The 144,179-nt window shown below is 36.5% G+C and overlaps 1 protein-coding gene across 1 annotated transcript; it reads right to left on the reverse strand.

Annotated features, from left to right (window-relative positions):
* Positions 1 to 1,935: 1,935 nt before the first annotated feature.
* DCBLD2 (discoidin, CUB and LCCL domain containing 2) lies at positions 1,936 to 82,945 on the reverse strand. The gene is made up of 16 exons (XM_069472528.1): positions 82,738 to 82,945; positions 65,425 to 65,652; positions 36,830 to 36,967; positions 24,112 to 24,163; positions 21,778 to 21,850; positions 21,350 to 21,483; positions 19,563 to 19,603; positions 18,490 to 18,705; positions 17,757 to 17,881; positions 12,493 to 12,643; positions 11,709 to 11,795; positions 11,440 to 11,565; positions 8,341 to 8,434; positions 4,469 to 4,518; positions 3,457 to 3,594; positions 1,936 to 2,410 (listed from the first exon to the last, which is right to left on the reverse strand). The coding sequence occupies exons 1-16, from the start codon at positions 82,943 to 82,945 to the stop codon at positions 1,950 to 1,952; spliced, it is 2,322 nt and encodes a 773-aa protein (XP_069328629.1). The 3' UTR covers positions 1,936 to 1,949.
* Positions 82,946 to 144,179: the final 61,234 nt, after the last annotated feature.

Raw genomic sequence — 144,179 nt, forward strand, 5'->3', positions numbered from 1 at the left:
ATATATGAGTTGAGGAAAAGTATATTCTCTGTGTACTAAGGATGAATTAAAAAAAAACAAAAAACAAAACTGGTTTACTCTCTTCCCACCTGAAAGGGGAAGCACATTAATACATGTGCTTTACACATTCATATATGTTTCAATAAAAGTCTAATATCTGTGCTTTTTGTTTCAAATATTTTAAAACAAAGTATTGGCTTTTTAATGAATGAAACTGCACTTCAAAGTCTGTCTGGAAAAGGAAAAGCAAGTGAAAATAAAACCAGCAAAATCATACAAGGAGAGGGCAGGAAGGCTGCAGAAATAAACCCTTCTCTTTTTGAAGCAATGTTTCAGAATACTGATACATTTGTGGAAGCCAGCGAAATGAATACTGTTCATCTTTACTCAAATTTAGTGAATTCTGGCAACATCACAGTCTGGTAGCAAAGGCCAACAGAAATGACTAGAACTGATGGAAAAGTACATATATTCTTACCACATACTGAGCTTCTCATGTCATCTTGCCAGTTTAAAAATGGTTTTTACACTATAGGATAAAAAATTACAGATGATTTCTATTTAACTCAATCTAAACTAGTTCTGCGCAGGTCATAAACAAGTAGTGACAAGGAAGTTGCCAGGAGGTATGGAAAACAAGGCATGAATATTCGTTTGCAAGAATGCTATAATATCTGTTCCCTAGGGATGATCTAAAGGGCAACTCGAGTCTCTTACCACACAAAGGGCACAATCACAGTCCTGAAGAATACTTGTTAGGTTTATATTTGGTGCAATGGTTTACTGTGGGAAACCAAAGTAAAAATTATTTGACTAGAAAGTAATAAAATACCTTGAAACGCAAGGAAAGTTTATATATGTTATGTGTGTGTATAAAACCAAAAAAAAGGGATAAATTCTGGTTACTTTTTTTGTTTTTTAAGGTAATTTATATTACTTCTGAAGAAGTGATTTTGCCTTTCACTGTGATAAATACAAAGGAGTCATGTTTACAGCATTCACTTCGAAGCCCTCAACTTGTCACAACTCTCCTGGGAAAACTCCCATTGCAAATAAAGTCGGGATGGGGGCAAACTCCATTAAAGCTTTGCCAATTGTAAAGTTGTTCCTGTTTCCACATGGAGGAGTATCCATAAGGATATCAGAGGATCTGAATTCATGACACTCATAGAGCAATCATCACCTATGGAGAAAAACTCTAAACAAACATTTTATAAACACAAGAATAGGATAAGCCACCAAGGGCCTGGGGCAAAACAGACAGAGATGAGGCCAGGTCAAGTACCCTGAAGTGTTAAAGCTCTTAAAAGTGTCAAGAAGTGACAAATCAATCACCCTGCTCATTACAAGTCAGAGTTTCCCAGCTATAAATCTCCCTAAGGAAAGATGGATAAGTGTATATGGCTGTAATCAAAATTTGCTTTATAATTAGTGCTTACAACACTTATTTTAAAAATCCAGAAAGAAATATAGGAGTAGAAACGGAAGAAATCATGATAGTACCCACCTTTCACAAAGACAATAAAATTTCAAGCCATTAGATATTTCAAAAACAGTACCATGCGTTATTGCCAGTCAGGCTGAGAGAGCCATCTCTTGAGTTCATTAATGTACCTGCAGCATTGGTAATAAATACTTTCAGTGATTTTTAATTTCCTTGAAGTGCATTATAGGGAACTTTTTTCTGTATTAAAAATAGTGTTTTACAGTAGTAACAAACAGGATGTTCAAAATTTAACAGGCAAGCAGTAACTGTGCCACAGTAACTAACACCTTTAAAGCAAGATGGCAAGATTAGTAGTTTCCTGTACCTCGGTCACCACATTTTCCCCAACCACTTCAGTGACAGATATGTAATACATTCTATATATTACTACCACTAATAAAAAAAAAAAGGCCATGTGCTTTAAAACGATGCTTTGTAAAAAGCAGCATCACCTTCAAAGGATTTATTTAAAAATATCACATTCCCCATCCCTTCCTGCTCCTGACACTTCCTGTGTGCTCTGTGGCACCTGGTACACCAACTCGTCTGGGGCAGCTGGACCTGGCTTCCCACCTTTCGGGGTATCATACTGGGCCTGGGCTGAGGAGCAGCTGTCAGTCCTGGAGAGAAGCGTATTGTAAGTTCCCATCAAAGGGGGAGGCTGGTTCCCTGTGGCTTTGAAAGTGGACGTGGAGGGCAGACCAACTGAGGCTGTGGGGTGCCCTGACATGTCCATGACGATTGGGGTAGCATACTCGGGCCCAGTAATTGGGAGTGGTTCAGCGTAGGCATGATAAACTTCCTGCACCGGTGAGTTGTAAGGATCTAGGTCCGCATAGCCTGCTTCTTTTCCTTCTTCTGGTTTAAAGGTGGATCTTTGATGAAGTGTACCAACAATTCCTCCCACAAGTGGCTGTGCATACTCTGTGGATATCACAAAACACAAAGGACAGTTATCTTACTAACACAAGGACTATAATATAGGGTGGCAGCTGCAGATCACACTAAAAGCTAGCACTTCTTTGTGGTACTTTGTTGCGATCAACACCTATCTATGGATTTCCCACTTGTAAGAACCAATTTCAAAAATATTAAAGATGTTATCAGTAGTATCTCATAGTAGTAAGTTGATATGCCAGAAAGCCTATTCATGTAATTTTACAAAAAGAGTGTTTGTACATGTTCTTTAGATTTACAGGCAGTATTTCATAAGAAAAGAAATATTTAATTGTTGGAATAAGTATTAGTCTTAGAAAATGAATTCGGAGATTTTCTTTTTCAAATATTAGGAAATGTTTAAAATGAATATGTACTAGGTTAACAGGATAAATACCATAAGCTTAATGCCTTTCCTGCTCTCCTTTTCACACCCCTGCCCCCCCCAAACCAAAACAAACAAAACGCCAGTTAACACACAAAATGCCCAGTGTCTTTAGAAATGAATGTCTCAATTTTATGCACAGAACATCTGAGACACAGAAGTGACACTCTCAAGGTCATCTTTTTTTTTTTTTTTTTTTTTTTTTTTTTGAGACAGGTCTCACTTTGTTGCTCAGGCTAGAGTGCAGTGGCATCATCATAGCTCATGGCAACCTCAAATTCCTGGGCTCGAGCAATTCTCCTGCCTCAGCCTCCGGAGTAGCTGAGACTATACGCATGCATCACCATGCCTGGCTAATTTTTCTATTTTTTGTAGAGACGGGGTCTCATTCTTGTTCAGGCTGGTCTCAAACTCCTGGCCTCAAGTGTTCTGCGTTCCTCCCATCTTGGTCTCCCAAAGTGCTAGGACTACAGGTGTGAGCCACCGCCCCTGGCCTTCAAGGTCATCTTTTATAAAAAGTGGTTCATTTCACCTTTAGAAAATAGGTCATCTCTTACATATGAAAAAGATCAAAGATACTGTAAACTCCAAAGCACTTTAGAAGCAATTTCTTTCTCTACTTGGTAACCTAAGGCTGCAACACAGTTACCTGCAGAGTCAGTTTGCAACACTGTAGTGACTTCTCTTGGACTCAAGTGATTAACTTCACTACTGCTGTAGCGAACCGGGGTTTCCTCATGTTCCACTGATTTGGCTGGGAGAAACTGCTTCATTCCTTTCCACCAACCTTCATTGTGATTGTAAGCCAAAGAGACCATTAAATAAAAATGTCTCAAATGATAATATCAAGGGACAAACCCTGTTGCATTTAAGCCATTTCTACAACAAATACCTCTACAAACTAGACTTTATATTCAAGCTTATGTTCTGCTTTGATAGAAGAATATCCAGTGCAAAGCAGAACATGGTAGAAATTTCTATCAAAAACATTCAGAAGCAAATCACTGCTATTACAGCGCAGTCAGACATAGTGTCTCTTGTTGGGGTGGTTTTTAGTAAGTTTTTCTCAAAAAATACTTTCCAAGATCTACCTTGGGGCACTAGCAACACTATGATATGTCCCCACCACTGCCCTTTTCTGCCCTGGTCACAGCAGGGATGGCTCCTGGCTCCTGAGTCCCTCCAGTAGTGAGACTGGGAAGTGGGAGACCAGTGAGGGGCCTCTGGTGTCACTTGCAGCAATTCAGAAGATGACAACTCAGCATGGCAGGCTTCATGGATTCCTAAAGTGCTAGACCTCACTTGGTAAGTAACCACGGCAGAGGACACACACACAGTCACTGGGGCCATAACCCTTGGATTCTTGCTCAGTGTTCACACAGGCCACACGGAAAGCTGGTCCCCTCAAGAGAAATAGATACGTGGGACAAACCAAATTTTCCAGAAGAAAAAGAACAGAGCATGTGTTGTTATTGTACTATTTCATTACTGATTAACTGGAAGAGGTTTTAGAGAAGGGTAAAAATGGTGAGAACAGAAGAGCAATGCCACTTCTCTAACACTGTTGGGGAGTTCCCATGGCCCTGAGGACAACTTTCCTCTTTCACTGCTGCCACCTGTCCCTCTGCTGGAAAAGCGATGCAAAGACCACGCTGACTTACCTGCCCGGTCCCAGTAAGGTAAGTCATAGGTGCCTTCAGTTTTCTTCTTTCTGGAAAAATATAGAAAAATAGCAAGTAGAGTGAATTCACTGGTACGAAACCTCTGAAACTGCAGAATAGTGACCAAAGTTAGTAATTAGTCAAGAGTACACATTTTCACTTGCTGATCTACCCAGAGGGAGTCCTCTATTTCATCTGACTTTCAAAGTTGCCACTGCTGAGGCTTATAAACTCTAGGCTCTCAGTAAATTAAACAATTATCTTCTGACATAGTTACCTTGTTACCCACCTATTCCCTACTCAAAAGGGATAAAGGAAATAAAAAAAGCCAAGTCTGTAGATAAAAAGACTGAAACAAATTAAAAAAACCCAGCCCTGATATGTGGGTTATTATGGGCAAATCATGATAGGTCTGTTGGTTTCAAATACAAATTTTGAAAATCACTTCACAAAATTCACAGGGGAAAAAAAAAAAAAAAACTTTTGTTTTTTTGTTCTACGTTGTTCTTTTTCCCAATTTCTTGCTTCTCCTCTACAGACCTTTGTTCCAGAGAAGTTTAATGTGTCTCATACCCTTAACTGCAGACTTGATTCCTCCAACCACCCCAGGGTAAGTCAACGCTACCACTGACAGTGCCAGGTGGCAGAGGGAAGGGAACATGATGCTCCAGGCCTGGGAGTCACTGCAGTCTCTGGGTAGGTGAGAGCCATGTGTGCGACGAAGAAGATTCTCCCAGCCCACCCCTCAGAATTCTCACTCATCCTCCCCAGGAAAAATCTCCCATTACAAATACTATTTGCCAAGAGTCTTTTACAAAGAAAAACCAAGCAAATGAAAGGACATTCTCTGATTCAAGAGTGTAAATCTAATTTAACTAAAATTAGTGCTTCTCAAGCGAAAGAGAAAGCAGACATCATTCTGCCAATCACAACAAGATGTCTATGTGATTTGCTCAAGATCACAAATGTAGCTTTTGTAAATAGCCCAAACCATGTGCTTTTCCTACTAGGAAACATTCTGCTCTAGTATAAGACTATGTTTTCATTATGATATTAGTAGCTTCCTCATGTTAAAGCTGGCTGTATTTATATTATTTCATTATTTCAAAGTAATAGTATAATATAAAATTTGAGGAAGAGATTGGTCAGTGTTGAAAGTGCTAATCAAAATCTTGAATGGAAAAGAAATAATAAAATATGCTGGTTCTTGTAATTGTCATAAGATCTAAAAATAATTTTAAAAATTGGGCAGGTGCAGTGGCTCATGCCTGTAATCCTGGCATTTTGGGAGGCTGAGGCAGGAGGATTCCTTGAGCCCAGGAGTTTGGTTACAGTGAGCTATCTTCACACCACTACACTCAAGCCTGAGCAACAGAGCAAGATCCTTTCTCTAAAAAGATAAAAAATTTTTAAAAAAATCAATAATCTTTTCTAAACGGAAGTTAGATGCCCTATATGGCTAGAACAACAAATTTAATTGTGTATTATAGCCAAGGATTACACTATAAAGGATTTTATATACTTAATCTCAAGTAGCAAAGCTTTGGGTTCCTTAATCATTACACATACAGGGCTTGCCATGGGCGAAGGATTCAATAAGTTGCGGCTGTTTTTTATTAGTCTCCTCCTATTTTCCATAGTCCCTTAATGGCATCTGCTCCTTTACTCCTTGTCATGAAGCCACTTATGAGCAATTTCAACTCCATTCTTAGTAGTAACCCTTTCCACACTATCCCAGACTGACCTCAGGCCTGACTCTTGCCCCTCTCAACAGCTCTACTTCCCAGTCCTCATCCTCACACCTGTGCTTCAACCATAGTAGGTTATACTTTGTTGGTTTATTACACATTCAGAGACAGCAGTGGATAAGAGCACGAGCCCTGAAACCTGGTCTGAAGCCCCACTCTGCCATGTACTCACCAGGTGATCTTGGCCAAGTTAATTATGCTATGCCTCACTTCCTCTTTCTGTAAAATAGGGTTTATTACACTACTTGTTTCATAGGCTGTTGTGAGGATTAAATAGTTAATACATGTATTTAGAATAAAAATTTAGAACAATACCTAAAACATTTAGAATAATGCCTACAATCAGCGTTTAATTTTCTATAAAAATTAGCTATTTCTGCTGGAGGCCTATTCAATACTGTTGTTGTCACTCAGTTCACTGAATGCCTCATACGCTGTCCTTTCTGGACTTTTCCCAAAGCCCGACCCCTTCTCTTCTCCCCATTGCCCTCATACTAACTCATTGGGGTCTACTCAGACAGCCTTCCCAACACCAAGAATCTGGGATGCTCCCGTGGCTCACATCCTGTAGTCACTCTCCTGATCTGTAAGCTTTGGGATTCATTCCAGGGCTCCTGGCACATGGCTCAATACTTGGCGCAGGGTAGGAGCCAAGTTCTCAAATATTTGTTGAATGTCTGAACAAATGAAATTATTCTCCTTCTCCACCAAACCTGTCCCTCCTGCTCCATTATCTCAACTCATGACATCTCTACTGGTCTAACTGTGCAAATCAGTAACCTCAGATCACCCTGGATCCCTCCTTCTTCCTCAGACCACTTGTCATCATCCTGTCAATGCCACTGGGAGACTCTCCCCTCTATCTCTTCTCCCTTCCCTAGAATCACTGTGTTGTTATGTGCTTGCCCGGCCTCAGTGGTTTCCTAACTCATCTCACTGCCTCTTTCAACCTGGCTCCTCTTCAACCCACCCTTCAAAACTCCTGCCACTCTCTTTCTACAATCATCTAATAATATCACCCATGTGCTTAACACTCAGTGATTCCCCATCTCTAGAATAAAACCAAATTTTCTCTCTCCCAGAAAACCCATCCTGATCCAGGCCCAGACCACATCCCAATGGTTACCTCTCAGGACTCCTGCATGCCAGGCCCACATAAGATGGCTCCCTATTCTGTTTCTATTCCATTCCACAGCTCTGTGCCTTCACTCAAGCAATTTCCGCAGGCTGGGCCATTCTCTACTATGATAGTCTGAATGTTTGTGTCTCTCCAGAATTCATACATTGAAATCCTAATCCCAAGGTGATGGTATTAGGAGGTGGGGCCTTTGGGAAGTGATTAGGTCTTGAAGGCAGAGCCTTCATGAATGGGATTAGTGCTGTTATAGAAGAGGCCTGGAGGGAGATTGATTGCCTCTTCCACCCTGTGAGGACAGAGCAAGAAGGCACTGTCTATGAACCAGAGAGCAGGCCCTCACCAGTCATCAAATCCACCAGTGCTTAGATCTTGGACTTTGCAGCCTCCAGAACAGTAAGAAATCAACTTCCACTATTTAGAAACCACCCAGTTTATGGTATTTTCTTATAGCAGCCCAAATTGACTAAGACATCTACCTTCCTCTAACTAGACAACTCCAACTCCTTTAAGGTGAAACATGCCAAACTTGAGGATTCCCCCTTCCCAAAGAAAAACCTTCACATAATTCTCATGGTTCTCCTCAGCACTTCATAAATAACTCATCAAAGTGTAAGATATAGTTTCTTATTTTTGTCAGTCAACCCTGCTAAACACTTTGGAGAAAGGAACTATGTCTCATTCATTCAGCAAATATTACAAAGTTTCATGTGTCAGAAATTGTTCTTATTCATGTACATATCCTAGTGTATAATGCCGAACTTGATACAGTAAAGGCACTCAGTAACTGACTGCGGAATTGAACTTCCTCATTTTTAATGGGAACAAAGGAGAAACATGAAATTTTTATTCTAATAAATATTTTCACTCTTACTGTCAAACGGGAATTGTATGTAGTTCACCTTCTGTATTTTGTTTCTATTTCACATTTGGTAGTTTTGAAATACATCCTTCCTGGGACCAGTTAGGTGAACTAGTTATATACTAACCTGTTTCTCCAATGCCAAGCACACACTAATATGAGAATGAGAGTAGTGAGGACCATGACTAGCACAGGGACAAGGACTGCAGCCAGCGCTACATCTAAAGTTATAAAAACAAAACCAAAAAGCCACATTAACACAAAGGCAGAAATCATCAGGGAAAAGATTGAAAGATTTAACCCCATCATCATTCAACATTTTTCTGTTTCAAAAAATACCATAAGCATCATTTATCAAGACTAAGCACATGCTGGTAACTGCAGAAGCTTTTATGGATACATGACAGCTCATTACACTATTCATTCCACCTTTGTATATGTTTGAAATTTTCATAAGTTTTTAAATCACCAAAATAAAAGACAAATAATAAAATGAGAAAATAAATTTTCTGCATACGTGATAAAGGACTAATATATACTCCTATAACAGAGTATAGGACTTTACAAGTCAAAACCTAATAATATAACAGAAAAATCAGTGGAGAGGAACTAGCAATACATTAAAAAATACAAGTAACCATTACATATGTTTGCCTCATTAGTAATCAAAGAAATGTACGTTAAAACAAGAACAAGATACCATTTTTGCTTATCAAATTGGCAAATATTTAAAAGAACAACTGTTGAAGAGGATGCCTAAAAAGCTTTTTTTTATGAAAATATAAATTGATAGTATATTTCTGATTGACATTTTGGGGCAGTATGTATAAAAACATATTAATGGAAATTCCATATCTAGAATTTATTCTTAGGAAAATTAAGACATTAGAAGTGCATCTTCAAAGATATTTACTCCTATTTCTGCGTTAAGAGTGAGAAATTGTAAATAATCCAAATACCCCAAAATCATGGAATAAATAAATCATGGTATCCTCCTTCCAGTAGAATATAATTCAGCAATTGAAGATGATGTTGCAACATAATGGCAAAATATTTACAGATATGGGAAGGTAACAATGTGGTGTTAAGCACAGAAAGCTGACTGAAAACGTGTATTAACAGGTCTGAAACCGACACAATGCCAGCTCGCAGGGATTTAGGGATCATTTAATTCCCTAATCTCACTCCGCAGATAAGGAATCCTGGGCTCAGATATAGAAAATGGTCTGCCTGAAGTCATTTGGGATATTAGTTTCTTCTTCATCCCTCAACCGCCTACCGGCCAGAAGGATGACCACAGCAGCAACTGCTGATGTTTACTGGGGGCTAAGAATCAGATGCTGCGATGAGCCTAACCTGCAGCATCTTCTTTACTCCTTACAAGTGTATCCAAAAGAAAGAGGCTGATGACGGAAGACGGGGAGAGGATAATCAACAACATCAGGTCTCTGAGAAGTCAAGAGACCGGGGGACCAAGGCACAGGTGAAGTGATTAGCCTTGGGCAGCATAAGGAAGCCCCATTTTCACTGCAGTGAACAGAGGATACAGGTAAATTTGTGGGCACCTTCCAATGGTTTCTACTTTCTTTGCAAAGTTGGAGAGGTAACTGAGAGCAAGTGAAGATATTTGGGTCAAAGGTTTGGAAAATATGGAGTGTTGAAAAATGCTACTATTGAGAACAGACAGAAGAGATCACTAGGGACATTCAGAAAGGTCACAAGGGCCCCACTGAGGGATGATCTGGAAGCTACAGAGAAACGAATCTGACTATGATGTGCTTTTCTCCATGAAATCACTCTGAGCCTGGGTATAAAAATGCAGGAGGGAAAGAGCACACAACAGAAATTATGACTCATGTTAGAAAGCACTCAGAATTCGGAAAAGTAAATGTGCTTTTCCCTTAAAATTTGTGAAAATGAGGAGAATAATCAGGCTTAGATGGATGCAGTGTGATTTAATCAGAGGCTTTAAAACATCTGCTTAGGTTAAAAAAATAATGTCTATATGCTATCATCCCAAAGAAAAGAAGACAGGATGTCTTCAATTGAGAAGACCAGCCCATTCTTTGTTATGCTTTTTAAGCTAATAGGGATCCAAAAGTTCTAAGGACACTTTTAGCCTTGAAATTTTGAGATTCTATAATCAGATTTTAAGATAAGCAATACTTTTAGTTGACTGGTCTTCCAGCCAGGCATGTGGTCTGGAATTCTGCCTAAAGACAAGTGTTTGGACAACTGGTAAGAGGCTCTTTGTGAGATGCTGAGATCTCTTGCCTCTGAGACCCTTGCTGCTCTCTAGCTTTACTTCCAGCAGGGGAAAGAAACTGGTCTTTGCGGAAATACCTTAGAATATGGGAAAGAAACTGACCATGTGGAAAGCTGGAGAAAGTTATCTGAATTCAGACAAATTTTCACAAAAAAGAGAATGATTAAAGTTCTCTGTAGACAAGTTACTCTGTCTGACCTGCTTCCTTATCTCTGCACTTTCCTGAAAATGAGTATGCTTTTTATCTGCACTCACACTTCCTCTGACACTGACACTTCTTTTTAATTCAACTGAAATTTTTTCAACTAGTGAAACTACTACCTTTTTGTATTTTAACTGCAATATTATATATATTTAACACCTTATTTATCACTGATAAAATTTGAAAGTAAATTCTAATACATTTATACTAATAATCTGAGAAAATTATAACTGTATACATTTAAAAACACAGACTAAATTTCTTTTTTAATATGTTAACTCAGAGTATTTTCTTCAAAAGTATTAGCTTCCGCCACAAGTTCTGTTTTTGTTTTTCCTTTTGCCATCAAGTTCCCTCTCCAGCAAATTAACATATTGCCAGAAGAAAAAAATTTGTTTCCTGCTATGATTTCAGTTATTTCTAAAAATCTCTAGAAATACTGTATTTCTAAGCCTGAGACTCAATGTGTTTGGCCATAAGGGAAAAAAAAAAAAAAAAAAAAAGTCACAAGAGGAGGCCCACAACATAGTAGCCATCTCTAATATTTAAAGAACAATTCTACAGAGCACCAGAGAATAGAACTTAGATCAATACAGCAGTGTTTTTCCTAAGGAAGGAAATCAATTTTTTTTTGCTATACTTAAAAAATATAGTTGGAGGAAAAGAAACTGAGGGTTTAAGCTGGAAATGCCCATGAAAACTTTAGTTAAAGACAAAACACCACTATGTAATAGGTGTTCATTTTCACGTTCGCATACCTTTGGTTACGTTTGGAGTTACGGTAGTGTTTTTAATATCAGGAGAAGCAGTCGTTTGCTCTGTCTGTGCAGGAAATTCATTTCTACTGCGAGGCTGTAGTGGTTGAGTAAATTTGGGGGCACGACCTTGAAAAAAGTTTAAAAAACTCTTAATTTTTTTTATCTACACCAACTTAAGATAGTTATTTTATAATGCTCTTAATATATTTATGAAAAGTTATACCAGAAATCCAGGGAATATCAAATTCTCACATTAAAAGCAGGCATACCTTTGGCTATTTTTGGAGGAGCTGTAGTGTTTTTGAGGTCATTGGTGTTCCGAGGAGGTGGAGGTGGAGTAAGTTTTGGAGGACGACCTTGAGAAATGGTTAAAAGTAAGTATTTAATTCTGCCAAGTAATTTTCAATCTCAGAGGGAAATATATTAGAAGGATAAATATTATACTCTATATTAGATGCACAAATATATCAAGATTTCCATTTTTAAATAATTAAATCATCTGAAAATAATCTTCTTAGGAAGGAGAATAATGGGGGAGGAGAATGATGTTGAACTCCAAAGCTATAAAGGAGTCATCACAATTTGATATACTACTTGTTCAATTCATTTAATAAATATTTAGGAAGGGCTAACTATGTGTCAGGCACTGGGATAGTTTTTGGGGATACAGCAGTCAACAATATATTAAAATATTATATATTATTGAGGGAAATTATTCCCACTTTTAATTTATTGTTATAATCTTCAGTGTTTATGTTACACAAATACCATAGTACATGAGACCTGATTTAAAATTATTAACTAAGACTAAATTTGGTAAGTGATCTTATTATATTATCTAATGAACTATTTTATTTCTTTTTCTACTTGTAATTTTGGAAACTATTCTGATATGTATCTTTTTATTATAATAGGGTAACTATTTATTTTTAAAAATCCCTTTAAGAAAATATTGTAATTAGAGTTTATATATAAAAACACTCATAACAGCAAAACCATTTTCAATTAACAATCCAGTGAAAATAACATGACCTAAACCCACTGTCTCTTTACCTTTAGGAATAAACTGACATCCAAGCAGCTCCACTTTCATGGCAATTTTCTGCTGCCATTGAGTAGGGTTCACTCTAATAAAACGTGCGATAATTGGTGGCAAAAAGTTATTACGCACATCCTGGTGATAATCTTTGTTTCCTTGAAATATCTTTAAAAAACAACAAAAAATCGGTACTTTAAATCAACAGAGGTCAGGGTTACACTGTTCCATGTTTTTGTTTTTTCCTCTCAGCCTTAAATGACATCTGCAAAGCATGACAATAAGAATTTCTAAGAAAATAATTTAATCATAATTTGGAAAATCTATTAAGAAACTGTACATTCTTCATCAAAATTTATAAAAGGAAAATATTTAATATAAAAATAATTTTAAAATGATTTAAGAATTTAACAAGAGGGCTAACTTAGCAATTTAAGAAAAGGGTTTCAAATCCAGTGAGAGTTTATTTGTATTAATAAATTAGTAACTTTAGTCCTGTGGAATTACCAACTATTTAAATCTACTAATTTTATTTTTAAAGTAAAACAGAATTGATCATATGAAGTCTTGGAGGAAATGCTTTGCTCATATACTTTTCATAATTTTTCTCTCAATAAATAGGCTGAAAGTGAGCATTATACTAGGGAACATATCACAGATACAGACTTCCACCTACTGGATAAACTGTGTAAAGACAGTTCCCATATTAGTTTTCATTCCTTGTTAATCTGAACCAGAAAAGTGACTTTGAAAACACTGTTGTGTGCCTAATTTAATGATCATAATAAATAGCAACAAATCTATTATATTTTATATAATACTTAATGCTTAACAAGCCTTAGGTAAAAATATTATTTTAAGTCATTCTCATTCCCTCAGCTATTTCAAGCAAATTATGACAGTACCTTATACTGAAACAGCTCTGAATTACTTATAAAGCATTTTCATGTAATTAACTAAGATGCTCCTTACGACAACCTATATAATTGGCAGGGCACGGAAGATGGTGACTCAGAGAACGTAAGTGGATTACATAGCTAGTGAATGACAGGGCAGTGCCTTGAACCTGGGTCTTCTGACTAAATATAGGGCTCCGACAAGATAAAAAGAGCCCTGCTTTTTCCGTAGGTCAAATTAGCTAGGTAGTTTCTAAATACCATTAATAAGTAGACACTCAGCTAAAATCAAAATGATTTGTTTTTTTATCAGCTAAGGTGAGAGTAAAGTAAATGTTTAATTTCTCAATCAAGTTATTTCCAAATATTGTGGCAAATTCCTCTTGGCTGACTCACATGGCATATAAACCTCTAAAGATATTTTAATATCCTTCACTTTTCTAAAAGGTTTGTTTTGAAGTTACAATAATCTCCATACTAGTAAGCTTCCATGATTTCCTCAGATATTACAGTGAAATAAAATGAAGGCAATTATTTGCAGTCTTATTATATTAGTGGAAAAGGAATAATAACGAAACATCATTTTAGGACATAAAAACTATTGTCTCATTTTATAAAAACTATTGTCTCATTTTATAAAAAACTTAAAAGAAAAAGATTTTATTAAAATCTTTATTAAAATCTTTATTAAAAAAGATTTGCTATAGTCAACTTACGAACATTTATTGAGAATCTCTGTGTAAAGAAAGGTTTGCTAGGTGCCATGAGGATAAAATGGAAATGGAAGTTAAAGCCCCCACCCTCAAGAAACTTAAATTTTGTTGTATGTTACCACACATAAATATGGCGTAATAGGCCTGGTGCAGTGGCTCATGCCTGTAATCCCAGCACTTTGGGAGGCGGAGGTGGGAGGACCGCTTGATGCCAGGAGTTCCAGACCAGCCTGGGCAACATAGCAAGACCCTATCTGTACAAAGAATTTTTTAAAAAATTAGCTGGATGTGGTGGCATGTGCCTATAGTCCCAGCTACTTGGGAGGCTGAGGGAGGAGAATTGCTTGAGCCCAGGAAGTTACAGTGAGCTATGATCACACCACTGCACTTCAGCCTAGGTGACAGATTAAGACTCCATATCTAAAAAAAACCAAAAATGCATAATATTAGAAAGTAATATATTATGAAAAAAAATATATGTGTGTGTGTATACGTGTATATATACAAATTTCATTTTCTGAAAATAACCAAATTGCCATCTTTATGTGCTCATGCACGTATATAAGCTTAGAAAAGGTATAAAAATGAATACACCAATGACCCTTGAGTTGGGGAAGATAAGGGAGCACATGGACAGATGTGAGGGAAAAGATTATTATTTTATATAATTTAATGTGAGGACTTCCACTTCCAGCCGTAATAGAGTAACAGGTACTAGACTTACCCTTCAGCCTTAAACATCTGAAAAACTGGATAAAATATATCCAGGACAACAAGCAGCACAGGGCAATAGTCACTGAAAGAAGGGAAACAAATGAGGGGAGCCCTGCTATTGCCCCAGTACCGTCTGGGGCAAGTTTCCAGGCCACAGCACAGGGAGAGAGATCCCCCGCAGAGGCTGGTGGCCTCACTGAATTGAGGAGACAGAGCTTGGACACAGAGAGACCAGCAAGACAGCTAGAACTGGATGGGCAGAGTTTAGGAGAGAAGAGAACTACAAAGATAGAGGGGAGAAATGTATATATGTTAAATAAATAAATGGAGAGAGAGAGAGAGAGAGAGAGAGAGAGATTCTTCTAGGATCTGTAAGGGGTTTTCCCTGGAATCTTCAGCTGCATGTAAAGAAATGACCTATGACCGGTAAAAGAACCAGGGGAAGGAGCCAACAGAACAATTCTCAGAGCCACACAGGTCAGGGAATACTCTTGAATACCTTACACTGCCAAAAGAGAGAATGGAAAAACCTAAGACACTGTGTTGAGTACTTACAACAGTATTGTCTCAGTGGTGCGGAAAATTAGAGAAATAAAGGCTGCTCAGGACCAGTCTAACAAAGCTTAAAAGCAAGACTTGACAAGATCCAGTTGTTTCCAAGTAGCTTAACTGCATCCAGAATAAAGCTCAAAAATATTTAAGGGAGTAATAATAATAAAAAATCCAGCAACAAATAATGTAAAGTTCACAATGTCTGGTATCCAACAAAAAAATCACCAGGCATATAAAATATGATCCATATCAATCAACATAAAAAGACCCAGATATGACAAATATGATAAAATCAGTAGCTAATGACATTAGAAGAGTTATTATGAAATCCGTATGTTTCATAGATCAAGAAAAGTATGAGCATGTAAAGAAGAGACATGGAAGAAATTTTAAAGCCCCCAGCTCCCAAACTAAAAATACAAAGGTGAAAAATACAACATCAGAGATAAAAATACATCGAATGAGATTATTAGCAGATTAGACACTACAGAAGAAAATATTAGTGAACTTGAAAACAAAAGAAATTTTCCAAATTAAAAAAGAGGAAAGGATTGAAAAAATATGAACAGAGCCTCAGTGAATTGTGAGACATCTTCAAGGGTCATAACATTCATGAACTTAGAATTGGGAAAAGGAAATATTTGAATAAAAAATAAACTACAGTTTTCTAAATTTGAGGTAAATAAAAAACTACAGAGCCAAAAAGCTCAAAGAATCCCAAGCAGAAAACACATGAAGAAAATTACACAAAGCCACATCATAATCAAACTGCTTAAAGCAAATGATAAAAAGAAAACCTTAAATGCAGCCACAGGGAAAAAAGACATAAGGTCAACCTAGAATTCTACACCCAGTAAAATTGTCTTTCAAAAATGAAGGCAAAAAAGTCTTTCAGAAATATAATTCCATTTTGTTAGAGGTTTTTACAATATAAGCATGAAAAAATTCCTAAAATTTCAACAATTTAACTATATTTCCACAAGTTTAATAAGTACTATTAAACTACTAGGAGTAGCACATCCATATCTATTTGTATAGTTTGAAGTTTGAAGGCATTAAGCAGAAGATAGGTACGGAGACAGTATTATTTGCTTCAATGGAAAGAAGGTCACCAAAGATGAAGTTCATGCGATATCAAGTAGGAGAAAAGACAAAAGTCTTGAAATAGCTGAAGAGTTCAGATCCATATGAAAGATAACAGGGAATCCCTGGAGATTTTTGAACAGAGGGATGAGCAAAGTAGTAATTGGAGATATAGCAGCAAATCACACAAGAGAGAAAAACCGAAAATATGTAATTGAAACCAACACAAAGAGAAATCTAATTGGAAAAATGTGCTCATAGTTTTAGTTCTAGATGGGCGGCATCGGATCTTCCTTGGGAATAGGACTCCTCCATTTAAAGATCTTTGTGGGGCCGGGCGCGGTGGCTCACGCCTGTAATCCTAGCACTTTGGGAGGCCGAGGCGGGTGGATCACTCGAGGTCAGGAGTTCGAGATCAGCCTGAGCAAGAGCGAGACCCCCGTCTCCACTAAAAATAGAAAGAAATTATTTGGCCAATTAAAAATATATATAGAAAAAATTAGCCAGGCATAGTGGCACATGCCTGTAGTCCCAGCTACTCGGGAGGCTGAGGCAGGAGGATCGCTTGAGCCCAGGAGTTTGAGGTTGCTGTGAGCTAGGCTGACGCCACAGCACTCACTCTAGCTCGGGCAACAGAGCGAGACTCTGTCTCAAAAAATAAAAAAAAATAAAAAAATAAAGATCTTTGTGGTAGATCACAAGGATAAATTCTGGATGAGATCCACCTCTGCCTACTCTCCACCCCTTACCATCTCCTATGGCTCATTCCAGCATCTTTATAACTTTTTTGCTAACAAAAAAAAGATTTCATAATTACCATTAGGAGTTAAAAAAATTCTTCAGGTAGGAAAAAAGCAGAAGTTTTCTAAGAAGAAAGTCGGTAAGATGATCTTAAAAGACTTTCCAAGTCCATAACATCCTATAATTTAATGTACTTTGGCTTCAGCTTTTTGGTCTTTTGTAACTATTGCCTATAGAGTAGAAATCTGGGAACAAAGGCTCTTCATCACCTGGTGAACTGACAAGAAAAGCTTTATAAAGATAAGAAATTACAAGTTCCATTTTTGACTTTCTTATTAAAGTGTCCTAAATAATTCAGTTAAAAATACAGTGACAAAAGTCAGGAAAGTACTCACCCTTAAAATCACCAAAAGGGACCTAGAACCACTGAGAATTTTCTAACCATAAAGAGTATAACTAACACTACCTAAAATAACCAGAAGAGGGCAGTACAAGACAAAATGATATTTAACTTCTATGATTTTTGATAAAGGCCACTTTAAAACATGTTTTTAAAAATACGTTGGTATTCATTCATTTTACCTTATCCTGTTCCACACCAGGCTCTCTGTACACTGTCCATTTCTGCCCATCGTCACTGTACAGAATTTTGTAGGCAGATACATAGTAATTGTGCTCTACCATGGTGGATCCAGTGGTTACGATGCCTGGAGAATGAAGAGTTACTTTCATGAGTGCACTAATGGAATTAGTCTGACTCCCAAAGCTGGTTCAGCATCAAAGCATAAACACCTGATATGTGCCGTTCAAACATTTCTGCCTATGGCTCATTTCCATATCTAAGTGCAAGTTTTCATCATAACAGTAAATCCTTGGCTTTGTTCCCTTGTAGAGATAGGAAAAATTATGGGTACACATAAGGGAAAAAAACTATTCTATTTTGGCAGCTTGTGTTCATATCATTGTAAAGTACATTTCAAGTACTGAGTAAGAATGACTTCCTGGGGCTGGGCACAGCAGCTCATGCCTGTAATCCCAGCACTTTGGGAGGCAAAAGGATAGCTTGAGGTCAGGAGTTCAAGACCAGTCTGGGCCACACAGTGAGACCCTGTCTCTACAAAAAGCTATTAAGAATTAAATACCAACCAACTCCTCTTCTCTGTCACGTTTTATAAAACATCTCCAGTAATATTAACACCAGTGAAGAAAACTTAATAAACTTTTAGTGACCTAATTTTTTCTGAAAATCTTAGATGGCACCAGTTTTCCCAATAAAAGCAGAATTATAAATTGTTCCAGAAAATTCTCTCTTAACCTGTTATCTTCTTTTCTTTATTCAGATCTATTTGTAACCACTGATATTCATCAGTGGCAAAAGCAGCCCAAGGAGGTCCAGGTTTTTTCAGTCTAGCTTTTTCAGGTTTCCAACTGTTCTCCTGCCCTGTGTGGTCAGTCCACTCCAGCACAGATGATGCTGTTATCTGAGGATCGGCAATCACACCAGATTCCATTCCCAGGGTTCCATAACAACCTGAAACAAAGAAGAGAGTAATTTGGTTTCCAGATATAAATTTAAAACCTATACAGACCTGCTCACTGCAAACTTCCTAAAGTACCTTTAATTAACATACACTATGCTAATAATATACTGTAACCGAGAAATCTCAAAACTAGGCAAGTGTTTCTCGGGCATGTCTTTGTGTATCATTAGGAAACCTACAAGCATACTCACTCACAAGCAGTAACTGTCAGCTTAATGGAGATAGACCACCCTCTCACTGGGACACCCTCCTCAGGTAAGTGGGCAACTCATTCCTTTACCTCCTTCAGGTTTTCTGTCCTATGTCACATTCTCAATGAGGCCTTCCCTGACCCTACTTAAAACTTCAAACCAGCCCTCCTGCATTCTTGTCCTCCTTCCTCACCTTATTTTTCTGTATCTTTTATCATAAACACTACATTATAAACAATGATTTATTTATTCATCACTTATTGTCAATCTCTCACTACTAGCATATAAGCTCCAGGAAGGCAGGAGTTTGATTATTTTACTCACTCACGTACCACTAGAACAGTGCCTGGCACATAAACGGCGGCACTCACTAAATATTTTCTGGTTGAATAGATTAATTACTTCTTCAGACAAGTTCAAAAGTCATTTTTCTAAGGAAGCTTCCTTGGTTACATAATCATTTCTCTATTAATAAAAAACCTTCAATTTATTTTATTCATAATATTATTGGGTGCCTATCTTACCTCATAGTGTTGTTATGACAACTACATAAGAAAGTACAAAAAACCAGCAACTGACACCGTGTCTGACATAGTGTTTAAAAAGTACTAGCTATTATATAAAAAATAAAGTTAAAAAGTCCATGAAAGTCTTACCACTTGTCTTAAATGTAAAAAGACTTGTAGATAAGTGTCCCCTGAAAGAGAGAGAGGTTTTTTGGTGATATTCACATAATATGACTTTTTATATTTATCTTAGTGAAAGTTTTTCTTTTGATTTGGATTTCCACCCCCGCCACACACACTGTTTAAAAAATAAGAAGATTCCGTGACTACAAATTAGACAACTGATGTTGCTCCTAGATAAAAGTCTCACTTCTAAGCAGTGAGACTGCTGAAATCAGCATAAACAATTTTTTGTACAAGTTCCCAGTTTCATATATGATTGTGCAAATGTGTCCATGGAACCTTTAATATGTACTTATGTCTTTTTCATAATTTGTTTATTGTTTATTATCAATCTCTCACTATTTTATTTCATTAAATAAATCGATTCTTAAAATTCTTCTGTGGCAGCTGCTTTTGGTGAAAGTACACTAAAGGTATAATTCTCAGAAAATGAAGCTCAAGTTTCCTGGGGTAAACAGAAGAAAAGCTGGCTATTAATAGAGAAATTGCATTTTTTTAGAGGAAATCAACACGTCTAAGAACAAGTTTCAGTACTGGAATGAAATGTGACATTGGATTTCAAAGTGATGGGCAGAACGGGTGAGTTGATGAGCATGGAGGGGCAGGACAAGTGGATAGTGCACCAGGTAGCAGGTCAAACGACTCCAAGGAACTTGGAGAATTCAGATCATCAGTGTACACTCCTGCCTTTAGCACAACATTCAAACTGTTATAAGAGGATAGAACCTACCCAGTTTTTTTAAATGTATGAAAGAAAGAATTCACATAGAAAAAAATTCTTTCTACAAGTAAAACAGAAAGAGGAATGAAAGAATCAAAACAATATCATCTAGAAGAAACCAAAAAGACACCAGGAACAAATGACAGTCCATGCATGGCCTGTTTTGTATGGCCAATGAGCTCAGAATGGTTTTTACATGGTAAAGAGTTGGCAATAACACAAACAAACAAACAAAAAAAGAATAAGCAACAGAGACATGTGGCCTGTAAAGCCCAAGATATTTACTAGCTGGATCTTTACAGAATAAGTTTACTGACTCCTGCTGTATACTGTCCTGGATACAGATCATTCTCTGGTCTTCTGAATGTAAACTGGCCTAGGACCTCTGAAGAGAAGCTGGTTTCAATAAGGCTTAGCATTGTCTGCAGGATTGAGCATATCAAGATTTATGAAAACAGATTGCTAATACTGCTATTTAATGTTTCAACTTCTGCTTTTGATGCCTGGTCTATGTTTTGTAAAATAGTAGAACACTGTAGATACCATGAATATATATTCTCAAAATATTCTCTTGGAATGAGAGGAAGATTCATAATAATATTTATAATGCTTTATGTGAACTTTTAATTTATATTCAAAGTATTGCAATTATCCTCAATCCACCTTGGGTCACAGGGCTATAAGGAACAAAGCAGTCATGTCTTCTGATCTTTGAAATAAAATAAGGATTTGGCAACAAAGTTCTAGACTCTTACTCAGACTTCTTCAACACTTAGAAAGAAATCAATCACTCTTCCAAATGACTACCTTTTTGAAGAAGAACAAGCTAAGATAGTGTAACACTGCCTGTACTCTTCAAAGTAATCAGACATCAAGCACACACGAATGTGAGTGCTTATTGTCTAAATGTTATTTCATGAACACAACTGACAGTAATATTGCTGAGAGCTAGCTAGTCTCCAGCCCACCACCCAGCACGCTTATTATAAATAGCACATACATATATATATATAAATAGCATGTGTATACTTACACTATAGATGTGATGTTGTTAGCCAAAGAACTTTCATAGTATGGGATACCTTTACTAATAACAACACTGATTTGGCCACCCAAAATGTTTGACACTACTCCTGCATGCACACCAGCCATGCACAATGGCGAGGACTTAAAGGGAAGAAAAAGAAAAGATTAGTTTAAAATTTTTTTCTTGGTAATTCATAAACAAGACACTTCTACTTCCTCAAGAAATCAGTTGACCTGAGCAGTTTTCTCATAAATATAGATTACTGGTACTGTAACACAATAGATTTTTAGTAGGAGAGTAAAATATATTACTAATAAATAATTTCTGAAAAACAGAAAGATAAAGATACATATTAGATATACATCTAACTATTCTGGAGTTCTAAAAAAATAAAGTTGTATCACAACTTTAAAATAAGTCTATATCTAACTTACATCTCTATATCCATGAGGAATTGTTCCAGATATCTCTGCAAAAGGAAGCAGACAACCAGCTGGGCAGTACTTACTGAAAAATGAAAACAAGTAAAAAGTTATATAATGCTGTACTTTTGCGGGGGAACATCCTTCCCCCGCGAATATCACTATACACTTTTCAGTTCAATGTAAATATCATAATCTTCATTACCCTGAAAGAACCACAACTTCTAAAAAGCTCTTTCAGATCTTCTCCCATCCATACATAGATAATGTATTTTTACTCATACATTCTACATATCGTTTCGATTGTTTTACTTCATAATGAATGGTGGGTAGAATGGTAGACATATTTCTACTATAAGACCTATTCTTCATATTTTAATAGGTATATGATAATCTAATTTGTGGATAAACCATAATGTATTTTACCAACCTTCCATTGACTGAATTTAAGTTGCATGTGAAAAGGTTCATTCATTTATTCACCCACCCACCCACCCACTCAACATAGTTATCTGAATGTCTATTGTGTTGTCTACTGAGTGTTGGGCTGTGCTAGGGATTGGGTTTACAAAGGTCAACCAAATACGGCGCCGTCTTCACTGAGTTTATATTCCAGTGGTGGAAGAAGACATTAAACCAATATTTACATAAAGAATTCGATTTTGATTCTGACATGAAAAGAAGGCACTTGGAAATAACTGGGAGAAACCTAACTTAATAAAAGGAATATAATCATTCGGTAAACTTACTGAATTGCCAGGCAGCATCCTAAGTGCATCAGGTAATCCCCACAAGAACCCTACGTGGGAGATACTATTATTGTCCTCATTTTACAGATAAGGAAACTGAGAAACTGTATGCCCAGGCCACACGGCTGGCAGGTGGCAGATGGGCCCCAGAGTCTGTGCTCTCACATGGAACTCTGCACCACCTCAGGCAGGAATGGGCCCTGAGGAAGTGAAGCCTCAGCAGAGAGCTCACGGATGTCACGGGAACAAGTGGTGGGACATGCACGCCAATCAGAAGCACGAGCACGCCCATGAGCCGGGAGGGCCTTGGGGTGTGGGTGTAAGTGAGGATGGCAGTGCCAGCAGACCGCAGCGAGCAAAGGTAAGTTCAGCTGGAGAGAAAGGCAGGGGCCGATCATGCCGAGGCCTTGTGGGCTATGGCGAGGAGTCTGGAATATATGTCTAAGTAAAAATAGGAGGACAGTAAAGCATTCTGACGGCTTACATACATAATCCAATTAATATTTTTAAAGAAGATTATTCTGGCTCTAAGGAAGCAAAGAGATTATAAGGAATCATGAGTGGAACCTGGGACACCGTCAGGCAGACAGTGTGGCAGCCCCGAGAGGACCGACAGGAGCCTGGATTTGGGTGATGGTGGAGCTGGAGAGTGGAGGGAGGGCTTGACCCTCTGGCAGGGCTGCCTACCGTACCCCGGTGCCAAGGTTACCCCAGCTGACTAGGGCTCCCTCAAATGCTGAAGAGGGCACCCTTCCTACACAGAGAAACCATCTTTGAAAACAAAATTAAGGTTCTTATGAAGGCAGTGGTAGTGAGCTGGGAGGAGGTTAGTGAGATGGGTCTTAAAAGATGCGAATGATTTTGTCAAGCAGAGAGGAATAGAGTGATTCTAGATAAAAACTCTCAGAGCTCAGGGCAGTGTAAATAATCCAGAGCCATTTCAGCATGGAGAAAATCAGATGAGAATGGAAAAATGGCCCAAGGACTACTTTTAAAGGACTCTGAAGACCAGGCTAAGTAAGCTGGACAAATTTTTAATCATAATAAGGAGTTTCTCAAGATCTTTAAGCAGGGAAATGATCAGATATATATTTTAGAAAAGAACTTAACAGCAGTGTGAATGGCAGAATAAAGCAGCAAATGTTAGAAATGGGAAATCAGTTAGAAGTTAATACTAATCTAGGCAAGAAACAAAGGCACAAAGCAGACAAATAGTAGCAGAAATGCTACTTTGGTAAAAACACTGAAGAATTCTATAAAAGCCAAACTGTCCTGTTCCCTTTTTTGAGAAAAGATAAATAGCTTTTCTGCTTTTATTAGCAGTTTTATCAGATTTTGAAGAGCAACTTAGTTCTACTTTTAAAACATATTAAAATTATACTTTCATTTTGGAGAAGATCTAAATACTACAATGAAAGCAAAATTTAAATGTAGCAACCAAATGGCTTTACATAAGCTCTAATTTATTGGAGTCTTGGAACAATGATTATGTGCTATACCATATATGCATGAATTTTAAGTGTTCACAGAATAAGAATGTAGAAGTGGAAGAAGAGCAACATTTAAGCAATAAAAAAGGTCACAAACGTGTTCATACCTGAACTCAGGTTCCAAAAAATTGGATGCAGTGTCCAAACAAGTAATCAGATCTAGAAAAAACAAAAATAAAAAACTGATTCAATTAATACACAGATTTACTCTTGCTGAAACACCAAGTGTTTCAGAATTTCAAATCATATTATTCTTTTTCAAAAATTTATTTTCATTATTATTTTTTTTTAGGGACAGGGTCTTGCTCTGACAGGTTGGAGTTCAGCGGCATGATCATAGTTCACTATAGCCTTGAACTTCTGGGTTCAAACTATCCTTCTGCCTCAGCCTCCTGAGCAGCTCGGACTACAGCTGTGGCTAATTATTATTGTTAGTTTTTTCTTTTTTGTAGAGACAGTTTCTTGCTATGTTGCCCGGGCTGGTATCAAACTCCTGGCCTCAAGCGATCCTCTAGGCTTAGCCTCCCAAGGTGCTGGGATTATAGGCATTAGCCACCATGACTGACCCCAAATGTACTGTTCTAATTTTCCAGATCTCAACAGCATCTCAAGGTGGTATTAAAAACTTTACAAATTTTTGTAACTCACAATTTCTTTCTGATTTTAAGTTTCTTTATTTTTAGAGCTATGTCTCCCAACACTATTAATATTTACTACCACATCACCTCATGAAGTCACATATCATATATATAGAACATGCATAGGTAAGTAATATTTACAGCCTTAAAGTGGCTTGTGTAAAATGCAGCTCCCAAAACACACACAAAAAATATTTCTTGGTTACTATATAACTAAAAATGATTCTTTGCTGTTTATACACAAGGAAAACAATGTCCAAAAAAAAGGTGAGTTAATTTTGTGGCTCTAACTGCCTGGTATTCAGAATCTGGTCCACAGACAGGACTAGCAGCATCAGCACCTTCTGGGATTGTAATAGAAATTCAAATTCTTGAACCTCGTTCAGATTTATAGACTCTCTGGAGGTGGGACCCAAAAATCTGTTTTAACAAGTCTTCCAGGTAATTTCTTAAGGTGGAGAAGCACTGCTCTGTAGAAAACAAAACTTTTAAAATTTAACATTCTCTACCTAGAAATCAATACATCTGAATAAGAGCTACCCTGCCTCTTATTAAGACCTAGTTGATAGGCTATGTAAAATGTGGCTTTTGGTCAAAAAAACCTTTTCAATGATATGCTCTTAAGATAAAAAGCAAAGCCCTCACAACTCAGCCCACAGGGTCTCGAAGTGCCTGCCCCACCTAACTCTCCAGTCCCCTGTGTACCCATAGTGGCTTCTCACCACTCTGGCCTTTTTTTGGTCCCTCCTGGCACTCTTGGTCTTTGGAAGGCTTTCCCCCTCCCCCTTAGCCTCGCTGACTCTTCTCAAAGACCTCACCTTAACTGTCACTTCCTCACAGAAGCTGTCCCTCACTTTCACAAGTCAAACCCCTTTAGTACATAGTAGGTACTTAAGTTTTGTTTGTGAGTTTTAATGAAGAGATGACTATTATATGTTCTCATAGTGCCATGTGTCATGCAAGACTGATTTGTTGAATTATAGAGTTATAAACAACATTGTTCTATAATGCCTAGTCCTAGGACAGAGACTGAGGCTGTTTGTCCTCAGCTTTATATTGCCAGCAGCAATCACAGTGTATGGTGTACAGGAGGCTTTCAATGAACATTTATTAAATTAATGGATGAAAAGAAGTTTCTGATTGTTAGCATGTTTGGCTAAGTCCAATTATTTACTAACTCATAGGGAGGAAAACCTGCAAGAAGACTGAAGGCAATCACAAAAATAAGTGATTTAAAGAACTGCGTGTCAAGGGTGGCCAATATGTCAGTGGAGATAGCACACAGCATACTTCTAAGATCACTGACGGTATGTAAATATTTGTTAAATTAATGGCTCCTGCAGCAAGTACAGGATGATCATTCTATTTTATGGTAATGAAGAAATTTTGTGTTTATTATCCAAATGAAATGTGTCTTGAAAGAACTAGAGCATAATAATTGTGTTATACTAATAGGAAAGTGGTATTTTGAGAGCAGTTGTATAGATTAGTAACTATATACCATAGGCATTTGAATGACAATTAAGTTTTAGGAGCTTAAGAGGGTATAGGTCTGAACAGGGGTTCACTACTATCTAGCTGACCAACTGGGAAAAGCAGACAAACTGAATTACCTATGCTCTAGTTACTCCTCTCAATCTTTGCACAGCATCAATGAGAATAGATTTTCCACTTTCCTGCTCCACCAAAAGAATTTCCAACTTCTAAGATTAGAAGTTGAACTTCTAAGATTAATAGCCTAGATGAAAAGGTAGTGTGTGGTCCAATATGGCGTTCAAACCCCAAGATGACTGCCAGCTGGCCCCATTATCTTTAGGTCACATGCCAGAAAGCTGGTCAACTGCGGATGTATTTGACCAGAACAGAGCTTTGGTTGTAAGTCCATGCAGTGCTGAAACTCCACATTATGCCATGCAAATGTGCAACTCACTGACCTTGCTCTCAAATTCCAAAAGAGCTCTTTAAGAGGAAAATAAGAATTCAAAATAGATAGCTACAAGGAGAGCCAAGAAGACTGAAGACAAAAAAGCCAGCCACGGTCACACGCTTCGAGGTTTACAACCCCATAAAGGCAAAGAAAACAACATCAAATTAAGCAGGGAATTAAGCAGCTTTAAAATGTGTCTCTCTTGAAAGCTTTATGCAACTAAACAGCCTTCCAGAAAACTGCCATCACTACTGTGCTCCCAGCTAACAAGAACACAGTCTGGGCAAGATGAATACAGAATAAAAGAAGCCATCTCCCTCAGAGACTTCTACATGAATGGATAAGAAGTTATTATAATCAATGAGATAGAACTGAGAGTCAATGGAATAGAATTGTGAGTCTAGAAATAAACCCTCAAATTTACGGTCAATTGATTTTCAACAAAAGTGCCAAGACAATTCAGTGCAGGGGAAGAATAGCCTTTTTCACAAATGATGCTGGGACAACTGGATACCCTCATGCAAATGAATGAAATTGAACCCCTACCTGACACTACATACAAAAATTAACTCAAAGCAGACCTAAACTTAAGAGCTAAAACTGTAACACTTTTAGAAGAAAATATAAATCGTGACCTGTAGTGGTTTCTTAGATACGACATCAAAAGCACAAGTAGCCAAATAAAAATAGATAAATTGAAGTTCATCAAAATTAAAGACTTTTGAACTTCAAAGGACACTATCAAGGAAGATAGGCAGGCCGGGCACAGTGGCTCATACCTGTAATCCTAGCACTCTGGGAGGCAGAAGTGGGAGGATTACTTGAAGCCAAGAGTTCAAGACCAACTTGAGCAAGAATGAGAACCTGTCTATACAAAAAATAGAAAAATTAGCTGGGCATGGTGGTGCACACCTGTAGTCCCAGCTACTGGGGAGGCTGAGGCAGGAGGATGGTTTGAGCCCAAGAGTTGAAGGCTGCAGTGAACTATGAGGACACCACTGCACTCTAGGCCAGGGCAACAGAATCAGACTCTGTCTTAAAAAAAAAAAAAGAAAGAAAGAAAGAAATGGAAAAAGGTCTAAGCATTTTCCAAAAATCAAACACATATACAAATAAATAGAATGAAGGCTTTGCCAATTTATACTCCCACCAAGAGTACATGAGAGAGGGAGGTCATTTTTTTTGAAACAAAAGATGTTAACATTTTACTAAAGAAAAACAAGTTTACGTGCTCTGAATTATTTACAGCACAAAATTATTTCAAAATGACTATCTTACTCCCCCCTCAGATGTGAGAGCATGGACACATTGGCAATTGAGGTACCAGTTTTAGAATATAGAGTATGGCCCCTGTCACTAATTAGGGGACATTAAAAGAACATACAGAGGCGGGACAAGGCAGTTAGTGTTTTTGGGTATAGTTTCAGTCAGCAATGAAAAAGTTCTGGATTGATGGTAACTGTTACAACAACAATGTAAATGTACTTAACACCACAGAACTACATTTACAAATGGTTAAAATGGTAAACTATATGTATATTTTACCACGACATTTTTAAAAAAGCATATGTAGCAAAAATCCTCCTAAAGTAAAGATCCACATGTATCTAGCCTGATGCTTTGTAACCGTTTCTCTCTGGTGTATTTGCAATTTGAAAGTTGCAAAATGATTAGGTAACCAGCGAAGTAACTCGCTTGCCTTGTGACTGCTGCATCCTTGGTGCCTAGAACAGTGCCTGGCATGGAGTATCCAGTAAATATTTGTATACATGAATGAGTGAATGAATGAAGATATTATCATGGGGGAAATGATCAGTAGGGCTCATTAACTACATTCCCAAGCAGAAACAGCCATTAAATTAATTAGAATAGTAAGTAATGGTAACAGTCATTTAAAGACCTAAAGTATGAAGAGTGGGTCTAGAAGGGCTGAAAATACATTTTATCATGGTCATGACCCTAAAAAGGGTTAAAAATCACTTTCAGTAATCTGTTTAATAAGGGAAGAAAATGGCAATATAATTACCATAAAAGTATTAGTGCTTGAGTCACCTTGAAAATTCATGTATTTGGAACACTGGGGTCACTGTCAATGTCAGATAAGTGAAGCATTCTATTTGATAGTCACAAGAAAATCAAGTGCAGTGAAGTCAAAATGAAAAATGTTCTTTTCTGAAACTTAAAAAGGGATACAAATTTATTTTCAAGTGCTGTATAACTTCAAAGTTAATTACTGATACATTAATATTATTTTCACTAACTTAGCATTTCCTTTAATGATGAACATACGCTAAGATTCAAATCTGTCTTTGTAAAGGCATACACATACATATATACATATTTGTAATTAAACTTTGAATAAAATTTAAATTTTTAATTAAAAAAAAAAAAGAAAGCCCACAGAATGGGAGAAAATATTTTCAGATCATATATACCATAAGGGTCTAGTTTGCAGAATTCATAAAGAACATTATGACATGACATTAAAGAGACATATTAACTAATTAAAAAATGGGCAAAGGACCTGAACAGCTATAGAAGATACATAAATGGCAAATAAACACATAAAAAGATGCTCAACGTTATTATCCATCAGGGAAATGCAAATCAAAATCACAATGAGATACCACTGTACACCCACTAGGATGGTGAGAATCAAAAGACAGATAGCAAGCATTGGCAAGGATATGGAGAATTTGGAACCCTCACACACTGCTAGTGGAATTGTAAAATGGTCCCAATTGTAAAATGGAATTGTAAAATTTGAAAAATTGTCTAGCAGTTTCTTAAAAACTTCAACATAGAGTTAGCATAGGACCAAGTAATTCTGCCATTAATAGGTTAAATCCAAGAGAATTGAAAACATTCGTCCCCACAAACATTTGTACACAAACGTTCATGAACTGGTCAATGGACACACAAAATGTGGTATATTCATGCAGTGGAATATTATTTGGCCATAAAAATAAATGAAGTACTGATATGTGCTACAACATGGATGAACTTTGAAAACATGGTAAGTGAAAGAAGCCAGTAACAACATACCACATACTATATATACTATATAGTATATACCATATACTATACTACTTATATGAAACAGGCAAATCTATAGAGCCAAAAAGTAGAATAGTGGTCACTTAGGAGGTGAGAAATGGGGAATAACTGTTACTAACTATAGAGTTTCTTTTGGTGTGATAAAAATGTTCTAAAATCGACTGTAGTGATGATTGCACAACTCTGAATATACTTGAAAATTAATGAATTGTATACTTTAGGAGAATTGTATGTTGTGTATGTCGTGTGAATTATATCTCAATAGAACTGTTATAAAATTTTTAAAAATAAAGAAAAAAGCTATCATAGAAGTAATAACAATTTCCTTTCATATACAATACATCTGCATTGATGCATGAAATAAAGCCTAATAAAGAGCCAGGGCTGGCAGTTCAGTCATTTATTCATTTAGCAAATATTTAATAAACATCTATTATGACCAGGTGTTGTTCTAGGCATGGGATAAAGAACAAAGAATAACCGGATAAAAACTCCTGCATATGGGGAATGTGCCTCCAGTGTGAGGTAAGAGAAAATAAATATTAGTGAGAAAAACACATAGTATGTGAGAAGATGATGAATAGTTTAGAAAAATAGAGAGCAAGAAGGTCAGGGAAAGTTAAGGAGTTGCAATTTTAAGTAGAGTGGTCAGGTTAGACCTCACTGTAAAGGCGACATTTGAATAAAACTCTAAAATAGGTGAGAAGTGAGATATGAGGTGTGCGGATCTGAGAATGGGCAGTGGGAATCAAAGAAAGGCCCTGGGTGGGAACATGCCCAGCATGTCTGAAGCCACAGTGAATAAGGAGAAAATAAGTGAAGTCAGGCAAGCCATGGGAAGCCAAATCCCATAGGGTCTGGGAAGGGCATTTGGTAGAGATGGGACTCTATTTTTAATATGATCACATTGAATGCTGGATTGAGATTAGACTGAAGGGGAGGAAAGAGCAGAAACGAGGTCAGTAAGAAATTTCTCGCCATAACTGGGGTAAAAGCTGGTGGTAACTTGAACTAGAGTGGTAGTAGTGGAGCTGTTAAGATGTAGTCGGATTCTGATTTACGTACACGTGGCAGATGGATATGAAGTTTGATAGAAAAAGAGGAGTCAAAGGCACACTAAACTTTTGAACTAAGCAACTTAAAAGATGAACTTATTATATATAATGTGCTTAGATTATAATAATAAATACTAACAAAGCACTCAATTATCATGCTTGATCCACTTCAACATGTCCTATAATGCCATAAAATCAGTGATATGTTCAAAGTGCAGGGCAGTAGATAATTTACTACATTTTTAACTAAGAGCCTCTGCATATAATTGTTTTTGGTAATTTTAATGAAACATTTAATACACACAAAAGACTATACCATATGTGTTACTACACAAAATACTAAGTCTATGTTTTTCATTTGGGTGCTCTGGACAAGAGAGAGCGACAGCAGTACTAAGCAGAATGCCCGGGGGTTCTACTGATGCAGACTGGCATTCTCTCTTTTCCTTGCATAACCCCCAAAAGAATCAGCATTTACCGTGTCACTAGTCTCAACCATAGAGTCTAACCCAAAGTGAGTGTAATCATAATCCCTATAAAAAGAACTTCCATCCTTCCCCATTACCTGCCTTCCTTAATCCTAGAAGGCTTTCTAGAAGAGGCCGGCTCACATGGGGCTTTGAAGTCAGCATAATGTGATTGTGAGGAAGAGCATGAGAGAATACAAAGATGAAGGTAAACTGATAGTCAACAACAGGATGAAAAATTTCAGGGTTTTCTTAATGAAGACACTAATATCAGACATTCTAAGACAGCCACAAACTTAGCTATATCATTATCAGCCATAATTGATACGCACAGTTTTTTTTTAATTTAAAGTACAGTTTAAAAATTTTCCAACACGTAACTGCAAAGGCTAGAGAACTTTATAACTCCTCCATGAAATATTTATTTAAACATGAAATATTATGATGACCCATACATAATACCATGAAAATATAAATATTTTGTATGTTAAAAAAACCAGTTAAAAAGTAAGCACATTGGTCACTATCTTAGACATATTTTTGATTGACAGTGTTGGCTATTTCTGAGACTGCAAGATTGTGAAATATATTCATTACAATTTTCCACCAATTAATACTCTGTTTTGTATTCTTAATTGAAAAAGACTCTCAGTAATGTTAGTGCCCAACACTTACAACAGTATAAAACCAACTATATTAGCTGCAGCGTATAATTTTTGCTGTGTTGAAGCCACTTGACTTGGTTCTTTTAAAAATCCATTTATTTCTAAACTAAGGCCTGAGTGCCTGTATTTATTCTAACTCAAGAAAGCATAAAATACTACTCCTAAATTACTATATTTGTTTATTGGAAATAAGGAAACATACGAAGACTCAAGAAAATGTATACCTACAAATCCTCTCCTTTATTTGCTCCAAAATACTTTAAATAACCAATTTCCTAGAGCCTTAAGGAGCATGTTGTCTTGCTTTCATAATTCACACCTTGTCAGTAACCTTGACTTTTAAGTCTGAGGACAGATAATTTTGTTCAAGTGCTACAGGATGTAGGATAAGCCTGGTCTTGCTGCTAAATTCTCCTGATGATATTATTGTGTGATCTTAGGACTAATTCCTTGTTTCCATGATAGGAATCTGGTACTGATTTGTACAATCTGCAATTTTGTTAAAAGAAATTCACATACATATCACAACATAATTTATTGTTATTCAGAGTTATCTAATATTTACTAAATACCAGATACTATAACTAGGTATTTTTTTTTTTTTTTTTTTACCTCTCCTCTCCTTTTACAAATTTTGTGTTTCTCTAAGAAATATTACAATGCCATCTATGGAAGCAGAGTCCACAGTACAAGTTCAGGAAAAAATTTCTCAGATGAAAATAATTAATGTTTTCCGGCCGGGCGCGGTGGCTCACGCCTGTAATCCTAGCACTCTGGGAGGCCGAGGCGGGTGGATTGCTCAAGGTCAGGAGTTCGAGACCAGCTTGAGCGAGACCCCATCTCTACTAAAAATGGAAAGACATTATATGGACACCTAAAAATCTATATAGAAAAAATTAGCCGGGCATAGTGGCGCATGCCTGTAGTCCCAGCTACTCGGGAGGCTGAGGCAGTAGGATCGCTTAAGCCGAGGAGTCTGAGGTTGCTGTGAGCTAAGCTGACGCCACGGCACTCACTCTAGCCTGGGCAACAAAGTGAGACTCTGTCTCAACAAAAAAAAAAAAAAAAAAAAAGGAAGAAAATAATTAATGTTTTCTTATGGATGATGTATGCATGGCTCAGTTGCCTAAGCAAAACCCCAGTAGTCAGATAGGCTATATTGTTAACATATTGTTAACTACGTCGAATCAAATGCTTTCTACACCTAAATTTCCAATATTAAAAAATAAATATAAGACATAGCACAATTCCTTTGTGACCTACGCAGTACCTAGGACACTAATAAACACATTAGTATTTATAAATGGTGAAGGATATAGCCATTGTATAGCACGAGACAGCACTCCTAAGGTACTAAAAAAGTGAAAGACACAAAAAACACTAAAATCATTAAGGTGCTCTTCAGGTTGTTTGTATGTCAGCTTGGAATAAACTCTATCCCATAAGTTGAATTGCCTCTTTTGGTTAACACCATCTTAAATTAATTCTGTTTTAAATTCTCTTTCTCTACAAAATTGGTAACACTTTGCTCATCAGCACCTTTGTTCTACAAATTGACACCAAACTACAAATATTTTTCTGCATGTTAACTATGCACACATTATGTATATTCATTTGTGTGTAAATATGTACATATCTAAAGATATCAATGTAAACTGAAATTTCATTAATAAAATCTTACTAAGATTAGTTTAATAGTGTAAGAGTTTTAAAATGTTTGCCGGATACAATGACAAAAATTTGGAACACAATATAAAAATTACAAATAGAAACCTAGCTAAGTGTAGTACTTAAAACATATTCTATAAACATGTTTACTGTCTTACTGTACAGTTAAGACAGCAAGCAACTAAGGAATTCACACTTTATTTTCAAAACCAAAAACATTCCATGAAGAAAAAATATTAACAGTTACAGAAATTTGGACTCTATTAGAAAGGAATTCTCTATTCAGCCCTACGTTTCATTTATAAGTTAATGTAATCTAATGTAAGATGGAAGAAATGGAAAATATTTGCAAAAAAATGTGGTCAAAGAGTGTAGCAATCAGAAAATTTTTATAATATTGGTGTTAATTCTAAAAATAATCCACCATATAGCAACAATATCCTGTCAAATGGGAATATTTTCCAGGCTCAGCTGTTCACAAGTCTTACGTGCACTGACATCAGATTCTAAGGGATGTCAGACAATGAATAAGTTATTTATGAATTCCAATTAGGAAGTACATTAATATCTACCTTGTGTCATTTTATATCACCTGAAATTTTAAACTAGTTGCTATTTTTCTCCAGAAAATGAAGGCAAACTTCAGATTGAATACTACAAAATTCTGGATTGGTGAAATCTAAAGTAATGAGGCTTACCATTGCCTTTTAAGTGTTGATTTCATGTTCTCCAAAAAGCAAACCAGGCTTATCGCTTTTCAATCATGTGTGTACACACACACACCTCAGTTATGGTGCATACAAATAAATACTGCCTTGAAGCTTTCATGCAAATGTATTAAAAGATATGTCTTCTGATTTCACTGTACTATAACTAGAACAACTTAAAAAAATCATCATCCAGAATAATCCTAGAAATGTTGAGGTCTTCCTAGAAAGTGACCATCATTGAATAGAGATTCAAAAACAGGAATTTAATTCACTCATTTATTAAACTCATTTTATTTTTCAAGTCCAATGGTAAATGCTATGTTTTAAATCTATTGTTTAGAATGAAATGTCAGTAGCATTTATTATTACTAGATTAAAAGATCTGAGTTAGTAAGTTTGGACCACTGAGTTGTTGGTTCAGCCTCTCTCAATAAGACCATAGGGGATTCTCTTTATAGAATTTCTAAACAGTGGTTGCCAGTATTAATGTCCAAGATACCTCAAAGGTCCACATGCATCTTCAATTTTTCAGAAAGTCTAGCTGGAATTTGATGGGATTATATCAACTTGGAGTGGAAATACTAGTCCTCTCATAAATTTTAGAAGTTTCATATTCATATTTATATATGCATCTTTACTTGCTACCCAGTGGTGAAATGAGAACTTTTCCTTTCATTAGTTCAAATACAATCTTCCAAAAATGAGGTTTACAGGTGGAAATGAAAAGAGATAACTGGTAATGAAAAAGGCTGGACACTCCTGCTCAAAGATCATTAAAAATAGAAAAAAAAAAATTCATAAAGTTTTATAAAAAGTTTAGTAAAAACTAGAAACAAAATTGGAAGAGGACACTAGATACCACGTCCTAGACATAAGCTGGGCATCACAATAGTTCAGAGCTTCATCAAAGAGGGCTTCCTTATGTTCAAAGTAACCACAACTTAAACTCCAGCAGGATAAGTCCTAATTTTTTGAAATGTTTCCTTGTAGAAGATATGTCTGATTCCAAAGTCTTTTAAAACTGACATAACTCTGGAGAGTTAATGAGACCTCTTAATTCAATAATCTCTGACCTGGTCTCCTCTAACTGCCTCTCAATGGGCTTCCCTGCATTTATTCTTACTTTTCCTTGACCTACTCTTCACAGAGCAAGGAAAACTATAAAAACAAACAAAAACATACATCCAGTCACACACTACTCTGGTCTAACAGCTTCCACACACTCTTAGGAAAAAGCTCCAACCCTTACATTTTCTATGAGGTTCAGAATGAGCCCTACTCAGCCTCCACTCACTCTAGCTACACTGGCTTTTTGCCAGTTCCCCCAAAGCTCCTTCCCACCATAAGGCCTTTGCACCTGTGTTCTCTTCCCTAGAATGTTCTTCCTTCCTTGTCTGATCGGAACCTCCAAGTAATCCTTCAGTTCTCAGCTTAAAAGTGACTTACTCAGGAAAGCTCTGCTCTTTATCATTCTTCCACTCCCTGAATACCTCTGCCTTCCTTTCATTTGCAGGATTCTTTCATCATACTTATATCATAATTGCAATTAAGTAACCAAATGTTTAATGTCTGTTTCCAATGCTGTGGTGTGAGCCCCATGAAGGTGTCGTCGTGGTGTTTGTCTCATTTACTGCTGTTTCTCCAGTACCAAGCGGGGAGCAGGAAATAAGGCATCTAGGGAATATAATTTTGCAATGGGCTCTTGCACAAGATAATGAAAATTTATCTTACACAAAAACATGACTCTATCAGCAATGTGGACTCTAACATTAACAAGTCTTTGTGAAATGGAACAAACGAGTTAGCTGTTAAAGCAAGATTTTTCACAATCTTTTAATTCCCAAATACTCTAAATCTTCAACTAGACTTCTAAGCTGGGACATGTCATGTTCCTTGAAAATATCCATGGAATTCACTGTGGCAGCTAAGTTTCCTAGATGGAAACACACTGAGGATCTCAACCAAAGCCAACCAGCCTTTAGATGAATGAGTCGTTACAAGAAACTGTGACTGAAAGGCCACACAAGAATAAGTATAAGAAATTCAACTAGTGTTCTGAATATAGTTTAACCCATTCACTCTAGTTCAAATAAAACAAATACTTGATGAATGGGATAAGGCGTGCAAAAAAAAAAAAAACTTTTAATTTTTCCCCCCTTCAGACTCTAAACATTAGCAATTCAGAAAATACCTCCCGTTTATTTTGTACTATCTCAGCAATCCCCAGGGTAGTCCTGGTGATATGAGACTATTCTTTGAAAAGAACGGTAATATTGTCTTTAACACAGAACCATATAATGGTAAACTGTGGATAATAAAGCCTTAAATTGATATGATACATTTCAATAATTTATAAATTTTTAAAAAGCTATTATAGTTAGTGTTCCAATTTTCTAAAAGTGAAAAAATCAGCAAAGGGAGGGAAGTATTAAATATGGACTTTATATAAAAATGAATATACTTTTTAATTTTTGGAATTCTGAAACTGCTCTAATTTTATTTGTCAAATTTATATATGTGTTATTAACTATTCAGTCTTTCTGCTCTATTCCAATTTCAGATAACAGGTAAAGAAACATTCCATTTTTGTTATTAGAAATTGCAAAATGTAGGAACCATTGTATAAGGTGAAAATTACCTTGTTTCTCTATGACTGAGTATGAGGCCAAAAATCCTCGTCCAGAGACATGGATTCCACTCATGAACAGCACGGTAATTTCATTGCTTTTGGATTCAATTGAATGGTTCATTTGCAACCCGAGACCACAGTATTTGCCTAGGAATGAAAGAAAAGCCGATATTTGGTGAGAGTCTTATGAAGTCAATAATATTTGCAATGTAGATAACAGAATCAGAATGATATACCAAACCGGGTATTAAATTAGTATAATTACTAGAATGCTTAATGATTAAAAATCATATTATTCTGGAGAAAAAAATAAATGCCAAGTAATAACTATTCAAATGATTCAAAAGATAAAACAGTGGAGACATCACTGACCTTACGAAGATCAACTTCCTGTGAAACACATGTATACTCTTTAAAACAAGGGAACTATTAAAAGATTAACTTAAAACATTTCACACAGGCAAGTGGCTCACAGATGAATCAATGGTTAATCAGTTATATTCTTAACATCAGTCCCTCAGGGCCCCCTAGATTCCTGGCCTTAATACACTTCTCAAGCCTTTTTCGGACCTACTCAATTTTTCTTCTGAGGATTGTTGGACTTCTGGTGAATATCTCTTTAGGTGATCATGTCGGGTCACATGGCCTTAAATATACATGATCTGATAACTCACGAACTTAAACTTTCATCTACAGCCTTCTCCTTGAACTTCAGATTTATATATTTAACTGCCTGCCTAACTTCTATCTTGTAATGTCTATCAGATATGTAAAAAAATAACATGTCCTCAGTACAAACCTAAAAAAGAATTAAAGCAAGATAGCCACCAATAAACAATAAAAATGGATTTTCTTATGTGCTTGGTAACTTGTCTAACTAATTCTGAATCAGGAGTTCCAAAAATGTTTTAAGCTTCAGCAACATCACTTGAATAAGAGTAATGTGGACTTCCAGGGATATCATTTTCAAGAATAATACTTTATTTTTTACAAAGAAAATCCTCAGAAATCAACAACAAACCCCACCAGAACTAGTAAAGAAGCACAGCAAAGTCACAGGATCAATACACAAAAAATCAATTGTATTTTCAAATATGCTAGTGACAATCTAAAATGAAATTTTAAAAACTCCAGCCATAATAGTATCAAAAAGATTAAAATATTTAGAAATAAGTTTTAAAAAGAAGTTCAAAATCAGTATACTGAAAAATATAAAACAGTGCTGAGAAAAACTGCAGAAGAACTAAATAAATCAGATACTAATTTCATGTACAGGAAGACTCAATATTGTTAAGATGTCACTTCTCCCTAAATTGATGTATTTTATTTAATGCAATCCCTATCAAAATTCTAGTGGGCTTTTAAAAAAAAAGAAATTAACAAGCTGATCCTAAAATTTATATGGACGTGCAAGACACAGAATAGTCAAAATAATTTTAGTAAAGAAGTTGATGGACTTACATTACCTGATTTTTAAACTTAGTGTAAACCTACAGTAATCAAGACAGTGGGATACTATAAGGACATATATATATATATATATATATATATGTTATTTTTATATATTTACATGTATGTGTTTGTGTGTGTGTATATATATATAAAGAATATAAATAAAATACCTAGACTTGTACTTCAGTATCTGTGGGGGACCAGTGCCAAAACCTCCTGTAGATACCAATATCCACAGATTCTCAAGTCCCTAATATAAAATGGTATAGTATTTGCATATAAACTATGCACATTCTCCCATATATTTTAAGTCATCTCTAAATTACTTATAATACCTAATACCATGTAAATAGTTGTTAAACTTTATTTAGAGAATAATGATGAGAAAAAAAAGTTTGTACATGCTCAATTTCTTAAGCATGCATAGGCTCAATTTTTTTTCTTCTGAATTTTTGATCTGCGGTTGGTTGAATTCACAAATGTGGAACCCGTGGATACAGAGGGCCAATTGTATATTATAACATATATATTAAGTCGTGTGTCACAATGACACGGATACATTCTGAGAAATACATTATTAGGTGATTTTGTCCTTGTGTAAACATCATAGAGTGTGCTTACACAAACCTAGACAATACAGCCTACCACACACCTAGGCCACACAGTATAGCGTCTATTGCTCCTAGGTTCCGAACCTGTATAGCATGCTACTGTACTGAATGCTGTAAGCAACTGTAGCACAATGGTTAAGTATCTGTGTATTTAAACATGTCCAAACACAGAAAAGGTACAGCAAAAATATGGTATAAAGATTAAAAATGGTATATCTGTATAGGGACGTTCCATTATAATCCTAAGCGACCACTATCATATATGTGATTCATCATTGACCAAAATGTCGTTATGTGGCTAATGATTGTATTTCATTCGCACGTGCGCGTGTGTGTATGTGTGTGTATACTTCAGTGGAGCAGAACAGAATCCAGAAATAAAAATAAATCCATATATATGGTCAATTGATTTCTTTTTGTTTAAGAGATGGGGTCTCACTCTGTTGACCAGGCTACAGTGCAGTGGTGTGATCATAGCTTACTGTAGACTTAAACTCCTGGCCTCAAGAGATCCTCTTGCCTTAGCCTTCCAAAGTGCTGGGATTACAGGCATGAGCCACCGTGCTTGGCCTGGTCAATTAATTCCTGACGACAGTGTCAAGGTATCTCAATAGGAGAAGGATTGTCCTTTCAACAAATGTACTAAATCAGCTGGATATAAATATGCAAAAACAAAATGAACTTAGAATTTTACAACATATATAAAAATGAAGTCAAAATGGATCATAGGCCTAAAGGTAAGAGTTAAACTTATAAAACTCTTAAAGAAAACAAAGGAGAAATATTTCTGACTTTGGGCTAAGCAAAGGTTCCTTAGATTGGACACAAAAAACCACAATCCATTAAAGAAAAAATGTATAATTTGGAGTTTATCAAAATTAAAAATGTTTGCTCTTCAAAAGACATCATTAAGAAAAATGAAAAGACAAGACTGGGAGAAAATATTTGCAAAATATTTACCTAACAAAAGACTCATATCTGGAATACATAAAGAATTCTTGCAACTCAATAAGATAATCAATCCAATTTTTTTAAATAGGCAAAAGATTTGAATAAGACACTTACAACATAGAAGGTATACTATGACAAGTAAGCACATAAAAAGATGCTTGACAGCATCCATCATTAGGGAAAAGTATATTAAAAATATAATGAGATATAACTATATGCCCAATAGAATGGCTATATTCAAAAAGATTGATAATATACCAAGTATCGGTGATGATGTGGAGAAACTAGAACCTTCACATACTGCTGATGGGAATATAAAATGGCACAGCCAGTTTTGGTAAACTGTTTGGCAGTTTCTAAAAAAGTTAACCATAAACATATATTTATCATAGAGCCGAGCAATCCACTTCTAGTTATCTATCTAAGAGGAAAGAAAATATGTCCACAGAAAGACTATGCAAATTCTCACAGCAGCATTACTCATATCTGCCTCAAACTGAAATAATTTTTCATCAACTAGTCAATAAACAAAATGTGGTATATATCCACACAAAGGAACACTACTCAACAATAAAAAGGAACTACTGATACATGCAACAAAATAGATAAACCTGAAAAACATTTTGCTAAGTGGAAGAAGCCATTTACATATTTCTAGAAAAGGCAAAAAAAAAAAAAAAAATAGTGACAGAAAGCAGAGCAGCAGCTGCCTTGGATTTTTGTGATGTTTTCACAGCTGTATAATTTACTGAAACTCACGCTATACATTTAAAACAGGTGAATTTTATGGTATGTAAATTATATCACATAAAGCTTATAAAAATACAAACACTGAAACAATTTTTATTGCAATAAATCATCAGGTGTTAATGATTTTGTTGTCATTGTTTTATGCAAAGAAAAACTAGGTCACCGAATTAGATGCTTCAGAGATCTACTCCAAGTCCCTCATTTGACAGCTGAAAAAACCAAAAATCATACAGATAACTGGATTGCCTAAAGTGACACTGCTTGTTAGAGGTGAAGTCAGTCCAGAATCTAGGTTCTTGTTATGGCAGGAATGTTTTTATGAATCCCTCAAATTCATATGTTGAAAATGCCAAGCCCCAACGTCATGTTTTTTGAAGATGGGGCCTTTAGGAGGTAATTAGGTCATGAGGGTGGAGCCCCAATGAATGAGATTAGCACCCTTAGAAGAAGAGAAACTTAAGAGAGCTTGCTCGCTCGCTCTGCTCTCCTTCATTTGAGGCCACAAGACGATGACCACCTGTAAACCAGGAAGAGTGCCCTTCCCAGACACCAGATCTGCTGGCACCACCATCTCGGACTTCCACCCTCCAGAACTATGACTGTTGTTTAAACTGCTCGGTCTATGGTATTTTTGTTATAGCAGCACAAACAAAGACAGTTCTCTAACTTGTTCCATGCTTTTTTCCTTCTACACACCACTCACCAGTAATGGAGTTAATGATGCTTCCCATGTGAAGAGAAGCATTTGATAACCCCATGACTTCTCTCCCACAGTAGGTGACCAATGATATACTTGGGGAGTACCTCAGGGCCCACGGTGGCCCAGCTGCTCTCTCCATTCCATAGCAACAATCTTTTTGCTTTTCCCCTCATCATTTCATCAACAATCTCACCCCCTAACTAAATTAGTAAATATTTCAGTTTGTCTTTTGGTATAAATCACCTAAACATCTCATAATGCTACCTTTGCCCTTAACTGTATTATTAGTTAAATCTATGCCATCTTCATTTTGGGATGACTATTTGCTGAGACTGACCCTATTCTTTCCAATTTTTAAATAGGTCAACATTTTAAAAAGATTATAAACAAGTAGAATTGTGAAATTTAGCCAGAATTTTTAAAATAAACTATTCCCTAAAACTGCTTTTCTGACCCACTGAAAAAGTAGTACATTTTAAATAAATTTTATATTTGCTCTTTTATGTAAATATATCTAAAATCAGCCAATTCCTCTCCTTTTTTCAGAAAATAAGAACAATTTAACCCTAAGTTCACAACGGCAGTTGCCAGTTAAAGCAAAGCAACAAAGTGAAACAAAAAAACCTCCAAATTCTGAAATGTCCAACATTGTCCATAAGATTTCACATAAACCTTTTCTTTCAAGATATATTCTCCAAAGCATTATAATTTCTTAATTATTGAAATAACTAACCTTATGCATAAGTGACAATTTTGTCAGAAATTTTAGGATGAACAGGGAAACTAGTTTGCTCTGAGAATAATCTCAGGCCTACATATCAGTGGAATAACAAAGATAAAAACATTTTCTAGTCTACATATCATTGTGTTTTAGAAATTTTTTTCCTCAGCTTCTAAGTTAAGTTCAATTTTTTCTGTCTTGCATTCAGACTGACCTGATGTAACTTGAGAAAGAAAAGTCCCTGAAGTAAATTTTCTTCCCTTACCGACATAGAAAACATGCTGTAGGTCTTGTGGGTCATCAGCACGGAGGCCTGGATACTGGAGAGGGTTTGGCTGCAGAGGGAACTTGAACAGCAGTGAGTTAGGGAAGTCTCAGAAAAGTGCTTAGGACCCACGAAAACACCAAAGGAGATAGAGTTAAGGGTCTCAGGAAAATGTGATAGGGGCTAGAACCATTAATGTCTTAAAATAATTTCATCCGAGGGATTTATGCAACTATTTACTGTGGAAATTTAAATTTCTAATTTTCACATATTTTAGGTAATGATACAACAGATTTGTTCATATGTACAGTTTTTTCCATATTTAAAATGATTAAGGTCAGATTCTCTGAAATGAAGTTAGAGTCATGTTACTTTCCAAAAAAATTATGTTGATTTATACTACTCCCATCAATATAGGTGAGTTTTTATTTCAAGGCAGCCTTATTGCCATTTTTTCCCTGTTTATAAATGCTTAAAAATCTATAAACATCACAAAAATTTAGAAGAACATAAAGAGAAAAAAGTATTCATCCTTATATATCCTATCACACAGTGATAACCACTAACAACACTTTGGAGGGTATCTCTCTGTGCCTCAGCTTTCTACATATGATAAATGAAAACAATAATATTAGTATTTATCTCATGGGTTTATAGTTATTGAACATAAATGTATGTATGTGTGTACACACACAAGCACAGTACTGCTCATGTGTCTGTTCATTCATCCATTCATTCATATTCTTTCTCCAACTTTAACATCTATTATTACTAAACTCCTTTTCAGAAAAGGCTGAACTTATTTATTTCCCCTCCCCAAGTAGTACTAGAGATAAAAGAAACAGATAACTTGTTATTTTCTTGATTAATTCACAAAGCTAAACTTTTCCAATGTGTGTTTACTTTTAAAATTTCCTCTAGGATGTCATCTGTTAATACTTCTGGAGTATTTTCTTACTACGACTCTCTGTCATTTTATTTTTAACCACTTATATGACAAAAAGAAGATGTTACATATACAGCAAAAGGAAGATTTTTCTGCACAGGCCTGACCTAATCCACCTAATCCAGTAGGCCCTTTAAAAGCAGTGTGTTTTCAATTAGCTGTAGAATTGGAGATTACAGAGACACATGCCAGCTGGCCTAGAAGGAAGCAAACATCTATGTTGTGAATTGCCTGTCAGGGCCACCACAAGCAGCCTCCAGGAACTGAGAGCAGTCCCTGGCCAACAGTTACCAAGAAAATGGGGACCTCAGTTTTACAACTGCAAGGAAGTGAAATCTGCCAACAAACAGTAAACTTGGAAGAGAACCCTAAGCCCCAGACAAGAAACATATCCCCAGCTGACACCTTGATTTCAGCCCAATGAGACCCTGAGCAGAGCATTCAGCCATGCATACCATGCCCAGACTTCAGAGCCATAGAAACTAAGATAATAAATTGTGTTGTTTTAAGCTGCTGAATTTGTGGTAATTTGTTATGAACCCAAAGAAAACTAATACAACCAGAAATTTACTTTAGTGTATAGTAAAAATATGATGCTTTTAGATGATCAAATCTGATGGAAGTATAGAGCAGAAGTTAGAATCTATATAGCTCAGGACCTGAATCAGCCAACAGATGTATTTTACTTGGCCTCTTGGCCTGTATAGTTTTGGGCCATATACTCTTTCAAAAATGCTTAAATTAGTTGCCAAGATTTAAAAAAATCTGGAAATTCCATATAAATTGTGAATTTCCAGTTTCTCTTGAAAGATCACAAGGAATAATAAAAAAGGAAACCTAGGCCAGTTTTCCAAATGGTTTTCCTAAGTAGTGCTGTCCCCTCTGAAAGAAAAAGTCACACTCCAGTTTGCCACAGCCCCACCACTCCACAATGTCCCCAGTCCTGAAGCTCAGTTATCATTTACCTCCCTGGCAACGTTGTTATTTTTCTTATGCCAGGTCCATTTTACTCATTTATTTTACCTGTCTAGTTGGCAGTGCGTTTGAGTCCACTGCCAGGGGCTAGACTGTACAGAGTTTACAGACCTTAACATCACACCTCTTCCAATGTCCATATCAACCACATTTCTGGGCCGGGCGCGGTGGCTCACGCCTGTAATCCTAGCACTCTGGGAGGCCGAGGTGGGCGGATCGTTTGAGCTCAGGAGTTCGAGACCAGCCTGAGCAAGAGCGAGACCCCACCTCTACTAAAAATAGAAAGAAATTATATGGACAGCTAAAAATATATATATAGAAAAAATTAGCCGGGCATGGTGGCGCATGCCTGTAGTCCCAGCTACTCGGGAGGCTGAGACAGGAGGATCGCTTGAGCTCAGGAGTTTGAGGTTGCTGTGAGCTAGGCTGACACCACGGCACTCACTCTAGCCTGGGCAACAGAGTGAGACTCTGTCTCAAAAAAAAAAAAAAAAAAGAGAACCACATTTCTGGTAGATGAGAGTGCAACAACTTAAACTCTGGAAAATGTTAAATGGAAATATTCTGTATTCAAAAGATAGGAGAGATGATGCATCTGGTTCCGATAGACCAGAAGTGGAGTTAATATTGCTATGAAACTTAGGAAACCAGATTTATGTTCTCGACTAAAGGAAGTTCGAGAGGTGTGCGATGGAACAATGCTCCCCTAAGGAACCTACAACTTAGAAAGATGAGGTGGAGCACATCAGCTCTGGCCACTTCCAATAGAGGGAAATAAAGCTTGCTTAAAGAGCTTCACTCTCAATTTACAAACTGCTTTAGGAACAGTTTTTACAATCTAGTACAGGAGAGCACCTCCAGTCCCAAAAACAAAATTTGGAATTCTCAAAGAATCCATTTGTTGAATATATATTCAATAATGAGTTTGTGGTAATTTGTTATGAACCAAAAGGAAACTAATACAACCAGAAATTTACTAAGCCCCTGAATATCCAGGCACTAAGCTAGGCAGGAACTGGGGATTCAGAGCTGAAATTAGATAGGCACAGTGCTACCCTGAGAAAGCTTGGTGTAGCAGGACGGGACAAATGCAAAGTCAGCCTTCAGTGATCACTGCCTTGTATTTGACGGGCCAGAACAAGGTAGGGTTGTACAAATTAACCCCCTGACTTTGAGTGATTTAGTCTTTTTGAATGACTAAAATGTCTGCCTATAATGATTTCTCTTACACTGTGACTGACAATAAGCTGTTGTTTTTGGCTGGATTTAGCCTTAGTTTTAGCTGCTTGACAAAGACTCATCTGTAGAGGATAATGATAGCAAGGTATAGATCAATTAGACGAATGGATATTATATTTAAAATGAGACATAACAGATTTTACTAGGTTTAAAAGGGATTTAGCAATATCACTAAGAATAGATTTGTCTTTCCTTCTAAATGATAGTAGTAGTGGCTGCTCTAAAAGTATGTTTTTCTACAACATCATAAAGTCATTGTATATTTTGATTTTAAGGAAGGTGGTTACTTTAGTGCTCTTTTTCTTATCTTTTTTTTTTTTTTTGAGTCAGGGTCTTGCTCTGTTGTCCAGGCTAGAGTGCAGTGGCATCATCATAGCTCACTGCAACGTCAAATTCCTGGGCTCAAGCGATCGTCCTGCCTCAATCTCCCAAGTAGCTGAGACTATATAGGTGCACACCACTACGCCCAGCTAATTTTTTCTATTTTTAGTAGAGACGGGATCTCAATGCTGCTCAGGCTGGTCTCAAACTCCTGAGCTCAAGCAATCCTCCCATCTCGGCTTTCCACAGTGCTAGGATTACAAGTGTAAGCCACAGCACCCGGCCAAGTGTTATTTTTCTTAAATAAGTAAGAGATCTGGTATTTGCATATTTTAAATGAATAAGGACTACATGGGAAAAAGCACCGTGACACTTTAAGACTACTACCTCACACATCATAGACAAAAATCAATTCAGGAAGGACTGAGAATAATATGTGTAAAAAGGAACATAAGGCTTTAAGAGGCAAACCTTGAGAACATCTTTACGATCTAGGAATGGGAAAATATTTCATAAACAGAATCCAAAAAATGCTAAACATAAAAGAAAAAAGTAATAAAAGTGAGCTATTATAAAATTAAATAAAAATTAATGTCTATTTATCAAAAGAAAAGGGTATAAAATGGCAGCCCATAGAAAGAGAGAAGATATTTGTAATACATATATCTAAAAGAGAACCCATAACCAGAATATATACAGAACTTTTACAAATGAATAAGATCTCCCAATAGAAAAAAATGTACAACTTAAACAGTCTCTTCACAAAAGCAAATATTCAAATAGATAACATATGAAAAGAACACAATTTCATCTGCCATCAGGGAAATGCAAAGCAAAGATATTAGAACACACATACCAGAACAGTTAATTTGGAGAAAAGTAGAGAGCAGTAATTGGAACTCTCATATACTAGTAGTGAGTATAAACTGCTACAACCACAAAAACATTGTAGCAATGTCTACTAAAGCTGAAAACATACAACCCAATAGCTCAGGAATTCCTCTTCTACATATAGAAACATGTACTTACGTTCACTAAAAGACAAATAATAGAATATTCATAGCAGACAATTAATGAGAGCCAGAAACTGGTTATATGGTGGATAGACCTTAATTTACTTAACCATTTCCTTACTGTGGGAAATTTAGATTGCTTCCAATTTTCCTATATAATGAATGTTACAATAAACATCTCCGTAACACAATTTCTGTCTTCTGAAGTATTTCCTTAGGAGTGATTCTAAATATAAATTTCAAGACTCCTACCCAAGTGAGTTATACCAACACATCCTCAGTATTTTAAAAAGTGCCAGTTTCACCACACCACATCAACATAACATGCTGACATCTTCATATTTTTTTACTAATCCAAAACTCAGGGAGGGAAGATATTTAGTTTTAAAATTTTACATTTCTTTGATTATAAGCATAGTTGCCTCCTCCAAAATTCTCTTTCAGAAATACAGCTTGAACAAAAGAGAATATAGATTTTTATCACTATCCATGAGTGACCAAAGGGTATTGACAGATAAATTTGTAGTAGGTATTGCCACAATGTTTTTGTGGTTGTATCAGTTCATATCCACCCATTCATGAAGTAATATTCATAAAGTAATAATACCAATCTTCCCCATCAAAATTTTCAAAGCTTTTCTTCTCTCTTGTAGAGCTTCCACTTTGAGGGCCTTAAAAGTTTTCATCTACAAAACCAGCAAACTTTCAAACAGAAGAGAGCTTCATACTCTGTTTCTATTTCTTAGTAAAACCTCTTGCAGGAAGGATCAAGATGGCAAACTAGACAGGTAGTATGTGGCTCCTCCATAGACAGGAACCAGAATAGTAAGCGGATTCTCACATTTTGAACAGATCATCTAGGAGAAAACGCTAGAATTTACCAGGGAAGCAATGGGAAGCACCAAAAGTGGGTAAGGAGAGGGTTCGGGGAAATTTGCCTGGCCAGGGGCCTGCTAACAGCTGGGATAAGCTCCTGGATACAGTGAAACAGTAAGACGGAAGCCCCCAGAGCTCCAATCTCTAAGAGGAGCTTTTATAATCTTGGCTACAACAGAACCCTCTGACCCACGCAGGTCTCTGGTCTCACATAGGGAGCTGCTTGGAGACTGCACGGAGACGTTGTTCCAGAAAGGGAACTCAAGCGGATTCCCACAGGCATGTGGGCTGAGAGCAGCTTGAGTCAAGTGCCATCTGAGAGCCTAGATACCAGGGAACTGCAGGCATACCTGCAGCCACTGTGTGGCCCTGAGGAGGGATAGAGGAGCCCAGGTGCTCCCATATACCCCTGGGAAGGTCTCCACTGCCCTGCTGTGGGCTGCTCTTGGGACTGAGATGTGGGCCACATTTTCCAGTTTCTCACCCATGCTGACTGCCTGGGTGGGACCCCAACCTTTCTGGCTGCAGGTCTAAGGTGCCATTTTGAGAGTTTAACAGTGGACTGTGCCCTGATCTTGGGCTGGATGTGGCTGCAGCCCCCGCCTAACTGGGGAGAGGCAGAGAAACCAGGCTTTCCAGCAGGCATCTGCGATGGTGCTCACCATCTCACTGCAGGACCAAGCCTCAAGCAAGCTGCACTTCCCACAGTTTCCTACTAGGACGGCCTGCCTGGGAAGGGACCTGGACTATCTGGTCACAGGCCCATGGAACAATTTGGGAGTTTGAAGCTGGGCAACAACCTGCCCTTGGGCTGAATTTGAGCTGATGTAGCCCTGCCCAGCTGAGGAGGGACAGGAGAGCCCAAGCTCTCTTATACACCTAGGACAACTACCACTGCCCTTCTACAGGCTGCTGTGGGACCAAATGGTGAGTAGATGGCACTCCCCTTCACATATTGCATATACTGTTTGCCTGGAAGGAGCCCCACTCTCTCTGCCACAGGCCAAGGTGTTATTTTGGAGTCTAAAGCCGGGCAGCACCCTGACCTCAACCTCAGGTTGAGGTCAGGCTGCTGCAGCTGCCATCCCACCCAGCTGAGGAAAGACAGGGGAGCCCAAGCTCTCCTAACTACTCCTAGGACAATTCCCACTGCTCAGCCACAAGCCGCAGTGAGAATGAGACACGAGCAATTGGCACTCCACCCAGCATCTTGTCCATCCTACGTTTGCCAGCCCAATCTTGGTCTAGTCCCTGCAGAACTCAAGCATGCCATCCAGGAGCCTGGGAACTGGGGATTACCTACCCTAGTCCACCAATGCTGGCACCTGAACACTCTCCCAGGCCACTGAAGTCCAACTGAAACAAACTGCCAGCAACACCACAGTAGGTACCTACCTGCACAAGCCAAAAGGCAGTGTATCTCTCTCCCTCTCTACACTGAGCAGTAGAGTTCCCAGCACAGGAGAACAGGTAAGCTGCAAAGTTATCTGTTTTGAGCTGAGGGAAGAGATTCCACATGAGAAGGAAGCAGCAAAACAACTCTAGCAATATGAAAAAACAGGCTCTTTCAACACTCCCAAAGGATCACACTAGCTCTCTAGCAATGGACTCTAACCAAAAGGAAATTCTGAAATGTCAGATGTGGAATTCAAAATATGGATCACAAGCAAGCTCAATGGGATTATGAGAAAGTTGAAAACCAACACAAAGAAACCAAAAAAATAATTTAGGGTATGAATGAAAAATTCATTAAACAGATAGATTAAAAAAAAAGAACTTCTAGAAATGAGTCATTTAGAGAGCATCAAAATATAGTGAAGAGTCTTAACAACAAACTGAACCAATCAGAAGAAAGAATTACAGAGCTTGAAGACAAGGCTTTCAAATTAACCCAGTCAGCCAAAAATAAAGAGAAAAAGGAAAATGAACACAATCTCTAAGAAATATGGGATGATATAAAACATGCAAACATAAAAATCATAGATATTCCCAAGGGAGAAGAAAAAAGCAAAGAGCATGGGAAACCTAGTTGAGGGAAAAATGGAGGAAAACATCCCTGGTCTTGCTAGAGATTTAGACATCCAAGTACAAGAATGTCAACAAACTTCTGGAAGATTCATTGCAAACAGGAAATCACCAAGGCACATAGTCATCATTCCGGCCAAAGTCAAAGTGAAGCAGAAAATCCTACAAATCATAAGACAAAAGCATCAAGTAACTTAAAAGGAAAACCCAGCAGAGTAACATCAAATTTCTCAACAGAAACCTTACAAGCCAGAACGGATTGGTATCCCATCTTTAGTCTTCCTAAACACAATAACTGTCTGGATCCCACAAACTAAGTGTCCTAAATGAAGGAGAAATAAAATCTTTCCCTGACATGTAAATACAAAAGGAATTTGTCAACACCAGATCTGCCCTAACAAGAAATGTTCAAAAGTGCTCTAAATACCAAAAAGAGCAGTCAATATCCACCAGTGTAAAAACACTTGAAAGTAAAAATTCAGAGCTCTTATAAAACAGTAACACAATAGAGAATGCAAAGCAACTAGGTAGGTAACAATCAACATGATGACTGGAATACGATCTGATCTCATCAATATTAACACTGAATGTAAACAGTCTAAAGGCCTCAAGTAAAAGATACAGACTGACATAATAAATTAAAAAAACACAACCCAAATATCTACTGTCTCCAAGAAACCCATTTAAAGAGTCACATAGACTCAAGCAAAGGACTGGAAAAAAATATTCCATGCAAATGGAAACTAAAAGTGAGCAGGAGTAGCTACTCTAATATCAGATATAACAGACTTTAAATCAACAAGATTAAAAAAAGACAAAGATGGTCATTACATAATAATAAATGGAACGATTCAACAAAACATATACAAATCCTAAATATATATGCACCTACTACCAGAGCTCCTAGATTCACAAAACAAATACTTCTAGACCTAAGAAATAAAATAAACAGCAACTTAATAACAGTGGGAGAATTCAACACTCCACCAACAGAATTAGGGAGATAACTGAAAATCAACAAGAACACACTAGACTTAAACAGGGCTCTAGAATAAATGGATCTAACAGACAATTACAGAACATTCTATCCCAAAACTGCAGCATGTACATTCTTCTCATCAGCAAAAGTAACACTTTCCAAGACAGACCATATGTCAGGCCAGAATAAAAGTCTCAACAAATTAAAAGAACTTGAAATCATACCATGTATCTTCTCAGACCACACTGGAATAAAACTAAAAGCCAGGTCAAGAGGAACTCTCAAAACTATACAAAAACAAGGAAATTAAACGTTCTGCTGCTACTGAATGATCTTTGGGTCAACAATAAAACCAAGATGGAAATAAAAAATTGAACTGAATGACAATGGTTACATAAGCTACCAAAATCTCTGGGATACAGCAAAAGCAGTGCTAAGAGGGAAGTTCATAGCACCAAATGCCTAAATCAAAAAGACAGAAAGATCACAAATTAACAACAACCTAATGTCACCTCTCAGGTAATTAGAAGAATGAGAACAAACCAAGCCTAAAGGTACCGGAAGGCAAGAAATAACAAATATCAGAGCAGAAATAAATGAAATTGAAGCAATAAAAAAATATAAAGCATCAATTAAAGGAAATTTAGTTCATTGAAAAGATAAATGAATCAACAGACCACTGGCTAAACTAACCAAAAGAGGAGAGAGGATTCAAATAAGCTAGGTCAGAAAGAAGAAAGGACACATTACAACTGTTAGCCCAGAAATACAAAGGATCACCTGAGACTACTATGAACACCTCTGTGCACACAAACCAGAAAATCTGAAGGAAATGGATAAATTTTTGGAAACACAACAACCTTCCAAGCTTGATTCAGTAAGAAACAGAAATCTTGAACAGACCAATAACAAGTAGCAAGACTGAATCAGTAATGAAAATTCTCCCAACGAAATAAAAGCCCAGGACCAAATGGATTCACAGCTGAATTCTACCAGTCCAACAAAGAACTGGTACCTATCCTACTGAAACTTATCCATAAGGTAGAGATGGAGGGAATCTTCCCCAACTCATTCTATGAAGCCAGTATCACCCTGATGTCACAGCCAGGAAAGCACACAACAACAACAAAAAAAATTACAGACTAATATCCCTCATGAACATAGATGCAAAAATCCTCAACATAACACCAGCAAACAGAATCCAAGAGCACACCAAAAAAATAATTCACCACAAGTAAATTTCATCCCAGGAATGCAACGATGGTTCAATATACACAAATCAATAAATGTGATTTACCACATAAGCAAAATTAAAAACAAAAACCATGTGATGATCTCAACAGATGCAGAAAAAGCATTCAATAAAATCCAGCACCCCTTCAGAATAAAAACCCTCAACAAACAAGATACAGAAGGAACAAACCTCAAAACCATAAAAGCCATATATAAGAAACCTCAGCCAACATCATACTGAATGGGGAAAAGTTCACAGCATTCCCCCTAAGAACTACACCAAGACAATAATGCCCACCATCACCACTACATTCAACATAGTACTGGAAGTCCTAGCCAGAGTAATCAGGCAAGAGAAAGAAATAAAGGGCATCCAAATCAGGAAAGGAGGTAAAACTACCCCTGCTTATCAATGACGTGATCTTATATCTTGAAAACCCTAAAGCTCCTCCAAAAGACTCCTGGAATTGATAAATAAATTCAGTAAAGTCTCAGGTTACAAAATTCATGTTCACAAATCAATAGCATTTCTACACACTAATAATAGCCAAGCAGAGAATAAAATCACAAAGTCAATACCATTTACAATAGCTGCAAATACCTAGGAATATACTTAGCCAAGTAGGTACAAGATCTCTACAAGGAGAACTACAAAACACTGATGAAAAATTCACTCAACACAAATGGAAAAACATCCCATGATCATGGATTGAAATAATCAATACTGTGCAGTTCCAGAGTGTAGCAGCTATCACGTCTGATTTACACGCAGAAGGTCCTGGGTTCGAGCCCCAGTGGAACCATAAAATAATCAATACTGTTAAAATGTCCATTCAGCCCAAAGTGATTTAGACATTCAGTGTAATTTCCATCAAAATACCAACATCATTTATCACAGAGTCAGAAAAAACAACCCTAAATTCCATGTGGAATCAAAAAAGATTCCAACTAGCCAAAGTAACCCTAATCAACAAAACAAAACAAAACAAAGCCAGGTCTGGAGGTATCACATTACCTGATTTCAAATTATACTACAAGGCTATACTAATCAAAACAGCATTGTATTTTGATTTAAGTAGACACATAAATCAATGAAGCAGAATAGAGAACCCAGCAGTAAAACCACACACCTGCAAGCAACTGATTTTCAACAAAGAAGACAAAAACATACACTGGGGAAAGGAAGTCCTATCCACTAAATGGTGTTGGGAAAATCAGAGAGCCATATGCAGAAGAATGAAACTGAATCCCTATCACTCACCATATACAAAAATTAACTCAAGATAGATTAAAGACTTAAATGTAAGACCTGACACCATAAAAATTCCAGGGGAAAACTTAGGAAAAACTCTTTTGGACAAGAATTATGACTTAAGATTCCAAAAGCAAACACAACAAAACAAAAATAAAAGTTAAAAAATTTCTGAACAGCAAAAGAAATAGCCAATAGAGTAAATAGACAACCCAAAGAATGGAAGGAAATATTCACAAACTACACATCTGACAAAGGACTAATATCCAGAATCTACAAGGCATTCAAACAAATCAGCAACTAAAAAAGAAATAAGTCCATTAAAAAGTGGGCAAAATACACAAATAGACATTTTTCAAAAGAAGATATACAAATGGCCAACAAACATGAAAAAACATATGAAAAAATATATGAAACAAACATATGAAAAAATGCTCAATACCACTAACCGTCAGGGAAATGCAAATTAAAATCACAAGGTGATACCACCTTACCCTGGTTAGAATTGCCATTTTTATTAAAAAGTCAAAAAACAATAGATTTTGGTGTGGATGTGGTAAAAAGGGAATGCTTATAGTTGGTGTGAACGTAAATTAGTACAACCTCTATGGAAAATAGTATGGAGATTTCTCAAAGAACTAAATAGACCTACCATCCATTCCAGCCATCCCACTACCGGGTATCTACCCAGAAGAAAAGAAATCATTATAACAAAAAGACACGTGCACTCCTTTTTTTATTGCAGCACAATTCACACCTGAAAGGGTATGGAATCAACCTAAGTGCCCATCAATTGATGACTGAGTAAAGAAAATGTGGTATATATATAGCATGGAATGCTACTCAGCCATAAAAAGGAATGAAATAGTGTCTTTTACAGTAACTTGGATGGAACCAGAAGCTATTATCCTAAGGAAAGTATCTCAGAAACAGAAAAACAAATACCACATGTACTCACTTATAAGTGGGAGCAAATCAATGGATATACATGGTCATACAAATTGGTATAATAGACTTTGGAGACTCAGAAGTGGGGAGGGAGGAAGGCGGGATGAGGGATCAAAATTTACTTACCAGGTACAATGTATAGTATTGGGGTGACAGGTGCACTAAAAGCTCTGACTTCATCATCACACAATCTATCCATGTAACAAAAAACCTTGTACCTCTTATGTCTATTGAAATAAAAAAAGGAATTACAATGAAAAATAAATAAACCTAACCTCTTGAAATTGTGGTGATTCAAGTTCCTGACTCTTAGTTAGTTGACAGCTTCTTTTAGGATAGCTGGCAGTTTTTCTTGCCAAGTATGCTAATATAAAAAGAAACAAGTCATAAAAATGTGTAGATTTCAGCAAAACACCAAAATCAGATGGGCTGCCAAGCATCACAGGTGAGACATACATAGCACACAAAGAAATTTCTTTCAAAGTTTTTCTGAAAAAATAAACTTTTCACCACTTAGAAGGTGTCAAGGCCTTTTAACATTCACTAAAAAGATTCACAAATAGGAATTCTTGGATGGGTCAGCAGCACATAGTAGAATTTGTTCCCTCCGGTTAAATGCTAGTACGAATCACAACAGATGTCAATTCATCACTGATCTGCCTCAAAACATTAGAGGAAACATTTTGAAGTGATGACATCATTTACAGAGACAGAGTTTCAATATTTCTTCTCTGTTCTGGGCCACAAACCAGCTTGACCACTATGGGGCACAAATATTTACCAAGGTCTTTTGAATTATGTATGAATTCTGTACTTCTTATGGCAACAATCTCATATGAAGCTTCAGCATTAGGGTCAAATTCAACATAAGTTTAAGTTCCCATCAAGTGTTCTCATGAAAAACATCCACAGTAATCAATTTTTCATGATGAAAAACATTTTTTCATGATGAAAAAATGAGATACCTTCAGCCTTCCTGACTTCATATTTTCATAGACTAGGGCCTTGTCTCACATGAATCTCTATGGTTCTCACATCTTTCATGCATAATACCTACAGTTGTTAAGATTAGATATTATTTCTTTAATTCTTGCCTATGGGAAACTACTATAAATGTAAAATATTAACAATGATAATCATTTTGTTCTACTCTTTATTTCTTTCAAAAAAACAATACTTAATGCTTTAATTTGACATAAAATATTTTTTTTTCACAAAGATAAGTATAATAGAATTAAAAAGAAACCCAAAGAATAAAAATAATTTTGTTTTTACTAAGTTGACACATCCCTCCCTAAAACATATCAACACATTTCATGGGGTCCAAGAATCACTTACATGGCTAAAGTTAAAGAAAGACTCATTATTGGGTGGGGGTGGGCGGAGGGACAGGAACTAACTACAAGGAAAAAACTTATGACTGTAGGACCCCAAGTGGGGCAATTTCAGATAGAAAATACTTTGGTGGAAGAAATGAGTTAAAAATAACAGAGACATACTTTGGAAAATGCAAGGTAAAAGGAGAAAAAAAGGAAGAGGGGTAATTTTAGGATCCTGAAAGACAAAAAAAACAAAACAACAACAACAAAAAAACATAACCACTCTCAAATTCCTGCATCTCTTCTCAGAAAAAAAAAAAAAAAAAAAAAGGGAGAGAAAGAAAAACTTATCTTACCTATCATGAACTACATAGCTTATAAACCACTGAAAACTGCCAGCCCTGGCCACAGAAACACAGAGCAAAAATAGTATAAAAAGAAAACAAAAAATGAGAATCCTAACAATTCAGTTTTTGAAAACAACACCCCCCCACACACACACAATAAAAACAATAGCAAAGGAGAAGGAAACTGTAACACAACACTCCAAAATTAATTAAATATCCTCAAACATTTGAGATATGATAAAACATCTGGAAACAAAAATTCAGAAACTAAAAACAGAAATGAATGAAAAACAGAAAGAAATGATGTTGACTGAGCTCAGGAAAGAAGTATAAAAAACACAAAATTATATAAAAAATGAAGAAGACCACATTATAAGGTGCACAATAATAGATTCTAATGAAAACATGATAGGGAATATTGAAAAGAAGAAAAACAATGAAAATGGAATTAAAAAAGTAAAAAGGATCAGTGAGAATGTGAGTGAAATGAACATGGTTATAATGGCAAAGAACGTTCAATTTATGTATAATTAAAGTATCTAAAATAGATACACAAAACAATGGAGCAGAAATATTAAAATTTAAAAAACAGACATATGGGATTGCCTCAAGCTAGAAAGCTCCTGCACAGCAAAGAAAACAATCAATGGAGTGAAAAGACAACCTACAGAATGAGAGAAAATATCTGCAAACCAAAAATCTGTTATGAGTTTAATATCCAAAACATATAAGGAGCTCAAACTCAAAAGCAAGAAAAGATATAACCTAATTAAAAAATGGACAAAAGACCTAAGTAGGCATTTCTTAAAAGACAACATACAAATGGCCAGCAGGTATATGAAAAAGTGTTCGACAACACGAAACATCAGGGAAATAAAAATTAAAACCACAATGAGATATCATCTTATACCTACTAAAATGGCTATCATCAAAAAGACAAAAGTTAACAAGTCTTGCTTGGCAAGGATGTGGAGAAAATGGAAACCTTCTGTACTGTTGGCAGGAATGTAAATTATTAACAGTACAGCCATTATGAAAAACAGTATGGAGTTTCCTCAAAAAATTAAAAATAGAACTAACATATGATCCAGTAATATCACTACTGGGTATATACCCAAAAGAAATAAAATCAGTTAGTTGAAAAGATATCTGCACTCCCATGTTCACTGCAGCATTATTCACAATAGCCAAGCTATAGAATCAGCCTGAGAGTCCATTGATGGATGAATGGATAAAGAAAATGTGGTATATGTACCCAATGTACAAAAAAAAGCAAATCCTGCCATCAGTGACAACATGGATGAAACCAGAGGACATCATGTTAAGTATAACAAGCTGGGTACAGAAAGACAAAATACCACAGGGTCTCACTTACATGTGGAATCTTAAAAAGACAATCTCATAGAAGCAAAGAATAGAATGGTGCTTACCAGGGTTGAAGTAGAGGTTAAGGGCATGGACTGGAAAGATGTTGGTCAAAGGATACAAAAATTTCAGTTAAACATGAGGAATAAGTTCAAGAAATTCACTGTCCAACATGGTGAGTATAGTTAATAACAGTGTATTTTATACCTGAAACTTACTAAGAGAAGGGATTTTAAGTGTTCTCATCACAAAAAAAAAGTATGTGAGGTAACATATTTGCTAATTAGCTTGATTTAGCCATTCCACAATGTATACGTATACCAAAACATCACATTGTACACCATGCCTACAGACAATTTTTAATTTGTCCTTTACAATAAATAAATAAGAAAGGTTAAAACTATAATCTAAGAAAACTTTCTAGAAATAAAGGAAGACCTAAATCAACATATTGAAAGAGCCCATTGGATACCAGTGAAAATTAACCTACAATGATCAACCTCAATACATATATCTTCATAAAACTATTACACTATAAAGGTAAAGAAAAAAATCCTCGTGGTCTCTACATAAAAATCAAATACTTTATAAAGGCAAGAGAATTCAATTGACATTAGACTTCTCAAAAAACAATATAAAGCAAGGTAATAATGGAAAAGTAATTTTTAAAACTCAAAGAAACGTGAATTTAGGATTTATATATAATCAAGTTGCTCCTTCAAGACTCAAGGTCATAAAAAGTAAAAAACATAAGCAGTTTTCAACATGCAACATCTGCACCCATAAGCTCTTCTTAAGGAATCAACCTAATCGATATATGACAGGGAGAACTTAAGCAAAAAGACTGACAGAGAGCATTCATTATATTTAATTGTAGATCTAGAAAGGTTAGAGATGGGGTTGGAGAATAATAAGATGTTATATGATGTAGACTATGTGTTACCATCTTATATTCTGACAGAGACTGCTTTGATTTGGATTTGCTTTGTCCCCACCAAAACTCATGTTGAAGTTTAATTGTCAGTGTTGCAGTGTTGGAAAGTGAAGCCTAAAAGGAGGTATCTCGGTCACAGGGGCAGGTCCCTCATGTATTGATTAATGCTGTCTCATAGGAGTGAGTTTTTGCTCTTGTGGGAATGGATTAATTATCCGGACCCCAAGAGCGGGGTGTCATAAAACAGATCAGCCTCCTTGGTACCCTCTCTCTTTTCAGGAGCCCCCTTCCACTTTCCTCCATGAGTTGAAGCAGCAAGAGACCCTCACCAAGTGGGATGTCCGCTCTGAGACTCCAGCCACCAGAATTGTGAGCCAAATAAACCTCTTTTCTTTAAAAATTACCCAGTCTCAGTTACTCTGTTGTAGCAACACCAAACAAACTAACAGAGGAAATAGAAAAGAGACAGAAGAGGAAAGTAGAATAGTTCACTGAATGCTATAAAGGCAATAAATAGGAGATAAAGGATACCATTAAAAGTGGACAAATCACATAGTAAAAGACAACAGGGACTACAGGCATTTAAAAAGTTAAATTGAGAGGTAGTACTGAGAACAAAATTATAAACCTTATTAAGTACCAAAAAAAGTTTTAAAAAAGGGGAAGAAAAAACAATGTAGAGAAATAAACATAGCACATATAACATAATACACACAACAAATAAGATGAAAGAGTTGAGACAAAACATATCAGTTTTATAAATAAATGCAAATGGATTAGTACTCAACTATTGAACTCAACTACAAAAAAATTTCAATTTGGTTCACAAAGTAAGACCCAAAAATATGCTCTATACAAGAAACACACCCCCAACAAATGGTTCAGGAAAGGCTAAAAATAAAGAAATGAGCAAAGACATATATATCAGGAAAATGAAAACATTAAGAAATAAGAGGCCAGGCATGGTAGCTCATGCCTGGAATCTTAGCACTCTGGGAGGCCAATGTGGGAGGATAGCTTGAGCTCAGGAGTTTGAGACCAGCGTTAGCAAGAGTGAGACCCTGTCTCTACTAAAAAAAAAAATAGAAAAATTAGCCAGACATTGTGGCATGCACCTGTAGTCCCAGCTCAAGAGGACTGCTTGAGTCCAGGAGTTTGAGGTTGTAGTGAACTACGATGACACCACTGCACACTACCAAGAGACAGAATGAGACCCTGTCTCAAAAAAAAAAAAAAAAAAAGAAATAAGGAAGAGGGGGTGTCAAACAAAGAATTCAAACTAAAAAGTACTAAACAAGACAAAGGAGAAGCTTTTTAATGCTAGAAGTCACAACTTTAAAATGAAGGTATTATAATTATGAATACCTATACAATAACACAGCAACTTTATAAAACAAAATCTCCAAGAGATACAGCAAGGAAAGAGAGAAAGAAACACACCAAATAGGAGATCAAGTAAGAATATAGAATATAAGAATATAGAAGACCTAAACAGCAAAATAAATGAGATATCTTTTGGATTCATATCAAACTTTACATCTTGACATTAGAGAATAAACCCTCCCAAATGTACATGACACATTTGCAAAAAAGATCACCTATTAGCTATAAAGAAATCATCAGTAAGTTCCACAAAATAGAAATATTACAAATAATGTCCTCTGACCACATGCAATAAAATTAGAAATTACTGAGAATAACAAAGAAATGTCCTTTGAACTGGAAATAAACCATACAATTATTGATTGGGTAAAAGAGAAATACAAACCAAAATTACAGAATTCCTAAAAAACAATATAATTGACATATAAGCAATATAACTGACATATATTAATCTGTGAATATCAATCTTAAGGATATGATCAAAGAAAAATTCATAGGCTTAGATACTTTTAATAAAGGAATACTAGGAATAAAACCAAGCGCATTAAATTCCTAGCTAAAAATTATTAATAATAAACAGCAAAGTGAATCAAAGGAAAGAAAAATGAAGAAAATCATGAAAATAGAAACACAGATCAATAATGTACAGAACAGAAAAATAATAATACAAATCAAAACTCATTTTTTGACAACAGTTAACAAAATAAGCAAACTACTAGCTAACTTAATGGGGAAAAAAAGAGGAGAAAGTACAAATATGTTAAACAAGAAATGACATGGGGAAATAACCATTGGGGAAAAAAAACACTGAAATAACCATTAGAAAAAAATTATTTAAGATTCTATTTTGCAGACATCACAACAAATAAATTTTAAAAGCTAGGTGAAATTGATAATTTATTAGGCAAATACAGTTTCCTAAAGATAGAAAGCTTAGATGGACCAATTTCCTTACAAGAAATAAAGAAAGTTTTTAAGGAACTACCCTGTCACAAAAGCACCGGGCCCAGATGGTTTCACAGACTGAAATCTTCAAACATTAGATTGTTCAAATGCTTTGTACAATTCTCCAGAGAACTAAAAAGTAAGGAAAACTTCATAATTCTTTTTATTTACAGGTAACATCAATACCTAAACCTCATAAAGACAATGCAAAGTAAATTACAAATATCACTTACTAATACTTATGCAAAAATACTAAATATAATACTATGTAACATAATTTAATGCCACATAAAAAGAATGACCCACATAACCAAATAATATTTATTCCAGGAATGCAAACTTGGTTCAATATCAGGGAACTCAATGAAATACACACCATACTAATAGATTTAAGGAGAAATATAATTATCTCCATATATGCTTAAAAGGCTTTCCAACAAAATTCAACACTCTTTTCTGATACAAACACTTAAAAAAATAGAAATTGAGGGATATTTCCTGTTATGGACCAAACATTTATGTCCCCCCCAAATCCATATGCTTAAGTCCCAACACCCAATATGACTGTATTTGAAGGTAGGACCTTCAGGTAGCTAACTAAAATAAAATGAGGTCAGAAAGGTGGGGGCCCTGATCCAATAAGATTAGTGTCCTTATAAAAAAGAGACATGAGTAAGCTTCCTCTCTCTCCAGTAAGAAAGTGGCCCTCTCAAAGCCAGGAATAAAACACTCACAGAAACTGAATTGGTTGGCACCTTGATCTGGGATTTTTATCCTCCAGAACTATGAGAAAATAAATTGCCATTTTTTAAGCCACCCACTCTATAGTATTTTGTTATGGCAGCCTAAGCTAAGACACTTCTCCTAACATTTCCACTAAGATAAGGAACCAGGAAAGAATACTTACTGTCTCCACTATTTTTTAACATAGTCCTGGAGGTAGCAGCCAACTCACTTAGTTAAGAGAATCAATCATAGGCATAAGAATTAAAAAAAAAAGAAGTAAAACTCTATTTGCAGATGTGATTGTGTATCTGAAAATCTCTAGGAAGCAAATGATAAAACTAATTGAAAAAATTAAAAAAACCCTCAGTAGAATAGGATGTAACATAAACATACAGAAATCTAGTCTTTATATATTAATAATTAGGAACCAGTTAGAATGTGTAATGGCAAACAAATAAAACATCTTCACGTATAATGGCAACAAAGAAGACAAACTTATTCCTAAGGACCAATTCTAATGAACCAAACGATATTTCAAAAGAATAACATAACTACATTCAAGGTTAGAAGGTAGGGGGAAGAACTAGCCCAAGGAATTTTTGAACACGGTATTTAGACAGTAAATCCTCAGGTTAAGACTCTAAACAAATACAAATTCTAGGTAGCAGGCTCCTTTCATTTAGAGTCAAGGGCTACCAATTGTAAAACTATTTTCTGGTTATAGCACTGAACAAATAAGTAATTATGTTATAGATAATGGGAGCTAGATTTCTTACTGTCAAAGGAGTTACAAATATGAATAGAAAAAGGATAGACTGAACCCTATAATGTTGGATTAGGATTAATGGTACCAATATGAATTCATGCTAAAGAAGAATAAATACAAGCAGATAAATATCAAAATAGATATATGTACATATATTAATGTATGTACATGTATATATGTATGTATATACATATGTCTATTTACTAAATCTGTCTGTTGACAAGGCATGGAAGCTCATTGGTCTAAACCTAGTGACCAGACATTGATTTCTAACATTATTCTCCACTAAGAAGAACCAAGGGTTCTTGAAGAAATGGCTGACTCCAGGGCTGGGCAGGGCAAGCACAAGATAAACCTAGACTATCCTGTTCCAGAATGTGAGGGAGTACTCAAAGTATGATGAGGACATCACAATAGGACATAGGAACTAGCCTGAAGAGTCTCCTACTGGAAATTTGGAATAATCTGAGATAATCAAATAAATAATGATAGTAAAGAGTTATAAGCCACGAACTAACATAAGGATTCATTGAGTCCACATTGATGTAAACAAACAAATGGGAGAGAAGGCAAAGGTCTTTTTCAGTACAAAAAAAAACTAAACAACACAGAAGGAATAATGAAATTAGAAGATAATATTAATAATTGATGAAGACAAGAATCATTGATGTATGCCAAAACTAGTGGGTACAATCTTGATGAGTAACAGGATATCTACATCATTTCAAAGAGTCTCCCCATAAGATATGTATTGATTATTAAGAGAAACATAGGGACAGTGTAGAAATCTGGGAGACATCACCTTAGCCAAGATATCAAAGCAAACATCACCAGTAATAGGAAAAATTGACATTGTGTGCCATGATACAATACACTGAGAACATTACTTCTGTGGTGTTCCTGCCAAAGTCTGTAATCTGAATCTAATCATAAGGAAGCACCAAACAAACCAAATTAAGGAACATCTTACAAAATAATTAGCCCATATACTTCAAACACATCAACATCATGAAACACAGACCAAGGAACTGTCCTCTCCTTTAATGGCTCTTTTCTAAAGGGGCAGTGAGAAAAGATGATTATAGGGTAAAGAGGATTCAGTGCCCTTATCACTGGAATCTTGATGCTCACAATGCATTTGTTTCTATCCCGTAATTCTCCGCAGATCTATCTTAACCAGAATGTTAAACGGTTATTCTTGAATGACTTTTATTTCTCTGCAATATGTCAAGGAAACTTATCTTTCTACCAGTAACCATAGACTGCTACCAAAATGGAAGACCAGTGAGTATATGATAGGTGGTGATAGGGGAGGTGTGCAAACTAAAGTCCAACAGGAATGAGCATCTCTCAGTCCCCTTGACCTTTCTGCAGCTTTCACTCACCCATGTGAAGAGAATAGGGAAAAGACAAGTAAGAATGGAAATAAGGCACAGCTGAGATTTATTAGATACCCATTACATGCCAAACACAGCAAAGTATTATTTCATTTAATCTTCATATAGTACGAAATATGACTTTAAGTCTGGGCAAGTTCAGTGACTGGCAGAAAGGACTCAGCAACTAAATCCTGGAGTGACTGGAACCCAGTGAGTGATTTAAACTCTGTGCTAAAATTTTTTCCCAGGTCACTCTTCCTCTCTAGCAACACTGCCACCATTTATTGTCGAAATATATAATTCTCTTGTCTTCTTTTTTTAAAATAAAAAAAAAAAAACTCTTCTCATAATACAAATTCTCAAAAATACACCAGAGAGAAGAGAGTGTAGTGATTCCCATGTGCCCATTACTCAGCTTCACCAATGTGCCATTCTTATTTCGCCTATCCCTCTCCCTCATTCTTTTCCTGAAATGCCTAAAAATAAATTTTAGACATTTCATTTGAACTTCAGAATGTCTCTAACAAATCAGAACTTAAACAATTATAACATTACCACATCTAAAACAATCATTCTTTACCATCACTGAATGCCCAGTTCCTCTTAAAATTTCTCTCTAATCTTAAAAATATGTTCTTTCAGCTGGTTAGTTTGAATCAAGATCCAAAGTCCACACATTACTTCTGGAAGATACGTCTCAAAGTAGGACAGTTCCCTCCCTCTCGTCGTCTTTCTTTTTTAAAAATCCTATTTATACATTGCAGAAACTAGGTCATTTGTTCTATAGAATATCTTATGTTCTTAATTTAGTCGTTACAGTCAGTGTAATGTATTTCTCTACTTCCATTATTTTCTGTAAAATGCTAGAGGCTTGACCAGATTGTGGTTCTCCTTTTTTCACTGTTGTTTCCAGCGTGCTCAGGTGGTACTGTCTACTTTCTACTGCATCCTCAGAAGGCGTTTATTATCCACTTTCTTCTATTAGTATTCCAGCAATAGTGTTTCTACATCCTCAGGTGATTTGAATTCCTAAAACTTTATCCAACACCATATATTCATGAAACTAATCAAGAACTGACTAATAAACAACGGAGGTTTTCAGCAGCCAGGAAAACAGGGCAGGAATTTTTCCTCTGGTAGATAAGAGGCCAAAATGTAGAGAAGAGTTGAAGGATTTGGGTAGAGATGGAGAGAAGGCCAGAGAATCAACACAGTATGGTATTTAAAGCATAGGACACTAGAGTCCAGTACTAGAACCCAGAACTATTATAGTTCTGAAAGATATTTTACACACTGGTACCAATCAATGTTTCCAAATAAATTCAGATAAGTCAAGAGTTCTTAATTTTATAATGTTATTTCACCCAAACAGCCTTACAAAATTTTCCACCTTTCTTGTTTAAGAGAAAGGCACTGATCTCTAACCCAGAGTTTTTAAACCTTGACTGCAAAGTAGATTTTTCCTGGGAAGCTTTTAAAATATTGAAGCCTGGGTGCTATTCAATTAATTCTGATTCAACTGGTCTAGGAAGGGAACCACGTATACAGTATTTTTTAAAAATCTCCTCATGTGACTCTAAAATGCAGCTATTATTGATTACCACTGTTCTTAATCAAGAATAATAACAATAGCATGTAACATTTACAAAGCATATTTTAAGTGTCAGGTACTGCTCTAAGCACTTTACATATACTATTCATTCCCTAATTTACAAGTGAGAAAAGAGAGAGGTCAGGCAACCTGCCTAAGGTCAAAAAAACAAGCTAATGGCAGAGTTAAGGTGAGGCTTTGATCCCAGGAAGTCTGGATCCAAAACCCATGCTCTTAATCACCATGCTATACTGCCTCCTAAGCATGAATTACATCTGTATTCTTCAACTACAAATAAAATGATCAAAGGAAAAAATTAAAAATGAGATAATTAACTTCTTCCTTAGAAGTAGTACAGTGGCAAAGGCACCAACACAGGCTTATTAGAAAAGTAAATGAACAAGGAAAACAGACAAGAATCTTCCCTTCGTGAAAGAAGATTCAGATTTGAGATTTCCAAACATTCTCAACAATTTCTCACATATTGCCTTATGCAGCATAGTTATTCAATGTTAAGTATCAAAAATTCCTTTAGTTTTCAAACTTGGGACAATGATGTATTCACATGCATATTTACAAGAAAATGTCCTACCTATTTCAGTTCTGCTGACTCCAATTCCGTTATAAATTCTCAAGTAATTAAAATGACAAGAATCAGAATCTTCAATGTCAAAGTCACCAAATTTGATGCGAACTCTCTCTCCCACCTTTACACGGATTTCCCATTCACAAACAGTGCTGTTGGGATAGGTCTGCGGGTAGTTTATGGATGTAAGGGTTCCACTTTCAGGGCCTAGTACAGTGTGTCCACATCCATCACCTTAAAAAAAAAAAAGTTAAAAGAATGATAAAGTGCTCTTCCACATTTAACTTATACTACAAGTAATTAGGATTTTTTGTGAAGATTTAAAAATAAGTGTGACATCGGGTATTTTATAGCACCAATATTTTCTTTACACAAGATGAAACAGATGATATAGTTCTTACTACATCTACTCATACAAGCCAAGAGAAGCCAAGTTAGGTCAAAATAATAAATGATTACCTATATAATTTATAAGTTCAAAGAACTTCCCATTCTGAACAAAAAAAGTAAACAAATAGTTAAACATATATATATATATATCATCATAAATTTCATCTTTAAGAGTACCAATTTACAGTAATTGTTGAAAAAGTAAATGTAAAATATAAAAATATGTGATCAGCTTCTTCTATTTACAAATATCACAAACTCCTAAAATCTCTGTGAGATGCTAAATAATTTCTAAAAAAATCACTTAATATATACTAGGGTTTATGCAGATTACTGACCATATTACAGACTACAAGGCATTCCTTCTTGAATCCATTAATATTTAATAAAGTTTAATTCTATACTCTATTGAAATTCGACTTTCTTAGTAGTCCCTCCCCCAAAGAAAAAAGTAACAGTTTAATGGCTTATTAAAGATTAGGAAAAATGACCTTCATGTCTTGGCAGCATTATTTGCTCCAGAGATTTCTTCAGCAATTGGATTTGGAAACTTAGGTAACTTAACATAGTGTTTATAAAAATGAAATATTTGCATCTTTCCCTTTTTCACAAAGTTTGTATTTTTTTTTTCACTGAGCACCCAGAAGGAAGCATTAATGTCCATTTAGAGTTTTCAGCTGCTGCTCCAGTTATACTTTTTAGCATTTTACAATGATGGGATTCAAAGGATCATGAATGTATCTTTTTTGAATAATAGTTTTTTCTCCTTCAAAAGAGTTATTTATAATCAACTCTGGAATAGTACTGTACTTCCACAAAAAGCTATATGAAAAGTGACACTGCTGGGTTTTAACCTCAATATGGACACAGATGGCTGTAATAGAATTTTCTATTATCTTGATTTATTATTTTTAAGACAATGTAGTGTTGATATCATTTACTAGAACAGACGAAGTCTTTTAAAGGCCTATGAGTAAGAATTTTACATAGTATCTAGCAAGTGGTGGCTGCTAAATAAATGTTTTACTAATTGAATAAATAAGGCAACTGTATTAACCTATGAAAAAGTAATTTCAAACTAGTCTTAAAACTAACTTTAATGAAGGAACAACTCTGCACCTAAATTCTTGACAATACTTAAAAATCATATCCTTTGCTTATAATTTTATTCTCAAATCCATATTAGTATCACTCCATAGTCTACTTTTAAAGATCAATAGTATAATAGTAATATGGCTTCCTAAACAAGTATTTCTCATATAAAGCTTAGTTTTTAATCAACATTAAACTTTAGCTATCTTCTATACCTGCTTTCATTTCACACACAAGAACTAGGCATAGCAGCTCAATAATACAAAAATATATAAAAGCAGAATGAAATAAATATGTGGGGTTTTGTGCAATAAACCCACTGATCTTTTGCAAATATACAACTTAGGATCTTATACAATCCAGAAAAAAAATAACTGAAAATTTCCCCTGAAACTAACATGAAAATCTTGAATATCTCTGCTGGATATCAGCTAAATTAAAAACACAGGAGTATAAAAATCTCCACTGTGAAAGTAAATGAACAGTAATATAAATAACTTTGAACAATCATTAACATTTTTCCTTAGAGAAAAAAAACAACTATCCTAAGAAGAGTTTCTAACATTATGAAACTAGTCTGAAATGTTCTCTTACTATTGAAAAGATGAAAACGTGTTTCCTGGAAGTGTTTTAATCTTTAAAACAACACTGAATAAATGAAATAACTCAAAATATAGATGTATTTTCTTTGGTAAATAGAAACTAAGGCAGCTTTTTAAGTGCTTGGAGGTGTTGATGGATTTCAGAAAGTCAAGAATTTCCTATTAACAGCTGGATCCAGTACTTTGTAATGGCAGATTGTCACATTTCATGTATTCTCCATAGGCTATTATTCAGCTTAAGGTTGTCATTTTAAAATGAATTTTACAAAAAGAGCACAGAGTGTTAGGAATAATCTTTAGATGTCTTATGCTGATGTTTATGTTTGATTCTCAATAAATACACAAAACATTTCTTTCCCTCTCCACCCCATAAAGCATAATTTCTACAAAAGTTAAAAGAAAAACTAATTGATGAAAAACAGGACTTTTGCATGCATGCTGATGAAGAAAACAATTAAAATGGAGCTGTCCTTTTTCAGAATCTTGTGAAGGGGGAGGGCATTAACAGTCTGCAAGTAATGTGCCAAGAATGTTCTAAAATATGTGATGGAGTTCAGAGCTTCCTCCTCTCACAAAACAAGATGATAGTCACCAGAAACCAAAGTTAAAAGTAAGTCTCCAATCTACTGCAATGAACAAGTTTGGATGTTTCATATTTCAAGGAATATTTGACAAGTTTAACCTCATTAAACAGCTTAACTAAGCACCTACTGCTATGAAGCATACGTTTAGAATATTACAGTTCAAAAGGGAAGGTTGGGCACAAACATACGCATATATTTTTCTGCTATTCCAAAGTAAGAAATACATTTTACATTGTGACCCTATACACTCTTGCATGCACATTCCTGACCCACTAGGACTATTTCATGACCCACTAATGGGTTCCCATCTGCAGTCTGAAAAACACTGGAGTAAGTATTCAAAGGTCATATCGTTGAATTCTCAAATCAAGGAAAGACCTTGTCCTCACTTTCGCCCCCAAATTAGTAATGTGTTTCCAGTTTATTTTTACAGTTCTTAAAAGTAAAGCCTATTCTACCAAGATACTTAAAATAGGACAAGATATTTAAAAGGAAAACTAAAGTCTGGAAAATATTTTTTATCATTAAATCATCTAATACCCTTAGAGCAGTGGTTGTCAAACAGGGGCTGGGGAGAGTGGAGGAGGGAAAGAGGATCCCTCGGGAGTTTCGTTTACCTCCCATTTGGCAGTATCTGGAGACATTTTTAGTTGTCAGGGCTGGAGGGGGAGGGATGTTACTGGCCAGAAATGTTGCTAAAACACCTTAGAATGCACAGGACAGCCCCACAGAACAAACAATGATCCACCTTAAATGGGAACAGTACTGAGGTTGAAAAGCACTGACTTACAGCCAAAGCTAGGAAACCTCAGACTAAAGATCTGGTTTAGTTCTTGGCTGGGTTTCATTTGGCCCAAAGGGTAATGCTGTTCTACTCACTAAGGGCACAACCCAGGGAATAGTTTTCTCCCAAAGATCAGCAGTTATACTAAAGAGTTTTATGTTCCCACTTACCAATTTTTAAAAAAGTAAATGGAATGCTTTATTGTTCTTTAAGTTAAAGAGAAAAAAACTTCTTTTTGTTAGTCTACCGATTTCAAATAATTATTTTTCTAGGTTAGGAACTCTTAACATTAGGAAGGAAAGGGTGCTAATAGAAACAGGACTAATTGTCCCCAAATTTTCTGATTAGCTTTATACACTGGGAAGAATAATGATTATTGACCGGGCTGCACCACCTACTATCACTCATTTTCACAAAGCAGTATTGACAAAAAGAGCACAGTTACTACTGGGAAAACACCTTCAAAATGAATATCACAGGACCAATCCATACACTCTCACCAACAACTCCAACTTCACCAACTCTTTCTCCTCTTACTCCATCACCATGACCATCACTGACAGCTTCTCCTTCCCCACATGGTCTCCACCAGACTATCTTACCATAAAGGGTAGAAACTTGCTAATATAATTTCTGAATTTTATTTCAGCAGAGAAAAAAACATTAGAATTTGATCTTACTGCTCCTTTGTTTGGCTGTACATTTCATCTAGGGGATTACTCATAGAACATGTGTTCACTTCCTCTGAAGGAGTAAAAGGTCAGATGTGTTAAGCCAGATATAAATTTTGGTATTGTTCCAGGAAAAGAACTGAGTAATTTTTTTTAACTACTTATCCCTAGAGAAAACAGAAAGAACATTAAACATTTAAATGATGATGAATTAATGCAAAAAGGAATGCAAGCTCATTTTAGGCTATTCTAATTAAACTCCAAATCAAGTGTGGTTTTTGGGTATGTGCCTGTGATGCTGATTCCATGTGACCGTCCAGACTACTCCCAGACTTTGGTCATATTGCTACTAATAAATAATATATATTATCCTAACAATTGAGCTCATTAAGATAATTCACTGTGATGTTCAAAAAAAAAAATTCCTCTAACAACAGCAAATACAAATCCAGGACAGCTGCACAAATATGCCAAAAATGTAGAGCAATGTAACTTTCATTACAATAATTACAAACTATGAAAGGTTTACACTTTACCAAAGAGCTTTCAAGGATTTTTTTTTTTTTTTTATCATTATGAACTGGTGAGCCTGATTATACTTTCTCTAAGTGTCACTTCTGTCACACCTTATAATACATTTGTGAGATCTTATAATAAAATGAAAAAACAAGTATGGAGCATTTAGGGAATAGACAAGTGTTCAAAAGAATAAGTTACAACTGTTAACTAATACATCCTATTTCATTTGGCTAAAATGAAGTTTTTAATGTATTGTTTAGCACTATGAATTTTTTAACCAGAAGTACTACATCAGCCCTATAACTGTGAAGTATCTTAAGTTGCATCACTATAAATCTCAAACAGATAATTCAAGATACTCCTTTAATTTGACTTAATTTTTTTAATGTCCTCTTTATCCCTGGTAATTTTCCTTGTTCTGAAGTCAGTTTTGTCTGAAATCAATACAGCTACTCTAGCTTTTTTCTTTTTGGATTAGTGTTCACATGGTACATCTTTCTCCATCCCTACATTTTTTTATTAAAACAAATTTATCATTTTTAATAGGTTTTATTTTTTAGAGAAGTTTTAGATTCACAGCAAAACTGAGTGGAACAGAGATTTGTCATACATCCCTTGCCCCACACATGCATAGCCTCCTTCACTAGTAACATTCCTGACTAAAGTGGTGTATTTGTTTTAATTGATGAACCTACATTGACACATTATTATCACCAAGAGTCCACAGTTTACACTAGGGTTCACTCCTGGTCTTGTACATTCTATGATTTGGACAAATATATCATGACCACCATTATAGTGGTATCCACCATTATAGTGTCACCCAGAGTAGTCTCCCTGCCCTAAACATCCTTTGTGCCACCTGTTCATCCCTTCCTCCCCTCAACTCCTGACAACCACTGATGGTTTTATTGTCTCCAAAGTTTTGCCTTTTTCAGAGTGTCATATATTTGGAATAATACAGTATGTGTAGCCTTTTCAGATTGGCTTCTTCATTTATGTATTTAAGTTTCCTCCATGTTTTTTCATGGCCTGATAGCTCATTTCTTTTACTTAATTTTTTAATAGAGCATAAGATGGATATGCATTTAGAGTCTAAAGAAAGTTAGGGTGGCAATTTTTAAGAAAAGAAATTGTCCCCAGCTTCATTCTTTTTTAAGCCCAAATTCATCTCTACGTGTGTGATAATTTACAAAATTGAATTACATGAAGGAATGTGAGATATATAAATCCTCTTCAATCCTTACCAAGCACTTACTCTACCTAGAACATAATGGGCCACCAAATTGGAGTCATACAAGGAATTTAAATGCCCTATCTCACACTCACTATGACCTTGAGAAGGTTACTCATGGCTGCTAAACGTCAGTTTTACCATCTGTAAAATGGAGATATTATCAATTCAAACCATATAGGGTAAGAATTAAACAAGACACCATATAAAAACACTTGGTATCAAGGGCCTAAGCCATAACAATGTGCTCCATAAATGTTTGTGAGTACTGTCATAAAAGACCAGAAAGGCTTTTGCCCATCATTCCTTGATCCAGTATATTTGGCTACTATCTGGCTAAAGTTAATACAACAATGGCCCATTATTTTAGAAAATTTATAGTAGCTTTAAAGTTTCTAGTGTCTTATGAAAAGTATAAATTTATGAGAAAGTAATTCTCAATAATCCCCTCACTAATAACCTCTACCCCACTTCAGTGATGCACTTTTAGGACCACAACGTGTACTTTATTTTTGCCATGACTGGAAACTCCTCCCTCTGGAAATCTTAAGAACTTTAATGTCTCCCTCTTCTGGTTACAGCCTCCTGACCTTTCAGCTCTCTTACTCCCACTGCATACTTTCTGTGAACTCGATTTCTCTCTTTTCTCTCCACCTATTAAGTTCATCCTGGTCTCATTTCTTTCCCAACCCAGCCTAGACCTCATATCCAACATATATACATTCTTATCTCAAATACGTATGTGTGTGTGTGTACTCTCTCTCTCTCTTCCTGGTACCTTCACTTCCTATCCACTGTGCCCTTCTTGAGCATCTGCTTGGCAAACTCTCCACCCTGGATCAAATAATCTATCTTTGCCGAGGAGGTGACTACTACTGAGAAAAAAAATTCCCAAACCCAGGGGATAGGCATCATTAGAAAGTAATGGGTTCCAACCTCAGATGGGCACTCAATGCCACCAGTATTCTCATATTCTCTTATTTGGTGGTTCTCAAAATGTAGTCAATATCAGAATCGCCTAAGGGCTAATTAAAGGTTCTCAGGCTCCCATCTCTACCTCCACAGATTCTAATAAGTATGTCAAAAAAGTTATCTGAAGCTTGGAAATAGGTTAAAAAAATGTGAGGAGCACATCCTTTAAATGTCATACACAGCAAAAGTCATCCAAAAATCATATGGTAAAATAATTAGTTCAACTTGCTATTAATATTTATCATTGATTAAAGGTCATAGTATTGATTGTCGTTTGGTAGAGATGCATAAAATTTCTGTGTAGTTAAAAAAAATAACCTAAAGGTTACAGTTTATGACTCTGTTGGCCATTAATCAGCTCTGGCCATCTAACCTAGTAATCATATTGTAACATTGCCTATAAACACCCAGCTTCTCAAATATTCTATGGACCAGTTTTAACATTTTACTGATTCCCTCTTTAATTAATGAGTTGAATGAAATATTTGACATGTTCACTTCATATCTGCATGACAGTTATGATTTTGTCTTTTTTGCAAATTATACCCCATAAGGTAGAACTTTAGTGGAGTCTAGGATCTGCACTTTAAGAAATTTTAGGTGGGCGTGGTGGCTCACATCTGTAATCCTAGCACTCTGGGAGGCTGAGGCCCGGCGGATTTTGAGCTCAGGAGTTTGAGACCAGCCTGAGCAAGAGTGAGACCTCGTATTTACTAAAAAAATAGAAAGAAATTAGCTGGACAACTAAAAATATATATATATACACATAAAATTAGCCGGGCATGGTGGCACGTGCCTGTAGTCCCAGCTACTCGGGAGGCTGAGGCAGTAGGATTGCTTAAGCCTAGGAGTTAGAGGTTGCTGTGAGCTAGGCTGACGCCATGGCACTCTAGCCTGGGCAACAGAGTGCGACTCTGTCTCAAAAAAAAAAAAAAAGAAATTTTAAAGCATTAACAATAACAGCAACAATTAAACACAAAAGAACCTTTTTCCACTCAGTGACCACCCCCACATCTACCATTTTATTTCTCACTTTTCCTTTGTGTTACAAAGAGATTTCTTCAGTTGTCTACACTTGATGTCTTACTTCTTTGCCTCCCATTCTAACATCAAGGTACTGCAATTCAGCTTCAAGATTGTTGTGGGTTGAATTTTGTCTTCCATGTTCAAATCCTAATTTCTAGTACCTATGAATGTGACCTTATTTGAAAACAGGGTCTTCACAAACATAATCAAGTTAAACTGAAGTCAATATGGATTTAGGGTAGGCCCTAATCCAATGACTGGTATCCTTATAAAAGGAGGAAAATTTGGACACCGGCAAAGGGAGACCACCATGTAACCACAGAGGCAGAGATTGGAGTAATGCATCTAGAAGCCAAGAACACCAAGGACTGCAACCACCAAAAGCTAGTAAGAGACTAGGAAGGATCCTCCCCCTAGGGTCTTCGGAGAGATCATGGCCCTGCTGATACCCCAATGTCTACCTTCCATAACCATGAGGCAATAAATTTCTGCTGTTTTAAGCCATGTAAGTTTGTGGTAATTTGTTGTAGCAGCAGTAGAAAATTAATACACAGACCTATCTATCCAGTGAAACCATTCACTAAAGCAGTTTCCGAGCTGCCAAACGCCAATGGATACTTTTCCATCATGATCTTCTATGACCTATCTACACAGCATCTGGCATTGCTAGCATTTCCTACCCTTCCATTCTTCTCCCTTCCTTGCTGTCTTCCCTGCCTCCTTCTTAAAACTCTCCTTCCAAGTCTTAGGTCTTCTTTTAACTCTCTAACTGCAACTTGCCAGACTTAACTGTAAACTTCTTACTACTGACTATTGCTGCTATTCTTCAGTTTTTTTCCCCCACTCTTTGTATTCTACGTGGGCAATCTCACCTACTCCATGACTACAGTCACCACCAAAAGTAGAAAGCTCCAAAGTCTCCAGTCTTTCTCCCAGTCTTCAAACCTGTTACCTACATATATTAAGCATTTCTGCTCAGAAGTTTCACAGCATTTCAAACTCGACAAGTCCCAAGCAGTCAATGAACAACTGTAACATAACAAGCACTATACTAGGTGCTAGGGACAACAGTCAGAATGACAGGCAAGGCTTCTGTCTTTATAGAGTTTACAATACAGTAAGATAGATATAGCAAGTAATTCCAGGAATGAATACTACACGGAAGTAATGGGTGCTTTACAGCATGTGTGTAGGAGAAATAGCAGTTAGCTAGGCAGAAACCCAGGTGGATAAGAGAAGTGGAGAGGAGGAAAAGAATTCCAGAAAGAAAAAACCAGCATTTAACTGATTCTTTGCTCTCTCAAATTTAACTGTCATTAAGTTTTATACTCTCTATCTCCTTAATATCTCTAAATTTAGTCCCTCTGAACAAGTGCAGGCTTTGTAAAGTTCTCTAACAGTCTTCCCCACTTCCTATCTTTCCTCCCTGTAATCCACTATACACACTCCTGCAAGTGGTTTTTTTTTTTTTTTTTTTTTTATTTCAATATATTTAGGGAGTACAAGTGTTTTTTGTTACACCGACGAACTGTGAAATGCTAAAGTCAGGGCTTTTAGTGTACCTATCACCAGAATAGTGTGCACTGTACTCGATAGGTACATTTTTATCCCCCACCTTCCTTTCTTAGTTTTCGATGTCCATTACACCATTTAATGACCATATATACCCCTCGTTTAGCTCCCACTTATAAGTGAGAACATACGGTATTTGTTTTTCCACTGCCAGTGTTTCTTAAATACTAACTACACCAGGTGGGTCCCCTATTTAAAAATCCTTTAACTGTTTTCCACTGATCATGCAATAAAGCTCAAACTCTTCAGCAAGGACACAGTCCATTATAATCTGGCCCCTGATTCCCTTTCAAGCTCATCTGCTGACTGTTCCCATAACCTCTTTGCTCTAGCTGTGAACTAGGGGTGACTTCCCTTATGCTCCACACTCTCTCATCTCTGTGCCACTGCATGTGATATTCCACTCAGCCAAGAATAGTGTTCTTCCTCCTCTCACCCACCTAGCAAATACCTACTCAATGTTATCTCCTTTGTGAAACCTTTCTGAAGGCCCTGGTTTTTCTCCCTATTTCCATTATCATAATCTCTTTACTGTACTTAATATGCTTAACTATGCATATTTATGTCAGTTTACCAGATCACGGTATAAACGTCTGTTAGGAAGACAATGCATTCTATTCACCTTTATAGCCATACACACAGAAATAAAACATATGATGAGGCTCTTAACACATGCTGTTGAATTTAGAAATAAACCCAAATGAGTCTTGTATTATGCTAGGCAAGTGATACAGTAGAAAGTACATAGACTCTGGAGTCAGACAGATTCGGATTTAAATTCTAGACACGCCAACTTTAGAGATCCTGGGCACTTCATCTCTATATGCCTATACATCCTCACCTGTACAGAGGTGAGGATGGATGCCACTCATCTCCCAAGGTAATTGTAAGAGTTCAATAAGAAGTTATTTAAAATACAGTGTACTCTCTATAAGCGTAACACTCCTTTTCCTTGAAGAGGATGCCTCTATCTAGTACCCGCCTTATCCTTCTTCTGGGAAGTGCTCTGCAATTTCCCAACAGTTTTTATGTGACTTCATGCCCCCTGGTTAGTTGACTGGTCCAAGGGTGGGTACTGACTCACACTGGGCCAATGTGAGGCCAACTCATCCTTTCCTCCAATTTCTGGACCTTGAACAATACGGAAAATCCCAGAATCTCTCCAGTGTTAAAGCTGCAAGCCGTGTGGACTGCCAGCAGCCATGATTCCTCCCATGTAGAGAAAACCAGACTGAAGCAAAAGTGAAGAACTAAGTTGAGTCCTTGGTTCCTGAAGTCCAGCTTTATTCCTGCTTTCCCCTTGGCTTAGGTTAGTTCAGCTATAACGAAGACTCAGAATCCTCCTGATTCTTTCCCCTTCTACCCTAGGCAGATATGGCTTTCTGTTTCTTATAATCTCAAGAGTCCTAACTAAAATACTCTTCCTCTACCCATGCAACAGAATGTCTGTCTCACATCCAGACCTATAAAGCTAGCTTCTAGGATGCAAAAAGTAACTAGAAACAAGGGCATGTCAAGAGGGAATAAATAAACTATGAACCTGAAAATGATCTGAGAGGGCGGAGACCAAAGAAAGCTGAAACTTATCAATAGGTAGAAAGTTGGAGAGACAAAGCAAAGGTATAAAGGGAGGGTGCAAAAACAGTATTAAGGTTTGGGTGGTTGGAGGCCAATTAAGGACAAGCTGTGTGAACAACCATGACTGGCTGTCAAGTCCCTCCATTGCCCAGTCTCACTCCTCTCACTGAGCTAGGGCTGGAAGTTCCCTAAAAACAACTGGGGTGGCGATAAAAGGCAGAAGGATGGAAAAGTCTCATTAGAAAGCAAACATTTGAAAACAGATTTTTAATTGCAAAGTAGGGAAAAGTGAAACAAAATTTTCACTCATATATTGATTCACTGAACAAAAATTTACTGGCTACCCAAACAGATTTGATCCCAGTCTTCAATACATTCTAAAAAGATAGATAGGTTATATATTTAAAAACATTTAGAGTGTTAAGTGGATCTCAAAATGCAACATGGTTAGTATTTAAATCCAAGTACGTCTGAGTCCAAAGCCTCTAGACTTTAAAAGACCACCAAGGTGAAAAAACAACAAAGACAAAGCTCCCAGATTTTTCAGACAAGACGAAAACCAAAACAAAAATCTGATGACTTAAATGACAAGTTTCTATAGGGCAAAAGCAAGACTGCAAGGACTAAAAAGAAATTCATCATTTAACAAATATCTGCTGTGTGCAGACACTAAGAAAATGTACAGCACAGATGTTTACTTTTTAAAAGTTTGTCACTGAAAAAAGCAGAGATACAAGGCACCTGGAAAGCAAACAATTGAACAAGGAGATGTGTAAAAGCCAGTGACATTTTGAGCAGGTTTCCAGATACAGTAAAAGCACCACAGAAGTATAAAGTATGATAAAACAAAACTCACATTCCCTGATGAAGTATGTTCTGGACAAAGTGAAAAAGGACAAGGTTTCAGGAAGGAGGAAAAGTGAGGCAGAAGGCAAAATCACATTGTGCAGGGATGAGGAAGGAACAGGGCAGGAGTTCAGCTCCACAGAGTGAGACAGTCAAAATGCTGCTGCTACACAGTAATCCCCTTTTGGATTTGATTAGCTAGTCCTCATTTGTGGCAGATCTAATCACAATGGCCACATGACTTTCTCCAATAACTCTGAGCTATCCAGAACCAAAGAAAGACAATGGGTACTGCCATATAGCCCCAAGTTTGGGAATTGTCAAGGGCCAGGGGAAGAATCCTGTTGAGATGATGGACCTGGGTGCCTGGGCTGGGAAGAGACAAGTAAACCGTAGGTGGACAAATGGACGGGGTGAAAGAGGCGGCCTCTACGGCTGATGTTATGCCTAACATCACACTTACAAATCCTTGGTCTGCCTCTCAATGGGAAGTCCGCCACCATATAGTCTCCACCGACCTTTCCAGCCTTGATTTCTTGAATTTGAACAACAGACACCATGGTTAAGTATTAGAAATATGAAAATGAATAAAACTCTCTCCACTGACAGGAACAAATACTTAAAATACAATGTGGAATGTACTGTCTGTAGATGAGTATAGGGGAATGGTTAGAAAACTCTTCATAAAGGGATGACATACAAGAAGCTTTTTGAAGGATGATTAAAAGTTTACCAAGAAGACAAGGAAAATGAGTAAGGGCATTCCAAGTAGAGGAAACTGCATATGTAGAGAGATCAGTATAGGAAACAAGGCAAAATGGCATGAACTTACATATTAGAGGAATAAAAAGTAGCTCACTCTTAATACCTTAACTATACAGTGTGAGGGGTGCTGGCATGAAATTAGGTCAGAATAGAAGGGAAGGACCAAACTGTGAAAAAATTACATATACAATATGCAAAAACATTTGGATTGTAAGATATAGCTAATAAAATTTTACATTTTAAAATTTTTGACTTTTTGTATTTTGCAAGCATGCTTATGTGAGCTAAATTAGCCTATGAAACAATTTTACCATGCTGTCTACAGAACATAACACTACACTATCAAAATTATAACTATGTAAGATTATGTAGATATTTGAATATGGAATAAAAAGTAACAAAAAATTATAAATTGATGGATTAGGAAGTAGAACTGTGGATAATTATTCAAGTGGAGTAATTATCATTTTTATCTGTAAATTTTTTTTTTAAATAAATACAAAGTGCTATGGCCATAAGATTGTTAATAAAGAAAACCAAATCCAGGAGCCACACAAGGAAAATTGGCAACTTGTCTCACTTCAAATTTCAACAATCACATTTAGCAAATATCATTATTTTTATGAAGCTTTTCCTAATCCTTTTAAACTTATGTCATCATTCCATATCCTTCTAAGTAATCAAGAATTGAAAGTAGAAACTGTTCATCTGCATGTATTCAACTGTTGTCCAACATTACTACCTGAGCTTTGACATCTCAGGGTCATTTTGCTAAGTGTAGTCCTAAATTTAAAATCTACCCCTAAGTAAATCTAGCCTTTTCTCATCAAATATGATCATATATTACATCATTATTTCCTTTTGTAAATTCATTCATTCATTTTAATTCTAATACTGATATTTCTACTTATACCAATTTTATCATTTAAATTTTTTTTTGTCTTTTAGAATGAAGTTCAGATGTTCAAATAGAATTTATCAACTATCACCAGAGGGAAATAATGTTTTCTTTTTGCTTATAAGATTGGGAAAGTTACCTAAATATCATTAACCTGTAACTTTACAATCAATTTTTCATGTACAAGTTTCAAAAATGTGGATTTTAAATCTGATTATTCACACATGTGGAATGTGTGCTGTGTTTCATAGTGTAAAATTAATCAGAAATACAACAGAAAAGGATGTTTTGATTTTTGCTTCTCAACAAAACTACAAAAAATAGCCCTAATGTTTTATCATGCCAAGAAAAGACAACGGAAATTCTAAATTAACCTAATGTCGACATTAGAAATTATTACAAATGTTTCTTTGCAGAGAGAAATGAATTCTTCATTTTTTACAACTCACAAATATTCTTCAAAAAATATTTCCCTGCATCACAAGCAAATAAAGTTATTACTTGACAGAATATAAACTTTTTTCACACATTAGTTCCAAATATCATTGTGGAACTGAATCATTCTTTTTAAGAACCAATCTGATTTTTTTCATAGATTTATTAAACTAGCAAACAAAAATCAACACCTTCACAAAAGGGTCATATTAATAGGCCTAAACAAATCAGGCTTAATGGATTTTTAAAATTAATTCCCTGATATTTTACCAAACCCAAATTACGTTCTAACTCAGAAGGTAGGTACATCTTCCATGAACAAATGAGGAAGCTGAGCTCCTGAGATGGGGTAACCCAAATTCCTATAGTCATAATGTAAACCTGAGACATAAATGCAATCATAGGAGACCATCAACTTTCTATTAAGTAAGTTTATTACAGTAGCAAATATGCTATCAGCATAAGTTTCACCAATTTAAGTTTTTTAGAGATGCACATTTTACAATAAAAAACAGTTTTCAATAAAAAAGAAACATTTTGAAGATGAACATAAAACTTAAAAGTATGCATTTAAAAGCCATATCTAAAAAATCAACATAGTAAACAGATGTAAACAATCTATTCATAAATTTATTACTGAAATAAGACTGGTTAAAATACATCTCTGCTATGAACACATCAATTTTCAAAGCAATGATAAACTTTATTCTGAGCCAAATAAAGAAAGTCACTGTCAGCAGAAGATCTGCTGAGGAACAGCTATGTATGGCATTAATTGGAAAGAAGATAATACACTCTGCTATTTCAAAATGTCAGAAAGATTAAAAAAAAAAAAAAGAACCACTGAAGCACAGTTCTACCTCAAGATACATATTAAATGCATTTCTACCTATGCCAGCTGAGGGAAAAAAACCTATTTATCAAAAAATGTTTTTTCAGTTTATTTTTTATTCTGACTATATGCAAATTATAGAAAATTTGGAAAAGTAAAAAGAAGAAATTACCCATCATTCTACCACCAAAAGACAGTACTTGTCAACGTTTTATTATTTCCTTCCAGTCTTCCTCCTAATACTTCTTATAGAATAAAAACTCTGGTTTGTACCTTAACATTACAACATATGGACATCACCGTTATTAAAAATTCTAAAGGTGTAAAGCACTGCTTCTCATTTTGAAATTCGACTTCTTTTCAGGTTATGTGAGAGAATACAGGTAGAGGTAGACATTGAAGCAAGCACATCTGTTAGGCTGGTAAAACTGGTTTAAAAGGAATTCTACCATAGCCTTTATTAGGGTCCTTGGGGTAAAAAATATAATTTTTAAAAATTAGGGGATTCAAGTCTCACATAATTTCTGAGTTTTCTGATGATGTATACCAAATTAGCTCTTAATACGCCATCAACTTAGTAAACTCAAGATTACTAATGATAATCATTTATAGCTATATTATGCTTTTCCCTTTGCATATTATCATTTTGTTTATATTAAGCTATGAGATAGGTAGACATTCTCATATTAACGATGTAGAAAACTGAGTTATGAAGTGATTAAACAATTTAACAAAATGTACCCCAATTTAGAAGACAACCAGAGAGCAAGTCTTTAAATTACCAGCATCATTTCTATTTGTGTTACCCTACACTGATGTTTATATAAGATGACACTGTGAAAGAGAAACATATTTGTTAAAATACCCTAATAATAATATTAAACCTTAAAAAATGAGGTAATGTTGCATGTCTGATTAGACTAGCCTTGAGAAATTCCAAAAACAAGGCAATCACCTCATTTGGGACAGAGACATGTAACTGAAACCATACTGTTCCAAGATTTTTTTTTAAACATAATATAAACACTTTCAGGTCTAGAAATAAGCAAAAACAGTCAGAGTACTCTGCTTATGTAGTGGTATTTCTTTTCAAGCAAGGACTTTATTTTCTTTGTGTCTCAGTTTCCTAATGTTTGAAATGGGATATCAATACTTATCTCAGCTGGCTGTGGTAAGGATTAAATGAGTTAATATACATAAACCACTTAGTCTTGTGCTTGCCACAAAGTAAATCAAATAAGCATTTGCCTTATATAAGCTTGTCTTTTCTCCCCCTACCAGGAGGGAAACACGTACATGCATATAGGCTCTGAAACTTCAGTGGAATGAAGGCTTTCATACCCTATTGTGATGTTCAATAATTCATTTAAGAAAACGATCTAACTAAAACCTACGTGCTAAGCATCTAAATTCTGAGTTACTCTTTATAGAAATGTACCTAGATCTAAAGAAGTCAGTTTAACAAACACACTTTTTCCTTATACGTAGTGAGATTACATTTGCACATGCCTGTCAAAGTTTCAGCATCTTCCTAATGACAGGCTTATATGGCCATGATTCCCTATGTAACTGAAAATCGTATGAGAGCAACAGTAAATTGGACTTAAAGGTAGAGATCAAATAAGGAAAAAAAAGCTCTTTCCAGCAATAAGTAACAATCTAATCCTTATCCTTCTCACTGCAATAAGATGGGAAATGCAGTGGAAAAATGTGTTCAATAACTTATGCCAAACTGATTAAAAAACTGTAGTACACTGCCGGAAAATAGTGCTAAAAGGGAAAAAAAATCATTCTCTTTCCATTATGATGATTATTCAATAAACAGTTTTGCTTCCTTCTGGAATAGGTTTTTCAAGGATTTTACTGGAAAAAAAGTTTTGTCACTTTCTGGAAAGGTTTACCCTTTTAACGTGGAACGCTCCATTTGGGCAACACAGCCTTCGGGTCAGACTGTGCTTGACCCAGGCAAGTCTAGACTACCTTCCTCAATAGGCAGGCATTGTAAAGAACATTCTGAATCTAAGACTCACAGATAACCAGAATCTACTCCATTCGCTTTCACAAAGGACGATAATTTTCACTGCTTGCCTTTAATAGGTTTAAGAGGCTATTTAATTTCCTTGCCTTCCTACTGTGTCCATCCATCCATGTAGCTCAACTTTAGGAGTCACATCTCCAAATATTCTCTTTTTCCTTCCAAAAATTTTCCTCAGAAGAAGGATCTAATATCAACGTGAGACCCTTTCATAGCAAGGTCTCACGTTCCCCTTTGCAGAGAAATGAATGGCCTTGCCAAAAAGTAAAGCCACGCCAACCCGGGGGACAGGCAGGCAGACCCCATCTTTGCAACTCAACCCTGAGAGTGCCCAGCCAGGTCTGGCCACGCACGAAAGCGCACGGCACCTTCCCGGCTGCAGATTTGTTTTACCGCCGGGACTCAACGCCGCGGGGGAAGGTCCCCCCGCCGCCCTGCTGTTTTGGGGGCCCCTCGAGCCTCTCACTTCCCTGAGACCACTCACCTTGCTGGGCTCCAGCGTCCTCCAGCAGCAGGAGCAGGACAAGTAAGAGCAGGAGGAACAGAGGCATGGAGGAGGAGGAGCTGGAGCGGGGAGGGAGGGAGCAGGAGCGGGAGAAGGGGAGCGCGGCCCGGGCGGGGGCGGCAGCCGCGGCCCGGACTTGGGGACACTGCGGGCTGCGCCAGGCTCTCACCACCGCCTGGCTCGCCATCGCGGCGGCCGGCAGTCCGCCCGCATAGTGCGGGCGCCCCGGGGCCGCGGCAGCCGGCGAGGAGGCGGAGGCTGCCGCGGGAGAGCAAGAGGCAGCGCGCGCCTCGCCCCGCGCCGGGACCCCTCCGCCCCTCGCCCCGCTTTCACCTCCTCCTCTTTCGTCCCTTCCCTCCGCTCCCCGCCCCGCGACCCCAGGCCGAGCGCAGGGGAGGGGAGGGAAGGAATCGGGGTGCTCTAGCCGTGGAAAGTGGCCGCGGCGGAGCTGGGGAGCGCGCCTCCACAGCCACACTCCTCACCAGAGCCCCGCTAGCCGCGCTCGCCCGCGGCTCTGGCTAGCTGGCAAGCAGGCTCGCCGCCCGCTCCCTCCCTCTCCCTCTCCCGCGCGCTGGCCACGCCTCCCCAGCCGCCACGGCCAATCCTCAGTCAGCTCCTGTCCGTCTCCTTCGGTGTCACCCAATCAGCATGCTCTCTCCTCGGCCAACCCGCCAGCTCTCCGGCCCACTCCTGGAGCTCCTCCGCCCCTTATCTCTCTTCTCCAATCCCCTTCGGCCTTTGGAAGCGTCCCACCCGCCTCCCCCAATTCGGGTCCCGCCCCCAAGCTCCGGCCCCCAGCGGCCCCCGCCCGGCCCGCGCGCCTGTTATTGTTGGGACTGCAGCCCAAACTGATGCCGCTGAGGAGGCCGCTAGCTCTGGTCAATGACTTCCGGGACTTCCCCCATCCCGTTCTCGCTGCTCCTCAGGCCCAGCTTGCTCCTTGCTCCTCCCCCGCCGCACATCAGGCCACTGGAAGGGGTGGGAAACCTGGATTCTGGATGGTTTGAGCTGAGAGCTGGGAGCCGAGTCTAAGAGACTTTTTTTTTTTTTAAATAGAGCATTTTTTTAAATTGGAACTACAGCCAGTGTTGCACCAACTCCGAGTTATAATACAATAACAGATGCAATGTGAGCTATGATCTCACCACTGCACTCCAGTCTGGGCAACAGAGTGAGACCGTGTCTCAAAAAATATATATATTTCCTGTTTCCTATGTTCTTACTATATACTATTTATTTTATGCTAAATAAAATTTATGTTAAATGAAGTGCTAAATAAACATGAGCAGTGCCCCCAAGGCAATTTAAACCTACCATCCTAACATTCATTCAGCCATTCTACAAAGAATTGTTGGGCACCTGCTATTTATCCGCTAACATTAAGCTCAGAGTCTTAGGTCTTGTAGCCATAACTTGGAATCTTGCAGGATTGAATGGGGGACAGAGATAGAAATACATTATGCAAGCCAGAAAGAAACAAGAAGTGCTAAGTATAGTCACAACTTGATGGAGACTGTAAGCGGGTGAAGTGACAAAAAGGGTTTTGGAAAAGGGGAATCCAAAGGACCACAGTGATTTATTTTAGAGAGGAGGGAACTGCCTTGGGGATATTTTTAACAGCTGTCCCAAAAGGACCATAGTGTCATTAACAAATACAGAAAACTGAAAAGGTGAAACAAACTGTGTGGGAAAGTAAGTTAATTTTGGATGTGGTGAATTAAGAAGGTAACTCAGCTAATAAGTACCAGACAGGTAGATATTTTGGTCTAAATCTCAGGTTGAGGAGTGCTTTGAAATTATGAGTCTGGGAGTCATGAATAGATGTGATACTCAAAAACATGGAAGGGGTTGATATCCTCAAACCAAAATCTAAGAGTTGGAAAGGACTCTGAAGGTCATCTTTTTCAACTCCCTTGCATAGTTCTCATGCAATAAGCCCTTCTGCCAAATTTATTCAAATTCATTAAGTGCCTAAGAACCCTATTATGCTCTAAGCCTAATGTAGGCATTGTATGTACAAACTTTAATAATCTTCAGCTTACATTCTGGTGAAGGAGGTGAACATGTAACCAAATCCATTATTATCACATGGCATGTTGGAGGTATGGGCTTGGTGCCACAGTACCACATGGAAGGAGGAAAAAAAAAAAAAAAAACCATCACAGCACGTTTTAACTCCAGCTGTCTTGAATTAAAAACAAACAAACAAACAGCAAACACAAAGTGAAAAAGGTGATCCCAGGCACAGTAATGAATGGTGTTGAAGGAGCTGAATGAAGTTGACTACAGCTGACTTTATGGGTAGAACTGGAGTCTGGAAAAGTTCGCAGAGGCAAGGTCTAAGACAGGCTAAGAGTCAGGATTTTATTTTGTAACATTGAGAAATAACTAAAGGATTCTAAGAGTGACATTATCAGGATTTTATTGTAGAAAACTCAATCAGACAGGAGGGCGAGGAATGCATTGGAGTAAGAGCAAGACTAGAAGCCAGGGAGAGAGCCAGTCTGGATTTAAAGGGAGTGATAGGTATTGCATCTTCAACTTGATTCTCCCAGTTTGACTATTATAAGCATGTATGAAAGCTACTGATTTGTGTACACTGATTTTGTATCCTGAGACTTTGCTGAATTTATGTATCAATTCCAGGAATCTCTTGGTTGCATCTTTGGGGTTTTCTAGATATATCATATTGTCAGCAAAGAGCAATAATTTGACCTCTTCTGCCCCCTTTTGGATACCCTTGATTTCCCTCTCTTGTCTGATTGCTCTGGCAAGGACTTCCAATACTATGTTGAATAGAGATGGAGATAGTGGACAAAGAAGGTGAGAGACCTATATAGGGAGATCTACAAAACATTGAGAAAAGAAATTGCAGAGGATGTAAATAGATGGAAAACGATACAATGATCATAGATTGGCAGAATCAATACTGCTAAAATGTCTATACTACCCAAAGTGATCTACAGATTCAATGCAATCCCTATTAAAATACCAACATCATTTTTCACAGATCTAGAGAAAATAATTCTATGCTTTGTATGGAACCAGAGAAGACCCCATATAGCCAAAGCAACCTTAAGCAAAAAGAACAAATTAGGAGGCATCAATTTACCAGACTTCAGGCTATACTACAAGGCTATAGTAACCAAAACAGTATGGTGCTGGCACAAGAACAGAGACATAGACCAATGGAACAGGACTGAGAATCCGGATATAAAAATCATCCTCATATTGTCATCTGATCTTTCACAAAGCACACAAAAACATAAGAAACAAAAGAATCCCTATTCAATAAATGGTGCTGGGAAAATTGGATAGTCAAATGTGGACGCATGTAACCATAAGAATTCTAGAAGAAAATGTTGGAAAAACTCTTATAGATATCAGCCTAAGCAAAGAATTTATGAAGAAGACCCCAAAAGCAATCACAGCAACAACAAAAATAAATAAATGGGACCTGATCAAATTAAAAAGTTTCTGCACAGCCAAGGAAACTATCAAGAGAGTGAACAGACAACCTACAGAATGGGAGAAAATATTTGCATGCTACACATCTGATAAAGGGCTGATAATTAGAATCTGTGTAGAACTCAGGAAAATTAACAAGAAAAAAATCAAACAACACCATTAGAAAATGGGCAAAGGACATGAACAGAAACTTTTCAAAAGAAGACAGACTGATGGCCAAGAAACATATGAAAAATTGCTCAACATCTCTAATTGTCAAAGAAATGCAAATCAAAACCACAATGAAATATCACTTAACTCCAGTGAGAATGGCTTTTATCAAAAATTCCCAAAACCACAAATGTTGGCATGGATGTGAAGAGATAGGAACATTCATATGCTGCTGATGGAACTGCAAATTAGTACAACCTCTGTGGAAGGTAATATGGAAATACTGCAATAAACTAAAAGTAGAACTACCATTTGATTCAGCAATCCCACTACTGGGTATTTACTCAAAGGAAAAAAATACATTCTATAGTAAAGACATCTGAATGCGAATGTTTATAGCAGCAGAATTCATAATTGCAAAGATGTGGAAACAACCCAAGTGCCCATCAATACATGAGTGGATTAATAAAATGTGGTGTGTGTACCATGGAGTACCACTCAGCCACAAAAAACAATGGTGAATTAACACCTCTTGTATTATCCTGAATGGAGCTGGAACCCATTCTTCTAAGTGAAGTGTCACAAGAATGGAAAAACAAGCATCACATGTACTCACCATTAAATTGGCACTAACTGATCAACACTTACGTTCACATATGGAAGTAACATTCATTGGGTGTTGAGCACATGGGAAAGGGGTAGAGGGGATAGATACATACACACCTAATGGCTGTGGTGCACATCATCTGGGGGATGGACATACTTGTAGCTCTGACTCAGGTGGTGCAAAGGTAATATATGTAACCAAAGTGTGTGTATCCCTGTAATATTCTGAAATGAAATAAGAAATAATAAAATAAAAATAAAGGGATGACAGCGAGTCTGAACTGCATTAGCAGGGGGCTTGGAAGGCTGGGACTGACTGGAGGAATAGTTGTGAACCTAGTGACTGAATAAATGTCAGGAGTAAGGAGGAGTTGAGGAAGAGCCTCAGGTTTTTAGGTACAAGGTAGAGTCTTTCACATAGTAAGGAATATAAGGGAAACTGCTTTAGTTGGATAAGGAAGTAGAAGATAAAATCATAAACATATTGAACATGATGTGCTAATGTGGCAAGCAGTCAGCTGTGAACTAAGGTTTTTAGTAATGGATAGTCTCTGAGACAACCCACCTCATTTGTTGGACATCCCCTTTCACAGGGCCATCGAGAGATGACCTTGAAGTCACAGGGGTGGTAACAGAGCAAGGTATTATGAATCTCCGGCTGGCATTCTATTGACTACAGAGAACTGCACCAGAAGGAGGGATTTACCTGTGAACTTGCACAGTTGTGGAAGCCTTTTTGAAAGAGGCAAAACTTGAGCTATAGCTACTCCTACCACCTCTTAATACAGCATGAAAAGCTCCAGACTACATATCTCTAAAGCAAGAGGAAGTAGCACTTACATTTTCTCATTCCTGTTTTACTTGTTCTCTAGTATTTTAAAGCATTGCTTAAAAAGTGAAGAATAGAGAGGTGAAGAGATTCTGAATGAGGTCAGTGGCCAGGAAAGGAAGAGGGAGGTGGGAGCAAATTGGAGTTATATTTAAAACAGTGAAATCAAAAGGTCTTGGTGACTGATGCCTTTTGACTATTTCTGTGTTATTTTATGCTTCAGTTTCCTGACTTTTGCTTGGGAAATGCAGGGTCTGGAGCTCTGGCTAGAGAACATCTGTGATGTTCCCTATTCCAGTACCTATAGAGCATCTATAGAGATATGGGAGAGGACTTACGCTGTTGCTGCCCCATCCTCTCTTTACTTGTGATCATTGTCACTCTACTGAGTTGTAAAAGCAATGACAGAAGGCTGCTCTGAGATGACCAAAATTTCCTTGTGGGACCTCACACCAAAGTAATAAAACAGGCATTTATTTCTAGGATGATGCCTGGGTAGAGTGTAATTTTAGTCATATTACCTTTCTTACTCTCTGCATGTTGCTCTAGCCAACTTTGTCATCATCCTTGCCTCTGGGATTTGGTTTATTTGAGGGTTGAAATCTTCTGAGGCAGTGGGAGCAATATTTGTCCAGGACCATTTTACCCATATGACCCAGATGTATAATCCAGGAGTAGAACTGGGATTGTAATCAAGACTCAAATCAGATAGGTTTGGAGGAGACCATCATTGTAGCAACCAGAGGCCCCCAGAAGCTAAAGTGCCTCCACAAGACAAGCCCGGGTCCCAGTTCCTTCTTGCAGAATCTCAAAAAGCTAGGAGCATTAGCGATTACCTTGGGTAAGACCAACAGAGCAAAGCCCACCAGAGTAGTGTCTTCATTCCCATAAATTCATTGACATGGACTAGGACTTATAGCAGTCATGTTCAACTCCATTCATTGGCTAGTAAATGAATTAATGCTTTTGATGAAGCGTTTGGGAAAGTCTAGGGCTTCAGGAAAGGACCACATGGGATATGAAATGCTGGGAATTAAAAACATGTATCATTTTAATGTATTTATGGTTGTTTACTCCATGCTCAGATATTTAAAAATAAAAATATATCTTCAATCTAAATTTTAATTCACCAGAACTTCCTCCTCTTTTCTTTTCTCTCCCCTCCTCTTTTTTCTTTCTTTCTTTTTCTCTTAATCAATAAAGAGTAGAGGAATAGAGAAAATGGAATTGTTCTGTAGAAAAAAGGGGAAATATGAAAAGAATGGTTACTCTCCACGATTTCTGCTTTAAAATGAATCCCAGCTAAGCTAATTGCTAAGGAAATGAGAATGCAGGAAAAGCTAATTCTGGTAGCTGGTATTCTGGTAGCTCTGGGGCTGGTGTCTTCACTTCTGTCTGTATAGAAACATCTGGGTTTTAATAGTATGATATAGTAAGAATCATTTGGCACTGCCATTGTTATTAAATGTCTGTTAAGCATTAATGAAACAGAAGAGACTCATTTAAAATGGCATTTATACTAGAAACGTTACGGTGATGGTATATCATGAATCACTGGTGGGCTTTATCAGTGAGCATGTATTTTTGGCAGGATAACAGAAAGAAGGAATGAGCAAGAATTTACTTTTTTGATCTTCCAGAAGGGCGGGAGAGAAAGAAGACTGTGGCAGTTCTGGGGAAATATTTCAAACTTCAAAGACCAGAGCCCTAAGATCTGGTTACTGTTCTCACAGGAGCATTTTCTTTGTCCTGTTGACTGTTTGGGCAAATGTTTATAGCCAAGTTTGTTACTAAATGTCTGAATTCTGCTGAAGAGACTTTCTTTCTCTCTGTGAACAGAAGTGGTTTGGATACATTTTTCTCTTTATCTTGTAAGCTTCTTTCAGTTAGTCATTTCAGTCAAATCTCTCAGGTTTATTACTCATATTTTCTTAACGTTTATAAACTTCTTAAAAAGATATGTGTTATAGTAGATTTAAGGTAAAAATGCCAGGAACCTAATTTTTTATAGAAGATATTTATTTAATTTCTACTAGTGGATAATAAGGTTAAATATTAATATTTTTGTGAGATTAACATTGGTGTATGTCAACACTAACTTTGATCATTTTTCATTTGCATCTTCGTTTACTTCAACCATCTCTCTCTCTGTGTTTCTCTCGCTCTCTCTCTCCATCTCCTGCCCCAGTCTCTCTCATACCTTTGGTTTTTCTAGGAACATAAGGAATTTAACCAATTCATTTCCTTGTGGGTCAGAACAAGAAGGCTTCGGTATAGCATTTTATCTCTGATGGAGGCGTCAAAGGATTTTAGTAAAAGCATGTGAAAACTGCCTTCTATAACATTAACATCATGCCCAGAAATTAGAGAATTAATTACACATGAATGGTTAACATAACACTAGTGAACATAGCAGAGTATCTGAGATAATACAATGTGTGCAGTAGCTGCATGCTTCTCCTGCTATATGTCTGTATCCTTTCCTTTGGGACCTTTGCTAGGAACACAGTTGAGAATTAAATGTTCAGAGTGGAAATGCTGTTTGGCTTTCGAGAAATTGAGTTTTGTGAGATCACGGAAACAGCCCTGGATCAGACTCATGTATCCAACCTCTGCTCAAAAGTACTATATAACCTCTAGCAGTGCTCTGAATTTCTCTAGGCCTCAGTCTCCTCGCCCATAACAGAAAATGGTTGGATCCTATTGTAAGTTTAAAGTTTGATGATTCTTTCAAATTTTCCTTTGTCACTTCTCCCTTTCATCTCACAGCCAAATTCTAAGAACATAATTTCCAAATTGCTTCCTAATGTAGGAAGGAAAAGAAACAAAAACTGATGACTAGGAAATTGTTCTCTGGGAAATAATTGTCTTTGCTGAACAGGAATGCACCTTAAAGGGTGTGTTTGATTTGGAAAATAACCTTCAGGCCCCCTAACCCGACCCCAGCAATGTCTTTATGAAGTGGGGCTAGATACATAGCCCCAGTTCTGTTCTGTCAAAGAAGCAAAGAAGACCTTGGAACTGGGAGGGTAGCCTTATTGGGAAGATGGGGGAGGTGAGAGGAGATAAAGCTCATCAGCTACTTGGCAGGAAGCTGGAGCTGCTGAGAGGTGAGAAATAGAATTTCCCAGTGGTTCAAATGCAAAGATGCTTTTAAAAATAGAGTTATCTAATAAATAATTTCAAGTTGTTTGCTATATATGCTATCTTATAAGCTTCTCCTTGCCTTCCTCCCAAACACTCCATTATGTTTACTACAGTCACAGCCTTGATTGAGTGAAACTTTGGACAAGAGAAGGAGGGGACTTTCAGGTTGGTGTCCAGCTTATTGGTTCCACATAGAAAGGGGCAGCATCCTCAGGAGGTGAAATGAAAGCAGAGAGCAAGGATTCAGGAGAAGCAGGGGACTACTAGAATCAGAGGTTTTTTTTTTTTTTTTTTTTTAAATTTTAAAGGGTTTATTTGATCAAACAGCTACTCACAAATCGGGCAGCACCAGATCACTAGCAGTTCAGAGCTCCACTGAGGGGGCACAAGTGGAAAACTTCTATAAGTTTTCCCAAAAGCAAGACAAAGAAAATATTTGATTGGTTGAAGTGGGAGGGGAGGCTTTAAGAAACTTAAATCTCCACAACACTCCCCACACTCTTGACTAGGAAATAGGTTTCCATTGCTAGTTCCATTGCTAGTAATTCAGGATATTCGAACGAGTGACCATAACAAGCTAATGGATTTGTCATTTAGGCAAGTGACACTAGGATAACCAAGTAATAGTATAATAATTATGCTTTTTCTTTCTTTCTTTTATTTTTTTTTTAAGAGATGGGGTCTCCCTCCATCAGCCAGGCTGTAGTGTAGTGGCTTGATCATAGCTCACTGCAGCCTTGATCCTCCCACCTCAGCCTCTGGAATGACTGGGACTACAGGCATGAGCCACCATGCTGGCTATTTTTTTTTTTTTTTGGTTTTTTTTCTTTTTTTTGGAGATGAGGTCTTATGTTATGTTGCCCAGGTTTGTCTCGAACTTCTGGACTCAAGCAATCCTCCTGCCTTAGTCTCCTAAGTAGCTGGGATTACAGGCATGCACCACTGCATATAGCCTACTTTTTATTTTCTAAGAACCAAGGAAATAGAAATAGAAATGGGGATTTTCTTAAATACATAGATCACTTCTTTGAACTGTTCCTTTTGAATCCTTTAATTAAATTTTAATTTAAATCCTTTTAGTTTAAAAAATCAATAAAATAGGAAGTAATATTTTAAATAATAGCAAGCCTTTGTAAATTCAGTGTTTAAAAGGGCTACCTAAGGTTTTTAAAACAAAGAAGTATATCATCATTTTTGTATCACATTCACAGACTATGTTAGTCTGCCTAACACAATAAGATATAAATGAGATGAAGACTATATTATACATTTTCATTTAAACAGACCTTTTTATTTTTGGCATTCTATTAGCCATGGTTTGTAAAATGATAGATTGTGGACTAAAGGAAATCATATATTATTCAGATTAACCTGACTTTCCATGAGCTTCTGCATTAATAATCAGATTTTAATATAAGTATTACGTTTGACTGACATATACTATCATTTTGTTCATATTTAACATACTGTACAAAAGTGAAGATGTGAGAGATTTTTCTGAAGGATTGATTGCAGACCAAGATAACTCCTAGGAGAGAAACAAAGAATATAATTTCCCTCACCTAGCTATTTTTTCTTTTAATCTTGAAGGACTATACATGTCTAGTGTTTATAGAATTTTAAGTAAATAAAATCACATATCTGGCATTATTTACCGGCAATTCTTCTAAATCAATGCTTGGTTCCCATTTATAGATCTAAAGATTGTAGATTCATTTTTGGTAATATTAAAATAATAAGTATATTTGATGTATAATTGCTTCTATTACTGAGTTGGCTTAAAGGGACATTGCTAATACTATTGACTTGGCTTAAATGGAGAATAAGGGCATAGATTTTGTAAAAGTCATAAATTATTGAGTCACAAAAAGTCATGTAGTAACAAAAATTCATAGATTTCCTATTTGTTTGGGATTCATTTGGAAGACACCTAGATATTAACAGCCCCATCTAATGACAAAATCTATATGTTTAGCCATTTGATTTGAAATAGTAAGCTTTTCCCCCCAAATCAATTACCAGACATAAGGTAATTCAGGATTCACTTTAGTCTTTTTGTCATTTGCTATTATTCCCAAATTAATAAATAACTAATATTAAAAGAGTACTTCATTATGACAACATAAATGTATTTACCCATAAATATACTCACTCTAGATACTATTAGTCACATATGCATGCCACTAATTAAATCACCTACAAAATAGTATCTTCACCAGAGAGCCATGCTGAATCAGCCCCCCAATTTTATTTTAATAACTACAACACTGTGTATAATTAAATTGAAATTCTCTCCAAGAGACAAACTCATACAGCCATTCATGCATGCTTATGGCAGCCATCCATTTAGAGAAATTATATTATAGTTATACATGGCACAGAATAAAAATTTTAACACCATCTGTACCCTAATGGAAAACAAAATGAAACAAACAAGCCATATTTGAAGATATGTTAAAATGTTACACTCAAATCCCATCTGTAATCATATCTTCTTCTCAAAGTTATTTCCCAACTTCTATGTCTGTGTTCTACATGTGGAGAATTCAAATTCTTATTTATATATCAAGATTTTTTCCTGCTCCTGTAATGATTTTCATAATTATGGGTCTTATTACATTCTATCATATGAAATAAACTCCACCTTTATTTTCCCATCCCAAAGGACTATGAGGGATAGCTAATATTTATGAAAGGTGGAGTGAGTAGCCTCTAAGTATCTTTCTTTAAAAAGTTGCCTTCATGGACTTGATGTAATCAGTAAATGATAAAACTGTATTTAGGAGAATACAATATGGATTTCCACTGAAGATATCTTGAGAATGTAAGATGTCTTTAAAAAAAAACAAAACCAAAGAAGCTCAGAATTTTACATCCTGCACAATGAAGGTTACGTTTTCCATCAGGTTTCCAAATTGATTTAAAAGCAAGCTGCATAAAATTATGACACTAAAGTTTATGGACTATGGAGTAAAATGAGCTCCTTTACGGAGATGGTAAGTACTAACAGGATCTCATGATGAGACTTTTACAAGTCCTGAGAGCCCCTCCTGGATTCCTATGGCCTCCTTGAGTAATGGTGGGAGAAACATTGAGAACCATTTGGTTAGGAGATTTAATTATGACAAGTGGTCTGTGTGAGTTCATTACGGTTTTTGGATTTTTCAGATTTACATTTCAAAATCTTATGTGTCTGTTTCTGCCACCTAAGCTTGTGTCCATCCTAGCCTGCATATGTTCTATATTCTTTCTCCTTTGATCCATTAATGGAATGTAGTTGACCCAGTGCCCTCTCTGTCACAGTGTTGATTCACAGCCATAGGGAGCAACTGGCAGCAAGCCAGGCTGCAGATAGTGCCTAAACCCCGGCAACAGGTCAAACGTAGTGCTTGCTTAATAGGCCCCTCTGTCTTGAGCAAGCAGATTGCCTGTCACAGTCAGTACCACTTTCTCATTGTAGGGATTAGTTGCTGTGTGCTCAAAAGGCTGTTTGTGATCAGGATGAGGTAGTCTCTTTAGCAAATGAAGAACCATGTATTCCTAATACTGGGTCACCTGCCACACTCAGCAACACAGGCCAGAAGAGGAAGGTAAGAAGATTCATGTTTAGTGAGCATCAACCTCTGCCAGGCATTTTACTAATGTATTGCTGATGTCTCATGCATGGCATCTCAGGGAGGTAAGTATAATTATTCACAGATACGAGGACACTGGTTCAGTGAATAGACTAGAACTCAGTTGGGTTGAAATTATAGATCTGTCTATTGTATTCCACCTACACTTCTCCACGGTGGGAGTAAATGGCATGGTATAAACTATAAAGAGCTACTAGATATCACAAATATAGCTTTACACTCTTGGGTTCTCTTAACATAGTTTTAAGGCTTTTAGAGAGTCCCTTCCAAGAGCTTGATTTAAAAAAATAAATTGTTGTGAAGTGAACCATAGACCATTCCTTCAAGATCATGGGGATCTTAATATCCAGGCTTATCTTAACTGTGAATGTCATCTGCCATACATGTTGACATCGTAAGCAACTAAATTGCCTTCTGATAGAGACCAGACCCTATTTTACATTAATTTTAGTCTCTCTTGCCAATAAACAAAGTGAAAGTTTTACAATAAAGGTGTGATGTATAATAATGCATGAATGAAAAAACTGTGACCCTTTGGGGCTCAGAAAAATTATATTTTTGCTTAGATATAGATACCACCCTTCTATTTCAAGGCTTTACCACCAGCTTCTATCCTAAGAACTTTGTTCTTTCTCTTCCTTGATCCTGAACCTGAACTGTGCTCCCAGGAGAGATCTTGGCCATCACTCTTGGTTGAAGCGTCTTGGATAGTCATGTTTAATTCTCCTTTCCTGATTTTAAAATATCCTGCCCTTTCCTCTTGTTAAGTGTACAAACTCTGGAGTTGGATATTTTGGGTTCACTTCCAGGCTCTGCCGTTTCATAGCTGCGGTTTCTTTTTTTTTTTTTTTTTTGAGACAGAGTCTCACTCTGTTGCCCAGGCTAGAGTGAGTGCCGTGGCGTCAGCCTAGCTCACAGCAACCTCAAACTCCTGAGCTCAAGTGATCCTCCTGTCTCAGCCTCCTGAGTAGCTGGGACTACAGGCATGTACCACCATGCCCGGCTAATTTTTTCTATATATATTTTTAGCTGTCCGTATAATTTCTTTCTATTTTTAGTAGAGATGGGGTCTCGCTCTTGCTCAGGCTGGTCTCGAACTCCTGAGCTCAAACAATCCGCCCACCTCGGCCTCCCAGAGAGCTAGGATTACAGGCGTGAGCCACCGCGCCCGGCCGGTTTCTTAATCTATAAAATAGATTTAGTAACAGGATCTCTTCATAGAGTTGTTGAAGATTACATGAGACACATGTAAAAGGTTTAGTGCAGTGCCTAGTAGAGAATCATTCAATGAATGTTGATATTATTCTTCTAGATATCATTTAACTGTGTAAACTCAATCTAACAAAAGTCAAGAATCTCTGTTATTATATATATGTTCAGGCATTCATTGTATACATTTGTGTCTTATAGCCATGTCCTTACTTAGCCCTGAGGAGTCAGCACTGTTTTCAGTAACAGCTTAATAAGTGAGTAAGATCATACATTCATATTTAGCACATCTTCTCTTCCCCAATCTTAAGCACTTCCCCTACATTTTGTTACTGGTTAATGAGAAGGCATGGCAATCACTTCTAGTTACCTATCTGATAATCATTTCCACCTACATCCTTTTGAACAAAATTCTAATATTGTTTGTGATAGCAATGTGCCCAATTAAATATATTTGTCCAAAGTCTTTTAACAGCTAAAGATGGCCAAGTGACCCTGGTCTAGCTAATGAAATATGAGAATCCATCAGGTAGGATTCCAGAAAAGCTTTTTAAAAAGAGACAGACTTGCATGGCATTGACCTTTTGCTCTTCCCTTTTCTTCCTGCCTAGGATGTGGTTGTGGGCATTAAGCAGCTTTTTTTTTTTAACACAAAGATAGAAGACATGTAATAAGGATGACAGAGTAGAAAGATTAAAAAAGTCCGAGTCTTTATGGCATCCTAGACCTGCCATTCAATAACTTCCTACCAATAGATTCTTGTTATAGGAGAAAACAACCAAACCCCTACTTAGTTAAGATGACATTGTCAGATTTCTACTATTTACAGACAAATGCAATCCTACCTGATGTATATGTATAGGGAGAGAGAGATACCACAAGCCCCTGTAACAAAGCATAAGGAAAGTCCACATTGTACACATTCTAAGGAGTCTTTTGTCCCTTTTACTTTTAATTGATATGTAATAATTGTACCTATTGATGAGATATGGAGTGATATTTTGATAGATGTATACAATGTGCAACGATCAAATCAGGGTAGTTAGCATATCTATCACCTCAAACATTTATCATTTCTTTGTGAATAGGATTGCTTTCCTGATTTTTTTTTCAGCTAGTTTCTTATTGGTGAATAGAAATGATATTGATCTTTGTATGCTGATTTTGTATCCTCTAACTTTACTGAATTTGTTTATCAGTTCTCAGAAATTTTTGGTGGAGTGTTTAGGCCTTGTTCTATGTAAGATCATGTTATCTGTAAAGAGAAACAATTTGACTTCCTCTTATCCAATTTGGATGCCTTTTCTTTTCTTTCTCTAATTGCTCAAATCTAATTGCTCTCTGGCTAGGACTTCCAATACTGTGTGTTAAATAAGAGTGGTTAAAGTGAGCATCCTTGTCTTGTTAACATTCTTAGAAGAAAAGCTTTAAATTTTTCCCTGTTCTGTATGATGTTAGCAGTGGGTGTGCCATATATATCCTTTATTGTGTTCGGGTATGTTCCTTCTATACTTAATTAGTTGAAGTTTTTATCATGAAGCAATGTTGAATTTTAACAAATAGCTTTACTGTGTCTATTGAGATGATCACATGGTTTTTGTCTTTCATTCTGTTGATATGATGCATTCATTACATTTATTGATTTGCATAAGCAGAACTATCCTTTCATCCCTGGGATAAATAGCACTTGATTATAGTGTATTTTCCTTTGGAGGTACTGTTGGATTTGATTTGCTAGTAGTTTGTTGAGGATTTTGCATCTTTGTTCATCAGGGATAGTGGCCTGTAGTTTTCTTTTTTGTTGCGTCTTTGATTTTGGTATCAGGGTGATTTTGGCCTCATAGAATGAGTTAGGAAGAGTTCCTTTCTCTTCAATATTTTGGAATAGTTTGAGAAGAATTGGTGTTAGTTCTTTCTTAAAAGGTAGAATTCAGTAGTGAAGCCATCTTGTCTTAGGCTTTTGTTGTTGTTGTTGTTGAGAGACCTTTTATTACTGATTCAATCACATAACTTATTTTGGTCTATTCAAGTTTCCTATTTCTTCTAGGTTCAATCTTAGTAGGTTATATGAGTCCAGGAGTTTATCCATTTCTAAATTTCCCAATTTTTTGGCATATGATTGTTCATAATAGTTTAACAACCCTTTGTATTTCTTTGGTATCCTTTCTCTTTTCTGATTTTATTTATTTGGGTTTTCCCTCTTTTTTCCTAAGTCTAGCTAATGGTTTGTCAATTTTGCTTATCTTTTCAAAAACCTGACTTTTTGTTTCATTTTTTTTTTTTTGTACTTTTTTTGGTCTCTATTTTGTTTAGTTCTCCTCTGATCTTTATAATGTCTTTCCTTCTATTAATTTTGGGTTTGTTTTGTTCTTGCTTTTCTAGTTCCTTGAGGTGCATAATTACATTGTTTATTTAAAATCTTTCTACTTTTTTGATGTAGGCCTTCATTGCTATAAAATTCCCCCTTAGCACTGCTTTTGGTATATTCCACCAGGTTTTGGTATGTTGTATTTCTATTTTCATTCATTTCAAAAAATTTTTGGTTTTCTTCTTTATTTCTTCATTGACCCACTGGTCACCCAGGCATATGTTGTTTAATTTCCATATATTTGTATAGTTTACAAAGTTCCTTTTGTTATTGATTTCTAGTTTTATTCCATTGTGGTCTAAGAAGTTACTTGATATGATTTTGATTTTTAAAAATTTATTGAGGCTTGTTTTGTGGCTTAACATATGGTCCATCCTAGAGAATGCTCCATGTGCTGATGAGAAGAGTGTGTATCCTGTGGCTGTTTGATAGAATGTTCTGTAAATATTAGGTACGTTTGGTCTACAGTGCAGTGCTATGGTTTGAATGTTTGCCACTTCCAAAAATCCTGTTGAAACTTAATCCCCAGTGTGGCAATATTGAGAGATAGGGCCTCTAAAAGGTGATTGGGTTATGAAGGCTCTCCCTTCATGAATAAATTAATATATTCATGGATTAATAGATTAATGGACTAATGGATTATTGAATTAGTGGATTAAGGAGTTATTATGAGAATGGGACTGGTGGCTTTTTGTAAAGGAGAGGAAGAGAAACATGAGCTAGCACACTCAGTCTCCTTGCCATGTGATGCGCTGTGCCACCTTGGAACTCTGCAGCGAGTCCCTATCAACAAGAAAGCCCTCAGTAGATGCAGTCCCTCAATCTTGGATTTCCAAGACTCCATAACTGTAACAAATTCCTTGTCTTTATTAATTACCCAGCTTCAGGTATTCTGTTATCCGAAACAGAAAATGGACTAAGACATGTAGTTTAAGTCCAGTGTTTCTTTTCTGATTTTCTGTCTAGACGAGCTGTCCAATGCTACAAGTGGGTTGTTAAAGTTTCTGACTATTATTGTATTAGAGTCTATCTCTCTTTAGCTTCAATAATATTTGCTTTATATATCTGGGTGATTCAGTGATGGGGGTATATATATGTATATATTTACAATGGTTATAGCCTCTTGCTGAATTGATCCCTTTATCATTGTATAATGACCTTCTTTGTTTCTATTTCTGATTTGTGACTTAAAGTCTGTTTTGTGTGATATAAGTATAGCTACTCCTGCTCATTTTTGGTGTCTGAGTGGAATATCTTTTTCCATGCCTTCACTTTCAGTCCATGCGTATCTTTAGAGGTGAAGTGAGTTTTTTGTAGGAGCATATAGTTGGGTCTCGCCTTTTATTTTAATCCATTCAGCCCATCTATATCTTTTAATTAAGAAATTTATACCTTTTACATTCAAGGTTGTTATTAATAGCTGAGAACTTCCTCCTGTCATTTTGTTAATTGTTTTCTGGTTGTTTTGAGTATCCTTTGTTACTTTCTTCCTCTCTTACTGTTTATCTTTGCTGTTTGGTGGTTATCTCTAGTAATAATGTTTGATTCGTTTCTTTGTCTCATTTATGTATCTGCTCAACCACTGAGTTTTATTTACTTTTGTGTATCAGGATGGTAGATATTGTTCTTTTGCTTCCATATGTAGGACTCCCTTAGCATTTCTTAAAGGATTGGTCTAGTGGTGATGAATTTCTCTAGTTTTTGCTTGTCTAAGAAAGATTTTATTTCTCTTTTATTTTTGAAGAATAATTTTGTTAGATATAGTGTTCTTGGCTGACAGGTTTTCCCCCTTGCACCTCCCCCCCAGCATTTTGACTATATCATCTCACTCTCTCCTGGGCTGTGAGGTTTCTGCTGAGAAATCTGCTTTTAATCTGATGGGAATTCCCACATATTTGACTTGACACTTTTCTCCTGTTGTTTTTAGGATTCTCTCTTTGTTTTTGACTTTTGACAGTTTTACAATAATGTGCCTCAGAGAGGACCTTTTGGTTTTAATCTACTTGTGAAATTTTGAGCTCCCTGTATCTGCATGTTTGTATTTCTCTTAATACTTGAGAATTTTTCAGCTATTAATTGATTAAATAGGTTTTTTATGACTTTTTCCATCCCTTTCCCTTCTAAAACTCCCAAAATGTGAGTACAGTTGACCCTTGAATGACATGGGTTTGAACTGCATGGGTCTATACATACATAGATTCTTTTCTCTATATATACATATATAGAGGAAATTTTTTTTAGAGATTTGCAACAATTTGAAAAAACTTGCAGACAAACCACATAGCCTAGAAATATCAAAAAAAATTAAGAAAAAGGTACAGATGTTATGAGTGCATGAAATATGTATAGATACTAGTCTATTTAATCACTCACTAGCATAAAAATATACATAGATGTATTATAAAAAGTTACAACTTATTAAGACTTATGAACACACATCCTTACAGATCATACCTGGTGCCATTCACAGTCAAGAGTGATATAAACAAACGTAAGGATGCAGTATTAAATTATACCTGCATAAAATTAATTATAGTACACACTGTACTACTGTAATAATTTCATAACCACCTCAGCTTGATATTTTGATGAGCTCTAGTGTTGTGGAGTATCTGCTTAAAATGCCTTGCGATGCTAATCATTTCTGCACGAGCAGTTCATTTTTTCCAGTAGATTGTCTACCACGACAAAAAGTAATGTCCTACAGTTCTTGTGTATTTTTCATCATGTTTAGTGTAATACCATAAACCTTAAATAGCATCATGGAATCCATATGAAGTGCCACTAATGATGCTGGAAGTGCTTCTAAGGAGCAGAGAAAAGTCATGACATTATGAGAAAAAGTTGAATTGTTTGATATATACCATAGATTGAATCCTGCAGCCACTGTTGTCCACCATTTCAGTTAGCTGATTCATCTTGTAAATAGACATAATAAACTTATGGTATCCAGTAAATACAGCGCAGTATTGTAAATGTATTTTCTCTTCCTTAGAGAAATTTTCTTTCTCTAGCTTGCTTTATTGTAAGAATACAGTATATAACATATATAGCATACAAAATATATGTTAATCAACTGTTATCAGTAAGGCTTCTGGTCAACAGTTGGCTGTTAGTAGTTAAGTTTTCAAGGAGTCAAAAGTTATACATGGATTTTTGACTGTCCCAGCTCTTGTGCTGTTCAAGGGTCAGTGGTATTTGTTCACTTAATATTGTCCCATATGTCACATAAGCTTTCCTCATTTTTTTTTTTTTGTCATTTTTTCTTTCTTTATTTTTGTCCTGGCTGGATTATTTCAAAAGTCCTGGCTTCAATTTCAAGAATTGTTTCTTCTACTTGATCTAGTCTATTGTTGAAGCTCTTGATTGTATTTTTATTTATGAATTGAATTCCTCAGTTCTAAGATGTCTATTTGGTGCTTTTTATATGGTATTCATCTCTTTGATGAATTTCTCATTGAGATAATTGTTTATCTGCTTTCACTACATTGTCTATCTGTATTCTCTTGTACCTCACTGAGTTTCCATAAGAGCATTATTTTGAATTCACTTTATAGATTTTCTCTTCTTTGGCGTCAGTTATTGGAGAATTATTGTGTTCCTTTGGAGGTGTCATGCTTTCTCATGTTTCTTGTGTCCTTACATTGATATCTGCACATATGGCATAATGGTTGCTTCTTCCAGTTTTATGGAGTGGCTTTCATAGAGAAAGTCTTTTTCCTGTATATATATCTATAGTGTCAGATGGGTGGGGTGCTTTGGCTTTGGTTCTGAGTTGTCTCTGTATGATTTATTTAGCTATAATGAAGTCAGTGGTGTCTGAAAGTGCCTCAGTGGCTTAGGCTGTTTGTGGAGGCTGTGGCATGGCTCTTTTGGGAACTAGATTGCTAGATGGGCCAGTCCTTGGGCCCCTGAGGGACTCACGTGGGTGCATGTCAGCCCAACTGCTAAAGAGTGCAATAGTTTCTTAAATGAATTTCCTGCTTCTGAATTTTCCCTGGAAGAGACCCTGAGGATGGAAAATCCAACAGAGTTTTTAGTAGTCATTTTCAGAAAGAATGACAAAATTGGTAACTTGAGGGGCCTCAACAATTTTCACTTCATGACAGTTGCTAAATTCTGAAGCTCAGAGATGTATTCATTTTCCTGGCTTTTAGAAACACCTAGAGGACTTAGGAATTATAGCTTTCCCCTGTGAAAGTTGGTCCAAATATTTTAATAGCACCCAGTTGTTGAGCTACCAGACGTGATATCACCCAAATCTTGTTCATTCCAGGCAGTAGGCTCAAAGTGTTTTGGTCATGCCAATCTAGGATCTTCACCTTTCTGTGACTCTTCTGTCACTGCTCTGGAAACACACACCTGACCTTCTAGTAGTGCACCATTATCTTCAGGGACACAAAATCCAACCCCAGAGCCACAGGATCCAGAATTTCTGGTAAAAGATGGTGGGAGGCTCTAAGAGAAATTTTTACTGAAAAGATTTTCTTATGAGTTGGTATAAAAGTCCCTTTCATGAATGCTGAGCATAGAGTTATAGTAAGATTGTTATTTGCTATTCCCTAATCTAATTAAATAAATCTTAAGGATTAATAATTTCTAAAATGTCTAATGTATTGTCTTCAATACTATAGTAAGAAATAAACATGAATAAGTAATGGCTTCTGCCCTCAAGAAGCTTATTAGAGATGACTAGGTAAGCATACAAATATATATAATACAAAGTGGAGTCTACTATACATCATGAAAAAGGTGCAGATGTAATAGGTGGAAACATTGCATTTTGTTGGAAGGATCTGGAAAGCTTCATAGAAGAAGCCTTGAAGAACGGACAGGATTATAGTATGTTGAAAGGTTAAGACACTATCAGAGAAGGATATGACATGGACAGGAGCATGAGAGTGGGAACTTGCAAAGTATGATCTTAAGAGTTACTAGCTGCCATATAAAGTATACTAATTTTTTCAGCTCCTAACAACTGTCAAAATATCATTTAGCTTATTCTGATCCCTCATTTACATTTTAATTTTGCCACCTCTGACACTTTTGTCAGAGAAACATTTTATTTCTCCATTTAGTTCTAACAATGAAGGTAGAAACTTGATGACATTGCAATTTGGGGGTATTAATGTAAATGTGAATTTTTTATTTGCACCTACTGTCTATGAGAGAGTTTGGAATACACTAGGACATCTTTAGTTTTCTGATGACTTAAACGATGTCTATTTTAATGTTATTGGGATTGTAATAATTGCAATCTCCATGACTACTTTTGCCCACTGTATAACGTGTGATGATCTTTAATTGCACTCCTTATCAAGCAAAAGAATGTTATACAAAGGAAGTGATAAAGCCTGTGAACTGATAAGAGTGTGTACTTTGTGAGTTGTTCTACAGTGTGGGAGAGTCCCTAATGAATCTTTATTCACCACTTATCTTTATTTTTAAAATGCAGCCCATGACATACTTTTTTTTTTTTTATTTTTTATTTATTTTTTTTTTATTTTTTATTTTTTGTTTGTTTTTCAGCTCATCAAGGGGGTACAAAAGATCAGGCTATATACATTGCCCATGCCTCCCCATCCCCCCGAGTCTGAGCTTTAGTTGTGTCCATTTCCTAGACAGTGCACATCACTCTCATCATGTAGGTGTGCACTCCTCCCCTCCCCCCACCCCATCCCCCCCAGAGAGAACTTCAAACGTGTCCATTCCCCAGGCAGTGTGCATCGCACTCATCAAGTAGGTATACACCCATCCCTTCCACCCAGCCCCGACCTCTGTCCAATACCCAATTGGTGTGAATCCCAAATGTGCTCTCAGGGAAACCAGTTTGCTGGTGAGTACATGTGGTGCTTGTTTTTCCATTCTTGGGATACTTCACTTAATAGAATGGGTTCCAGCTCACTCCAGGAGAACCAAAGAGATGCCATATCGCCATCATTTCTGATAGCTGAGTAATATTCCATGGTATACATATACCACATTTTGCTAATCCATTCATGAATCGATGGGCATTTGGGTTGTTTCCATATCTTTGCGATTGTGAATTGTGCTGCTATAAACATTCGGGTGCAGGTGTCTTTTTTATAGAATGACTTTTGTTCTTCTGGGTAGATGCCCAGTAATGGGATTGCTGGATCGAATGGTAGGTCTACTTGAATCTGTTTAAGGTATCTCCACATTGCTTTCCACAGGGGCTGCACTAGTTTACAGTCCCACCAGCAGTGTATGAGAGTACCTGTCTCTCCACACCCACGCCAACATGTATAGTTTTGGGACTTTTTGATAAATGACATACTTTTTTATTTGATGGTGGGATGAAGTGGTTACCCATCTTCAAAGGTACGAAGTAATTTATACTATGGAAATGTTTGCATAAAACTCCACATAAACATCCCGAACATATCATCTGAGTGATTATATAGACTATAAGAATTTCAGAAAAGAAATTTAATTAATGAAAAGTGTATATCAAAAATTAGGTCAATGTGTAGGCATACAGAAGCTGAATCAATGGTACTCTCAAGACAGCCACATGTGCTGTGTAGACTGTGCACTGTTCAATTCTAGAGAATGGCATTCATGTCATAGTCTATGGAATGACAGCCTTGTTGCTGGGTGGTGCACAAGCTCCACAGCTATACAAGGCAGCCCAAGCCATTCTTTGAGTTGTCTTTCTGTTTTGCTTATTACGGCTGAAGAGGTTTTCTTGCCAAGTTTCCCTGTTTTTTGTCTTCTGTCTTTCCTCTGGCTCTTACTTTTCCTGGAAACTTGGCAGTGGGACCCATTGGCAGCCCTGTTATCTTGGGCTGTTTTTGGCTGTGTCTTTGACTCTATGGATTATACTGAAAACTGGCATTCATATATCCACGGTCTTTGTTGGGGGGTTAGCGGGGAAGTTTTCTTTTGTGTTTCCATTTTTTTTCCTCCTTCGAGATGCCGAGGTGTTCCCTTACCTATGAGTTGTTGGAAGAGAATCATATTTTGCCTTTACGTCCTTATATTAGGATGACTATGTAACATATTGTCCAATTAGGGACACTTTTAAGATACATGGTCATCCTAATACATAAAGAGCAAATATGATTCTCTAAGAAGAACAATTGCTAATAACATTGGAATAACAGGTGTAAATAGGTATAAATGTTCTGAGTACTGTGAGGTGTCTGCTCACTGACTCTTCTCTTTCTCACAACTGAGATGCAGTAGAGTCACACCTTTAAGGGATGATGCTATAGTTTTGGAATATTTCCATTCAGTAAGTAAATAGCCCTTGTCTTGCTGCTCCTGAGTGTGCCCTCACCATTGTGGCACTTCCTCTGGGACTCTCCAGATAGCCCTACTCTTTAGCATCTAAACTGGTAATCTTTGGCATGGGTGGAGGCCTGTAGAGCCCTGGGCTGGGGCTAAGCTTGGCATCTGCTCTGTGCCCTAGTGGTTACTAAATACTTTTAATATTACCCCAGCCCTTTCCTATCTATCTACAAAGCCCCTTTTCCTCTGTAACTTTGTCATTCTATCAGTGTCCAGTCCTGGAACTGTGAAGACACTCAAGCTTCACTTTGCTACTTCATCCCTACATACATGTGTGCCATATTCAATTTTCTAGATGTTATTTATGCGCATGTCGTAAATAGCAAGATATTTTTCTGACTCAAGGAGAAGAAGGTATTTGATTTTGTTATCAACATCACAGAGCAGCAGTGTGATTACAGTCACTTTAAGCAAGCAGCTTTGAAAGGAGAGCTCTGTCTCTCTTCACAATCACAGCACTATGGAAAGATTGTTTCTGTCTGTGATTCCACTCCCCTGACTGGAATGTGGAGAAGAATGACTGGTTATAGGAATAAGATTAGAAAAACTAGAGGAGTGTTTCAAAGAGAGCTATAACTAAACACAAGGTAGAAAACTATTGTGTCTTTTGCTTAAAAATCACATACCAAATATTTCCAAGCATTGGGCCAAATTAAGACCTTCCCAGGAGCAGTAAAGAAAAAAAAATAATAATGACATTTTGTGATTGATGAAACATAAAAACTCCCTTGTTTAGAGAGCACCAATTACAAAATAAGAATGAAATACTTTCCTCCTGTACAGCAAATTGTGAATCAAAGGGTGAACTCTGGATCAAAAGTTAATATTCTCATGGCTTTATATAAATGTGAGATCTGAAATCTTTAAAATGCTAAGAGGTAATTGACAAGGGCTTCTTTGAAAAGTTGGTGTCTTTTCTGTAATGCACAAAACTGAGATAAGGGCAAAACAGAACGTCTCGGGATGTGGCAGAGCTGTGGAAAGTGCATTACGATCTGCAGTTAGACAGATCTGCGTTCAAATTCCAATTCTGCCTTCTGCTAACTAATCTTTCTGTACAGTGACTTCCTTGTCTTAAAACAAGGTAAGTAATACCTTCCCTATGAAGTTGTTGTCAAGATTTAACAATTTAATGTAGGCAAAATACATACTGTCATGCCTATTCCATAGTAAGTGCTTAATAAATTTGCACTTTAGAATCTGGGATATTTTGATGCAGAGTGCAGGAACTAAGGGAGTAATTTTTAAGAAAGAGCCTAAGGCAAAGAGAATGGAAGGGTCAGTACCACTTGAACGCTGGATGAGTCTCCATCGGTGGGGGTCTGTGGAGTGTGTGGAGAGCTGGCAGAAGAGTACACGATGAAGGAAGGAGAAAGGATGAAGCTGGGGCTCCCAGAGGAGGTGTCAGTGGTTAGCAGCTGACTTCAGGTATCAGGTTATGATCAAAGAGCAACCTGGCATATACATGGTGCCCTTGCCTCTCTGAGGATCAAAAGGAGACTTGTGGCTATTTCTGTGCCTAGAGTGAGACATAGTGTCAGAATGATTGCACACCCATGGGTCAGTTTACAGCCTGGTTGGGTTTATATAGCCTTGAGGTTCATGGACTCCTGGGGGAGATGTAAGTGTGTTTTAGGAGGCCCTTTCACCATTCCCCTGAAATTATGTGCAAAATTTCATTTACATTTGCATTTTCTGGGAACAGATTCCATCGCTTTCTTCAGATTTAACAACAATGACTAATTATTGTGGTTCTGGTAGTTAACTTCCCAATACTCATCTCATGACTTCCACATTGTACAGCAGCAATATATTTGGGGGAATTAATATCAGTTTTTTTGGGAGTGTACTTGATCTAAGGGTAACGCTGTGTTCTTTTGCAGTAACTGGTTCAAATTTAGAGAGAATAGAAAAATAAACCTGTTGTACCCAGCACCCAGCTTTCCCCATCTCATTGTAGAGAGGAAAAAGCTGCTCTTTCTCTGAATACACTGTCTGAAGAAGCATGTGGCCCAGCCTGGAAACCAGCCTACAACCACGAGAGGGGGAATCTGACACTGGGAATGGAAGAGTAAAGGGATGGGAAGCCACTGGTTCAACAATGTCCTGAAGCCTGGCCTATATCTGGACTTCCTCTCCTGTGAGGAATAATAAAGAATAATAAATGTTCTTATTATTTAAACAAGCTTGAATAGGGTTTTCTGTTATTTGCAGCCAAGCATATCCAAATAGCCCCCAAAGTTTGAGAGCCAGTGGTTTACACTACATTAAAAGGAGGGGAATCAGAGCGAATGCTTAAATGAATTGCTTAATGCTTTCAAGCCATTTCAGCATAACTGAATAATATGATGTATTTGTGTACTTTACCTCATCTACAGTGGTTAAATAATTTGTGCCTTTCACTCTCATGCAATTGTAGGAGTGCCCTTGAACCCTTTTAGAGTGGTAAGGGATTAAAAGAGCACTACAATATAAAAAGACATGGGGGCAAGAGAGTTAGAGTGTGTATGTGTGAGGTCTTTAATTATGTAGTGTATACATTTTCTGGAATCACAGCAGTTCAGAAAAACTGAGGTATAAAAGAAATGTAATTGGTTGGATATATAATATAACTGCCTGAAAGGAGGGAACTGTCTGCTTTTAGGTCTTGACCTACAGTGCCTCTTGCTAGCTTTTTGGTCTAGCAGTGAACCTTCTGTTTTGGTATTTGGCATGGGCAATTATAGTGCTCTTGCTGCATTGACAATTGTATGGTGTGAGGGCACCAACCCAGCTTGCACTCTTCCCCTGACTCTGCAATCTGCAGAGACACAGATAAATCCTAATCCAAATGTTAGTGGAGCGCTATCTATGCCGGATCTTACTGACATACACCCTCTTGTTCAGACTGCAGAGCCCAGATAGGCACATGATCTTCCTTCTCTCTACAGCACTCTCACCTAAACCCCACATTCCACTCAGAGCCCACTGGCACTTTCAAATGCTCTCACTACCACTTTAGGTTATAAAAGACTTAGGAGGATGAGGAGAATAATCTATGGCCCTTTCATGGCTAGATCTGCTGTGCTATCTCTACAGACCTCCCCATGACTTTTTGAAGGTGTTTCTTCCAACATTCCAGAGAGAAAGCGAGGCAAACATCTACTTCACTCTTGGATCTAAACTTGAGGGGAAATCTGAGGGCAATTCTGTGGGTCTGTCCTTGCTGCTATCCTATTTGCATTGTTACAATGACCTGGATAAATGCATAGAAAGCATGGTATTTTGTCCTGTAGATGATACAATGCTGAGAGAAATAGCTGAACATAAAACAGTAGCCTCAGACACTTGTCTAGTGTTCACTATATCCACTTTTCTATGTGATTTACATAAATTAGCTCATTTGATTCTTATTTCATATTACAGATGACGAACTTGGTGCATAGGAACATCAAGTTACTTGCCCAAGGCCACACAGCAAGGAAATGATGGTATTAAGGTTTGAAGCCAAGTAACTGGCTCTAAAGTACGTGCTCTTAATTACTATGTTCTGATGCCTTTAGAATGGTGTAATAGAACAGATTCTTTCGATTTGCAAAAACAAGGGGCAGAAAACAATTGAGAGGGAAAGGACAAATTTTATAATAGTTTATATGAAAAAGACAAGGACTTTTAGTTGGTCATAATCTGGATTTGAACAGCAGAGAATAGCTGCTTCTAAAAGGAAGCAGACCTGTGACAAAAATAAGAATGTTTCAGAAGACAGGAGGTAAATGTTCCTTCATACTCTAATGACTGATTCACAGGACTATGCTGACATAGTTTATCTAAGTCTGGTGTCAGAGTTCATGAGCAATGTTGTCAGGCTCGAGATGTCTAGAACATTAGCCAAAATTATCTTCAGTCTGGTGACCACTTCTTGTGAGGTGGGACAGAAGCTTGGCAAACAGGGTAATGCTAGTTTTCAGATATTCTAAGAATTGTCACAAGAAAGAGGTATGGACTGTGAGGTTACAGGATTAGTATCTCAGCTCAAGACCAAAACAAACCATTTAAATATTCAAAGCCTTCAGAATGTTCAAAGACAATAGCCAGGCTACCTCATTAAGTAGTGAGTCCTCAGGCAGTAAAAGCTTCAAGAAGTATTTGGATGACCATTGGTTGAACATCGTAATTGTTGAGAAATAATGTCAATTGGGCTACCATTCCAACAAAACTGTTTTAAGAATCCATCTGGCTTTTGAAAGGTAGTTTTTAGCGCCCCCCCCCCAAAAAAACACAATAAAACAATTTCTCACACGGTTGCTAACTATTAATAGAAAATATCAAATAAGTATAGGCTTCTCAAAACTCATATTAGCACATACTGATGGTAAATATTACCAATAAAATATGAAAGAATAGTACTTAAAAGGAAACTTCTAAACTGCTTAATATGCATTTTGCAAAAATGTTGGAAACTCAATTTCAAATGGATATTTTCCTGGCACTTCTGTGTTTTTAAGTTCCTTGTCTTTGGGAAGATACTGCAATTAATAAAAGTGTGAAGTTAGGTGGCCGAACACCCTGTCAAGATGCCCTGTACAGCAAGTGCACCTGTGATAAGTGAGGAAGGGAGAAAAGGTTAACGTAATTAGAGAAATGAATTCTGGGTAACCCCAAAGAACATGTCTTGTGAGTCATCTGTGTTCACATTTCTTTGAACTTTGTCTGTCCTAAGGGAGATGAAGCAATTACGCAGACATAATGTCTTACCCTTTAGTACAAGGCATCCCACATTCCTCAATCCATTCATCATCATCTGTGGTATCTGTATTCATGCTGTCATGCAGAGCCAGTCGTCAACAATTATTAAACCCAAAGCCATAAGGTTATACATTTAGGAGAAAAAGCAAAACCAATTATTACAATGTGTACTATGAAGACATCCATCCATTAAGGGAAAAAAATCACTAAGGAGCTCCTCAAAGATTCTTTTGCATCAGGGATTATCTCCAGAGACCTAAGAAGTAAACGAAGTGATTTATCTGTCACTAAGAATTTCTCTTCTCCGAAATGGAATCCATGATGGCTGTGACACTGCTGCACCCAGCTTTTGTTTCTCTTTCTGTTCTGCATTTTACTTACATTCTCACACATTGATTGTGAAAGCCCTTTTCTCTGGACTTTCCTCATTGCCTGCTTTTATTCTTTGAAAACAAACAATAAAAATAAGATTTCGTTATGAGAGACATTTCACGTAGCAAGTACTCTGGCATGTTGTTTGTGCTATTCTTCCAACTTCCTAGAAAAAGAGAATGTTTTAAATATATCTTTTTCATTTCTCTTCTTTTCCTTCTCTTTTTACCATTCCTTTCAAAATAAAATTGTCTAATTAGTTTTCTGATACTACTAATAAAATAGCTCATATATGGTGCTTGCTATGTGCCAGGCAGTGTCCTAAGCCCATTACACATACTGACTCATTTAGTTTTCTCAACAAGCCTGGGAGGTAGGTAGTATTGTTAAATCCTTTCATAGAAAACTGAAGTATCAAGAGGTTAAATAATTTGCCAGTAGTCATATGGCAAAGTTCATGCCTGACCCAGTGACATACCTGACTCCTCTAACTCCAGGGTCTTCCAGGATAGTGATTTCCTTAGAGACTAAGGAAGAAGGAAACTAACGTATACTTGGCCTCTAATTAGAACCATGGGAAACCAATATTTTTGTATATTAAATAATTCAAACAGTGCAATTTCATATGGGTCAATATCTTTTAAGTTTTATAATCTCCATTTTTATTTCCACAATTTATATGAAAATAATTTCAGAAAATATATTATTCTTAAGGCAAACATAATCCTATTACCAAGAAATAATTGTTAGTATGCTTTATATAATTTTATTTATTGTATAAATCATAAGTATAGATCAAATATCCCTAGCAGCTAGTGTCTGCCATGCTGCTAAATCTTAAAGGAAATTTAAAAAATACAAGTTCTATTAAAATAAAAATATGATATATCAAAATTTATGGAATTTATTAAAGCAGTGCTGAGAGGGAAATTTATCGCACTAAATGCTTACCTTAGAAATGAAGAAAAGTGTCAAATCAATAATCTAACTTCTTAAGAAGCTGGAAAAAAATAGTAAGATAACTCTAAAGCAAGCAGAGGATGGAAATAGTAAAGATGAGACAGAAATCAATGATCTTGAAAACAAAAAAAAATAGAGAAATCAGTGAAACAAAGAACTAGTTTTTTGAAAAGGTCAATAAAATTGATAAACATTTACAAGACTAAAAACAAACAAACAAAAGAAGACTCAAACTACATATATCATGAATGAAACAGGGCATATCACTACAGACCCTGCAAACATCAAAAAATAATAAGGAAATATTGCAAACAACTCTACATACATAAATTTGACTGCTTACTTGAAATAGACCAATTCTTCAGAAAGCACAAACTACCACCACTCACTCAATATGAAATAGATAATTTGAATAGCCCTGTCCCATTCCCCTCAAAATCCCTCCAGGCACAGATGGTTGTACTGGTGAATTCATCCAAACATTTAAAGAAGAATGAATGCCAATTCTATACAAACTCTTCCAGAAAATAGAAGAGAGAACACTTTCCAATTCATTTTATGCGGTCAGCACTAACTGATACCAAAATCTACAAAGACATTACAAGAAACAAACAAACTACTGAGCAATATCCCACATGAACATATACACAAAAATATTCCATAAAATACTAGTGAATCAAATCCAACAATATGTAAAAAAGGATCATAAACAACAACTAAATGGGATTAATTACAGGAATGCAAATTTGGTTTAATGTTTGAAAATAAATCTATGTAATCTATTATATTAACAGACTAAAGGAAAAGACCACATGATCATATCAACTGATGCAGCAAAAGCATTTGAAAAATTCAATATTCATATTCATCAGTTTTATATTCAAAAAAATTCAAATTCAATATTTATAAGTTTTATAAAAATTCAGCAAACTCAGACTAGAAAGAGCATTTAACATCAAAAAAGCATCTACAAAAATGGCATAGCTAACTTAATACTTAATTGTGAAAGATTGAATAGTTTTAAAAAAAAAGCAAGATAAAAAGTTTAATCTCAACTCTTTTATTTGACATTGTACTTAAAGTTCTAGCCAGTGCAATAGGAGAGGTAAAAGAAATAAAAGCATATAAATTTGAAATGAAGAAATAAAACTCTATTTATAGATGATAAGTATCTATGTAGAGAATCTCAAGAAAACTATAAAAAAGCTCTTAGGGTAAATAAATGTGTTTAGCAAGGCTACAGGTTACAAAGACAACATATAAATATCAATTGTATTTCTATATACTAGCAGGGAACGATTGGAAACCGACATTAAAAAGCAGCACTGTATGTAACAGCTCTATATAAAAGGAACTACTTAGGTAGAAATATAAAAAGATATGTAGGATCTATAAGCTGAAAACTATAAAACACAGATGAAAGATTTTTTTTAAATACCTCAATAAATGAAAAGACAAATTGTGTTCATAGATTGGAAGACTCAATAAGTTAAGATGTCCGTTCTCCTCAAATTGATCTAAAATTCCAATAAAACTTCTAGCAGAATTTTTGTAAATCTAGACAAGCTGATTTTAAAATTTATATGGAAAGGCAAAGGAACTGGACTACTTTAAATACTTTCACAAAGAAGAATAAAGTAGAAGACTCATACTACTCAATATTAAGTCTTACTATAAAGTTACAGTAATCAAGAGAGCATGATATTAACAAATGCATAGACACATAGTAATGAAATAGGATGGAGAATCCAGAAATTTACCCACACAAATTTAGCCAAATATAGCTGATTGATTTTTTAACAAAGGTACAAAGGCAGCTCAATGGAGTAAACATAACCCTTTCTTTTTTTAATTAATTAATTTATTTATTTATTTATTGTCTTCTTTTATTGTTAAGCCTCAGGGCACAGCCCTTTCAACAATCAGTGCTGAAACAATTGATAAATTGGACTTCACAAAATTAAAAACTTTTGCTCTGTGAAAGACACTGTAAAGGGAATGAAAACAACAAGATACAGTCTGGGAGAAAATATTAGTAAATCACATATTGAACATCCAGCATATATAAAGAACTCTCAAACCTCAGCAATAAGGAAACAATCAACCCAGTTAAAAAATTCACAAAAAACTTGAACAGACATTTCAACAAAGAAGATATTTGGATGGAAAATAAACACATGAAAAATGCCTGATATCATTAGCCATTAGGATAATCCAAATTAAATCCCCAATAGAATACCACTACACACCTATTATTATAGAAAGACTTAAAAAAAAAAAGTGACAATTCCAAGGGCTAGCAATGATACAGAACAACTAGAACTTTCATATATGTTGCTGGGAATGCAAAATGCAAAAACTCTCCTTTAGAGAAGAGTTTTATAGTTGTTTTTTTTTTAAGAAATTAAATATGTGTTTATTATATGACCTAGGATTCTCACTTCTAGGTATATGACAAATGAAAACTTATATTCACATAGCAAAATAAAAGTCTATGTTCACACAAAAAATCTGTACATAAATGTTTATAGCAGTTTTATTCATAATTATCCCAAGTTTGGAAACAACCCAGATGCCCTTCAACAGGTGAATAGATTAACTGTGGTGCATCCATACAATGGAATACTACTCAGCGTAAAAAGGAATACCGTAACATGATGAATCTCAAAGCCATGCTGAATGAAAAAGCCAGTCTCGAAATATTGCATATTTATGAATTTATTCACATGACATTCTGGGAAATGCAAACTACAGAGATCAGTGATTACCAGGGTCCAGGGGTGGGCATATGGTTTGACTATAAAGAGGAAGCATGAAGGAGGTTTTGGGTCTGGTGGAACAGTTCTGTGTCCTGATTGTGGACACACATCTATAGATGTGTTAAAACTTATAAGAACTCTACATAAAAAGATCAATTTTACTATAGGTAAATTTAAAAATAATTTTTAAAACTTTAAAGAAATAATTATAAGTGTGAAATTAGTCCATAAATATGTGGAAGTTCTACTATAAGTTTCTGTAGAAATATAAACTTCACATTGGTTCCTATAAATCAGAGACTCTTTATTATCATCAGTTTTCATATCCATAAATCATTCAAATATAATTTAGAAGTGTGGTGGATCCTGACTATAATCCCAGCACTTTGGGAGGCCCAGGCAAGAGGATTGCTTGAGGCCAGGAGTTCCAGACCAGCCTCGACAACATAGAGAGATCTCATCTCTACTAAACAAACAAACAAACAAATAAATACATATAAGAAAGTAAAGTTATTGATATTTCTTTTCTCTTTAATTCAGAGATTGTTTGAACGATAGTGTTGCTAAAATCAACAGATATTTATTGAACTATTCTATTCAATTGATACTTAAAAAGGATGCTTAGGTTTTAATAATAATGCGTTAGAGTATTTTAATGATAAAAAGTAAAAGTGTCAGATCTTGCTGATTCTTTCAATAAAATAGAACTAACTGAAATTAGAGACTGGATCTAATATCTCTAGTGAATTTAAGCCTTGGTGCTCTTGGGGTGGGGATGGGGAATAAGCATGGTGAACTGATGAAATCTCAGTATTATGGTTTTCAAACTTCAGTGTGCATCAAAGACACATGGAGAGCTTTTCTAAAACACAGATTGCTGGCCCCATGTCTCCAGATTTGTTTGATCATATTGTCTTTGGACAAATAGAATGGCAGAATAAACAGTTCTGGTGTACAACTGCTCCATTGTTTCAAGGATGGCGCCACCGTTTTGGGGTAACTCTGCCAACTCAAGTGTCCATCTAGGCAAGAGACTTAGAAGAGAAGAGGAATGGCAAGAAGCAGAGTGCATTGCACTTCTTGAAGTACTTCGAGTTCATTGCCTAGTTTCATTAAGCCCTTGGACTGATTTTCACTAACAGACCAATTTCCATCAAATGTAAACTTTTGCTTATTTCTGTGGTAGAAGCATCATACAAGACCTATTTTCTACTTCAGCATATCCAGGGAACTCTCTCCTTTCAGCATCAGAGGGTGAAGCCACATGTCCTCCTCTCATTCCCTGACAGAGTCCGTGATGCAACTAAGTTTATGTCCCAGTGTTACTGGAGAATACTCAACCACTGTTATATTCTTCTTGGCTACATTTCAGCCACATGAAAATTGCTTTAACTATTGCTGACCCCACCAATCTCTTCCCCTTTCCTGCATTTAGCAATAACTCAGAATTATAATGTATTTAATTGAAAATAAACTTTCAGCTACAGGATAAATTTATAGGTGAGGTTTCATGATAGTTTTGTTTAAAGAAGTCATGGTATATTGCCGATATTTAACCTGGTATTTATCCATTCTGGCATTTCATTCTTAAGATTCAAGTTGCTATGTTGGGTGTCATTTATTTTAAGTGAAGTTTTTCTAAGATAAAACACGCCTATGTGGAAATTTTTTCATTTTTCTACCTCAAGCTCTACAATCAGGGTAACAGCAAAAGGATAGATGAGATGCAATCCCACTTTACAGATGTGATGTATTTTATTATATGAGTTGGAGATTTTAAATATCCTGTGAAAAAGATAAGGATATAAACTTAGAAGGGAATTTTAAAATTGTTTAATTTAGTTATTTTGTTTTACAGATTTAAAAAATAAATTTAAAAAAATGAGCTTCAGAGAGGTTAGATAACTTGCTCAAGGTCACACAACTAAGCTAGTGACTGAGTTAGTGCTAGAAATAGGCCTTTTAGTGCTCAGTAAAGTTAATATTAAATGAAGTGAACTGAATCCCAGCATTTCAAAGTATGTATAAATTATTACAATTTTTTAGGCCTATTTGATGAGGGGTTTTCTTAAACTCATAATTCAGATATATTATGAAAGGAAAAATATTGCACTGTAGGATTTAGGTACTGAAGTATTTCCCAACAGTTCATTAAAATGTTTGATTTAAACCAAGTAAAACTGATTATTAATGATGTACTCCTGCTGATTTGAGAGAAGCTACAAGTGAGTGGTTCAGGGAGGACGGGGAAGGGGTGAAGATGCTGAAGAGAAGCCACAGGTGAGATAAATGGCCCAGATGAAATGTGTTTGGAATAAGCTTTTTCTTTAATAACTTTCTCAGCATTTAACAGTCTCATATCTCAGTGTCTGCATTTATTGTTCAGACTTTTATTTTCCTTCACTCTATATTGTTTTCACCATGGCTTAAGACACATATGGATAAATGCTAGCACTGCTGACAATAATACATTTTCATGACAAATCAGTATTTTTTAATTGTATATAATTAATAATAATGAATGCAATTTTTTAAAAAAAATCAAAACATTAATTCTTATTTTTTGAGTTGAGTTATAAAGAATAATTAGATTGTTAAAACTTTGGCTAAAAATTTCGCTTTAAAGATCAGTTTTTATCTTGACAATTTTGTGGCCATCTCAGGGCAAAAGCAACTAGTCAGTTATATCAAATTCATTCAATTTGGTTGACCAACAGGCCAGTATAGTTAGATAAATACATAATCAAGTCAAATATCAAGAGTGAGAAATTGATGCTTTATCTACTCAACGATTTGTTTGTAAGTTTGAATACATTACTGGGAGGAGAACCTCCAAGAGAATGCCAGAAAACCATCTCCTCTGCCCACATCTTATCTTGGCTTTGCTTTCTTTGTCTCTGTACTTCAGAGCACGTGGGGGAGGAGAATGCACTTCCTTCCATGTCTGTGACTAAGGGAAGAATCATTATCTTTAGTCTGCTCCAAAATTGTGAATCAGATCAGACTATGAAAGATATTGAAGACAGCTATGTCTGTTTTAGGAAAAGAATTATATCAAAGCTCATATGTTGCCCCTCTGTGTTTGATTCTCTGTAGAGAAATGATTAATAATAGTAAGATCTAACATGTATTTTATGTTACTATATGTAACTACTGCTTAATGTGAATAAGTTATTTAATCCTTAACACTACCTAGTAGAGTATTTCACTTATTATTAATATTTCCATTTTTACAGATAAAGAAATAAAGGCAAAATGAAGTTAAACTACTTGCTTAAAATTAAGCAGCTCATAATTGGCAGAACTGAGATTTAAACCCAAGTCTTAATCACTCTGCTCTTCTTCTTGGTCAGAGCTCAGGTTAGAAATATTTTAAAAGAAGACAATCTGTGAATCAAAACAAATTACTCATGGAAATTAAAAACCCACGCTAAATGAGAAATTTAGCAGATGCCTTGAGATATTAGTCCATCTGGTTGTTTGGAAACAAGAATTATAATTATAGCTTTTTTAAACAACAACCTCAGGCTAACTGGGGCTATACAGGGATAGAAAACATTTTGTGAGATAACCTAGTGCATTTTTTGTCTTCAATGATGTGATGACTAGAGCAACAATCTTGAAAGTCATTTGAATTACTGGGTTCTTTTTTCAACAAGTATTTACTTGTTAGTACTATAAATGGTTTAAAGAATTTTAAGGCATAGTTCCTGTCTTCATGGAATATACTGATAGGAAGACTGTTCATTCCCACTATACATTAGACAACCATATATAACCACATAGGATAATTATATTTTGTTAAGTGCCACAATGAATGGTACAGACAACATACCCTTGCAGTCCCTAAACTTTGCTAGATATATTCAAGTACGAGCAGAACAATGTGGACCATCCATGAGAAGTTTCATGAAGGAGGTGAGCTTGAGCTAGGACTGGAATGCTAGGTAAAATTAAGAGGGTGGAGAAGCAGGTATGCTAAGTGGGAGGTAGGATCAGCTTAATATGTTCTAGAGACATTGAGGAAAGAGCTATGGCTGGAACAAAGGAGTTGCAGAGAACAGTGGGGTGGGTAAGGTTAGGTCATAGGCTTAGGAGTTTGAATTATATCTTATGGTAGCATGCAATTATGAAAGGCTTTAATGAGATGTGAAAATGTTTAGGATGGCAATAGCAAAGTTATGGAGAATGCATTGAAAAAGGACAACCTCAAGTTAGGGAATTGGTTGAGAAGTGTTGTTTACACCTGGTACAGAGCAGGAGATGTGAAATAGAATGGACTGTTCTGCCCCTTGAAGGGGAGTCAGTCAGGCTAACTAATGTCAGTGCTAGTCCCTGGAGTGACTGGAATAAGATGGAGCCAGAACAAACTGTTATCTGAAGAGATGAGTTCCAGAGTGCAAAATGCAAGAAGTGAAACCTATTCTCAGGTTATAGGAGCAAGCATTGTGCTCAGAAGTAGAGACGAAGCTAAAGGGATCTTAGTAAAGGCAAGATTTGACTAGAAGGTTAGTAGCTAGAATGGGAGTGAAGTGAGAAGATTGCAAGAGGGGCCAGAGTTTTCCTGTAGAAAGGGCCAGGTTGACTAAAGTGCTTTTTAGGGGATGCCAATCCCATGGCCTATCAATTAATCATTCTGAGCAGAGGATAGATAGATAACCACCACTCAGGCTTATAAAACAGTAGGAAGTCTATTGCACTTGATAGTCTTATTGTGTATTGACCAATCACAGTCTTCAGAACCTTAGGAAAGCTATATTGGTTCTAAGAGCTTTTCCTGGAATTTGCTTTTCTCTGACAGAATATTTTGGATGACCATAAGCCACTTTTGAACCTTGGATAAGATTGCAAGATGGGAATGAATTAAAGAAACTTGCAAAACTGAATCAAGATTTTTTTTAAAAAATGGAGTAAAACCTAAAATTAGAATCATATAACTTTAGGGCGGGACAGGATCTTAGAAGTTCTTTATAGTTCCCCACCTAAGGTCTAGGTTGGATTCTCAAAAATATTATAACATTTGCAACTGTCTTACAAATGTTTTTATGCCTTTAAGAATATTTATATATATTTTATAGGATTTAACCCCCATTCCCCTTTTTCATAACAATAGATTGGGCTCATGGAAAAATATTAATATTTGCAAGAATAATCTACCATACACTGTATTTAAAATTATTGCTGTGATTACATTCATTAAGTGACAAAATAAATTGGATTTATTTAGATGTAGATGACAGTATTTTAAAAAAATAAACCAGATCTATTGCCAAAAATATACAAGAAGTCATTTTAAATGATGTCTTGGGTCATTCCAGTGGGAATTTCTAGCCCAGTTAATACAGTTCTTACACATTTGTAATCCACAAATACGAATGAAATATTTAAAGAGTAAAATCTCTGTTGCTGGCAGGCAGAATAGCTAACAGGGCTACAGGAAGTCATATAAAGCCAATGATGTCTGCACCAGTTGAGTGACATTTTCAGGAGAAAATCTTTAGTTCAAATCTATCTAAATATTGATCATGTGAAGAGAAGGACAGGGATTATCTGCTATTAGATTTTTAGTCTACCATGAGTAAATTCACAACCATAAAAACTAAGGTGATAAAAGAAAGAGATCCATAAATGATCAGGATATTTTCTTTATTAATAGTTATGCCTGGTTAGGCTAGGCTTCTTATCAAATCTCTAGAGAGGAAGTGGCATTAACATCAGTACCAAGGAAATACATTTAATATTATATTTCATTTGTAAAAATGTATTTATGTTCATAAATAAATAGAATTATCCTATTATTACTTTACTTGAGAGACATAGGATTATGAGCCAATGATAGTGGATTAATTTGTAACAGGCTTTTCGTCAGCAAATTGAGTATGTCCTGGCTCATTTGCCTCGCTGTTTTTTCTCATTAATTTGAGCATAAGGAATATTCTCAAAACCATATTACAGAATCAACCATAGAAATATAATCTGAAATCCAATCAAATTTTTTCTCTACATAAAAAAGGCCAAAACAATATCAACAAATCCTAACCAGTCTGTTCTCTCTGGAGAATAAATTTTCTGCTCACAAAATAGCTGTACATCGCATCTTGTTCTTATTATGGTTTAAGTCATATAATGAACTGTGAAAAGAATGTTACATGCCAGTGTACCCCGTCCTCATACTAAACAGCTTTGGAGAACACTGTAGTAAATGTCAGTTTGTCATTCCTTGTTTAAAAGCTGGTTCTTGTGGTTCCTTTGAGGTAGCCAACTACAATTTCAATGCTATTAAGTCATTCTTGTGTCCTCCTCTAGATACTTCAAATGTGCATCACTTTTCAATAAAAACCCTCATATATTGCAAATTTATAGTAGAATTCTTTATTTTTTTAAAAAAGTAAGAATATGGAATTAAATTCATGATTCATCTGCTCAACGTGCAAACCAGCATGACACATTTCCACTGTGCTGATATCACTGACCAATTTGTTAGTTAGTAAGGTGTGAAGCTGATGTAAGAAATTAAAAAAAAAAAAAAATCCTGATCTGGATGTCTGTCTTGATGAATTAGCTAATTTAGGGAAATGGCTCCAAGAAAGCCAGATGAGTAACATGCATGCCCAAGATGACAGAAGTATGTGAATCATTTCTATAAAAGTGGAGCTTGTCCCACTAGTCTTGCAAACATTCAGGGCTGATTTTATATGGGATAAACTAAAACACTGTGCCTTGCTGACCCAGAGTGAAAGCTGCAGGTCACAATGGAGAGTTTACCACTACAAGGTTTTCTCATTAGAAATTCTCATTTATTGAACACTTTAGCTACACACCCAGGCTTGTGTGGGACTCCCGGGGGCTGAGTCATATGCAGTGATTAGTCAAGATGAGATCTCATAGGAAATGTCTATGGATCATTTGGATTTGTAGGAATGAGAAAAAAATGACCTAGGCTAAAAATTAGTGATGAATCAAGGGATATGCAAGGGAGGGTGTCTGCTGGTGAGTGAGAGGCACATGGGGGATATTCGGTCTTCCTGTCTCTGCATTTTATTAAAATTGGTAAGGGGATTTACTGGTTGCCTCTAATGTAAGTCAAACCTTTATGAGGAAAAAATGTTAAGCCTAAAAATAAATTATTCTCCACTTCCAACAAAGTAGACTGAGTTAGTTGACATCAATAGTACTCACACTTGTCCAAGAGTAAATCCTTGAACTTACGTGTGTGTCCATCTTATTTTAATGACTAAAATGAAAAGCACTAGTGCCTAAAACAAAAACATCATCAACTTAAATTTACATAAAAAAAGCAACAGGAAATTTGAAATACTTCTATATAATCAGAATGGATGGCACTTTCTCCAATGATGATTTTTTTCTAAAATCTTTTTAATTACAAATGTAAATGTTGTGGAAACCACACATAGATTGCCCATCTTTCTTTACTGACTGTCTAGAAATTCAAAAGTTTGGAGTTTATGGAAATTCTGTTTTTGATCTAATGACATATTCAAATGAAAGAAGAACATCAAGAAAAAAAAATAGCCATCTGGGAGAAATCCAGTGGCAGACAGCTTTTTATCAACTTAAAATATTTTAATACTACACATAATTTATGAAGTGTTTTCTGTGTACCAAACATGGTGCTAAGTGTTCCACATCTACATATCAGGCAGTGTGGTAAATGCTTCTCAGTAAATGATCACAATGACACTATGATGTAGGTGCAGTTATTACTATGACCATTTTGCAGATGAGGAAACTGAGACTATAAATGTTTAAGTAACTTGCTTAAGATCACACAGCAGTGATTTACATCTATACTTGCCTAGCTACAAAGCATGTGCATATATGGAATGTTATAGAAATTAGAGCAATAAAACAATTCATTAAACAAATATTTTAAGAAGAATTATTCAAACCAAGCAGAGTTTGATTCCAGTTCAATGATGCTATACCACTTCTCAGCATCACTATTTTTGGGAACTACATTCAGCACAGAGTATAGTTACTTATTAATAAGAATTATAAAATTACTTCTGGTTCCCTCATTCCCTTCTCCTTTTTCTCCTCCTCACACTCATGTCATTATCTTCATAATGTTATACATTCCTGGCTTCAAGAATCATTTAGATCAATACTTTTCTGAAGTTTGAATTCTCCTTATATCATTCCCATCTAGTGACTGAATATCTTCCATAAAGGAAAACTCCCTACTGGTACTGTCAATTCCATTTTTGGACTCTTCTGACAATGAGGAAGTGTATCCTATAATAAAGCCAAGATAATCTTTCTGTGAGTTTCATCTACTATTCCTTATATTTCCCCATGGCCTCACAGAATAAGCCATTCTTAAAGTGCATTTTCTGAGTAAACTAAGTATATCTCATATAGAGTAAGGTGTTTGTTAAGTAAATATACTAAAAAAAAAAAAACGAAACAACTCATGATTTTGTACTACCGGCAGATGGGAAGAGGATAGCAGAGGAGGGGAGGAGAGGATAGTGCAAAGAGGAAGTGTTTAAAAGCCTTTGATATAGATTATGTTGAAATGAATGCAATGCTATTCTTTTATGAAAATTCAGCAAACAAGTGACTAAAAATAGAAGCCCACAAAATTCCCCAGTTGCGTCAATAAGTCTATTATCTTCAACTAGTTTTAGAATTTTTTTTAAATTGACAGCCAAAATAACACGTATTTACATGTACAACATGATGTTCCGAAGTATATATACATTGTGGAATGACTAAATATAGCTAATTAACACATGCATTACCTGACATTGTTATAATTTTTGTGGTGAGAATACTTTGTATTCACTTTTTTAGCATTTTTCAAGAATACAATGTATTAACAATAATCACCATTTGTACAATAGATCTCTTGAATTTATTCCTCCTACCTAATTGGAATTTTGTGTCCTTTGACCAACATTTCCCCAACCCTACCCACAACCCCAGCCTCTGCTAACCATTATTCTGCTCTCTACTTCAATGAGATCAAGTTTTTTAGCTTCCACATATGAGTAAGACCATGTGTGTGCCTTTCTGTGCCTGGCTTATTTCCCTTAACATAGTGTCCTCTAGGTTTACTCACATTATTTTTTGCATTTGATACCACCATAAGTTTGCCTAAACAATGTTTTCAAGAGGCTGATATTTTTCTATATTGAATTCTTGTTAACATTAATTTGTTTAGCAAAGCTTTTTTCATAGATGTTACACACAGAACACTGGTCAGTTCTAGAACTGAATTCTGAATGAATGGGGTCTGATGTTTCCCAGCAGTCAGAAGATATTTTTCTGCTGTCATTATTCTTTCTGATGTATATTAATTATCCACACAGTCCCATTTCAGTTATATTGTCTCAATTTTTAAAACATGGTGCCAATAATGCTCACATTATAGTAACAGTACCTAATACAGAGTTAACTATAGTACATATTAAGTATTCAATAAATACTTTTTGGATATAATTGAGTTGAATTAAATCAGGTAATAGGTTAAGTTTTATATGGACTAGTTCACCTTATTGGTTGAAGAATACTGTTGGTTCAAGGTTGGAATTATGTTTTAAATTTAGCTGGACATGATACAAGGGCCTAAATAAAACATAGATACAAGATTGGAATGTTTTGCTGAATACTACCATTGCAAAAAGAAATAAGTCATGTAAAAAGGTGGATGAAGGTAGCATTAACTTTTAAAACCTGGAAACAAATTAAGAAGTTAAGCTGCTAAATTTCAAACAAGTAGTAAGTGGCTTAACTTCTCTAAGCCTTCAATTTATTCATCTGTAAAATCATGATGAAATTATTTTAATCCAGCAATTAGAGAGCTACTTTGATAAACTAGCAGGTATTATTGGGAGCAGTCAGATAATATTAAATTAATTATGAAAAGTTACCAAACATGTCTATTTGCATATTATTTTGTAGAATTAAATTAAAATACGTGTATAGAAAAGGTTCTGGAAAGACTCACAGTACATAAGAATGGGTAACAGTGGCTGTCTTTGGTCAGGTGAGATGCTTAGATCACCCCAACATTAAACAGATATTTATTGTGCTTTTTACAATGTGGCTCTTTGTACATTAATGTTTCAACTTTCCATATTAAAAACAGTTCAAAGCAGAAATAATTATTGAAAGTCAATTAAAAATTAAAACACAAAAAAGTACTTTTTCCCCCTGTTCCTGCCAAATTCTGAAAAAGCAGACCAAAATGAGTAAAGGAGTAAAAATTTACCATGAACAAATGCCAAATACTGAAGATATCCATTTATTTTTTATGATAAATCATTACTTAGACTAAATTATAATGTTAATCAACTTGCTTTTACTTACACTCTTTGTGCAAAAACTTTTTGTAGTCAAAGTGTGTAGAATTCTTGTCAAAAGTTGCCTAGAAATCAGAAATGCTTTTGCTTAGACTCCTTGGAAGAGATGGTCATTGTAATTGCAAGGAATGTAAGAGCCTCCTTGGGGTTGATATCTGGGGTCCTTCGAATCAGAGACATAATGCAAACATATGCAGAAGTGTTTCATGTGGTCCACATAAATTGTTGGGAAAGCTCTTTTCCTGATGAAATTTGTATTGTGAAAAATCTCTCTCCACAAGTAAAAAGAATGGGACTTGAATAAGTGATAATGCATAGTGCTACAAAGAGTCCTTTAAGAGCCTTTGGTTTGAGGGCTGTTTTATCAGAGACCTTATGTACTCAATGACATCAAATATGGGGGAGGGGGTAAAAAAACAGTCATATTAGCTTGCTAGTTAATTTTATTTTGTTAGAAGTTTATTTTTATTTGAAATTTCCAATTTAAGCATTTACATTGATAAGATTAACAGCATCTGCTTGTAGAGGAACTGTTTATTAATATAGTAGGTGTAACACACAGGCATTTGATAAACTAATAGGTGTTATTGGAGACATTCATATGAAAATCACAGGAAAGAAGATAGATTTTGTTGAGAAGAGTCAGGTCTTATCAGAAGGATTAATTGACATCAGGACCCCACAACGGAAATAGAGAACATGAAGTTGTGGTAGAGAGAGAAGTGCATAGGGTGTCATTAATCCTGAGTTTAAGGCTAGCTAGGCTGTCATTATTGTGACCTCAGATAAGTAATTTAACTTCCTTGAACCCAAGTTTTCTTATTTCTTAAGTATAAATAATAATAACTGATGCTTCCCCTACCCATGGTAGGATTTGACTCTGATAATATAGGGTTCTCCCAGGAAATGCATGTCACTCATCTTAAGACAGGAAAAGAGAGAGACTTTTGAACACAAAAGAGAGAGGGAATTTCTCCATTTTCAGAGTTGGACAAGGGAGATGGAGAATGAGCAGGTGATGCTGGGCCTATGTAGTGAAGACCCCTTTGTATCCAGACACCCTGGCACTATAGATGAGAATTAAGGGACATGTCTGTGGGGGTACTATCTAAAAGAGCTTTAGGAACTATGTTTCTAACTTTGGTGAGAGGCCCAATCTATAGTAGCATTAATCTGATCATAATACTTGACAGAGTCTTGTTCCACTCCAAACGTGGAGAATCTAGTGCTAAATCACCTGTATTGTTCTACAATAGCGGAAAACAGGGAAACTCCCTGGTGGTCTGAGCATACTTTCTAGCATCTCTCCTTGAGGAGATTGTAATCAAGTTGCTCAACTTCTTGAACTGCAGAAGAATCCATCTCTTGCAGTTATCACAGAAAGGGAAACCCTGAGAAGAGAAACATTCTTGAAATAAGTGGGATGAGAGCCTGGATTTATTTGAATATTAAAGTGAGTGTGCCCTATTTTGTAAAACTAATGACACGTGTGTGTGTGTGTGTGTGTGTGTGTGTATGTGTTTTGGAAACTCTAAATCATTATGAAAAACCTTTATATACTCCTTTGACTATATTACTTCAACAGGTGAGAAATTCAGACGTTGGGAGTAATATATAGAGGATAAAAAATAATGAAAACCATTGAAGGATTGGTGAGAAGTAACACCTGAAATGGAGAGATTTCATTTATTTCAAGAAAAGATATGTGGCAGAAGGAAGGTGTTATGAACTGAATTGTTTCTCTCTCAAATTCATGTGTTGAAGCCCTACCCCCAGTGTGACTGTGTTTAGAGATAGGGCCTATATGGAGGTAACTAAAGTTCAATAAAGTTGTAAGGGTGAGTCCCTAATCCTGTTGTACTGGTGTGCTTATAACAAGAGAAGAAGACGCCAGAGCTCACTCTCTCTGTGAGGACACAGAGAGACGGCAGCTATGTGCAAAACAGGACGAGAGGCTTCACCAGAAACCAACCCTGATGGCACTTTGATCATGGACTTCTAGCCTCCCTGAACTATGAGAAAATAAATTTCTATTGTTTAAGAAGAAAGAGCATATTTGCATATTTGCTCCATTGAAGAAGGATATAATGAGTTTTATATTCCCTGTAAATTAACATTAAGTCCTATTGTTTAAATATTGGAGGACTTGCCTTATCCTCAATATTGCAATTCTTTTTATGTTAATGACATAAATTCTTGTGTCCTAGATAAATAGTAATTTGAATAAATCAATATCAAGAAAAAGAACATGTTCCAACTTCCCCAAACGGGGGTGGACTTAGAAAGATATGGCCAGGTGTCGCATGGAGCTCGTCCCAAAGGGGTGATTCACATTTTTTCTTTGTGACTTATTCAACTCAGTCTTACCAGAATCCTTGGTGCTATAACTCCTGAGAAGATTAATCTAATAGGTATATGTACGGGGGAGTGGTAGAATTTGCACATCAATATGTACATTGTAGGCTTCCAAACAAATTCAAAGCTAAAGTGTTTTTCTGTTTTTTTTTTGAGATAGAGTCTCACTCTGTTGCCCAGGCTAGAGTGAGTGCCGTGGCGTCAGCCTAGCTCACAGCAACCTCAAACTCCTGGGCTTAAGCGATCCTACTGCCTCAGCCTCCCGAGTAGCTGGGACTACAGGCATGCGCCACCATGCCCGGCTAATTTTTTTTGTATATATATTTTAGTTGTCCATATAATTTCTTTCTATTTTTAGTAGAGACGGGGTCTCACTCTTGCTCAGGCTGGTCTCGAACTCCTGACCTTGAGCGATCCACCCGCCTCGGCCTCCCAGGGTGCTAGGATTACAGGCGTGAGCCACCGCGCCCGGCCTAAAGTGTTATAATTAGGTTAGGAATCAGGGCCAAATGATAGAGGAATAGCTTTTCTTCTCTTCATTCAGAAAACTTCTTATGTTAGGACTTGAGTTATTAAGCTTGGTTAGCTTGGTCTCGTTCGATAAACTATATCCTCCTTTGAGATTAATTTCCTAGTAAAACTGTTTATGTTTGCTATTACAGACTGATGATGGTTTTTAGCCCATTCTAATACACTTGTAAAGAAATGCTCTCTGACAGTTTGTTATTGCCAGGCTAATGAAATTGCCTGAGTGTTTGGTTACAAATGGCCTACGGTTAGCCCCATTGGTTTTGGCATATAAAATCCTCCTATTAAAAAAAAAAAAAAAACCTTACTTTTTCTAAGTCCCGATCAGTGGTTTTGGCAAACACACATCATTCTATCCCCAACACCGATCTCAGTGCCTGGCACTTTAAAGTGTTCAGTAAATTATTACTATTATTAGGTTATCTATAATTCAGTCCTATTGTGGGGAAGTGTTACATGTTTATTTTTTTCTTCACATGGGAAAAGACATTTTCTCCAACTGGGCAGTATACAAGAAACATTTTGAATGCTAGGAAAGGAAAATAACAATGATTTTCTAGAAATTATGTGTTAAGATAATGCAAAGCAAAAAGGAATTTTGAAAAACAGCCACGACCTTTACATGTTTTTATTTCTTAATCTCTGCTGCCTAATATATTTTACCAACTACCTACTGGGTTGTTCCTTTTGGTTATTCAGTACATCCTGAGCAAAACTCATTCTTCAATGCCCTACCTGCTGAATCCAAATTCTCTGCAGTTTTCAATGAACGATCACCTTCCTGGTCAGCCATGCTTTAAGCCTTAGCGATATCTTCAACCAATTTCTCATTTTTTGTTCAATTTATCCAAAATTCACTGATACCAACTAATTCATTCTTTGAAATAATACATATTTATCCATTATGTCCAGTTCTGCCATTCTGTTGCTATATTGCAGTTTTGGTCCAGGTTCCTATCACTTCTCTTCTATCTAACTGCCTACGGTTACCCTCCACTAAGCTGCACTCATCTTAAGCTGCCATTTGCAGATACATTTGCCTGAAATAACTCTTTTGTTATATTATTTCTCCCCCAATTGCCTTCAGTGGTATGTCCTTGAAATTTCAAGTAAGCTCCTTGAATGCAGGGAATTACCATATTTCCATGAGTCTGAGGGCCATTCAGTAACATTTGTTTATGAAAAAAAATACAGCTGAAAGGTTAACAGAAATTCTAATTGCAGAAATATTAAAATTGGGGGGAAAATCATCTAAAAACCAAGGACATCTAGTACTTCCTTCATCTCTATAACTCTAGAAACTAGCCCAGTGCCTATTACATAGTCAATATTACTAATTATTTTATCATTGCTTTTTTATTATTAATGTTAATATTACTAAGTAAATATTAATTGATGACAAGTAAATACTATTGTTTTAAATCAATATGTAAAGTCTTTGGTTCTTGGTTTTATTCTGCCCATCTTTAAAATTGTATATTTTCTTTTTTAAAAAATTTATTTTAAAAAGTTGTAAATATTTATGGTGTATAACATGAAAAAAACATGGGTTTTTTTCTCTTTTTTTCTTTTTTATTTCAGCATATTATGGGGGTACAAATGTTTAGGTTACATATATGGCCTTTGCCACACCTGAGTCAGAGCGTCAAGCGTGTCCATCCCCCAGACGGTGTGCACCTCACCCATTAGGTGTGAATTTACCCACCCCTCCTCCCCCCTCCCATCTGCCTGACATCTGATGAATGTTATTACTATATGTGCACATAAGTGTTGTTCAGTTAATACCAATTTGATGGTGAGTAGATATGCGTGGCTAGTATGTATCAATAAAAATCAAAAATTAAAAAACCATGTCAACATGATGTCAACATGATGGTTTTTTAATTTTTAATTTTTATCGATACATACTAGCCACACATATTTATGGAGATGATGCTCATTAACATATTCATCACCTCACATACTTATTTTTTTGTGTTGAAACCATATGCTCGTTAGCATTAGTCATTAGTTTACTTTCCTGATCATGTAAATTTCTTCTTCTGAGCCCTTTTTGTTTTGTTTTATTTTGGGTGATCCCTGACTTCCAGACTGATATAATCCTTCTTTCCCCTCAGTTCTGAACTCTGATATTTGATTTTCAGTAGTTTGGCATTTTGTACCACTTATTAAGGTATAAACAGATAGAAAACATAATTATCTTACCAGCTGGACTAGAACTTTACTTTCCAAAGGTATCTGTATATGTTTTAGGAAAATATCCTCATGAGTGTGAAAAAGAGGCTCCTGAACAGGGTCTGGAAGAAAAGGCAGAAAAAAATAAGAAAACTAATGAAGAGAACCTGACTTTTTCTTTTTTTTTTGACTTTGATAAAGGAGGAGTGACAGGAAGATAAAGGTAGAGCAACTTAAGCAGGTGACAGAAGGGAAGGGTAGAGGTTGGAGACAGGAGTGGAGTTGATGAGACTTTCAAAACACTGGCATGTCTAATATTCAGTTGTAATTTTTTTTTAGCATTGCTTTCACCTTAACCTGTTGGCATATGTGCAGCGTGCACAAAAGGCATTGTGCTAGAAGGGTTAATTTTGTGAAAATATCATAGATATGATGTCTAGATTATCTGGTATGGAATAGGGACGACATATGTAAAACCTAAAGATGGTCCATAAGTTGGAATAGTAGAAAGAGGAGCTTGAAGTAGACGTAACAGAAAAGCCGCCCACCCCTATTCTTCATGCCGCCGCTGATTTGAGTTGCATCTGTTTCCTTTGTCTTCCCTATAAGAACCTATTAGCAAAGACCTTGACTTTTGTTCTTTTTTTATACTTCCTGCTTTGTCACTTGAGTATGAAACTCATAAGATATATTTAAAAAAATGACCATTTCATTGATGCAGAAAGACAATTCAGATATACAATGTGACTGAGGATGAGTTTGATTTTACATATTTACCTCAATCTCAATCCTTAGAAAAACATCTCTAATATTTCCTAATATGCAAATAAAGCTTTGTTCATAATTAATAATTCCTATCACTTATTAGTATAAACTAATAGAATATCCATGAGCAACTGAATAAGAATGTGGTTGAGAGAGTATAGCAATTAATGGTGCTTTATATGGGCAGGAAAAAACATTTACCTTGAGAAAAATTCAGATGGGTGTTTTTGCTTAACATTCATTATCTTGCTTAATATAGTTCAGTATCATTGTTCACCAGTTTGATACTATCTAGGCTCTAGATGGTTTTTTGTTTTTTTTTTTTTTTGAGGAGGCATGTGGGTGTTGTATTGCTGAGTTTCTCCAAGGAGCAGTTTATAAAAAAGCTATAAGATTAATGAATATGAACTTCCTCCAGTGATGTGAGTAGATAGGAACTGTGGGAAACAGACCTATAAAGAATGCAGTGCTGGTTAACTTGAGCCCAGACTCTCCTCCACCCCCAATGCTTACAGCTACAAGAATTCAAGGGACATTTATAAATCTACTGAAGCAATTTAAGCTAGAGTTCCACAATTCACTCAATAAGTAATATTCATCATCTGCTATATGGAAGCGTAGTATTGGGCACTGAGTGGAAAGCAAATATGAGCAAAATATGATCTTATATTTAAGGATTTTATAATCTAGACTCAAAAATCTAGTTTATAATATAAGCATGAAATTAATAATATCACAAAAGGCCCTAAGAGAAGCTCAAACAACGAGCTTCAGGTTCAGAGAAGGACATGTCATTTCTGGTGGCTTGATCTGGGGACATGAGATTTGAGGTGCATCCTCACATTGAGTTGGAGACACAACTTTGGTTGTCACAACTCAGGGGAGGGTAGTCCTGGCATCTACTGAGAGAGGTCAGGGGTGCTGCTAAATATCCTACACCGCACAGGATAGCCTCTGACAAGGAATTACCTGGCTCAAAATGTCAACAGTGTTGAGGATGGGAAAACATAGTTTATATAACACTTAATTCAATTGTGTAATTATAACAAGTAAAACAGATTTGGGAAAAGAGACCACTGATTGTTAATAAATGTAAATCTCAGCTAGTGGCAATACAATTTAATGAGTAAACAGGAAAGTATTCTATCAGCCATAAGCATTTAACATTTCCTGCCCAGCAGCCAATATATTTACACAGGTAGGCAGTGCACTGTGTAATCTTGAGTGTTGTTTTAGTGAACATTAATGAAGGAAGCTTTTACTAAGCTTGTATTTTCCTGAACAAACTATCTATCTTCCTATTGCTGGAATTTTGCATACATTCTTCTCTATCCCTTTGCTACTCTTCCACCTGACAAACTTATCTTTCAAGTCCCAGCTTAAATATCATATTCAAGGGCAAACTTCTCCCCATTGTCCATATAGTCAGTTGGTCTAGCAATTTCTTCATACCTCATGCACAACATACTTCATAGAGAATGGTAATTATTTATAACGTATGTTTCTTCTACAGTTAGAGTGTAGAACCCTAGCTCTTTGAAGCTAGGGTTCATGTTTTCATCTGTGCATCACTGGTACTTATAGTATTTGACACACAAATAAGCAACCAACATACATTGATTTAGTAAATGAATGAGGAGGGATGGAAAAATGACATGTATACTAAAGATACAAAATAGTCTATTTTTGATGAAAAGGAAGGCATGCATGAAAGAAGAATAAAAGATCAGACTGCAAAGATATTTGGGAGTTAGATTATAGAGTGCTTTCAAGATCTGCAATTTGTGGTTTATCTGGAGGGATTTAGAGAAAACAGAATGTGTTTTTTCTTTTTGTTTTTTTTTATTAAGAGGTGACATAAAATGACACTGTAGAAACATTAATCTGTGGAGGTATTAGAAAGTATTTGGCAATTACAAAGCATTTAATCTTAATGTATATGAGGCTTATGTAAATACTGTGGGTTTCAGTGCTGAAGAGAGCATGTGAACTCAGTTTAGGGTCACTCCCAAGCCTGGAGGAGTAATGAGAAGGAGGCAGCAGAATATCATCATAATCACACTACTTGTCCCAGGGGATCTGTGTATTCTACTGTAAGAGTGGGAATAGATCAAAGTGGGGAAACCATTTCAAGGAATCTGGATAAGCATTAGAACTGACCAAAGTCAGGCTTGCCCTGGACGGAAGTGTCTGTGCCTCTCCTCGGAGGTGTGCTTTTTGGTCTATTCCATGGGGGCATTGCTATTTGTATCTGGGTTATCATAGAAGAATCTGGTAGCTCTAGTTTCTGCCTACTCATCTTTGCCATCTTCCTTTTTATAGCTACAATACTTCTTTTCCTTTTGGGGGATCCTCTCTTCTTTAGATAGTTCTGCTATACATACCGATCATTGCACTCCTATCCTGTCTTCCCAGACACATGACTCAGGCTGAGCCAATTGTGGGTAGTTATTATTGACGGTGGTGCACATATCAACCAAACCAGGCCAATCAGAATTCTTCCCCAGAACTTCACAGTGGGAGGTGAAGAAGAATTGCTTTCTTCCACTTAGCATATAAACTGTAAGGATGAGGGCCTGGATTGTCAGAGGCCATCCTCTCATGCATGGAGAGAGACTGTGTGGAGTTGAAAATACAGAAGCCAAATGCAAAGAGAAGCAGAGACCAACACTGTGGTGGCACTGAGACCTCTGAGTCAGTCTCTGAGTCACTGGTCTCTGTGGCTTCTCTTCCAAGTTAATGATCTATCTCAGTATGCTTCCTAACCAGATGAGAAAACTCAATTCTCTTTCCACTTAAGTTAATTTTTGTTAGGTTGTGGTCACACGTAAATCAAAGGAATCTGAACTAATAGAGTTATTCTCTACCTCAGGGTATAATAATACAAGGGAGCATGCGTGTAGGAGTAGGCTGGGATCTGAAATGCCAGCTCTTATTGCTGTGCAAAATTTCCTTCGCTATTGATCAATGACACAGAGTTAGGAATAATTCACCTTGGTTCTCTACCATCTCTAAATTTCTTTCAAAATCCAACAAAAGTATTGAGATTCAAAACATGAAAGCTTTAAATGCTAATAACAAAAGGGTTCAAAACATTTCAATTACGAAGAAGCATTTTGTTCTTCCTCTATATTGCCTCAGTGGTGACTCAGAGCATGTGCCGTCCTAACGTAGTCCGGTCATCAGGTCCAGATGTGGCTCCTCTTGTTTGGACACTTAAGAACCACAGACAGGTTTTCTCCTAGTCTCTCCAGTCCTCAGTGGACAACAAGGGAAAAAGGACAGGAAAATAGCGCACTCACTCTGACTTGGAGAGGGAAGAATGGAGACAGCCAGCCGTCAGCGGGCTGTGGGAGTTCTGAAATCCAAAAGAGTAGACATCAGGAGTAGACGCGGGGTGAGAGAGCTTCCTTAATTCTTTGGGCTGTGATTCTGTTCTCTGCAGGAGCCTATTTGTCCATAGGTCTTTGCAGGGTGTGTCCTTTTTTCTTTCTTTCTCAGTGGATCTGGAGTGAACGTTGGGAACACATGCCCTCCTTGGGGGCTGAATAGCTCTCTCAGCCCATTCTCATGAAGGAAGCTTGGAGGTTCAAGATGTTTTCAATCAAATGCTTTTTTAATCAAAGTTCCAGGTTTTTATTTTTATTTTTTGGCAAATCAATCCATTAAGAACAGTCTTTTGATCTATTCACCTCAAATAAATCTATACCAGTAACTACACTGAAAACTCCTTTTGAAGCATGATTCTCACATCTGCTTTATTTCTCTGCTTCTCCATAAGCATGCCTCGCTTTCTCTAGGCTACCTTAGGGCTACTGAGCTTAAATGGGAAGATTTTCCCCTTACTGTGACTTTACCTAGAAGCACTTTAATCAGCTACCGAGTTTTTGTTGGGTATTTGTCACTCAAAGCCTTTCTAGTGCTGCTTTTTTTACTTTCGGGGTATAGAAGCAGTTGATTTTCCAGCCTTAGAGTTCCTGAATTTCTGGCCCTTCACTACAAACTCCCTTACAGTCTGCTTCCAAATGGTCAATTCTTTCTGAGTTCATTTTCTTCTGGCAGTACCTTGCTAAACACAGCAAAAAGCCACCAATACATAGAACTAAAGCTCTATTTTTTTTCTACCCTTTTCCTCTAAACTCCTGGCTCAACAGCCATGTGAGCTGACCTCCAAGTCACTGTGTGCAATGGTTTTATCAAACATTTTACCACTGTAAAACACATAGCATTACCATTTCAGCTACTATTATCAGTTTCCCTGCTCTTCATTACCCACTAAGCAAATTCACATATTTTAGGTGGTTTTTGTACCAACATCTCATCTTTAGGTACTAGTTTTTTCTTTCAGTTAGGATAATTAATGCTAGCTACCATACTAGACATTCTGAATTTCAGTGCTTACATTAACACAACAAAGGCTTGATCTTATTCACATCAATATTCAGAAGAGCTGGTGGTCAGGAGATGGGAAGTGCTGCTCCACAGAGTCTCTTGGGAAACCAGGCTAATGGAGGCAACACTATCTGGTAGCTACACCACCAGGAGCAGTTGGCCTTTGAGGTCTCCTTGGCACAGGAGGATAAGATGAGGGGGCACACCAATTCCCCTCAGGCCTGGAGTTATAAATATTATTTCTACTCATGGTCTATTTGCCTTAACTAGGTGCCTGAATGTAACCTAAGGGAGGCCGGGAAACATCAGGGAGCATGTGGAATAGATGGTGAGCCCTAACTGTCTCTGCTCCTGGAAGCTACTGTGGGAATATGCAGATGTAAAGAGAAGGCTGGGCATTGGACAGGAATAATCTGGCAGGAAACCGTCTGGTAGTCATTAGTTCTGTTCAACAAATATTTCCAGTTCTCTTTGCCAGCATATTGTACTTCTCTATTTCCCTGGAGTTAGAGTGGTTATGTGCTTTGGCCATTCATTGCTTTGGGCAATGAAATGTGAACAGAAGAATATGTTTCTTCCAGGCGGACTCTTTAAGCAGTTTGCTGTATGCTGTCTTTCCATCTGCCTCGATGACCAGCAGTGTTGTGGATAGAGGTTGCTTCATTAGCCTGGATACCCAAGTGAGCACGACAGGAAGCAGAGGACCAGCCAAACCATAACTGACGTGTAACGAGAACGTGAAATAAATCCCAGCTTTATGTCACTGGGATGTGCATGGTTGTTTATCACTGAAATATATTTCATTCCATTATGACTGATAGTGCGTTTTCTCATCTTTGTTTCTTTACTCCCAGGGACACAGCAAGTGCCCACTGAAGGAATTTTTAACCGATTTCTCTGTTTGTTTTACTACGGTTTCTCTTGGATACCTCTATGTCTTTTATTAGCAATGATGTTCCCAAGCAATAGAATCAAATCTTCTAATCATTCCCTGGATAGTATTCAAGCTACTCGTAATTCACAACCTGGAGCTGTAATAAAGAACATGGGGAAGGACCACCAGTGGCTCTTGTTAGCCTTGCCTTCAAAGCAACACTTCTCTCTGCAAGTGAGTTTTAGCAAAATGTTCTTCAAATGTAAACCCATTCATTCCTTCCCTTTCTTTCGTGATTTCTCTCTCCCTTCTTCCTTGCCTCAACATTGTCCTTCCTCCATTTTGTTGGAGAAAAATTCTTTCTTCATTTTGATAACAGTACAATAAATATTAAAATCTTCTTAGGAAATAAGTGAAGTGGCTTGATTGTACACTTGAATTTAATTATAGGTAGAATTATAGAATGGAAAATTCACTAGATTTGGATTCAGGAAATTTGGGTTTGCAATTTAAAAGTGGTATTTACTCAATCCAGATTTACATATCTGAAGAGGTTTTTGCTTTTGAACTTTATACAGCAACAGAGAGATTAAATGGAAAGGATTGGATCTGCACAGAGTTATGAGAACTCTATGTGGTTTATAAAACATACCACTTAAGCAAAATTATATTTATAAATAATTTTGATATTTACTTTCAGTTCTTCTAGGTAGGAAAGTGGCAAAACCTGTAGGCAGGTGTGCAGGAAGGAACTGTGGCTAAAAGTTCCTTGCTGTTGCTGTCCAGATTCTCTTCTCTGTCATTGTCCCATTTTGAATCATCCAATGACTTTTATGATCCTTACTGTTATGACCCACTTAAATGTCCTGGAATAGTTTTTTTTTTTTTTCAACTTCAAAGAATTTCCAGTGTCTATGAAATTTTCTCAGACTTTAAATAGAAAGTCCTTATTGATTAAATATTGATTATTTCTAAAGAGCTAAACATCGTTGTTCTTAATTTCATATAATTTAAGGTAAATAGGCCAGATCTCTTCCATTGGCCCCCTCATATCTCCCCTCAACTTTTCCCTACTGTGCTCTCTGCCAGACAGGATGACTCATGTGGACCATGCCCTTTGGTTTCATGGGTCCCCACGCCCTTTGGTTTCCTGTTGAGTTTGGTCAGTTTGCCAATGGGGAGCCCTAGTAGGAGATTGGAGGGAGGGAGGGAGGCCCTGGCACCCTCGCTGCAAGGTCTCCTCCAGCTGGCTGTGTCTCTCCAGCAAAGTCGTTGATTCTTTTAGGGCATCAGGCATGATTCTTTCTATGCGTTCCTGTACCAAATCTGTCCCTCTTAATGGCTTGACTAGTAGGATATTACTAACCCTTGGCTATATGGTTCCCATAATCCACATCTTTGCAAATAGTCTCTTTGTAAATAAACCTTCATGAAATTATTCTATTTTGAACTCCACCATCTGTTTCCTCTTGGGATAGTAAGTAATTCAGTGGACATCTCTGTTTGGACCTACTCTCCATGTTCCTTCTTTCTATTTTATTGTTGCTGCTGTTGTTGGCACTTCATCTGTATATGATGTCTGCTCTGCATGCCCTTTTGCATGTTTTTTCTATTTAGTATTATGTATCTCCGAATTGCCTTTATGTTCTCTGCCAAGTGAGGTCTGTAATTTTCAGATCTGTAGTGCGTTTCTCTTGTTTTTCTTTTATTATGAAATAAATAAAAGCCCACAAAGAACTAGCAAAAATAGGTTAAAGAGCTTTTGATTTTGAACCATTTGAGTGAGTTTTTGATAAGAAGCCCCAAAACTCCAAATACTTTAGTGGATATTTTCTACAAATAAGTACAGTTGTCTGTATAACCACAGTAACATCACTGAATCAGGAAATTAACAATGATACATTACTAAATCAAAGATATCATTCCATTTTTGCCAATTTTCTCAATAATAGTCCTCATAAAAGAATTTAGTCCAAGATCATGTGTTGCCATCAGCTGTCGTGCCTCTTTTGTCTCTGGACACTTCCTCAGTATCTTTTCACTTGAATGATCTTGGCGTTTTTTATCAAGTTAGTTCATGAGTTGTGCTTTAAAAAGTCCCTAAATTTGGTTTATCTAATATTTCCTTATGATTAGATTTAAGCTGTGTCTTTTCTAGGGCTGGAATATCACAGTAATAATTTTATGTTCTTATTGCCTCCAATTAGGTGGTACATGATTTCAATTTGTTCCATTACTGGCTATGTTAACTTCAATAAATTGTTTAGGTGGTGTCTGCCAGATTTCTCTACTGTACAGTCACTCTTCTCTTCCTTGCAATTAATAAGCATTTTGTGAATGGTTAAGATTATGTAAATATTTCATTCCTCATCAAACTTGCACTCAACAATTTCAGCATCTATTTACATTTCCTGGATGAGTTAGTTATTACTATGATGGTTGCCATCTGGTTATTTTCTAATTATGCCATTCCTTTTGTGCTTATTAGTTGGCATTCTACTGTAAGGAATATATTTCTCCCAATTTATTTTTTCATTTATTCATATCAGTATGGAGTTATAAATTCCTGTTTTATTCAATAAGTTATTACTCATTGTGATGTTCAGATTGTCCCAGATTTGCCAGTGGGAGCCCTTTCAAACTGGCTTTCATAATTGACCATTTCTTTGATACATTGAATAAAATATTCAGGCTCATCTTTAGTTTTTCCTGCTCTAGGAAGTCAGCCATTTTTCTGAAGAGCCCTGGTTCATTCTAGTGGTGAATTGTATTAGAAACCAAGATCTGAGCACTGGTATGCTCACTGGCTTTGAAATATTGTTGTATCCAGACTCTGTCGATGGATAGAGCCAGGGAATACATGTTTTCTATACATATGTACTTGCAAGTACATTAGTTATCTATTGCCATATAACAAACTATCCCAAAACTTAGTGGCTTAAAACAATAGGCATTTATTACTTCACATTTTTATCCAGAATTCAGAAGTAGGTGGTTTGTCTTGATGCCTCTCATGAAGTTACAATCAAGATGTCGACCAGGACTGTGGTCTTCCTATGGCTTGACTGGGGCTGGAGGATCCACTTTCAAGGTGGCTCACTCACATGCTTAGCAACTTGGGACTGATTGTTGGCAGGAGGCTTCATTTCCTCATGTCATTGACTCTCCATGGGGCTACCTGAGTGTTCTCATAACATGGTGGCTGGCTTATGGTGACAGCAAGGAGGAAGCCAGAATGTCTGTTTGACCTAGCCTCAAAATCTCACTTGGCCATTTCCATAATATCCTATTGGTTACACAGGTCAACCCTATTCAGTATGGGAGGGGACTACACAGAGGTATAAATACTTGGAAGCAAGAAAAATTTGGGACCATATTAGAGACTGTCTACTATAATAACTATATTTGTTTCTTTATCTCTATTTTTGTATCTGTCTATCTCTCAAACAATTGATAAAAACTATGAGTTCATATCAATAACTTCAAATCCAACCCAACACTACAGGATTCATTCTAGTTTTTTCTTTTTTCATGACAATGAGAAAGCTGGTTCCCATTATTTTGAGTATCCCTTATCTAAAATGATTGGGACCAGAAGTGTTTCAGATTTCAGATTTTTTTGGATTTTGGAATATTTGCATAATATTTTCTGGTTGAGCATTCCAAATCCAAAAATCCAAAATCCAAAATACTTCAATGAACATTTCCTTAGAGCATCAAAAAGTTTAGGATTTTTGGCCGGGCGCGGTGGCTCACGCCTGTAATCCTAGCACTCTGGGAGGCCGAGGCGGGTGGATTGCTCAAGGTCAGGAGTTTGAGACCAGCCTGAGCGAGACCCCGTCTCTACTAAAAATAGAAAGACATTATATGGACACCTAAAAATCTATACAGAAAAAATTAGCCGGGCATAGTGGCGCATGCCTGTAGTCCCAGCTACTCGGGAGGCTGAGGCAGTAGGATCGCTTGAGCCCAGGAGTTTGAGGTTGCTGTGAGCTAAGCTGACGCCACGGCACTCACTCTAGCCTGGGCAACAAAGTGAGACTCTGTCTCAACAAAAAAAAAAAAAAAAAAGTTTAGGATTTTTGAGCATTTTGGTTTTCCTGTTTTTAGATTTGGGATGTTCAACCTGTGCTCTCAGTGTAATCAATCTCCCAGCCCTATGCAGAGCTACTGCCCACACCCTCATGTCATGTAGGCTCTTACCCTGCTAGGCCACTGTAAGTTACCCGCCCCCCACAACTACTAGTAGCTCACTAAGACCCTGACCTAGTAATTATTGAACTGAGTTATTCAGGAAGGAAGGTTAAGTTGGTATGACTATTTTTTTGTTGTTCTGAATTATAATATGGCAATGGGAAGAATTTATAATACTTAGATTTGGACTAGAGAAACAAATCTCCAGATTTAGTCTAGACTGAAAAAGTCTATCCACTTCTATCTATAGGTCTAAGAACATTGTCACATTTCCTGTGTAGGTGGATCAGGCACTTATTCCCTCTGTGAACAGTTGCTTGTTTAACTTGACAAGGGTACGTTTATGTAGGCTACATCTGCATCTTATTAATTCATTTCCCCCCTTTTCCCTTCTCTTTCTTCTCCTTTCTTTCCTCTTCACTTCCCACAGCCTTCATACCCTCTCATTTTTTTTTTAAAGTTGCCTTTGCTTCAAGCTTGTCATTGACATTTATTAGCATACCCAAAGCAATTGCTTATTCTCATAGTAGCCCTCAGGTTATTAATTGTGTGGTGATAAAAAAGCAAACCTCCATTGATGCTTCATTAAAAAAATAAATATATTAGAATTACCTTTCACATTTTAGCCCTCTGTTTCAAATCAAAATGCTTACTTTGAGAACATAGCAACAGAATATTTGAGAAGTCACCATTATTTTTATGTCTACGCTGAAGAGCTTACTAGTGACCTGAGGACTTCAGTCTCAGAATAAGAAATCCAAGGAAGCAAGGCAGGATTTCCCACACACAATTGATAATTATTCTAACAATGGACTTTCTCTAAATTACATGCTGATGAATCACACATTATTCCTACTCTGGTCCTTTCATCTCCCCAGAAGTTGAGGGTGATTTACTGGATGAGATATTTCCTGAGGGTTATGAGACAGAGCTTTCTGACACATCAGAGGCACAAAGTCATAGATGAGCAAGCTATTAAGTCATTATATCCTTTAGCATAAAGAGGGATAACGGGCCTTTTTTGTAAGATCTGGACGTGGAGGTTGGGCTTGGTTAAATGACCCACAGAATTGAATGAGGTTTGTGGAATTTGGATATGAGGTTTTTTTCCTCCATTCATAGAAACATCAGTTGGTTATACCCTACCTGTGAAACGATGCCTGGCAGGGGTGACAACACACACGCTCCAGAGCTGGGGGACTGACACCTCTGACCTCAACAATTGTTACATCTCACTTGAGAAGAAGATGTGGAGGAAGCTGGAGGGACAACCCAGAGAGTATGCACACAGGGGAATGCATGCTCACAAGGTAGCCAGGGAAATGTGAGCAGATTAATATTTAGTGCACTTCACGGCCTCCGAGATTAACATTACACAAAACTAATATGTCATGTCAGTGTTGTGCTGTGAAGAATTCACCATGGCCTACATTTTTTGAAGTAAGACCAATGTCAGATTTTATCTAAAGTAACTGTTTAGAAATATCATTCCAGCAAATTAGGAAAAGGATGAAGTAAACTTTAAAAGATAAACATTTTAAATGTGACAATTGGCACTTTACAGGAGCACAGAAAAATTCCTAGATAACATGGTATGACAACATTAACGAGAATAGAATATAGGGAGTTTCCAAATACCACTTTTATCTTGGGCTTCTGTTTAACTATATGTGTTAAGATTTCATGAAATGAAATTAAAACTGGCTTTTCATCACTGTTCCTTGTGATTTTAAGGAAATAACAAAAAAGCAACATTTCTGCAATATGAATTTTGATGTTAAAATTTCTTTGTCTCTTCATCCTAACTTTAGTTTTTCTGGTTGTATTTAATGTATTCATTTAAGTGGGAAGAAGGGCATTAATGTGAAGAAAATACAAAAATACAGAGCTATGATATCACTCTGGGGATGGAAGAATTGGAAAGGAATATAAATCCCAGAAGTTCTTTTCTAGGAGTCATCATGGAAAAATTTTTAAAAAGCCAAAAAAACAAAAATAAAACTTGTTTTACTGTACTTTCAACAAATCCATCAGTCATTATCTCTTTCCTTGAGTGTCTGTTCATTCTTTTGTGGCTTTGTATGAGTAATAAAAGAAACAAGAATTGATGGAGTTTTCAAATAAGATCTACAAATGGTTAACAAAACTAAAAATAAATTAAAAATTTCTGTTTATAAAAGGAATCGTTTTTTTTAATGGGAAAGAAAACTCCATAGTTCAACAGAAGGAAAATTCCATAGAAACAAAATTATTAGAGTTTCTTAACTTTGGAATAAGAATTTGTCATTATTTTCCAGGATATGAAAACAAAGTGTTTTATTTCCCAATGCAATTTTTTTGTGGCCCAAAAATATTCGTCAGTATAATAGAGATTTATTGTCTCTCTAGCATTGGTTACCCCTTCTTCTCATAACAGCACTTTCATTTTTCTTAAGATTCAATCTTGGCCGGGCGCGGTGGCTCACACCTGTAATCCTAGCACTCTGGGAGGCCGAGGTGGGCGGATCATTTGAGCTCAGGAGTTCGAGACCAGCCTGAGCAAGAGCGAGACCCCATCTCTACTAAAAATAGAAAGAAATTATATGGACAGCTAAAAATATATATAGAAAAAATTAGCCGGGCATGGTGGTACATGCCTGTAGTCCCAGCTACTCGGGAGGCTGAGACAGGAGGATCGCTTGAGCTCAGGAGTTTGAGGTTGCTGTGAGCTAGGCTGACGCCACGGCACTCACTCTAGCCTGGGCAACAGAGTGAGACTCTGTCTCAAAAAAAAAAAAAAGATTCAATCTTTCTCTAACTCTTAGTTTATGTGGTATAGGTGAGGCTGACTCTGCCTCTCCTGGACTGTGTGATCCAAGCTTGGCCAATCAGCACATCCTATCCCCTGGTCACAGTGATTGGTTCAGGGGCCATCACATGACCTGATTCAGGCCAATGACAATTAGTTCTCGGATTTACCTGTATACATTGGTAATAAGAATCTTTTTCACTGGGTGTAAGATGAGGGAGGCCTTTTTTAGGTGTAAGATGAGGGAGGCCTGTAGGTTCTGAGAACTACTACACAGCGAGAAACAGCCTATGGCAGCAAAGAAGACGGTGCTTTTGACGAGAGGAAAAAGACTGAATGGTCAGGGTCATATTTGACTTCTTTAACAGAACAATTATTTTCTTTTTAAGGATGAAATTGGCTTTTTTAATATCAAGGTTTCTGATTAAAGAATTAGAAGAGGGCAAATGTGGGCTATATAGAAAGTCAGTATTGATTGTAAAGGAACAAGTAGTCAATTCATACTGAAGGTTTTTTTTTAATATTTAAGTATATTATGAGGGTACAAACATTTTGGTTACATGTTATTACTGTGGCTCACCCAAGTGAGGATTGGAGGCATGCCCTTTCTCCCATACAATGCTCACTGCGTCCATTAGTTGTGAGTTTACCCACCCCCATCCCCCCACCCCCAATGAATATTACTACCGTATGAGCAACTTAGTGTTGATCAGTCAGTGCCAATTTGATGGCGAACACTTTTTTGCCTTAACCTATGCAGATTTAAAAAATTTATTTAACTAAAACATTTTTAATACTTATTATGTACTAGCCACTGTTTTAAACACTTTAGCAATAGCAACTCAATCTTCATAATAATCCCATGCTATAAGAATTACTGATGTCTTCATTTTACCATGGAGGAAGATGAGGCACAGAGAGGTTATATAACTTGCCCAAGGTCACACAGATAGCAGTGGGCAGACCTAAGAATTGGATCTGTCAGCCTGACTTCAGATCTATATCAACCACTCTGCTGTGCTACCTATTGTCATACAGCTTATTAGTTAAAAAACAAACGAACAACAAAACAAAACAAAACAAAAAACCCAAAAATAACTCTGACAGGCAATATGTCCTTGTGGTGAAAAGTGAGTTCTGCGTTCAGACAGCCTGGGTTTGAATTCCGGCTGTGTAGGTAAATTACTTTACCTCAGTGTGTCTCTGTTTCCTCATATGTAAAATAGAGCCAATAGTAATACCTACCACCTCAGTCCGTTTGTGCTGTTATAACAGAATACCACAGGCTGGGTAATTTATAAGAAAAAAAGTTTATTTCTTACAGTTCTGGATGCTGAGAAGTTCAAGATCAAAGTGCTGGGCCTTGGTGAGGGTCTTCTTGATGTGTCCTCACCTGGTGGAAGGTGGAAGGACATGAGAGAAAGGAACTGCCTTCGTCAAGCCGTTTTATAAGGGCATCTAATCCTATTCACAAGGGAGG

This window comes from Eulemur rufifrons, chromosome 7 (assembly GCF_041146395.1).
Source record: "Eulemur rufifrons isolate Redbay chromosome 7, OSU_ERuf_1, whole genome shotgun sequence".
NCBI classification, from domain to species: domain Eukaryota; kingdom Metazoa; phylum Chordata; class Mammalia; order Primates; family Lemuridae; genus Eulemur; species Eulemur rufifrons.

Bases quoted from the DNA above. Each gene is read 5' to 3' on its own strand.
- DCBLD2 (XM_069472528.1), bottom strand. From the start codon at position 82,945: ATGGCGAGCCAGGCGGTGGTGAGAGCCTGGCGCAGCCCGCAGTGTCCC. The intron at 17,882-18,489 runs GTTAAGAGAGAA...TTCATTCTCCAG, and splicing joins TAAAGAAAAGAAGATAACAG to GCATCGTAACCACTGGATCC. The intron at 11,796-12,492 runs GTAAAGAGACAG...CCATTTCTCAAG, and splicing joins ATGTCAGTTTATTCCTAAAG to GTCGTCCTCCAAAACTTACT.